The sequence below is a fragment of the Haliotis asinina genome, chromosome 4 (assembly GCF_037392515.1).
Source record: "Haliotis asinina isolate JCU_RB_2024 chromosome 4, JCU_Hal_asi_v2, whole genome shotgun sequence".
Taxonomy (NCBI): domain Eukaryota; kingdom Metazoa; phylum Mollusca; class Gastropoda; order Lepetellida; family Haliotidae; genus Haliotis; species Haliotis asinina.
In genome coordinates this window covers 56,895,888-57,040,066 of record NC_090283.1, presented here as the reverse complement: position 1 = coordinate 57,040,066, position 144,179 = coordinate 56,895,888, and the positions used below count along the sequence as shown (strand labels likewise).

At 40.9% G+C, this 144,179-nt stretch overlaps 6 protein-coding genes across 8 annotated transcripts; all 6 read right to left on the bottom strand.

Moving 5' to 3' along the window:
* Nucleotides 1-2,688: 2,688 nt before the first annotated feature.
* On the bottom strand, nucleotides 2,689-4,146 carry LOC137281035 (dynein heavy chain-like). Its single transcript, XM_067812189.1, has one exon. It carries the CDS (start codon nucleotides 4,144-4,146, stop codon nucleotides 2,689-2,691), a length of 1,458 nt encoding a protein of 485 aa, XP_067668290.1.
* A 1,284-nt stretch (nucleotides 4,147-5,430) lies between these two features.
* On the bottom strand, nucleotides 5,431-6,768 carry LOC137282617 (extracellular tyrosine-protein kinase PKDCC-like). The gene has a single exon (XM_067814397.1). It carries the CDS (start codon nucleotides 6,676-6,678, stop codon nucleotides 5,467-5,469), a length of 1,212 nt encoding a protein of 403 aa, XP_067670498.1. The 5' UTR covers nucleotides 6,679-6,768; the 3' UTR covers nucleotides 5,431-5,466.
* A 25,469-nt stretch (nucleotides 6,769-32,237) lies between these two features.
* LOC137282615 (flavin reductase (NADPH)-like) lies at nucleotides 32,238-47,759 on the bottom strand. The gene is made up of 4 exons (XM_067814395.1): nucleotides 47,441-47,759; nucleotides 45,435-45,642; nucleotides 34,657-34,821; nucleotides 32,238-34,080 (listed from the first exon to the last, which is right to left on the bottom strand). The coding sequence occupies exons 1-4, from the start codon at nucleotides 47,678-47,680 to the stop codon at nucleotides 33,941-33,943; spliced, it is 753 nt and encodes a 250-aa protein (XP_067670496.1). The 5' UTR covers nucleotides 47,681-47,759; the 3' UTR covers nucleotides 32,238-33,940.
* Nucleotides 47,760-49,762: 2,003 nt separating this feature from the next.
* LOC137282616 (flavin reductase (NADPH)-like) lies at nucleotides 49,763-55,728 on the bottom strand. Its single transcript, XM_067814396.1, has 4 exons — nucleotides 55,137-55,728; nucleotides 53,331-53,532; nucleotides 52,824-52,988; nucleotides 49,763-51,421 (listed from the first exon to the last, which is right to left on the bottom strand). Exons 1-4 carry the CDS (start codon nucleotides 55,269-55,271, stop codon nucleotides 51,279-51,281), a joined length of 645 nt encoding a protein of 214 aa, XP_067670497.1. The 5' UTR covers nucleotides 55,272-55,728; the 3' UTR covers nucleotides 49,763-51,278.
* A 6,652-nt stretch (nucleotides 55,729-62,380) lies between these two features.
* On the bottom strand, nucleotides 62,381-71,562 carry LOC137282614 (flavin reductase (NADPH)-like). 3 transcript variants are annotated; one of them, XM_067814392.1, is made up of 4 exons: nucleotides 71,344-71,562; nucleotides 68,332-68,533; nucleotides 66,441-66,602; nucleotides 62,381-62,911 (listed from the first exon to the last, which is right to left on the bottom strand). In XM_067814392.1, the coding sequence occupies exons 1-4, from the start codon at nucleotides 71,476-71,478 to the stop codon at nucleotides 62,769-62,771; spliced, it is 642 nt and encodes a 213-aa protein (XP_067670493.1). In that variant the 5' UTR covers nucleotides 71,479-71,562; the 3' UTR covers nucleotides 62,381-62,768. The 3 variants fall into 3 exon arrangements, with proteins under 3 accessions (XP_067670493.1, XP_067670494.1, XP_067670495.1); XM_067814393.1 differs by having other exon boundaries at nucleotides 62,381-62,887; nucleotides 71,344-71,546; XM_067814394.1 differs by having other exon boundaries at nucleotides 62,381-62,905; nucleotides 66,389-66,602; nucleotides 71,344-71,539.
* An 11,477-nt stretch (nucleotides 71,563-83,039) lies between these two features.
* On the bottom strand, nucleotides 83,040-135,623 carry LOC137281708 (cyclic AMP-inducible protein BP74-like). Its single transcript, XM_067813126.1, has 3 exons — nucleotides 135,468-135,623; nucleotides 105,206-105,288; nucleotides 83,040-85,641 (listed from the first exon to the last, which is right to left on the bottom strand). The coding sequence occupies exons 2-3, from the start codon at nucleotides 105,262-105,264 to the stop codon at nucleotides 83,847-83,849; spliced, it is 1,854 nt and encodes a 617-aa protein (XP_067669227.1). The 5' UTR covers nucleotides 105,265-105,288; nucleotides 135,468-135,623; the 3' UTR covers nucleotides 83,040-83,846.
* Nucleotides 135,624-144,179: the final 8,556 nt, after the last annotated feature.

The window sequence follows — 144,179 nt, the reverse complement described above, 5'->3', positions numbered from 1 at the left end:
CCATTAAATCTAACCATACACACACTAACCAAGCACACACACACCGCACACAGAGCCTCTGGGTCTGTCTCTCTCCACTTAACGTTTTCCCAATTTTTCTCCCCCACTCTCCCAATCGAAATGACATTTGTCACAGACCACCCCTAGTGGTGTTTGTGGCAGTCAATGCATGGAAGGCGACGACTCAACATCTCAGCTCCGCCATGAACACTGTCTGGAGACATGCATGGCGGTCAGGTTGTAGATCAACGTTGACTTTAATGGTCCTGAAATAAGCGGGATTTTCTTTGGGAAATATCATTTCCAAAGTAAACGGCGATAACTTGATTTCCACAACTTACACTTACTGGCCGACAAGCAAGCAATTTCATTATGTTCAATTTAACTTGATACCTCTTCTTCGTGTACTGGTTAATGATCTTAGCTGACCCTTTGACACCATCCATTCAACGATTGTTGAAAAAGAATATTGCTCATGGACTTGAAACTAAAAACGTCTTGAATCATATTTTAGTCAAGATAGCTGCTGCATATTGATCGTAGGTTTTAAAGCTTATTAATAACGCAGAAAGGTCAATGATATCAAAACACAAGATGTCGCGGGACTTGGACAGTTTCAGGAGTTAGGTTACAACTGACATTTCCGTATTAACCACGTTTACTATTTGCAGCCTGTTTCACAAGGTCCAGCCTTGACATTTTGTAGCTTGCTGTGACGTTAATGAACACCGATTGACTGTAACGGGTAGGTTTCTAGGCTGCATATGTATGGAGCTCACTTTTTGAAGCGTGGTTGGAACAATTTTTCAGTTTCTTACAATTTTCAGAAAAAAAGTCTGTTCCATGCAAATATCGACTTTTGGCTCCAATCCCGTTACACGATGTAAGTGTTTTACATCACTCTGTATTTCATTTAAACCCTCCCCGTTGGATTGATGTCTGAAGGAGTGACTGAGTGTTATTTAACGCCGCACTTGGGCAGTATTCCAGCTGCATGGCGGCGATCTGTAAATAATCTAGTTTGGGTAAGACAAACCATTGATTAACGGCTTGAGCATCGATCTGCGCAAATGGTATACGATGATATGCGTCAACCAAGTCAGCGAGAATGACCAACCGATCACGTTAGTCGCCTCTTCCAACAAACATGAGTTGCTGAAGACAAATTCTTACCCGGACGTAACAGAGGGATCATGTCAGGTACTGTTTACCACTTCGGGAAACAGAAAAGCTATTATATAGTGCTTACAAATCAACGACCATAATCAGGGAGAATTTAGACTTCAAATCAAGATCATCCGACCCTGTAACATGTAAGGGTAGACAAAACAACAGATTGCCTCGATATGAGCCATTAGCCCTTCCGTAGCATGCAAGAGTAAGTCAGTACTTTACTTACTCAGTATGGTCCAACTGCCCAGCAGCATGCAAGAGACGTATATTGTGAACAGTCCCTGTGTGACCATGAAGGTTTCTTGGCTCAGCTTGAATGTCAAGTGGTCAGACGTACCAATCAATCACCTATCTATACGTATGTATGTATCCCTCTTGTCCTGTGTCGTGTTTAGTAACTCATTTGATTGTCTGGTACTTGGTGTTAGTTCCAGGAAGAGACGCCCGAGTCCAGACACACCTAAAGGAAAACAATGACAATCTATTTATGCAATGCTATCTATTTCCTAGCCTGTGTATGGTTTCACGACGTGGTTTTACTTGGAAGAAAACCCGGGCCGACGAACAAATGCAATAAACTTGATCCAGTTTGCCGTCCCTTGAAATCTGTTGGAGCATACTGGAGTATTCATCAGTCATAATACCTCTTTCAAGACTGCTGAAGCCATCGGTATTTTGGTATGTGTTTCTCGTCTGAAACCTGAGACATCAAAGAGAATGAGTTGGGTTTTATCCCGCTTTTTGCAACATTCCAGCTCTATCAGGGCAGGGGAACAAGAAATGGGTTTAACTCATTCTACCCATATGCATGGGAAATCGAACATGGGTATTCGGGGTGACAAGCGAACGCTTTAGCCACTAGGCTACCCGAGCGCACCTGAACGATGATGAGCTTGCTTTCTAACTAATTTTGTAAAATACTTTGCTTCAGTTTTAAAACCGCTTTATGACGAAGATGCGGAGAAAATGAAATGGGCTTTCAAATAGATGTGCAATGTGTACAGTGTGGTTTTATCACATGGAGACATAATGTTCAATAACGGTGGGACAGATTTAGAAACCAAAATCTTTTACTATCTCGCGTCGAAATGAAAATCCAGGGCGAAAATCGAGGGCAGGCTGGTTATAGAAAACTGAGACAAAATACGGATACCTTAACGTTATTATAACTTCGCCATAGGCATCTGTGGCCCTGTGATATGATTAGACGGGCCATTTACATGACAATAAGTTCCATATGCACACCACATGTGATAAGCAGATCGCGCAGTTGTATTTACTGCACTTGTTGTGAAAGCGGTAATACATTTCAGCAGATAGGATTTGGGTTTTAATCATGGGGTGTGGTTGGTGTTGATGTTTGGTTGTTGGTGTTATGGTTATGGGATGTGGATGAAGCGTGCATGCAGGTGTAGATATGTGGATGAGGGTGTGGATGTGGATGTGGATGTGGATGTAGGTATACATGTGGAAGAGGGTGTGGTTGGTGTTGATGCTTGGTTGTTGGTGTTATGGTTATGGGATGTGGGTATGTGGATGAAGCGTGCATGCAGGTGTAGATATGTGGATGAGGGTGTGGATGGGGATTAGGGCGTGGATAAGGGCGTGGATACAGATGTGCGTATGCATGTGGATGGGGGCGTGGACGTAGACGTTCGTGGGCATGTGCGTATACATATGGATGAGGGCGTGGATGAGGGCGTCGATGTCGATGTAGGTATACATGTGGATGAGGACGTGGATGAGAATGTGGGTGTGGATGAGGACGTGGATGGAGGTGTTGGTGTAGACGCCGGTGTGGATGTAGGTATATATGTGGATAAGGGCGTGAATTGGGATGTGGGTGTGCATGAGGGCGTGGATTGGGATGTGGGTGTGGATGAGGGTGTGGATGTGGATGTGGGTGTGGATGAGGGTGTGGATGTGGTAGTGGATGAGGATGTGGATGTAGGTATACATGTGGAAGAGGGCGTGGATGTGGATGTGGATGTAAGTATTCATGTGGATGAGGGTGTGGATGTGGATGTAGGTATACATGTGGATAGGGGCGTGGATTGGGATGTGGGTGTGGATGAGGGTGTGGATGTGGATGTGGGTGTGGATGAGGGTGTGGATGTGGTAGTGGATGAGGATGTGGATGTAGGTATACATGTGGAAGAGGGCGTGGATGTGGATGTGGATGTAAGTATTCATGTGGATGAGGGTGTGGATGTGGATGTAGGTATACATGTGGATAGGGGCGTGGATTGGGATGTGGGTGTGGATGAGGGTGTGGATGTGGATGTAGGTATACATGTGGATGAGGGTGTGGATGTGGATGTAGGTATACATGTGGATGAGGGTGTGGATGTAGGTATACATGTGGATGAGGGTGTGAATGTGGATGTAGGTATACATGTGGATGTGGATGTGGATGTAGGTATACATGTGGATGTGGATGTGGATGTGGATGTAGGTATACATGTGGATGTGGATGTGGATGTAGGTATACATGTGGATGAGGGTGTGGATGTGGATGTAGGTATACATGTGGAAGAGGGTGTGGATGTAGGTATACATGTGGATGAGGGTGTGGATGTGGATGTAGGTATACATGTGGATGTGGATGTAGGTATACATGTGGATGTGGATGTGGATGTAGGTATACATGTGGATGAGGGTGTGGATGTGGATGTAGGTATACATGTGGATGAGGGTGTGGATGTGGATGTAGGTATACATGTGGATGAGGGTGTGGATGTGGATGTAGGTATACATGTGGATGAGGGTGTGGATGTGGATGTAGGTATACATGTGGATGAGGGTGTGGATGTGGATGTAGGTATACATGTGGAAGAGGGTGTGGATGTGGATGTGGATGTGGATGTAGCTATACATGTGGAAGAGGGTGTGGATGTGGATGTAGGTATACATGTGGAAGAGGGTGTGGATTGGGGTGTGGGTGTTGACGCTGAAGTGGATATAGGTATACATGTGGATAAGGGCGTGGATTGGGATGTGGGTGTGGATGAGGTGTGGATGTGGATGTAGGTATACATGTGGAAGAGGGTGTGGATGTTGGTGTGGCAGAGGGTGTGGATGTGGATGTAGGTATACATGTGGAAGAGGGCTTGGATTGGGATGTGGGTGTAGACGCTGAAGTGGATGTAGGGATACATGTGGATAAGGGCGTGGATTGGGATCTGGGTGTGGATGAGGGTGTGGATGTGGATGTAGGTATACATGTGGATTAGGGTGTGGATGTGGATGTAGGTATACATGTGGATGATGACGTGGATGTGGATGTAAGTATACATGTGGATGAGAGTGTGAATGTGGATGTAGGTATACATGTGGATGAAAGTGTGGATGTAAGTATACATGTGGATAAGGGCGTGGATTTGGATGTACGTATACATGTGGATCAGGGCGTGGATGTGGATGTAGGTGTGATGAGGTCTTGCATTGGGATGTGGTTGTCGATGACTGCTTGGATGTGGTTGTAGGTGTGGATGTGCGTATACATGTAGATGTCGGTGTGGATGACGGCGTGGATGGGGATGTAGAGTGGGCGTGGGTGTGGGTGTGGGCATGGGCGTTGGCGTGACTATGGACGTGGGTGGTGGATGACTGGATTGTTGAAGGACTCGGGTGAGGGCTGGGATGGGGATGGTGTATTCAATGTTACTATATCTGCAAAGCCCACTCGCATTCTATTTTAGAGCATCATTTTCATAATGTTTTAAAAGATGGATAAAGTTCATGTTCATATAAAGCCACGGCATAGTCAGTGTACTGCCGGTGGTGCAAAGGCTGAATAAATTGCTAAACTCATACACAGGCTTATTTTACTGTTTCAAATATAATACATACAGCATAACCCATGTGATGTAAAATTTCTTTGATATTCGTTTCGGTAATATCTATATTCAGATGAACCATATTGCAGGTATGTAACAGCCATTGAAAAATGACATTACAATGGGATCGGTTTAAATGAGAGACATGGTTTACAAGGAACATTAATAGTACAAGTCATACATTCGTACGTGCCAAAATACATAAATACGCACGCACGCACACACATACATTCAGTCTAGCACTCCTTGACGTTGTTGTTCAGGCAGTTCTGATGTTTGTACCGTTAATTTGACATGCGATACACTGACTCTACTATACTACTCTCTAACGCTCACTATGTAAATCAGGCTTGAACGTTGTTAAACGTGAAACCATGAACATTGCTCCCCTCTACATCATATTGTAAAGGGACTACACGCTATACAAATAACAAAGAAAGAAGAGTGGCTAATTTCACAAAGAACTCTTGACATCATGCAATTTTCTCAAAGCATCGAGGAGTTCACTCGCTGTAATTTCTAAAGAATCTAATTTGGCATTCAGTTGCCCAATTGGAGGAATAAGATTTTCAGGGAACGAAACTGGAAAAAGAAGTCTTTTTAAAATCAATTTGTTCATGTTCTTTAAGTTCGTCTTTGCATTGAAGCCTAAACACTGCGCTTCTCGACATTTAAGACTGTAATCACATTCAGAACGATCTGTCACGTGATCAGAATAACCACATGGTGGTTCAAGGTTATTCACATCGTCAAGGTCAATCATTTTAATGCTGGAGTTCACCAAAAGAAAATGCCCTTCCTTGAAATCAGGAACTACTAATGATCCGATAGGAGAGAATTCAAGATATTGAAGTAGCTTGGCCATGTCAGTTGCGTGTTTTAATCTTTCTTGCCAAGTCAGAAGTTGCAGACTGTCTACCACAAATCTATGTCCAAATTCATAAATTCCAACAACGCCATGTTCTGATATATCCGTGGAATCGCTCTCCTCGCTCCGAACGCAATAACCGAGTAATTTCACAATATTGTTGTGTTCAATCTGTTCCGACAACAAAATCTCCTTCATTAATTTCATAGTTGGGTGTACATAACACGATGCTTTACGGTGTGACGTGTCCTGGTGTTGACGTTTGAGTTCGTCGAGGCAGTTTCTGACGTCGTGGAGATGGCGTGTCACCATTTTCACCGCGACGTGAAGACCTTTGTACACGCCAAGGAACGTTTGTTTTGAAACACCGTGTCCAATTTTCTTTTTAATTTTCACCTCGTGTATATTGGAGCAGTTGAAAATATACCGTGGACGAATTATCTGATACTTCTTCCAGTCCATCGCGTCACGGTCACTGGAAGACATGATTCGCTGCATATGATGTCTATGGGATTTGTCCGCCTGGTAATCCAGAGCCAGGACGTCGGACGGAACTTCAAAATCTAACGCATTCCCATCCTGGACATTTTTCAAATCTTCAAATACATCATGGGAGGTCAACTTCCGCTTCCGGTCCCCAAAACCCGAGTAATCGTCCGTGAAGCTGTCGAGCGGACAGGTTTTCTCAACGGTTCGATACATCATGAATGTGCAAAACAATATCGGGAACAGGAAAATACACGTAAGGATCCGACTCTTCCCTCGCAGCGAGGCTAGTTTAGCCGCCCAAGTAATCATGCTTAAAGGAGGCTTGATGAATAATAGAAGTCTCTTTGATAATGTGGCGATGGAAACAGGCTACAGATCAACCGAAGCGATAGCAATGGCCTGACTGGCGGACTTTGCGCTTGACGTGATGGAGCAGCACAACAACAGCGGAAGAAACAGGAGGCTTTAAAGTTTGAGCAGTGTGTCCCAAATGTTAAATCAAGCTGAAAGTGGTTGCCGTGGGTAATTGGTTGCCTTTAGATATGAAGCCTGCCGTTGTATGATGTCAAAGGGCAGCAGGTACCTTGAACACCAATTTACATCGGATGAAGAAACACTTCGTGAGGCAGAGAAGACGAGACATATGACACAATCCTGATGGACGTTGATTGTAGGACAGGATTTGAACTATCAAATACATATATATCTCCAGTTTCCACACCGTGCTGAAGATGTGAACCGGCGATTACGTTTGTCCTGTGTGAATTCACCAATTCCAACAACACAAGACAAAACAGCAGTTATACACTCCAATAATATTCATCTTTGTATTCCTGGACCGAATGATGACGCCTTATGAGAAGAAGAAAACCTTTCGTGAAAGCCAACTCACAAATCAATATTTCTTAAGAAAGTGAAAAATTAGGATGTATCTGACTTGACGCAGTTGCAAACAAATTGGATGACAAGTCACTTTGTGTTACAAGCCATTCAGTTACTTTATCCACTGTTGTACGACACTCTTTCACGTGGATGTTATACGGCGAAACAGCCAGAGACAGTATTACCCAGTATCGTGGCAACGGAGTTTCAGCACTGACGATTTATGGACAAATGTCAAAAGAAACTGGTTAGCCTTTAAACACTAGCAACACATCGTTTTTATTTCCAATGTATTATTTACCCTTTATGTGAAGTATAGATTACAGTAATCACTAAAATGTGTCTTTAAAATTGGTTAGTTATATATTATCTTCCTAGGAAATGGAAGCATCTGCGATTGTTTAACAGATGACACAGATACCGTGTATTTGTGCAATATTCATTTACCAAATGGCAGTATTTCATTAAATATGCAAGAGCTCCGTGGGAGTTAACAAACGAGGTTCTGTCAACAAAATACTGAGAAGACATGTATTTTTGTTAAAGTTCATTTGGAAAATGGAAGTTCAACTGTCATACACAGTGTTTTCTGCACATGATTTCATTGTCCGATAAAAATTAAGGAACAATCACAAACTTCAAACGATTTGGAAATTAAAAATATTCGACCGTGCATTATTGCTTCACAAAGCGTTAGGAAAGTGACGTAAACAATAAAGCCAAATAATTGTAATGTGATTCAAATCGATTTTAGCTGTTCATGGGATTTTTTTTCTGACCATTACCCACGATTTTCTAACCTAGTCACGTGATGTTATGGGCACACTGTCACTTGGTGGCAAAATGACATCTGTCATGAGTGGTCGTTTTCCTAGATCGACGCTCGTTTATCCCTTGTTCGGTTGGGCCTGCACGGACTGTCGGCATTAGGGTTTGGTCCGGATAAATCAAATCCGAAAATAATTTGTCATTGATCTGTTCAGAGTTGTATAAGCCGGGCAATCTGTCTGTTCCTGGCAAGGTATCCGATATGCTGACGGGTTCACTGGTACTCCTGTGAAGATAAAACATTAAACTTTATACCAATGAAATGCGCATACACATAAAAAGGATTCTGAGGAACTTGAATCGAAGGTAAGAAAGTATTACAATTTGCCGAACGTTCGGTTTGTAAAAATTCTCTGTGTAACGTTGAAAGGTCGTGTGTCGATAATAAAGCAATACCGGGGTTTTCCGAAAGCAAGTCCTCTCGTTTAGATGCCCAAATAGAAGCCCACGATCCTATGTGGATTGGATGGATTCGTTTGAACTCCTTATTCACTCGTTTAATAAAATGGTATTACTCGGAAGGTCGATTAGTATGATCTAGTTTCACTACAAACCAATAACGTTATGGCAACAATACCGGGACATGTAAACAATATAGACCGACGTCATAGATTGACGTCATAGTTTGACGTCACAGTGACTCAAGTCAGTATGACCTGGGGCCCGTTTCACGAAACTCTCGCAAGCCTAAGATCTGGTAACTTTTCTCATAGCATTTACATCTCCCATGTTACAGTGTGCCAGGTACAAATGCTACGAGAAAAGTTACGAAATCTTGGGCTTGCGAGAGTTTTGTGAAACGGGCCCTAGGGTTGGAGTGAATATGGTTTTCTGTCGACGGTCACTTGACCGCCTCTAGACCAATCAGAAAATATGCTTACATAATAAACTTTTATGTACTTTTCAGTATACTTTTATATACTTTGGGCATGAAATGTCAGGTGAAAATATTGTAAAACAGCACTGATATGACGGCATGAAAAACCGTTTCCAGCTTTGTGTACGGGATGTAGATCAGATATCAAAATGTAAACCCAAAAGAAATTTAATTTAACTGTTGTTAGGAGATTGTTTTGTGTAAGATTCAAGTATATCCTTTATTAACTTTCTTGCTGAGTAACGTAAAGGAATATGTAAAGTTTGCAGTTTCGTGCATCATGTTTGTTTTTTTTGTGTGTTTTTTTAAACGTGTGTATCGTCATCTGTACGTATTGCATATCATGCATCGTGTTTTGTATCGCGTATCGTTTCCTTCATCGTGTTTTGCATCGCGTATCGTTTCCTTCATCGTGTTTTGTATCGCGTATCGTTTCCTTCATCGTGTTTTGCATCGCGTATCGTTTCCTTCATCGTGTTTTGCATCGCGTATCGTTTCCTTCATCGTGTTTTGCATCGCGTATCGTTTCCTTCATCGTGTTTTGCATCGCGTATCGTTTCCTTCATCGTGTTTTGCATCGCGTATCGTTTCCTTCATCGTGTTTTGCATCGCGTATCGTTTCCTTCATCGTGTTTTGCATCGCGTATCGTTTCCTTCATCGTGTTTTGCATCGCGTATCGTTTCCTTCATCGTGTTTTGTATCGCGTATCGTTTCCTTCATCGTGTTTTGTATCGCGTATCGTTTCCTTCATCGTGTTTTGTATCGCGTATCGTTTCCTTCATCGTGTTTTGTATCGCATTGTATTGGGTTTCGTAACGTGTACTGTGCCGAGCATCAGTATCGAGTAGAGGAAGACAGAATCGAAGTATTAGGCACCATGTCTTCAATGCAAGCCGGCGAATGTCAGATTCTGAAGTACACAGTATCAACTGAAAACTGTTTGTCACCTATGAAAAGAATGTACGGGTGTTTAAACTATAACTTTAATCTGGACCCTTCACGTCTACGCTGGCTTAAAAGAACTGGATAACACCTGTTTGAGTGGCATTTGTCCTAACAATTTGTCCTATTTAGCTGAATAACACGGCAAGTAGATAGTTTATCTCATGGACGAGATTTAATCCGTCGTTAATGCTATCAACCACTGGTTGGAGTAACATAGGATTAGTCACAGGTCGTCACAGTAGAGTGACAGAAATGAGAAGTCCATCCCTGCCTTTTACACTTTTCCTATATTGTCTTTCTTCACCCCGTGTCAAGCTCTGATTACATTGACACTTACATCTATGTCTATCGACGCTTTGCGAATTATTTCTCCCTCTGCTGAATCTAACTCGAAATCTGTTGATTCTACAACATTCCATTCCTTGTCTACTGCTTTTGCTGTCCTGTTTAACACATCTACTTCTGCAACCTCTTCACTTGTAGTAAAGGTTGCGTGTCTAAACAACTATGCCACCAAGTCCACTTCTAATGTTCTATCTGCTACTTCTACCTCAACACCTCCGGCTACAACAACTCCAATCCCACCTACCCCGACATCCACCTACAGCAGCTCCTACGCCGACTTCAGCCTCTAACGTGACAATCCCTCCACAAAAACTGCCCAATCATTCCAAAAACAGGCCAGCTACTTCTTGCCCACAATCAGACCCGTAAAGTGCTCCCCTGTCGACGAACAGTCACTTATTCAATGGTGTTCTCTTCCCCGAATCAATGATCCCCTGTTAAAAAGTAATGTATTTATTTCAGCATGTCACACTTATGCCTTTAATTCCCCAGCAGCAGCAGCCAATCAGCCTCAACGGATGCGAGACATCTCACACCTCAGTCTTTAAATCGCAATTACTCATACCTTCAATATTACTACACTGAGCATCAGGAAATCCATCAGTTTACTGGATCAAAGTATTATTGCAAATAACTTTCTCCTTAAGTTCCACATACGATGAAGCAATAAGTACGTGTCGATGGCTCGGTAAGGCATGTTCCTTCTCAGCGTTACAAGCCTGCCTCTTGCATATTAGATTTAGTTGTATTTCAGGACCCAGTGGCCACTTGGTAATCTGTCTTTGCCAGCGAGGGCTCCTAAATCAAATTTGTTTGAAAAACAAGGTAGTAATTTCAGCTGCAGTTTCTCAATCTACGAGAGGCGCTATTCAAATGAACCGAATGCTTATGCATGTAGTACACGATAATAATTGCATTGTTTCCTTTGAACTGAAAGACATCTGTCTCCGTGATGAGTAATTTCAAAAACCAGCATCTTTTGTTCTTTAGGTGCTTATCACTCTTATCTTCTTGTAAAACTTTTATTCAGCTGCCTTATATTGTGGCTAATTAGGGTCGAGCATTGGATATCGATTTATTCAGCATGTTGAGAGAGCTCATCAAAGCTCTGGTGTAGAGTAGCTATAACCTTGGGTATGTTTCAAGCCTACGCCTCCGGTTCATCTGTACGTCATATTACATTAACATGCTTCCTGTGGAATTGAAATGATTGTAAGACCTTGTGAATCGCCAAAACAGAAAGTAGACTTGAGAGATGGTGATTCATCATGTTTTTTTCTCTAAAGTGCCGCTTTCTTGGTCAAGTGGATCGAGCATTAGCCCAGTGCAGGAAGGTCATGACACACAAGATGATACTTGTGTGTGAGTGTGATTTTTTTGTTAATTGTGTCTGAGTGGACTAGCCCGTTAAGACCGACGGTGTTACAATCAGCTTATCATATATGTCCACACATTTCACATGAACGTTCGACATCTTACAGGGAGCGTCAAACACCATTTCACTTCAGTCATTTCATTTTGGTGTTGGTTGACGACAGGCATGTAAATGAATGAATGAATGAATGCACCGTCCGATTGTCAAATTGCCAAAATTAAAATTGTCACATGTATGTATGTATGTATGTATGTATGTATGTATGTATGTATGTATGTATGTATGTATGTATGTATGTATGTATGTATGTATGTATGTATGTATGTATGTATGTGTGAGTGTGTGTGGATGGATGCATGGATGCATGCGTGCATGCATGAGCCACGTCTAGAACTAATCACATCCACCGTTTTGACAGTTCTGTACATGTCTATATGCACACTCTTCAAAAAAAGGAAACGCAAAATTCAAAAATCTATGAACATTTAGTGCGCGCGCGCGCGTGTGTGTGTATGTTTGCATGCATGCATGCATGTATGTATGTGCGAGTATGTGTGTACGTGCGTGTGTGTGTGTGTGTTTGTATGTTCGGGTACACTTTGGAAGGAGGGATGGCTGGATGTAAGACAAATCGATTAGTTTATATTTATGGTCATAAGTTATTCTCACTATGCACATTGCGAGTGTATATTATGTGATGCGTTGAAATATATATTGTGGTATGTAATGTACCTGATGTAATATGCACTGCGGTATGTACATTATGTCTAGCGAAGTATGGTATTTAGTTTATATTGTACTATAGACGTATCACTGACAGCGTACTGTGAATATTGTGCTCTGAACGTTATGTTATGCATATTGTGTTTTGCATTGTGTTCTGTCTTATATCTTATATTGTGTTATGTACTAAACTACCCGGCAAAACAAAGTATACAGGGTTTCCAAGAGGTGATTATCATTGATTCAGAGTACCTAGACACACAAGCATAATACAGTGGTATTAACATCTTTACTCAGCTAAAAATCACACTCTAACTACAGAAACACGCGGCGTCAGACATGTGCAACTTCACTGGAGTCCTGAAAAAATGTTTTCAAACACAAAGAGGATAGGCAGGTACTGAGTTACATACTAAATGTTCACTCTCATCACTGTAGTGTCCTGTATGCCCACCCCTTGCATCATTAAAGGCACGCAGCCTTCTTCCAGTCGAAGACGTCGGACGTCGGACATGGTTAAGTGGTATGTGACGCCATCCGCCCTGGAGGATTTGTGCAAGTTGCTGTCTATTCTGTAGCGGGTCAGGGCGTTTTGTCTAGTGCGCCCCGCATGTGCTCGATCGGGAGAACGTGCTTCCCACTGTAGAACGTCCATCTTGTTCCTCTCGTCGCTGCTAGCGACGAAACACTCGGGGCAAACTCATAATGTGACGTCTGTGTTCAGAGGTGAGCACCTGTCCTTTGAAGGGTTTGTAGCCCCTGATATCTGCTGCCCATATACGCCAAGCCACCGTGCATAGACTGACATGGCGATCTACGGTATCCGTCGCTGGTGACTTTATCGTCAAGAAGCGGTTTCTCCCACTTCTGGGTCTGTTTGCGAAGTCTGTCTGTAACGTTGCAGCAGTCTAGAGACGGCTACTCGGATTCAGCCGAAGGTTCTGGCAACGTTGGCGTGTGTCGATCCCATCTGGAGCACACCTATGGCCCTCTCACCTTAAACAGCTGATAGTCGTGGCGTATTTGTGGTGATGCTTTTTAAACAAGTTTAACCTGTCCACACACTAATTTGTATACCCTTAGTGCATGTGAAACACTCACAGAGGCCAAAAGTCATGGCTTATACTATACAACTGACCACTGTGACGCTCTATTCATGACGTGCACGTGATGTCAATGCAGGTATCCAAAAATAAATCGCTGCGTCGGGAGACGTGTACAATTTATCTACAAAACATTCTTTAAAATTTGAGAAATGGTAATTTTTGGTATACTTTCTTTTGCCGGTCAGTTTAAACACCATGTACGTTGTTATTTTCATAGTGCTGTGGTCATTCTGTTCTGTATTAAATGTTATGCACATTGTTATTTTTATTTATGTTGTGGACATTGAGTTATGGACTATGTCTTATGTACATTGTGTTTAAAATTGTTTTACGTGCATTGTGTTCTTTGCTACATGTTATGCACATTGTGATTTACATTTGCAGAATCCATTGTGCTATGGACTTTATGTTACGTACGTGGTTGTGTCCACTGTTTCCCATTGCACTGTTTCAATGTTTCTCGAAATATAAACGTGTCGAATGTGATCGATTCGAACGAGCAGAAAATAGATCACGAGGTAAAATAAGGTTACTTTCTGGAGGTGATATGGCAATTAACGCCCTTGACTAGCAGGTCGAACCTTAAGATCGCCATCACCTTTAAGTTAGATTAACAACTTGTCTCTGAAATGAACACATTGTACTGACAAATGTTCATAGTGAAAGAAACCAAAATGAAATGAAATGGAGCCCTAAGGCTTTCCTCATTTTCAGACTGAAGCTGTGGAAAGCTACACTTGCCACATTTTCTAGCCTTTTTTGGGTTATGTTTGCTTCTGGATCTGTACGAGAAACTACCTTTAAGTGTGTCTCTAATGCTACATATAACGGCCTCACATGCCACAGACAATCTGGGATTTGATGGACGTTTCGAGAAACTACCTTTAAGTGTGTCTCTAATGCTACATATAACGGCCTCACATGTCACAGACAATCTGGGATTTGATGGACGTTTCGAGAAACTACCTTTAAGTGTGTCTCTAATACCACATATAACGGCCTCACATGTCACAGACAATCTAGGATTTGATGGACGTTTCGAGAAACTACCTTTAAGTGTGTCTCTAATACTACATATAACGGCCTCACATGTCACAGACAATCTGGGATTTGATGGAGGTTTCGGCTTGTCCTTGTATTGAATAGAAATCTCCAATGTTGGTCGGTAGGAAATAGTTGTGCTGACATTTCTATTGTAGCCGTGGCGACCTGCTTGTGATATCTTTTGTCTGCATTAACATGTCCACGCAGCCATGTGACGTCAATGTCTAGATATACCATTAATTCAGTGAGCAAACGTGCAAACATGTCCTTTGTGCTGTATGTTTACCGACAATAAACACTTGAATATATAACATAATATAAACATGTACATGTATTGCTAACACGTTAAGTATCTGCATTCTACAGAATGGGAAGAGATCAGGTTCGATGATTTGGTAGATGCTTGTCATCGCATCTCACGTGTGCATCGACGCTCACGGTGTCAATTACTGCATTATCTAGTCCAGACATAAATATTTACAAGACCATATTGGTTTGCGGCGCCCAACAAAATAAATACAAGATAATATGTGTAGTGTGACTTTGAGTAAATACATTTTGCCCAGACCACTAGGGCACATGGGCGTTTCGTTAGCCCACGAAGGACCGTTACAGTTAGGTGCCCCGGGGCACTGATACTGACACTATATGCTGATTTGGCACGTGGTGCCCCTTGTCTGTATTTACATGAGCAGTATATACATATGTTTATAATGAAAGAATCTGACCTTTCGATTTGGATAGGAAGTATGAAAACTTTCCAAACACAGACATGTTATGAACGCACCACCAATTCTCTTTTGCACCACCCCTAAACACAACGCCTGGGATGCACGTGCACAACGCAGTAGCCCCATTCACATGCATGGGCAGTCATTCTTGATTTTGACGGTTTTGAAGGTCAATAAATCACTGTAGAACATTAATCTAGGCAATCAGCTGGCATCACAGTGTTTTGTTTTTTAAATGAAAATTGTAAACAAATTTCGTTTAACACACGTAATGATCGTATTGTTTTACACATTTTCCAAACATTTGTCCACCACAATCGCAATTTGAGTGTCCAGAATTCAACGTTATCCATTGTAACCATGTAAACCCCAGAACCTCGGGCATACGTCACGAACACTTTAACCATTATTAGGATAATACTGGTGGTGTGACTGCTAGATCTAATAGGAATGGACCTGATTCCTGAAGGAGGAAAACTCGAAGAAACTCGACCAATATTATCATTTTGGAGCGTGAAACTGCTGGAGGGATTGATTGTTTGTGTCATACACACTCATCAGTAACAGCCTTTGTTGTACGAGTCATCGACGAAGGGTCGCAGGCAACCAACATGTGATTCTTCAAATGCGACTCGTTGCTGTAAATTGCCGATTTGGGGATGCGTGAGGAACTGGCAACCCAAATAATCAATTCCGCGATATATGGTAGAACAGTCGCTCTGATAGCTCGTGGTATACCCGCATGGGCACGTCATGGCTGACCGTCATGGGATTCTACCACAAGAGGCTCTGTGTGTGAGGCCGCTTAAAATCATTTAGAGACTGATAACAAATATAAGATTCAGGTAAAATATTAACTTAAGGGTAATATGAAAATTAAAAATTGCGTCATATTCAAGCTGTAAGAGAAGAGTGTATTACTTTGACAACATACTAGTGTACAATGGAACCTGTATATACCGAACTTTCGTCGAACTGAAATCGTAGACTACAAGTGTTCCCGTTAACGCAGAACCCTGCATTTTTCACCCTAAATAAATAAATAAATAAATAAATGAATAAATGAATGAATGAATGAATGAATGAATGAATGAATGAATGAATAAATAAATAAATAGATAAATAAATAAATAAATAAATAAATAAATAAATATTTTTCGTACGTGTTTTGGACGCATAGATTCGGATCTACTTCGTTTTCAAAAGTACCTTACAAAGCAACATTTCCGAACGAAAAAAAAAGAGGATTCAGGATTTTTAGGAAAATTTCACACGTAAAAAATACGTGTGAATAATTTTATTTCGGAAAACACCCGTACAAAACTTACCGCGAACACCGGTAGATTTCGATGGGATGGATTAGTGAGGGTATAGTTGTTGTCGTTTTAAGGTAGTGGGCGAAGATGGTTAGGGTTCTTTTGGGACTGGAGGTGAGGGTTGATGGTTGACACGATTAATTGTTTAAAGTCAATGACAATTAAAGTCTATATAAGCAATATTCAAATACGATCACGTCCAGGACGAAAGAAAAAGGTTTCCGAATCCCGAAATCGAACCCGTACCTTAGGCTACCAAAACTACACTCACGATTTCGGTTCTGCATGAGGAGTCTCAGTGTCATTAAGGTTTAGTCCAGAGTGAAAAGATCCTCTAGTCCACAGTTTTAATCCGGATTTCGAAGTTAAGGAAGTTTGAGTCACACTGAATCTTTGGGCCAGTGTGGAAAGAGATTAATAAGACTGCATTGCCAATATTTCACTCCCAGTGCCCTCGATCCCTCGCAGCCAGCAGGTTAACGACCATCAACTGCCGCCTGTACGTTTGTACCAAAATAAGATCATCTTCCAACCTGAATGTATAATTACTTGTAAATCGACTTTGCATATATTTGTAAATTTGTGTTTATACCAAACTGCTATGTAATGAACAACCTGTATGACTCGAATATGTATTTATTAAAGATTCAGAAATATAAAATCAAAAGGAAAAACGATTGTCTTGGGGCATTTCCACGCTGTCACCATTCGCAGTTGTGAAACACATGATTGAAAGAATGAACATTCGTGTGTTTAGATGTAGTAAGGTGATTTGGGAGGGAGGAAAGAGACACATCCCAAATCATTTCTAGGCCGTTCTTACTGCTACAACGTCAAAACTGCGTCAATTTCTGACAAATGAATCTACATACATAAAGCATAAGTAGGGTTTTAGATATCAAAAAAGCATATCTCAATAAATGTTTGATCTGTTTGTCCGTGACGTTAAAATGCAGCAAGTAATTGGATCCTATTGAATTTCAAAATCGATGTGATGGTTTTACAACGTTTGATGTACCTGTACCAAGGCCGTTATTGAAGACATGTTATTAATATCAGTCTGAGACATTATTGATAACCGTGAATGCAATATATGTCCGTTTCACTTTTAGAACTTTTGAACGTTTCTGACATTTAAGTCTTAGATATTGCTGATTGTGGATGTTACTTGCGTTAGAGGTTAAAACTTAGTGAATGTGGTTATAGCAATGTTTCAGCAATATCTGAGGACAGCAGAAATGGGTTTCACTCATTGTACCCATGTAGAGAATAGAATCCAGGGCCTAGATGTTCGAAGCTCTCTTAGCGTTAAGACAGTCGTAGGTTAATGTTAACTTATGGCACATACGACTATCCTAGAGACATATATAAGAGAGCTTCGAAAATCTAGGCCCAGGTCCTCGGCGTGACGTGCGAACGTTTAAAACACTAGGCTACCAGACTGTCCCGATTAAAATTTTAAAGGTGAATCTGAATACCATGTTGGCTAAAATTTAAGACATTTTCGTGAGACATGTCGCGAACATAAACGTCTTAGACAGCGATGTCTGTTGTAATGTCATGGTTCAGGTCTCAAAAGCTATTGACGTCATAAACGTTAAAATGTCTAAAACGGTATTGAAGGATTTTAATGTCATTGATATGAAACTCAAAGGCGTTATTGACATTTGCCCCAAGACGGATTAGCTCCTCTGATTGTTATTGACGTTAAAATAAAACATATTACCAGATGCTCTTGATCTTGATCAAATCAACTCTTGTGAAGGGTCTGTCACGCTTCTAGTGACTACACGTGACGTTAGCGTTATAGTCTACGTGGTGTGAGTGAGTGAGTTGGGTTTTACGCCGCATTTAAGGTGGTAATGAAGGACGGTTTGGAGCTTCACAGAAAAATATTCTGACTCATCACTGGTAATAAAAACCGCAGAGACTCCAAAACATAAAAGAAAAGGAGGTGTGGCGGGGTACCCGAGTGTGTAAACCTTTCGCTCGTCACGGGTACAATATTTGAAGCTCTTTTTTAGTGTTCACCGCCGTGACATTACTGGAGTATTGCTGAAAGCGGCTAAACCTCACTCACCCATTGCAAGTAAAGTATGCAGTGATACAGAGAATCGATTTTCTGTGACACTGCAAACTGTCATCTTAACCCGCCGTCCCCGTCAGTGTTCTGTTTACGGCAGGCCACGTTGACACGACTGTGTTTCTGACACCGGCTTTAGTAAACCTGAACGTAAGATGAATAGCTGAAAACTTCATTCAATCAATCCTTTCATCGCAACTTCACCTGATATATCTCTTGTGAGATCATACAGTCATTGTTAAATACGTTTATGCGTGATGTTCAACGTTTCCCTCAGCAATATTCAAGCCGCACTGCAAGTGAATGTAAAGAGTGGCGTGGACCAGACAATCAGGTGATCAACATCATGAGCATCAATCTATGCAACTGGGATACGATGACATGTGTCAACGAAGTCAGTGAGCCTGAGGTATGAGATACCAAGTTGTTCACAAAACTACTATCTAGTCAAATATCTTACCTTTAAATCCAAAGCGTTAACTCCAAAAACAAAACGATGGAAAGAAAGATAGATCTGAATCCGTAATCCGTGTCCGATTATGTGAATCCGTAGTTCGTAGACTGACTTTTAGAGAAACCCCTACCACCGGCACCGCTTCCCGTCCGGCGCTGGTTCATTTACACACGGGAAGGATGAAAGTAAGTTGGATTCTTCCTCCGCACTGTTAGGGCCTAATGAAATTCCCTATAACGATTTATTGATCAGCTTTGTCTTCTAAGTCAAGTATTAATCCCCTGACAAAGAAAAAGTCAAACGCGACATGCCCAGCTCATTGAAGACTCTCAAGAAACAATTTCCAAGGGTCACACGTCGCCTGATAGTTATAAAGCTTGGTACCGAGGCATCTTGTTCACCCTGAAGTTACAATACCACCTTGTGTCAAATTCTTATGTAAATATCCTAAAGGAAAACGTGTTCATACTTTCAATAAAGGCGCTTCCTGGGCGGGAGGAGGCTTGTGAAGTGCAATGTACAGCTGCCGTTGTCAATCAAGATGGACCTCGCTGTGAAACAGCGATCTATAGATGTCTAGTGGCACAGACTCAAGCTTTAAGTTATATATGACCGATTCCCACAACCGAGCAGTAGGACGCCTGGGGACATCCCGCGCATGTACACTCTCGCGAGAAGTGTGAGAGAGAGTCACGTGACCAGTAATGCCCCAGTAACGAGGTACTCGCGCTCGTCTCAAACACGAACAGAACACGTCCCTAGGGAACTGATTCCGATGGAAACTGGCACTTGATCTTCACAATAATAATCATATCATTCAAGAAGGTGTTGCTCTCTCCAAAAGAAATTGCTTTCGCCTTTTTCAGACGAAGTAGAAAGATGGTGCCAAGGCTTGCGGCGCGGGTCGCATCCCAGCGGCCGACTCAAGGGGCCTGGACTGGGATGGAGTCGGTTTTATTTAATCCGAGTTGAGCCCCGTATACGCCAGCCGTCGACTTTGCCGGAGAGTCTATTGTGTTATCCACACAGCGCTGATCGCTGTGAGCATCGGTTAAATATTAAGAGGCGATATCGTAGATGAAGACTGCCTTGACACTAACAAGACTAAAATAGAGGAAAGGAAAGGCTTTCAGGGCATGTAAATAAATAAGCCGACATTTGAATTTATTTGAGCGTATCCACGAATAAACGAATTAATAGCAAGTGAGTGAATGAACGAGCGAGTGAGTGTGTGGATGGATGGGCGGGTTTGTGAGTGAGTGAGTGTGTGGACAGATAGATGGAGAGATGAAAGAACACATGGTCCGTTATAGGGTTTGTTTTCAGTACACACGTGTCATATCCTCACGAGTGAGTGAGTCTAATTTTACGCCGCACTCAGCAATATTCCAACTATATGGCGACAGTCTGTAAATAATGGAATCTGGAGCAGACAAACCATTGATTAACGGCTTGAGCATAGATCTATTCAAGTGGTATGCGATGACATGTGTCAACCAAGTCAGCGAACCTGACCACCCGATCCTGTTAGTCCTCTTGCACATGAATGGACACTCAAATATCCTTGATGTATGTCATTATCGTTGTACATGATGTTGTGAGTCATTTGCTCGATAAAGCTGTTAGCATCTACACGTCGCATCTATCGAATAACGTTCATATCACATTATTCATATATAAAATCCTGATGTTCCTGTGACGGGAGACAGATCTGGCTTGTTTCATTGAAGGATTCAACCCACAAACATTTCCGTAGATTCATATCAAACATATGGATCAAATGTGAGCAGGTTATTTCCCCGCTGCCAATACACTGAGAACGCACCCCAAGCCAAAGGGAGATAACTCTGATAAAAACGCTGCATGATAGATGCACCATCCAGCGAAGGAAAGAATAATGTTCTCATCGGTTAGTATCGATTTTGTGAAAGCCATCATTAGCTATACGTACACCGCATATCAAGCAGTAGCCCAACAGCGAAAGACGGTAGACGTTAATATAATTGCAAATAAAGATATGTTGCAGACCCATCAACACAGACTTAGTGGATTTAAAAATGTCAGTCGGTAAGTTTTGCATAAGGGCTCAAGATTTGGTGTGTTATGCATTATTCCTTAAAGTAAGGCAAGGAAATAAATAAAAAAATAAGTAAATAGTTTGTCATCGCTGCAGTTGTTTGGGAAATTTAGCCTGCATGAAATATAAAAGTTATTAATAACTGCATTCATTTTTATCTTAGAGTAAATACTGATACAGCAACTTTCTCCTTTTCCTGACAACATGTTCTCTTGGATGTCAGATATAGCACGATGTCATGAAATTAGTAGAGACGATGATAACCTTAATCAAACTTTTTAGATTTTTTGCATGTAAAATTAAACACACAAAGAAAGATATATGCATGCATACAATATGGTTTCGACTTCAAAGGGACTAGTTCGTTACATTCAACAGTGAGAGGGTGCATAGGTTACCTTTAGTAATATTCCAGTAATATCACGATTGGGAACACTAGACGTGGGCTTCACACGTTGTCCCCCAACGGGGAATCGAACCCGTGTTGTCGGCGTGACGAGCGGACGATTTTCAGACGAAATGCCCACCCGCCATTCATCACAATGGTTAAGAAGAGCGACAACACTCACTCACTGCCTCCGCAAACTGTGTAAACAATTTCAAATACATTATTGAAATACTCAAAAAAGGAGCTAACCTCGAGTTCGTAGTTATCAGTCAGGCCATAAAAAAACCTACCTCATATAATTGAATTGTCACTCTGTTTAATTACCGAACCAGAAGTACAGCACAATGTTCTTGCGCTCGAGATACTAATTATAGCAATTCCTGGGAGACAAGACCAAAGGCCTCGCATTCAATTGGAGCTAGGACTTGCAAAGAGGAACAGTCTCACGGGCAGCTTTACAAAACCCGTTTAAAACTCATCAATTTATTATTGTGTTAGCCACAGACGGACACATTCGGCGCTCAAAACGCGAGGGATTTGGCCAAGCATAAGCTGAAGAAGGTTGAAACGCCACACGTGACGTGATGACGTTCACCAAGGACGACCTTACTGAATTCATGAATGGGTTGATGAACTCTTGTCTTTGCAGAGGGCCCAGCGACTGACCGTTACAGTAATTGGATGTACATATTCGAGCACGTAGCTATAGGCTTTCGTTATTGCATTGCCAGTGGGTATTTTCAGAATGGGTTGAGTATTGAAAATATTTGAGATAAAGGTTATGTTTGGGACCAGTTGAGGTGTTTATCAGCTTGGCTGCTTGACTGTGGTGAAGGGTGAAAGTTTAAAAATGGTCTAATCGAAAACGAGTTGTGAACACCATTAATTTTATAAAAGACATAACAGGGGGCTCGATCAGCCATGGATAGTGTCAAGACTTACTGTGAACATTTAAGAACCTTACGCGTGAACGTGGGTTCAGATTAGATTGACGGTTAGTTTAGGTTTGTCTTCCAACCTTCTTGCTATTTAGTTTCACCACAAATACTCCAACATCAAGCTGACATACATAATTCTATGTCCACGTCGAGCTATGCTGCATCCTTCTACCCCAACATCAAGCTGAAGTGCACACTTCTCTTCCAACGTCAAGATGACCTCCACACCTCTCCTCCAACATCAAACTGACCAGCACCACTCTCCCCTAACATCAACTCGTTCTGCGTCAGTCTCCTCCAATATCAAGATGACTTGAATCCTTCTTTTCCAACATCACATTGACCTGCATCCGTCTCCTCAAACATCAAGCTGTCCCCCATGTCTCTTCTCCAACACCAAACTGCTTGCATCCCTCTGCTCCAACCGCAAACTGATCTGTAACCGTCTCCTCCAACATCAAGCTGCTTCATTCTCCTCCAACGTCAAGATATACTGCACCCCTGTTCCGAACATCATGATGCCTGCATCCCTCTCCTCCAACATCAAGTTGACATGTATCCCTCTCCTTTAACATCAAGCTGACGTGCTTCCCTCTAATCCAAAATCAAGCGGTACTGCACCACTATCCTCCAGCATGAAGCTCGCTTGCATTCCTCTCCTCGAATATCAAGCTTCCATGCGTCCCTCTCCTCCAACATCAAGCTGACTGCGCTCTTCTTCTTCAACATCAAGGTGTATTGCATCCCTCTCCTCCAACATCATGCTGGCCTGCATCCCTATCCTGTAACATCAAGCTGTCCTCCACCTGTCTCCTCCAGCATGAAACTGACCTGGATCCCTCTCCTTCAACATCAAGCTGACTGCATCCCTCTCCCCTAACTTCAAGCTGACCTGCATCCCTCTTCCCTAACATCAAGTTGACTGCATTCCTCTCCCCTAACATCAAGCTGATTGTATTCCTCTCCTGGATCCCTATCCTTTAACATCAAGTTGTCCTCCACTTATCTCCCCCAACATGAAACTGACCTGGATCCCTCTCCTCCAACATAGAGCTAACTGCATCCCTCTCCCCTAACATCAAGCTGACCTGCACCACTATCTTCAAACATCACGCTGACTGCATCCCTCCCCCTTACTTCAAGCTGTCCTGCACCCCTCTCCTCCAACACCAAACTGCTTTATTTCTCTCGCCTAACATCAAGCTGACCTGCATCCCTCTCCTCCAACATCATGCTGACCTGCATCCCTATCCTTTAACATCAAGCTGTCCTCCACCTGTCTCCTCCAGCATGAAACTGACCTGCATCCCTCTCCTCCAACATCAAGCTGACTGCATCCCTCTCCCCTAACTTCAAGCTGACCTGCATCCCTCTCCCCTAACATCAAGCTGACCTGCATCCCTCTTCTTCAACATCACGCTGACCTGCACCCCTCTCCCCTAACATCAAGCTGACCTGCACCCCCGTCCTCCAACATCAATGTGACTGCGTCCCTCTTCCCGAACATCAAACTGACCTGTATCCCTCGTCTCCAACATCAGTGTGACTGCATCCCTCTTCCCGAACATCAAACTGACCTGTATCCCTCGTCTCCAACATCAATGTGACTGCATCCCTCTTCCCGAACATCAAACTGACCTGTATCCCTCGTCTCCAACATCAATGTGACTGCATCCCTCTTCCCGAACATCAAACTGATCTGTATCCCTCTTCTCCCGTATCAAATGTCATTTCGTTCTGTTACAGAAATACTTCGTAAGACTTGGGTTGAAGTGAAGTGAAATCAGATCCATCTTTGGTAAGATATAACGCCCATCTTTAGCTCCATTAGTAATTTTGACTTCATTAAATTCAACATTTTAGATAACTTAGTGGATATTCAGTAATACTACATACCCAAATGTCAAAGTGAACTGTCATGAATTCATAAGAACGCGACAGCATTAACTTGGTAATTCTGTAAAATCGAGATGAGAATTTCTCTTGTCAGATCGTCTGCTTGAAAATGTCGATGTTCATCAACCCATACGGTGACATACAGAAATGTGACCTTAATTATTTATTCTCTTAGTAAGGCAACGCTGCTTTTCATCATCCATTGTGGGTAAAAAGATTTGATCTTAAACGTATATGAAACAGATATTAATAGATGTACACAGAAAATACTGGATTAGAGTATGAGAGCATCCTATAGATTCCCTAGAGTGAGTGAGTGTAAGAAGTGTTTAAACCACATGTCACATGCACGGAATAGTGACTTGAGTCTTGCAATGTAGGGCGAACTATCGAAGCCAGCTTTCTTTCCGATCATGGACGCTGGTGGTTAGTGTTTGGTGCGTGTGTGATTGGACGTGTGATAAGCCGTGTGTTTTGTGTGGGTATACTAGCATGGATCGTTTTTGCGTTCAGTTTTCTTGAAGTGATAACACCGGCTCATCAGCATGTTGTTTTTGTCAAGTCCCCATATTCTGAAACCCATATTATGTTGGAAACATGCAAAACGTGTCAACTGTAGCATTAAATGATATAAACTGAGGACAAAATCGATACAGAACAATGGCTAAAACAAATAAGAAACATCTCCCTGTGCAACACATGCATTAGTGACACCTTTCACTAGTGTTTTCATACTTTAACTCCACTTCCGCCATGTCACATTTCCGAAACAAAGTTAAATTAAGAGCCAGAAAAACAAAGCCTGGTAAATCCCGTGGCGATGGCGTATCTGAACTCAATTAAAAATGTCTGCACAAGAAGTCACTGGATGTATGTTATTGATTAGCCAGTATAGGCAGAGGTGTGTTACTTATTTCCCTGTGAAGTTGTCGGCAGTGTTGACGTGTATGTGGTGGTGACTGACTGAGGTTAGTTTTACGCCGCACTCAGCGATATTCCAGCTGTATGGACTGTAAATAGTAGTGTCTGGATCAGACAATCCAGTGATCAACAGCATGAGCATCGATGCGCAGCTGGGAACCGATGACATGTATTAAGCAAGTCAGCGAGCCTGAACACCCGATCCCATTAGTTGCCACTGACGACAAGCATTTGTGGCAAGAATGGGTTGCTGAAAACCTGTTTTACCCTTCACCGTTCAGACTTTCACGGGTCTGCATTTAGTGGTGAACACAGAGGCACATGGCGTTCCACCCTTGATATTGTAGGATTGAGGGGGTAGGGGTGACGGGACTGTGGTTGGAAATTGGGGTTGTGGAGGGATGGCAACATTTCTTTAAAATAAACCATACATCTACATATACCTGCAAACAGCAGATTGTCCCAGAAAAAAACATCGTTCGATTGTTAAAATATTTCTTTTATTTAAATTTAATCCATGAGTCTTCGTACATGCGTAAAATACAAACTCCCAAGATACTCACTTCACATTGTTATACAAAGAAATTGCCCGCAAAATGTGCATTGCTGAAAGACGTTTTGTTTTAAAATGTACTATTCAGACTCATAATTTTAGTTAAAGAATATATATTTGCAGTTGTACTGAATATCATCCAAGATAACGCTCCGTATTTAGTCTGCCCTCTAAGCCCGAATCGACTCAATGCAATAAGTCAACAGTCTGTGTCCACTGAAAAATGCTGGATGTGGTGAACACGCAACGTGTTGAACTTCAGTACTTTTTTAGTTACTAGAATATACTGATACCAGGAATTGACACCTTGCTACAATACCAAATCACTGACATGTTATTACTTATCTTTCACACTGAGTGAGTGACTGACTGACTATGACTGACTCACTGACTGACTCACTGACTGACTATGACTGACTCACTGACTGACTACCCGACTATGACTGACTCACTGACTGACTACCCGACTGTCTCACTGACTGACTCACTGACTGACTACCCGACTATGACTGTCTAACTGACTGACTCACTGACTGACTCACTGACTGACTCACTGACTGACTCACTGACTGACTCACTGACTGACTATGACTCACTGACTGACTGACTCACTAACTGACTATGACTGACTCACTGACTGACTACCCGACTATGACTGACTCACTGACTATGACTCACTGACTGACTGACTCACTGACTGACTATGACTGACTCACTGACTGACTACCCGACTATGACTGACTCACTGACTGACTCACTGACTGACTCACTGACTGACTACCCGACTATGACTGACTCACTGACTGACTCACTGACTGATTCACTGACTGACTATGCCTCACTGACTGACTGACTGACTCACTGACTGACTGACTGACTATGACTGACTCACTGACTGACTCACTGACTGACTACCCGACTGACTATGACTTACCCACTGACTGACTACCCGACTGACTATGACTGACTCACTGATTGGCTATGGCTGACTCACTGACTGACTCACTGACTGACTCACTGACTGACTATGACTTACTGACTGACTACCCGTCTGACTATGTGTATCTGCATGTCTATCTGTCTGCCTCGACGTGCAACGTAAAGTAAAATTACGGCTGTGAAATTATAAAGCTACAGACTTACTCACTGACTGACTATGGCTGACTCACTGACTGACTCACTGACTGACTACCCGACTGACTATGACTCACACTGGTTTACTGGGACGACGTAAATATCAATCAGACAGCAGTGGTATTTTCCTTCTTTGACAATCCATGAGATACGAGAGAGCACCGATTATTTACCTAAGTTTTTAAGAACATGAGAACTTTTTCCAAAATGTCCTCCCTTTGCTGGTTCCGCATTCTCACAGTAGCCAATCCGTTAAGCCGCCGTTGCAACTAAGCTTGCCAGTGTCAACGCAGATAGCGGTCGCAGCTGTGGACGTTTGTTCGCAGTGCAACTCAGATTTAGGGCGAAATCATACAGATATATTGCCAGGTCCGAAACTGTGTAAAATATATGCAAGACCTTCCTCTACCTCTTTCAGAGTTCATCTACATGATTTCGTTGCCAAGTTTGAGCGGTTAGACAATTTATAAGGCGAAAGATTGGTTCGAGCTGTGATTGGTACGCTAAACTTCCCAGCATGGACACCTCATTGGATAAAAAGCCAGCCAAGGGAAGTAACAAAATTATCGGACCGAGCCGTAGATGCATCTAGAGAAAAGTGGAGATTATAATTATCGGAACGTACACACTGGAAATATAGAGGATGATAATTAAGTGACAATGTATATATATAAATATACTGAAAGTCGAAAGAAACGGCGCTGAAGATTGTGTTTTGATGTGGTTTCATTGTAACGTTCCCTTGAGTGATGTCAGAACCTAGCTCTCCCATTAGCCACTGAAAAAGCAGTACCGACTTTCATCAGAGAAGATAACACCTCTCCATTGTCTCACACGCCTGTTTTGAGGCTGTTGTGCCCACTGGAGACTTTCCTGACGGTGACATTGGGCAAATATGGGTCTCCGTTCAGGATCCGGGAAAACGGGAGGCGTTGGCGAATGGTTTGGTCTCTGACTGGTCGCTGGTCACTTCCTGTGGTCGTCCGAGCAATATTTGTAGCCCTTACGAGTGGGTCTTGAAGGTGTTGATGGACGATATGATGGTCCTGGCAACGTGTTGTTACGCGTGGTTGATTATTTCGTGGACGTCGAATATTTTAGAAAAACATAGGTTCCAAACCCCCATTGTTACATAAATGCCATTTCCGCTAATGCTAAGTTTCTTTTGCTATTCAGTATATATTGTACAATGAATGCAGGGAAGTAACATCTAACCTTACAGACTGCCTTTCGTATTTGTCAAAATCTTTATATGCTAAAGGTAAGGATAGTTTATTCGTAAGGAATCTGATGAAAACGAAGCCATACAGATGAAGAGAACTTTAGCGTCTGTGTGTCACATATATATGACCTGACCTTCATCAACCCATTAGGGGTGGTGGGGTAGCCTAGTGGTTAAAGGTTTCGCTCGTCACGCCGAAGACCCGGGTTCGATTCCCCACATGGGTACAATGTGTGAAGCCCATTTTCTGGTGTTCCCCGGCCGTGATATTGCTGGAATATTGCTAAAAAGCGGCGTAAAATTACACTCACTGACTCACTCATCAACCATGACGCCGTTATATGGCCGGACTACTGCTGAGTGAAGCGCAAAACAGAACTCATTGACTATACTTTAAGTGCAATGCTACACATGGAAAGCAGTATTTTGTGTGTCACCTCAAGATGGACCATTAGTCGGACTGGTGTAAAACTGAATGTCGATGCACCCCTCCGAGTGTGTTTATCGAGTAATGACTTGCAGATTCAGGAAGTTTATTCCGTAAGTTTAGTGAGTGAGTTTAGTTTTACCGAACGCGCAGCAATAAATAAATAAATAAATAAATAAATAAATAAATAAATAAATAAATAAATAAATAAATAAATAAATAAATAAATAAATAAATAAATAAACTGCAAACTGTATGGGAGAATAGAGTATACGTGTCTAATGGCCTGCTGTACTGTTTCATTGGAAGTACAATAGCCCATAAACATTAGGTGTAAAATGGCGCTCTTCTTATATGTTTAAGTACTCCATGAACCTGAACTAACTAAACAGATAAATGTCACAGAAACAGATTTATTGGTCATTGTCTTTTAGTGGCAAATATATAATTGGCAAATCAAATATCATCATTGAAAGGTTAGGTTTCAAGTGTCTGCCTTTTTCTAACTGATTAGTTTAATATTCTCTTTACGACACATAACTAGGTATTTATTTTGCTCTGATACACGAACCAAAAAATATCACTAACAGTTGTTGCAACAGTGATTCCCATGGGTTTGGGGGATTTCAATCACTGGAGTCTTTCTATTTAATTTATATGAAAGTTTATTGCACAAAACAAATCAAATACACACACACACACACAAAAAGAGTTTTTACAACTGAGATAAGAGAAAATGTGAATAAATGACCCATATAATGAACCAAAACAATGGTCTCTTACACTGGCGCAAGTTAGGTGGAACATAGCAACGCAAAGAATGGAACATTTATGACACTTTATAAAAACATATATGAGTAAGTTGGATTTGACCTTCAAACGAACATAAGAAAAACAGTTGCATACCTATAGCTGAGTCATTATGATCTCCGTATTGCTTACATGATACACACCCACAGGCGCATGACAATATAAAAAGATATATATTAAAAAAAGTCTCTTGACTTCCCCTACCAGGCAGTAGTAGAGAATCCAGTGATCAACTGCGTCGATCTACGCAATTGGGAACCGATGACATGTGTCAACCAAGTCAGCAAGCCTGGCCACCCGATCCCGCTAGTCGCCTCTTACGAAAAGCATGGCTTACTGAAGATCAATTCTAACCCGGATCTTCACGGGTCTAAAACTATTACACATAAGTAGTATTTGGAAAAATGGAGGAAGTTTAATTTCTTTATAAAACATGTAAAATACGCATGGTATTCGGAAAATAAGGAGGAAGGGAAACACTAAAAATATATGACATGAATAGCGTTGGGAAACGGAAGAAGGAAATCTTGACTCCAAAACATAATATATGAAAGGAATTTGGAGAATAAGGAAAAAAATACATAAAATTTAAGAATGATCGCACTGGGAATAAATGAGGGAAATTTTTTAAAAGAAATCATATGGTGTATGGCACTGGTTTAAAAGGATCAACTGAAATTCGAAATTTCGGCAGGGACCGAGAGACGAGTGCGACATAACTGAGAATTCGTCTCAATCGAGTTCGAGACATTGGGATCAGACTATATTTTGTTCCCTTGATTTATGATCTACTTGACATCTGAGATCAATAATCACGACTGATCTGGCAGCTATTCTCGAAACGCTCGCAGACTTACGAAATTCTTAAGCCCGTTCTTGGGACATTGGCTACGAACAAAGTTAAGAATTCTTGGCGATACGAATATTTCGAGAATAAGGGTTCAGTTTCGCTAGCCATAAGGTCAAGGATATAAACGTATAACGTATCTTACCACTGGAGCAAAGAGAAGGCCCTTGGTCCCGATCTAACAGACTGCTCGTAACATTAAGTTCAATCGTAACTATACAGCCTGTAACATGATTACGAATGACGTAGAACTACGAACGCTTCGTGGATCGGGTCCCTGATACAGGGGACTTAAGTCGTCAAGAACATGTGGATTTCTTTCGGAGACAGTTGACTCGAAGTTGAAGGGAAATCTTAGACTATGAACTCCTTTGAGCTATCCGAGGTATGACACAAGCAACTAATGATACCTTTTGGTCTTTGGAAAAATAACATAAACGTTACGTTTCTTCACATGATAAGTAATAACATGCTTTCTTCCGCAGAAATTGATGTTTTCAAGCTGTTTTTATATTTTTATTTGTTTATTTGTTATTTTAACAAAACAGCAATATTTAGATGGGTTTCAGCTTGACTGAGCCACTCCCGCATATAAATATAGATGAATACAAGACAGATGTATACAAGAAATCTCCAGTAGTTGGTTTCGGTAGAAGTATTGAGGAGCTTATCATACTCTGTCATAAGAGGCGACTAACAGGATTGGATGGTCAGGCTCGCTGATTGGCAGTTGCCATCGTTTCGCAGCTGCGGAGATCGACACCCATGCTGTTGTTCACTAGTGAGTGAGTATAGTTATACGGCGCTTCTAGCAATATTTCAGCAATATCCCGGGAGACACCAGAAATGGGCTTCACACATTGTACCCATACTGGGAATCGAACCCGGGTCTCCTACATGACGAGCGAACAATAATAGGGTAAACAGGTTTGGGAGGTACAAAGAACACAAACATACATCAAAATGGGCAGGGTTAAGCTTGAGCAAAATACATGGACTAATACATCACAAAGAACTTGAATTTGGCAAGATAAGGAGTGAGCAGTCAAGGTGACAAATGTGAGAGAAGAAATATGTACATGTTGGCAAGACTGACAGTCAAAAGCATATTGTCACGCGTTAAACATATTGCTGCTAATATCACATGCACATTGGCAAGAGATTGTAATACATTAAAAAAAACAATATCAAACACATTTGAAGGATATTACATGCAAATAGTATCCATTGTATGGCTAAATTGGCACTGGTTGCTATATTGTTACGTCATTGTTTACGTCATTGACACGTCATTGTTTACGTCATTAAGATACGTAACTTTCCTGAAATTTCTCGTAGCATCCCTACCTCATATGTTGTAACATTGACTTATGATCGGCGTAACTATACATCCATAACTCGTTAATCCCGACAACCGTTTTCGAAACGGTGCAGTCCGGCTACATAGGGTAACGCTGGATAGAGTGAGTTTAGTTATACGCCGCTTCTAGCAATATTCCAGCAATCTCACAGCGGGGGACGCCAGAAAATGGGCTTCACGCATTGTTTCCATTTGGAAAATCAAACCCAAGTTATCGCTTTAGCCACTAGGCTACTCCGGGTAATGCTGTTTTCCAGAAAAAGGGCAGGCTCGATTAGAGGGCATTTCGCTCACACTTTATCTTAAGTACCCTACATCTTAGGTTCAGTTACACCATTAAATCCCTTTCTCACAATATTTCCACTGCACATGAAATTAATATCTAACATTAAATGAAAACGTATTCTTTGAATTAATGGCGAATGTGACAAGCGTCGTTATCCTAAAACAAATAAATGGATTAATACACTGAAATACTTCCATAAATGTAGATAACATGGATGGAGGCGGACAGTATGTTATCACTTTCAAATTCTAGTGCCGCGATTAACATAGCAGGAAAGCAGAACACATAAACAAGACTTCAGTGATGAATATTTCACTACCGCTAAAATGTCATACAGTTCCCACTTAAAATCAGCCAACTTTTAACAAACCCTGACACTCGCACTTTACAAAGTCGATAGATCACGTAGGATAAGAACACCAGCATCCGTGTGGGTAAAAAATAGATTAGTAAAAATACCATTTCCACGTAAATAAATTCCAGTGACGTCCGAATCGTTTTTTGTAAGCCTATTTTTTTGGAAGTGACTTCGGTATACCTACAGTTATAGATCCCGGCATGTCTTGTTTTAAAAATAGTCGTCAAACGTTCCATGTGACTAAGCGAAAGTGTTGTTTTTCGTCCTGGAGATGTTGATCCATTATGCAATCTCCTACAAAATTACCGGAATCAACAGAGCTGAGTGAGTTTTGTTTTGCGCCGCAGAACAGCATTTTAGTTGTATCACAGTCTGCCAGTTTAACACGAAGGGCAAAAGCAAGCCTTTCCCATGAGTCTGGTGCTGTCAAATCTTGAAACCTGATCAGGGATTCGAACCTACAGGCTCACATTTCAGCGGCGCCTTGGACTACTCGACCACCTGAACCCCGTCGTTATACTAAGTTGGGTGATTCGTATGTATGCATTAGCGACCCAATGTGTTTGAAACATTTACAGTATGAGCTGCAGGTGGTACATATAACAGGCTAAGTAAACTTATCATCAGTACTTTTCGTTACACTCCACTACTGAGTCTAACAAAACCTTATGGGAGGTCGCGTCAGGTAACCTTTGAGATTGACCAATCAGAACACAGCTTACCAAATCGCGAAAGTGCAAATTCGCACATACCTTTTGAACTTTTTATCTCGAAAAGGTTCGTACCCGAACGATTCCGAATGCTATTTAGCGTACGCTCGCTTCCGGGTGATGCACACGGCGTACGTACAACCATGACAACGGTGAGTAAAGAGTCGCTAAAAATAGTGTTTTTGCAATATTCAACGGTGTTATCTTGCGGAAATATTAGCTAATGGTAACCATGTCTACAGAAACCCCAAAGCGTATATACTACAGGTCAAATAACTGTGTTTATGAGGATTCTTGTTTGTGGAGAGATCTGCGTCGGTGACCAGAATATTTTGAAAGTCCCCCCGATCCCTGAATAGTGGCCGTTGTCTGATTGGTTAAATCTATTTAACCGTCTCGTGTTTGATTGGACGGTCATTGTTCGCTCAAAGGTTACCTGACGCGACCTTCTACTAGGTTTTGTTAGACTCAGTGGTGGAGTGTAAAGAAATACACTGAGACCATGTTTACTTAGACTGCACATATAACAACATCAAATCAACAAAGATTAGACAAAATCGTAGAGGCTACGGTGGTCGTAGAATCGTGAAATTGTCGTATGACCACCGCCTGAAGCCGCACGGAAGAAGAGCTACGGACGCCGTTGACCCATCGCAGGCCAAGTGTGAACCAGAACCAAAGCCAGTTCAGCATAAGATAAAACAACACAGGTCAGTCGGTCACAATATAACGTCTACAATGAGTATCTCAATGTGGTAAAGGGAGTTTGGAAGAGGTCAGCAAATGTTGAAACGTCGCTTATCTGGACATTTAAACACTGTAGATACAAAACAGCCCTGACCTCGTAAAGACGCCGTTTGATTAGGTCATCGCCCTGACTGACAGGTGTTCAGATTAACGGAGCGTATTGTGCAGGGATATTGCGTGGTGGCAGTTAAATGCCAATAGCAACACACTTTCTGTCCCATTCCTGAGTATTTATGGCGGACAACATAAACTTGACGACGTCCCTCCTCGGCATACTTAGCGAGACGCCCTTGACATACTGTCCCTCCGTGACCTTGATCCGTTTACCTGAAAAGACGCATGACATCAGTCCTAAAGGGTTTTTTTCAGACCTAAAATATGTGAATGGATTTGGTTTATCTTAGTGTAATATCAAAACGAGTCGGCTGAGAGTAGGGAAAATGAAAGCAAATAAATAAAAACAAAAAAAACAAAAACAAAAAAACCAAAGAAACAACAAAAAAACAAACAAAAAAAAAAAAACACCACCCCCACCCCCCCTCCAAAAAAAACCCAAAAAAAACAAAAAACAAAAAAAAAACGAAAACAAAACAAACTTTTATTGAAGCTAAATCATCGAGTGATTGGTGTTGTGCAGTACATAATATAGTTGGTAGCCATGGATTGGTCAATAGTGTAGGAAGGGAGACAATCCTTGAAGCACTAGGCCTAAGTAAGTAACTAGACGAACTTTCTAGTTTCAGAAAATATATAATTTTGACGAAAACAAATAACGTTCTTCAAATTGAAAAGGGGCACCAGTCAGATGTGAGGAAATTTAACCTCAGGGAACATAGACCTGCTTCATTTGAGCTTTCGATATGAGCTTTCGAAATGTTCAAAATCTCACGTCACTACAGTTACCTGTGGACGGTCCACTAGATAGTCCCGGGGCTCTTACAAAGGTGTAGTTGATGTTGCTGCAGTGATGTCGCGCGTAGTCTTCCATGGCAGCCATGTCGGACAGGACGCTACCGAGGAAGAGCGGCCTTGAAAACCACTCTATCACCTTGGGACTGCCGGGAGTGTCTGGGAGATAAGAGTGCAGATTTCATAAAGTCCGGCCAAGACACACACATATTTCCTCAAAGAAGCCGAAATACATTCATTTTGTTAAAACGCTAAAGGTTTTCAGGTAATACGGTACGGTGTGCAAACAGTTACAGTGCGGGTGAGTATTCATTTACACCAGATTTCAGCAATAGTACCGGGAGAAACCAGAAATGGGTTTCACATTTGGTTGAAGTGAAAAGGACTCTTCCACGACACAGCCTATTTCCTACCCTACCGCCGTTTTGAATGCGTACAATATAAAGTAATATACTTTTCTAAACCATTTTATCAAACATGCATAATTTATGAAACAAACTGCTGACAGGTTTGATATTACCAAACGCAAATTGATCTGGCCAGTGTTCGCGGTTGGATAGAAAGCTTGTGTTCCTCAAACGCATAACCCCCTTGGTTTTTGTGTGTGTATGTACTGCACGTGTATCTCCGAGGCAGAAAGCGGCGAGGTCTCTAGAGAGGTGGTGGCTCCCCCGTAAAATTTTGAAATTTAAAGATAATTTTTTGGCATTTCAGAGTATGTCGTCATTATGGGGCACCTTTAGAATTCAGCACCACAATTTCTCGTGAGGACGTTCCCAGCCGTAGGTGACATGTCAGTGAGACAGGCAACCAGTTAGTGAGAACCCGTCGGACGCGAACCCGCGACCCTCGGATTGTTAGCCCGACAGATAACCTACGTCCACATTGTTGCACAATGTGCAAATTTAGCTAGTCATTCCTGTGACGTCACGGAAATGAACGGAAAGAGTCGAATTGGTTGCGGACAATTACGAAGGTTACGGGTAGACTTGGTGCCTCGTGCTTTCAATCTACTGATGGTTGCCGAATGGTCCCGATATCATTTGGCACGATCGTCCTATTCCGTAATCTACAAGATACCATGCTGTGTTGAATGAGCCGATATGGTTCGAACTGAAAACGGTTGTTGACGTCAGGCGTCAGACGTTGATTTCACGGTGCATGCATGAATGGCGTGCTTGTAGAAAATCATTGTGTGCTTTCGTGACAGAAAAAAGTTGTAGGGAACCCAGTAAGGATAATGTGGATCGCGCTAAGGAATGTGTGAGACATGGGCATGTTTGGTGACGGCACGAGAGTGAGTGAGACTTTGAATCATTATTGAAAATATGTAGATCTAGAGGTGAAGGTTGCTGGAGGCCGATTTCCATCAGCCCTAAATTTCGACATTAAACCATTTCATCGTTTATTTAACTTTTGACGTTTTTGGTCCCCCGTTTTTCTTTGTGAACAAAGTATTAAAATGGAAAAGGAAAACAATTGGTACTCATGCATTTATATACCTGCTATATTGGATTAGGTCCCTTACCCTAACCCTAACCCTAACCCTAACCCTTGGAATAATTCTAATAAACAGAATACGCTTACCGAACAGGCACGAAAATGGGTGACGTATTCAGTGTAATGAATTCTTACCGCTTCGAAAAATAAATATTTCCTTGTAATGGTGTAAATTACTGAATGACAAAGTTATGTATGTATATTAGTTTACAGTTATAATTCCTTTGATCCAAATAGTTACGTTTGAAACCGAAATATATAATATAGTTAGATTATTTTAATTGACCAAAACTGCGAATAATAAAACATGGCGCAGTGTGACCAATGTAAGTCATTCGTACTAAATTCAAAAATACAAAACATATACTAGTAAATACACAAAATATGACACCTCAGCACCTCTTAATACAAAGAAATATGAGCATATTAGTTAAAAAGAAATTTTTTTTAAACTGGTGCTTGCGAAAAATTGCGCACCCGCCGGGAACTACTACTGGAAGCTCGCAACATCGTTGGTTTTCTGTAATGACATGGCTGGTAGAGATGAAACATCAGTGAGCTGAGCTTATACGCACTCGCTGAGCTTGACGACCTTGTTGCTATGCCAGCGCCATAGGGCATTGTTTCGAGAACGTGCTTTTGAACAAAATCACTTGCAATTACGTAAAATAGTATTATGACGTGTCTTTAAAGTTTGTGGTGGTGTATTCTAAAGGTAGGCCGTCATTATTCGCAAGTCAAAATAGTTGAGAGAAATAGCTTAGCTTATTTTGTTGTTTTCTTGATGAAAATACGTTTTCGGTTACATGTTCCCAACACACAAAATACTTTACGTGCAGAATACGCATGCAGGTTGAAAATATCGTGTTTGAAATGTATTCTTAAATACTTAAATCCCAGAATACTGGGATTTCGGATATGAAAAGAAAACAATACGTTAAATACAATCTTTACAATGTTAAGACATTTTCAGACACCTTTTAACATAATGCAAGCGGAGATTTAGAAAGGGTTTTAACACAGTGGTAATAATTGCTGTATTTTAAATTTAATCTTTTCTTCCCATGAGAGAATAAGAATACATGTATTTTGCAAGTGGGAAATATTTCCTCAAAATGTTCTGAATAACTAGGTAAAATCTGGTTATATATGGCTTACAGCTGATAAATAATTGAATAGGCAACCTCTGAGGCAGACTATCAGGACGCATTGTGTTCCTTTACATGAAGTGTAGATTTACTTGCGTGAAACACGCGTTAACGCGTTAACGCCGACACTCTTTGGGTTACAGTCCTGTTTGGGTTACATTCATCTGGCACGTTCTGCATTGTCCATTAAAATCTGTTAAGCAACTCTTTAAATAGTAAGGAAATGTGATGTTTATACTCCGGGGGTGCAGTGTACTTGGTCACATGTCGACAGGACAGATGCTGTTACCGACACACCTAAATGTGTAATTACAGCTCTGCAAAAACCCTTTACAAAGAATGATATCAAAGAGATGTTAAACGCACGCACGCACGTACGCACGCACCCACAAAACCTAAACAAGAAACAAACAAACAAAAAAAAATAAAAAAATAAAAAAAAATAAAAAATAAAAAAGAAAAATACTAGCAAACAAAAACGTGTATGTCTCATTCTCCCTGTGGAGAATATTGCGCCCATCCTAGAATACAGAATATTGCAGGTTTGTTATTCCATCCGTATGCACAGAACCTAAGTACTAGTAATTTTAATTCAACTTCGTATGCAACACGATTGGTCAATGCTATAAACAATATATACAAACCTTTGAATGTATCCCTACACTACCGGGGTAACGCTGCTTTTGTCATTGTCATTTGCAAAAAGCCCTGGGTCAATTAACACCCAAAATGGATGGAATTTGCATAAAAAAGACAACACAGAATCACAAAATTAATTGTAAGTTCAAACAAATTACTCGTACCCGACTGCTGACCCAACACCGTTAGATTACGGAACAGATTTATGCGGGCGTCATTATGGAGCGTGACGTCACCCGCTGTGACGTCATTTGACAAAAGAAGTGTAATGGTCCGTCATTAGGAATCAGTGGGAAATTCTCATTTGAAGCGGCCCGCTCATTTCTGATTACAAGAGGGCGGTTTCACGATCTAATTCCATCCAGGTTAGCTACGATTTATTTTAAGTGTTGACATGGAGATTTATCATGCGTTCCGGGTAAATATCAAACGAGAACGAAGTTCGGTTTCATAAAAAATTCATCCAGTTTAGCTATGACACTATGATTTATTCATCCTTGTCAGAGTTAGTGTTGCAGTTTGGAAAGGGAACTACTTTTTCTGGCGATTGTGTAAGGTCAAGGAGTGATATAATTAACCTTTGACAGAGAGGAATTACAACCTAGTTTAAATAAGGAATTTCTTTCACGAAAAAGAATGTAAAGCGAGTTTATCCACGTATACGGTGGTTCTATAGCCGCAAATTTAACGTTAAATCGGCTCTGCTCAGACGTCAGCGATATGACTTAATTTGAGGCTACATAACGAGCGGTACACATTCCCTGTTCGTCAGCCACAGTGCAGCAATCAATAGTGCCACGCAACGCCAGATGCAGGATTGCCTTATAGCTCACTGACAATGCCCGTATATGGCGATAAGGTACTGGTCAGCTGGTGAATACCCCCCATACTACCTACGTCAGTGGTCAAATGGTCGCAGTCACTAACACATGCTAGCTGTTGTATTAGCCTACATATGGCATGTAATACGGTATGATGTAATCATACATATTGCTATGCAGTATATAAATGATAGTTATACAATGATGAATTATCTGTAATACCGTTACTTCCAGGGGAATTTCATTGGGGATAAAATATGCACATCACAAACAATCGTATCTTGGTATAGCCACAAAGGGTTCATTATAAATCGTTAATAAGTCAGACGAGGGTAAGAGTTACAGGTTATTAGTCAAGGGAGTGTCTTATCGTGAATATCAATATTATGAATACATGGAGTGAGCTTTGTTTCCCTCCCATAACGCGTCTGAAACATGTCTATAACATGTCTATAACATGGAAACACACTAGTACAAATATTTTTGTCTTTCTTAGAGGGAAAGTGTTTAAAAAAATATAAAAATAAATAAATAAATCACATTAACAGAAACAAAAAGTAATTTTTGAATTAGTTAATATCTATATTACAATACATATATACACATATGTTTCTAACAATGAAAGCATAACCTTCAATATAAGTGCTGAAACGTTAAGCCGCTATGATGCCTTTGACCAGGGGCCCGTCTCACAAAACTCTCATAAGCCTAAGATCTCGTAACTTTCGTCGTAGCATTCCTGCTTCCTATGTTTCAGTATAGGAGGTAACGATGCTACGAGAAAAGTTACGAGACCTTAGGCTCACGAGAGTTTTGTGAAACGGGCCGCTGGACAGGCCAGAATTACCGCCCTTTGACTAATCTTCTGTCTGGTCTCAAAACAGAATGTATCTTAATCACGCAAAAAAGAAAAGTCTGTAAAAATACGAAAATGTAAGCAGTAACACAGAAATGATCGTGTGTATTTTCATTCATGACCTAATCTCATTGAAAATACCAAATATGTATGCAAAAAGTGAATCACGCTGCTTTACAGAACATTGTGACGTCATCGATTTCATGACGTCACATATGACATCACAAATGTCCGATAAGACAATGGCGAGCAGCTATTCTCGAAATGCTCACAGCCCTACGAACGTCTTTATATGCACTACATCTGCAGATCCGTGCCCGTTATACTCGGACACTTGAAGTAATTTCCATAGACTTACATGTTGTTTTCAGTGTAGTATGAATAAATTTCATGAAATAAGTTTAGGACGGTTCTTTGTAAACTTGTGAAATATGAAATGTGAAAATTTCTCTGCTCTGTGCACACAATTTTCCGACCACTGTTTTACTAATGACATCACATTATCAACTTACGCACGATCCACAATGCACAACCCCATAGGCCGCTATATTCAGAGAGTTATCGGCACTGTACATATGTTGATTAAATTGTTGCCATTCGATCTAAGCAACGAACATTTTAACAGAAATTATATGATTGTAGGTAAGATGATTTCTCACAAATGTGCAAATTTTGACTTGACTTTTACGAAATTACATTCATGAAAAATATTCCTACTACGCCGATTTATACAGTTTGCACATTGGTTTTTAGTTTCATACTTCAATGCAACGAAAGAAATACACAGTCAATCCTTAAATAATTAAATTTTTATTGTGTTCATTAAAATTCTGGCAATCTGATTGGTTAACTGGGAACATTTCTTTTGATTTCATTTCCCAATGAAACTGAAAAAATACGCCACCCTTTTGAATACATGGAGCGAGCTTTGTGAGTACAATATTTTACGCGGTGACATGTAACTTTGATCGAAGAGGGGGTGGTTTCTTCCTTATTTTTGTAACCTTATTTTTGTAAGGTTTGACAAGTGAACGTTGTGCGAGATAACGTCATACTCACAAAATCAAAAATGACCTGCAATAAATGTCAAAAATCGATTTTCTTCTATGACGTCAAAAGTCGACAGAGAGGTCATGCACGTATAAAGAAAAGGGGGCATAACTCAGCTATGGTTTACATTAGGTCAGTGTAACTCCGATCACATGGAGAGAATTTGCTGTGGATATGGACAGTATATTTCCGTTATGTTTTGTTCACAGTGAACCAAACTATTCCAATACAAAGTTCCCCAATGTGAGAGGATACCTCTAGGTAGTTTCACAATTTGTAAGAAAAGATGCCAGTGTACTACATCAAAAAGCAGGTAATAGCGATTTGGATGGCCGTATCCGATACATATTTTAGTTCTTAGATTCCCATATTCTCCTGTTTGTGTAGATGTATTTTGATTAATTTTGCATCAATATTAACGGAGTAACAGCCACATTTTCAAATGTAATGAAATAACTGAAAATAATGCGACATTTTAGTTGACGTCACGGCATGTTTTGTGCATTTTGTGACGTCGGAAAAAGACGACACTAGTTTGCTGATTAGTATATATCTAACCTAATTTCCACTCAACGTGTAAAAGATCTCGGCTTCAGTGACAGAATTCAACACATTCCAGCCAAAATATAAATTGAATGGTTTTATCACTGAAATAGTGTCCTGAATATACCAGCAACTACACGGTTTTACTACATATCTTATTGTGAGCAACACGCGCACCTACCTAGCATCTATTTAGCGTGAATCACAATTTCACGACACCTGAATATTAATTGAGTATTCATTTAGGAAATAGACTTTTCTTCTTATGATTATGAAATCATTTACTTCATATTACAAGAGTAAGTTTATTTCAGTTTGTAGGCCATCGGTCTATGTACATTTAAGAAGTACATATTAGATTACAGTGTAACACAATATGTGGACACACATTGATATCATATTACAGTATCTGAGATCGGGTTTTCAAAGCAGCTTTGACATACCTAGCACAATTCAGCAATGTTACTACATCTTTTGAGGCAATTAATCTTCTAAATTTACAGTCATTTGTTAGGGTGTCCCAAGATGGTGAATACATTTTCCTAAGGGCAGCATAATTGTCACATTCAAATAAGAAATGTACCTCATTTTCAATACAATTTCTATTACACATCTTGCATATTACATCAGGATAAGTAGATTCTCTCCATCTCTTATTACATCGTAATGGCAGGGAATTGAACCTGAACAAACACAGATACCTTCTTAAGTCTCTAATATTGATGTTTAAGATGTATTTATCAAAAGGGTATGATGTTATGATATTTTAAAAAATAACAAGACTACGTGAGTCCATGATATTACTAGTAATAATTTGTTTCGAACAATCAATCAATCTCTGATTGTATCTCACTTCATAAGTATGCAAAGAAAGATACAAAGAGATCGCTTTTTCAGTACAGAAGTATTAGAATAAGGACGTAAGGCTTATCCAAATTAAGACAATTACATGGTTTATATATTCTTAACAATTTTCGTATAAATATTGTTTGAGTTAGATATTCTGCCATCAGATATATTTTAATCGAATTTTAATTGACTTTACTATCGAAAAAAAAAGATAATGAATCATGAAACGTTTTTGACAAACTCGCAAGTGGTCAATCAATATTCATAATTGTTTTGTCTATAAATACGACACAAACCAATACAATGAACAAGACAATTCCTTTAAATAGTAGTATGTGTGCCCCTACATTTCATAAAATGTACAAATCATTTTCATTAATATTATCAGTTTTACTTACAAGTTGAGAATTAAATCGCTGTTTATTAACCTGTTCATATGAAACTGCAACATTTGTCCCAACGTATTGAATATTGTACATCACGGGAACTAAAGCACATGTTGCAGTTATGGCTACGTGTGATCTTCCAACACTTGTGTAGAGGTTTAAAATGTGGTATAGTAACTTACTCAGTCAATTTCCCATGTAAATATTATTCAAACACTTAAAAGCTTACAAAGAATAAAAACGCATACCTTATATCCACACATGATATGGTGTTGAACATGGATATATGTACATACTGAAATCAGTTTCATGAAAAAATATCGGAACGATACGCAAAATATACATCACAATTCTAAAAGTGCAAGCGGAATGGTATGGGCATTGTGTTTACTCTTGTTCAACCGACCTTCACCTCAAGGAAATTGCCTAATATGTGCAACAATGTTGATGTGTGACATCACTACCGATGACCGATTTCTTTCAAAATGGCGGCTTCGCTGACAAGGGTACACGGGATTTTCCGAGGACGTTTTCCTTGATTCACTGATCTTTTGTACATAAATGTGAGATGTAAGTAATCAGAATTATTCTGACTATCTGTGTATTGTTATATGTTTTTATGGTTTACATTGTTAATGACGGAAGAAGCCAGAAATGCCGATAAGTACCGTTGTCGTTCTGCGTGATTTTGTGTCAGTCATGGCGTCACGCTGCACTAAAAGTTTGACAGTTTCTTTAGGAGATAAACATACTGTGTTGGGAAATCAGCGGTATATAACGAAATTATAATAGCTCTAAATTTGATTCAAAACCGAACGCGTAGCGTTTCAATTTGCTTTTTCTTGCTACAATACTCTTCCCCTGAATATGCTAAGCGTATTGAGCCACTGTAAGCAATGATTAGACGGCTGGATGTTGGAAAATTTCCGAAAATGCTACGCCGTGTAAAATTGGAATTTTTCTTTGTTTACATTTCAGTCAGGCGCCGTCTTTCGAGCACAGCGTTCGTTTTCAAACCAAGTATATTTTGTTTCGTTTTGTCTAGACAGTTGGTATTGGTGACAAAGACCACTTGTAATTTGATTCTAAGATGCTTGGGGAATTCAATGATGCATTTGTCGCAGCTAACTGAAGTATACATTATGTAATAGGCGTCTCAATACCGGCCTTCTCGAAACGTGATTTTGTAAACACTATCCAATATGGCGGAAAGCGCACTTCGGCGTTCGTGTAAGTGTATTTTCGAAAACATCCCAACCAAATCTGGGTACATCGGTGACGTTTCAGAATTATCATTACTGGTTACATGAAAACTTGATATCAGTGATCATTAATGTGCTATTTTCGAAATTCATTACTCCCAGTAATTATCCGATTTTCACATTTCAAAACATCCGCGTAATTCTTACTGGTTTTTAGTTTCATACCAAAGACAGTCAGTCCTTAACTAACTTAACATGTAAATCCATGGGCATTTCGTTAATATGACTTCACATTTACCTGTGAAATTTCACAAGGATCCATCCTAATATAAACGATCACTTCATGAAAATTATTTATGCTACACTGAAATAGCATGTACGTCTATGGGAATTACGTCAAGCGTACGAAAATAACTGACACGGGCCCTATATAAATGGATGACATACCCTGTATGCCCCTCTTCTACATCCACAATTTTGATGTCGAAACTATATGCAAATACATCTCATGATCACCGCAATTTGCAGTTTTGAATTGTTTGAAATTCGTTTTTCGATAATATCATCCGCCCATTGTAGGGGAAATTTTCTGAACGTTGCATGCATCGTAAATCTCGTTACTAGCTATCGGTCTATTATCATGTACCTCTTATCGCAAACAGCTGTCTGTAACGCTTGTGAGGACTGTCCATGAATGAAATACTACAGCAGGACAAATCAAGCTGTCTTCTCAAGCGCTACAGCCAGGAGCTGGCAATAACTGGTATGCGGTGATAACTGCAGGTTTGACACATTACTAAATCGCCATTAGTTTGTAGTGTAGATTCAGTGTCCTACATTGAGATGTATAGTTATTTTTTAAGGAGAATTCATTTTCCCCGGTATTTTGTTGGTGATCGAACCAGCAATGCTCGTTCTGAAACACTGTCGAAGAACCGCGAATCGCGGCGAATGTTTTTGACAAAAAGGCCATGTCAAAGTGACATATTTCGGCTATATTTCATACAGTAGTGTTTATAAAATCACGTCACGTGTATGTTGGTTATGTTTCGCCCATAACATCAATACAATAATTCAAAACCATTTTCCTGAATCCTCATACAATTTTCAAAATATACTGACAAATGGTCTTTGTCACCAATACCAAGAGTCTCAGGGAAATCTAACGAAATATATCAGATGCCGCATTGGGAGAGGATCACTTGTTTGAATTGTAAACAATCAACCTGAGTCGATCTGAGCTTATACACCGTGTATCCGTTCGCCTACTCGTTGCATACACTAGGTCATAAGTTCAAGAATATGCACGGGAAATATATCGTAGCAATAGTTAAGTATAGTTAAAAATGTAGGTATATTCCAATGATTTCTTAGAATCAAAACAATACACATTAAATATAGACACCAATACAGTTCTTGAAGGCGTGACGCCATTACAAACGCCAACGGACGCACAACGATGGCGGTACTTGTCCTCATTTCTGATTATTTCCCTATGTCGCAGTGAAGACAAAAAGAAAATAGCAAATTACCACAATGTTTCTGACTGCTTACATGTCATTTATGCAGATACATTGCTTGAAACAAAGAAGTTCCTTCCAAAAACCCCGCGTACTCGTGTCGGTGAACATGCCATTCTGAGTTGGAGGCTTCCCGATTGTGATGTCATACGTACGTGTACATGGTTACAACTGTACAATATCAAATCCAAACACGGGAAGTAAAGTTTGGGTGCATCACTACTATATAATATGATGTGAAAAGAGAGTTTTCCTTACATTTTGTGCTCCATGAATCTACACAGACGAACCGATGTACCCCGGCAGCCGTCATGGCGGCAGCGATAGTCTTCATAGACTGTGAGTATAAGGTGCATGGCTGGTGGGAGAGTAGACTTGCTCGGGCTCCCAGACACGATAAGACGGCCGTGGAGCCGCGCAGGCGATTTGCCAAGTCAGCAGTTTTGAAGATGTTTACTCTCTCAACCTGGAAAAATATTATAACACAAAATATGAATCGATGTAAAATAACCCATTGTCATAAATATGTCAATGCATTGTACGTGGTTTTTATTTGCCCTTCAAAACTAGAAGTCAGTTACGGATTTCATGAAATATGAACGCCCTGTAATGTATTTTTGTTGTTGCGAATTTCACCACGCCTTCAGCAATAATCCAGCAATATCAAGGCGGAGCAGACCAGAAATGGGGTTTTACACTTTGTACCCATGTGGCGAGTCGACCCTGGGCCGTCGGTGTGATGAGCGAACGCTTTAACCACAAAGCTACCCACGATCCTCATGTAACGCACTAAAGGTTGCATCGTGTACTAAAATGTGTAAAAAATACGTTAATAAGATGAAATGTGTATTTCTTGTCGCTACAATGGATATCACTGAGTGAGTTGAATGTCAAAAATGAAGGAAAGAAAAACATAACATACACGTACATTTATACGCTAAGAGTGAGTGAATGAGTTGGTCTTTACCCCGCTTATAGCAATATGCGGGGGGCACCATACTGTGCCCATGTGGGGAATCGACGACGTGCCTCTGGCGTGACGAGCGAACGCTTCAACGACTGTGCCACCACAATCCCGGATATTACTGAGGGTCCATTGGGACACAATGCATACTTTTTCTGTTTCCATTGACTTAAAGAGGCAAGCCTTTTCCAACGAAATGTCAGTAAACCCACAAGTTTCTTTGAAGCTGTAGACTGTGGCGAAGGTCAAGAAAATACAGCATTCTTGGACAGCAGGCGTTTTAGCGCTGTCAAACAGAATTCAAATCTGCGTGGGTAAAAAACACGCATGTAAAAACAGCCCAGATGTAAAAAGAATCGAAGTGAAAAATTTGAAAGGTCTTAAAAATGTTTTGAAGGATGACAGAAAATTAATTGACAGGCATCTGACCTCAGTTTTCCCCATCAGTTTTGGCCGATGGGGTAGCCTAATGGTGAGAGCGTTCGCTCTCCACTTGGGTACAATATGTGAAGCACATTTCAGGTGTCCCCCGCCGTGATCTTACTGGAATATTGCTAAAAGCGGAGTAAAACTAAACTCACTCACTCACCCTCTCACTCTTGACATTTATGCCTCGACGTGATAAGAAATGCTCATGTGTTCTCACGCTTAAAAAACAGACGGGTCCATTTGGTCGTTTTTCGTTTACATGCATAAAACAATGAGCTGCCGAAGCACTCCGATTCCATGTCCAGTTTTAAAGACCATCACCAAGTGTTTCCATTTAAAAATACAAAAAAATGTATTTTTCATCATTTTGAATTACTTTTTTCGCTCATCAGCTCTCTTACCTGTTGGGGGATAGAGACGACAAACACCACCTTGCACGTTTCGGGGCATTTTATGGACGGTTCTTTCAATATTAGCTCTGCAATTGAGTATTAAGGAAATCTAACACTTTCATATCATGAAAACTATGGGGAACGTTTTTATTGGTGTGCTGCCTTCAGATGAAGGAACACAACTCCTTCTGAACCTCAGCTATTCGTTAACCGCGTCACACATTTCAAATATTGTCCCTACCTTTTTCAACAGCAACATGTCCTTTACTACTGTATATTATCGGAATCTTATAATTTCTTCTGTTTCGAAGATAATATGTAAAATGAAGGCAAGACACATATTCTTCTTTAAAATGTTTACAATAGCCTTTCTCACAGAAAATCAAAATTACACCCAGAATCACAGATCTATCGGTTCTACATCTGTTTGTGTGACATTGACGAGACTCCCGAAGGTCAAGGTGACCTTGATCACCTACCGTGAGCTTGTGGTCAGTGAGGGTTATCTTGTCTGGGGACCTGACGAGCGCTTGGACCTCGTATCCCTGTAATAGAGCCTCTCGTACCAGTTCGAGTCCAGAGGGACCCGAAGCTCCCAAAATCGATAATCTTCCGCCGTTATTTGAGACGCAGCTCGACGATTCCCGAACCAGAGGTTTAGTTAGGCTACAACATTGTTTGAGAGTGTGGCCATGGCGCATGACAAGTCGTGAAGGCATTGCTGGTACTACTACGGAAGTGCTGTCGTACAGATCGAATTGCCGGCCGCATTCTCTGGGCGTACTTGGAATGCGAGAAGCCCATTGAGCATTGAGCTATCTCTGTTCAATGACAACTGCATGTGGTCAGTGTTATGGAGTAAGGGAGGTCACTCTTGTTAGTTTAGCTGTACCGCTTGCTTTAAAAGCCTACCACAACAGCGCGCGTTCAAGTATCTGAGTGTATGTCTGTGCCTGTGTGTGGGTCGACGTCTTTGTGGGCGAGGGTGAGAGTCCTGGCGAATATGACCTGTTCTTTAATACAACCTAACCTTGTATTTAGCCCCTTAATTAACTTTAATCAAATGTTTAGCCCACAAGTGTAAGCAACGCCGGCAACTGTTCTTAACTAAATTTTGAAAATATTCCATACTGTTTATAGGTACAGTTAAATAGTGTGAAACAAATTCGTAATATCGAAAAGATTATTGTCATGAGTTTAATTATAATAAATCATTTAAATCAGTAAACTTTAGTAAATTAATAAAACATTAAACCAAAGCGCAGCTGTTCACATGCACGATATGTGCACATGTTTTTCAGCAACATTATGCAGTGAGCGTTCCACGTGAGTCTAAACTTTTGGTGGGAAGTATATAAGGCATGAGGCACGGTACAAACAACAAGGACCACCTTTCAGGGGTCGAACCACAACAGACTAAAGCAAAACAAATAACTGTTGATGGTTTGGCATCACATAACACAAACTACATGTTGCACTCCGTCGTCTCTTCACGTTTCATTGATAATGACCACCACAACCACTGCAGCAAAAGGCGACATAGTCAGCATCACTGATTGTGGAGTTAAATACAACTCATTCAACATGTTGTTTTAATCATGATTACTCTGTACACCAAACCACTCACCAGCAATCCATTGTATATCAACCTTGACAGCTGTATATACACACTTGCATCTATGTATATATTCTCCATGTTACATCTCTATGCATCACTTGCTTGATAACCGTCTCAGTACGTACATCGAAACGTCGCACCCATTGCAATAAAGAAGTTGACTATCCATAGAACCCGGTTTTCCTTCACCTATACAACTTCTAAGATGCCTTTCAATGAAGGGGAAAATGCAGCACTATTATTAACACCCATACCCAGTTCTAATATTTTGTGGTAATAGTTAAAAACAATGTCACTAAAATGTTAATATTTAATATCGTCCAATCACAGCTGATTGCTTATTAGCTGCACGCGCCAAAGTCAGCTTAAGTGCTTCGTAACCTACAGAGATCCCGCACCGAATAGCTCTGCCCATGTGGGTTTACATAACTACACATGTGTAAGTATAATAACAGATGGTACATGCAGTCGCATCTGTATGCTGTACGTAATACTCATCATGTATTAATGGGGGAAATATAGATTCTTATATGCGCGTGAAATTTTCATTTCGATACTGAATCATTTCAAACTTTGTTGTTTTATAAATGTTGCTGCTTTAAGGTACTTTAAAAAATATGTAGATCAGAATCTATGCGTCCAAAACACGCAGTCAAAATACTGTTTTGCGTGGCTTTGTTATATATTTTTTACTTGAAAAACACAGATTTCTGCGTTAACAGCGTGTTTATACACCGGTATGTATAAAATACTGAATGAAATCTTTTTTTTCCACAATGTTTTTCCCATCTCTAAATTGTGGTTTCGGAGGCGGATTTCGTGTTGATGATGAATTGATTAATTGTTTAAAGCCGCTCTATTCTTGCTGTCTGTAAATAATCGAGTCTGGAGCAGGCAATCCGTGATGAGTAACCCGTGTGTTTTGAAGCCAGTCACGGTGACTTTACGTCACTTTTAACAATATTCGAGCAATGTCTAGGTAGGGGAAACCAGAAAATGGGCTTCGAATTAAACACATTAAATATTGTACCCATATGGTGAATCGAACCACGGGTTAACGGCGTGACGAGCGAACGTTCTGCCACTCGGTTCTGCTACACCTCCCACCGCCTCCAAGTATTATTTACTCCGATAAACTTGACTCGTAGAAAATACCTCAAGCGTCACGAATGCACAACACATATTGAAGAAAATATTTATTCTATAAACAGGTAAATACATTCGCCCAAGTTCTGATGACAACAGATACAAACATATATGGTTCTTCTATAAGAAGATTGGTGTTAGGTACAGTGTCATCTGAACAATAACAAACATTCTACATGGTGCATTATAAAGCCGTTTATGTGCAATATATTAAGTAATTACTGCAACATCATGATGAGTTTTGGTAGAACTGGAAACACCCCCCCCCCCCCATCGAAACTATATATGAGTTCTCCACCGACGTATAATTATCAAATAGAGACTTCACAATGTGTGATAACAATTAAACCTTTTCAATCCAGACCGTGGCTATACCAGATTACTGTTTATTAACGATTAACCTGTGACGTATAGCATAACAGAGACATTTATTTTACCAATGATTCGTCACACCGGGCAATCTGATTAAAGGGATTTAATTTCAACATATAACATGTATGGTAGCAGATCTCCGTGAGTGAGTGAGTGAGCTTTGCTGTACGCAGCATTTAGCTATATTCCAGTAATATCACACAGTATACAGTTTCACATTGTTCCTACAAAATAAGTTAGCGAAGCCTATATCGTAGACAGACGTTTGTTAAAGACTGGTGTTGACATTCCTGTGCGCACAACGCTGATATACCAGGAAGTGAAACTGTAAGTTATCGTAACATGAAGGATCATGGATGATTAGCGAACGGTTATAACTTAAAAAAAAACCACGGAAAAAAATTATTCCATTTCAACCTGAACCTGAGATAACAGACAATAATTGTCTCGAAAGGTAGAAATGACAAAGCTTCTTAATTACAATTCTCACCCAATCGGCAGCATTTCAACTATTGAAATGCTTTAAATGCATGTAATAACAAATGATCCAACCACTAAACTACCCCATCGCCCACAGAGCTAAAAGGACACCTATCAGACATTCTTGAAAGGTGCATTCTCTCGAAAGCCTCGTCTGCAATGGAAGTCGCCTTTTTGAAAACTGTATTAAAACGCTGTATTCTGATTGGATGCAGTTACCGTCCAGTCATTTCACTGGTCGAATACACTGACTTGTTATGAGATGACCACATATCATGTTTCCACGGTACCCAGAACAAACACTTGTTTTTAATGAGGTATGGCGTCCATATTTACTCATATTCTCCAAAAGGATAAAAATGCTAATTTTGTTCAGTATAGATAACACGTTAGTAAGAACTTTGTTCACTTGTTTGAACCCAAATATAGATGATAAAACAAGAAAAGTGTTAGCAATGGTTACTTTTATGGTGCATACCACCGTTTCCCTAAAGTATATTTTAGAAAATACGGTGTGTTTGATTCGCTACGTAACTCATGCGACAAAGAATGGTTATATTGTGGTTGTGATGCTACAAGCTACTCGATGAACTTCAGGATTATTTTGGTGACTCCGTTTTCCCATAATGCCATTTGATGTAAGTTCGTGTTACGTCAGATCCGGACAGTGTGGAGATGAAACACGCAGAGTCACTGTGGCCTCACTTGATGCCGACGGCCACGTGGGTGTTCTTCCATTCGCCGTTGATGGCACACCTCAGCATAAATTTTACAACATCACGGCGGGGAATCCTTGAAGATGTTTCCGGGACGTACTGACCTTGAAATGTCAACACCTCCTTACCTGCAATTAGAAGACACGAAATGTAAACTGTGCTTCGCAGGCTTTCTGTGAATACACCCGCTGTCTAGTGGGGTGCGCTCGAGTAGCCTAATGATTAAGCGTCTGCTAGTCACACAGAAGACCCGGGTTCGATTCCCCTCATGGGCACAATGTGTGAAGCCCATTTTCTGGTGTCCCCTGCCGTGCAATCGCTGGAATATTGCCCAAATCGATGTAAAACCGAACTCACTTATTCGTTGTTTTTCTGTGCAGTAAGTGAGTATTTTCACTCCATTTAACGCTTCACACACAATCTGACAGAATCTTACATTTTCGGGTTGACATGGCTATCTAAACGCCAACTCACATGTACTGTAAGCATTAAAAGTGACCGAAGAGATTCGTGTTTTCAGTTTTTTTGCTGTTATTTCCTTGAAATATCCACAAAAATGGCTCTAAGCTTAACACACTGGCACATCGCTTGAATGAATAGTTGAGTTCGCAAAATAGTGCACAGAGCATGTGACAGGTGAGCTGTACACAGTTACCTTATCATTTGTTGAATAAAATTCAGCAGACTGAAAACAACACGGGTGAGGGGAACGTATTGTAGGTAAGCCAGTGCAGTATTCAGTCTCCCTTTAAAGTAAACGTACAGTCATCACCAGATAACCTCAATGCAAACTCACATCGAGTTCCACCCTCCTCTGTGTACAAATGCAACCAGTGATACGGACGATAATGTCTCTCTATTATTGCATAATCCGTCATTGCCAGACCATATTTCCCCATCTCACAATCCCCGACCCTCATCATTACCCGAGCATATCTCCCCACCCTACAGTCCCCGACCCTCATCACTCTCCGAATATATTTCCCTACCGTGTACAATTCCCGACCCTCGCCAATCCCAGAATATCTTTCCCCATCTCACAATCCCCGACCCTCATCATTACCCGAGCATATCTCCCCACCCTACAGTCCCCGACCCTCATCACTCTCCGAATATATTTCCCTACCGTGTACAATTCCCGACCCTCGCCAATCCCAGAATATCTTTTCCCATCCACCAATCCCCGAACCTCATCATTCCACGACCATCTGTCCCCACCCCACAATCCCCGACTCTCATCATTAACCGAACATCTTTCCTCGCCCTACAATCCCCTCATCATTACCCAATAATGTTTCCCCACCCTACAATCCCCGACCCCCATCCTTCCCCGACCATCTTTCCCCGCCAGTATCCTGTAACCTTCCTTGGTTTGACTGAACCAATTTAGTGACCGTTCTGAGCTTAAACCAAGGGAAATGTCTCTGAACATGGTAAGGTTCCCCCTCTATGCATGATTCTTAGTACAGGTATGGTCGATCAACGACAAAACGCCCAAAGTTGTGACATTATTTTTGGATTTTGACATACCTGACGCCTCGTCGTTTGTGAGTCCTGGCGGCCTGACGACGGTGTAGTCGATGTCGGTGCAGTTGTTGGAGAGATAGTCCTCCATTTCCGCCATGTTGGGCAAGACGTTTCTCAAAAACAGGGGACGTAAAACCCACCTGATGATCCACGGGAGACCAGGATCATCTAGAAATATGTAAACTACATTTAAAATTGATCCAAAATGGCATGGAATATTGGCATCTAGGACCTATGACACTAAAGTTGGGCGGAAGGGAAAGGCAGGGGAATTGTATAGGTCATGTAAAATCCTGGCCCTTGCTAATGATCGTCTGTTAAAAAACAGCAATGTCATCTTCCAGGTTCAAGCATTCAACACCGTCTCAGTTCTACGTTCACTCCCAATCCGGGTCTCTGTGATTTCCCTCCACCAGCAGCCTGAATAAGCCGTCGTGATAACAAGAAATACTGTTCAAAGCGGCGCAAAGTCAGCTTACTCACTCACTCACTCACTCTCGCATTACTCACGTTTAGTGCCCCATGATGACATGCCTACAAATCTGCTAACTCCGCATTTTCTCATGGCGCCTATGATAGTCTTGATGCTGTCGGTGTACACAGAGCACGGCACCCAGATGCCCGCTTGGCCTCCCAGACATGATAGTACTGCGTCATTTCCGGTCACGTGGGGCACCAGCTCGTCTTCCTTGGCCAGGTCAACCTTAGTTACCTGATGAACGACGTGAACAGTTAATGACGAAAACAAAGACAACAACATCCAAGCCTAACAGAATTAGCTAAATTAGAAATCAGCATTCAAGTATTCTACTCTCGTCATGTCGACGTAAACATATGTGATTGTTTTAATGTATGACTCGGTGTATCGCAACAGTGGTGGCAACTCATGCTCTCAGTCATTGATCTATCTGGTCTAGGCTGTCAAGAAGGTGGACTAACACATCGAGCTATTCCGGATACTCACAACAGGCACTTCCGAACACTGACGTCGACCTGTTCTGAACCCGTAGACTGTTGTTTGGGAAGAAGTTCCCCTTTCAAGACGTGCGCATAAACAGAAAAAACTGTAAAACTGTTTTTGTTTGTTTGTTTGTTTGTTTTTGCTTGTTTTGTTTTGCTTTTCATGGATATGGGGGTAAATTAATATGCCTCAGGATGCAAAAATCGAGTCGTTGGCATGATATCAACACCTGTTACAAAAACAAGTCTGCCGTTATCCATGTTGTAAATGTGCACACATGTGAGCAAACGAGATTGATACTGCATGTTGACTGACATACTCCATTATAGTTTGATCAATTTAATTCTGAGGGGCGGTGCTGTAGCCTAGCTTTGGCTCCTCACGCCGATGACACGGGTTCGAGTCCCACATGGGTACAATGTGTGAAGCCCATTTCTGGTCACATGCTCATTCCAGTCTTCCAGTCTTTTACTGTGAGTGAGTGTGTGAGTGAGTGAGTGAGTTTAGTTTTACACCGCGCCCAGCAATATTCCAGCCATATAGTGGCGGTCTGTAAATAATCGAGTCTGGACCAGACAATCCAGTGATCATTTTTTACTGTGGTCTGACGACTATCATGCGTTGAATTCAGGAAATTACGCTTGGTACCTGCACATTCCTTATTTAGGCAATAGACCCCATTTTGCTTTTTGTAGAACCTCGAATAAATGGAGGGAGGGTGAAGTAGCCTAAAATCTGGAATCGCTTCCCTACATGGGTAAAATGTGTGAAGTCCTTTTTTGTGTTCCCAAACGTGGGATATTGCTGGAATATTGCTATTAGCGGAGTAAAACTACACCTTTCCCCCAACGATACTGCGCCTACAACATATATCTGACCCTATCATCACATGCCCCTTTCTATCAATCATGCATACACCCCGCCTCGTCATATCACTTCCATCGAGACCTCGCAATTTATCACGAGATCTCGCCACATCTAACGAGATCCAATCCTTTCTTGTAAACGTCCATCAAGGTGGCTTTGCTTCCAATCACTTGACTGACGTGTCACATTGCTGCTGTGATGTGACGTTTTTCCAAGATGGTGACCCTTCCGGTTCCGGTAGACCCAAGCAAACACCGAAACGGGAACAGCCGTTTTTGGAGTGCAGCGTTGACGTGATTATGCAAAACTAAGAACTCGCAATAATTTGCATAAAAAAAGTAAAAAAAATAAAATGTAAACGTACCTAATCGACTCTCCAGCTGAATCAACTCACAGCTGTCGCCACATATACCTACTCAAAAGCTGCGTGACTTGTTTAACGGGCCATGGGAGTTTGATTCCGCTCTACAGCACACTGGACTACTTACAGTAAGATGCTCGTGTGTCACCGTCATCTTCTCGGGGTTCCTCACTAAAGCAGTAACATGGTGGCCTTGCTGCAAACACTCGTCCACCAACTGCAGTCCACTCGGGCCAGTGGAACCAAATATCACAAACTTCATTCTTCGTCTTTTTCCGAGCGCTTAATATTACCACTCTGCACACGTCGGTAGGTCTACAAATCTGCCTTGAAATCACCAGGAAACCCCGACTTGTCCCAGTACAATTACTTCCTTCTTCAGCAGTTACCTCCCTTTGAAGTATATGATTCACGATCGGTGCTGCGGCGTGTAGTTTTCAGGCCTGTTACACAACATCCACGTGGTAGTTTAACACACCTGTGCCGCTTTCCAAAAGGGTAAATTATTTTTCGTTCCGTCAGAGAACGTGACCTATGTAGAGTTGTCAGCCACCTAGGCTTGTCGATGCGCCTTGGAAGCCCAGCTTAGTGACGCAGAACGTACTAGGGTGTAATTCACGATGTGTGTAGTTAAGAGAGTGCTATACTTAGAAATTTCCGCTGTGTACGTGCTGGAAAGGGCTCACATGCTGATTCGTCATAATTGCCGCCGTAACGTGCAGCCGAGCACAGGCTCAGAAAGGCTGATGAAATCGCCTCCCGCACTATCGTCATTGATGCGAGTTAGTGTTATATGTCGGTCAAGTTAATATCAGTATGTCTTTATTTACTTATAGTTAACAACAGAAACTGTGTTTGCTTTAAATGATAATGTGCGCTTATCGGACGCGAATCTCTTTAACTGAGGAGGTAATCTGATTTATGTTGTGGCACTGTGCGAGCAGTCTTATTTGACCGACTCAAAGCGGAAAGGCCCAATGCGCGTAGCCGGTGAGATGGATTCGCCTCGGACTTAAGAATGGTTTGTTCATAATTAGCTTTAGAAAACAGATTTGGGCATACTCTAAATGTACTGTCAACTTTATATTTCCGGTTTTGAATCGTCTGTTGTTTTTTCGCTGATAATAAATGACATATGCACGTCGGGGTAATAGGTAAACTACAACTGAAGTTACAACAACTGCAACTACAACAACAAGTACTTCTACAACTACGACAACAGCTACAACAGCTACTACTACCGTCGTCAAAACAACGACTACTACAACAACTACAACGCCTTCTATCACTGCTAACATTGCATACACAACAATACTGTATTTATAACTACAAATAACTAGGGTTGTATTTATTTCTACTGTCGTGGGTTCGAATCCACGTTCACCGTGATTATGTGTCCATACGTGTCGGCACTGTTACCACTCTCCTAAGTTGATAGACGTGAGAGACTTAGCTCACTTCCTGATTTCCTCCACATCTAGCTCGCGCCGTCATATACAATACAAATAAAAAGTACTGGAACACAATAAAATTTGATAGTCATTTATAAACTAAAACGTGGTGAGGTCATTTATACCATTTAAGTTAAATGTCAATTTTTTGCGTGCTCAATATGGGCACTTTAAACAACACATAAAAACAAGCAGTGAAGCAACTGTTTCAATATTTGTTCAGTTTGAGTGAAATGAAACACTGTCAGTATGTCAGTAACAACGAGAAACAGGGATGCTGAGACACACCAGCACCATGTTGATTCAAACGCCCATATAGTGCACTCATCAATATTCCAGCTATATGGCGGCGGTCAGTAAATAATCAAGTCTGGATCAGACAATCCAGTGATCAACAGCATGGACATCGATCCGCGGAACTGGAAACCGATGACATGTGTCAACCAAGTCAGCGAGCCTGACCACCTGATCTCCAGTGCACGTGGAAGACACGTTTCAGTTAATATATGGCTATCAAATTTTCGGGTGTTCCCATAGTTTTTGTTTGTATTGTACATTTATGTTGTTGTTCAAACCGACGTACAGTCCATGTTGTTCAAATTGACGTACAGCCCATGTTGTTGTTCAAAGCGACGTACAACCCATGCTGTTGTACAAAGCGACGTACAGCCCATGTTGTTCAAAGCGACGTACAACCCATGTTGTTGTTCAAAGCGACGTACAACCCATGTTGTTGTTCAAAGCGACGTACAGCCCATGTTGTTGTTCAAAGCGACGTACAACCCATGCTGTTGTACAAAGCGACGTACAGCCCATGTTGTTCAAAGCGACGTACAGCCCATGTTGTTCAAAGCGACGTACAACCCATGTTGTTGTTCAAAGCGACGTACAACCCATGCTGTTGTACAAAGCGACGTACAACCCATGTTGTTGTTCAAAGCGACGTACAGCCCATGTTGTTGTTCAAAGCGACGTACAGCCCATGTTGTTCAAAGCGACGTACAGCCCATGTTGTTGTTCAAAGCGACGTACAACCCATGTTGTTGTTCAAAGCGACGTACAACCCATGCTGTTGTACAAAGCGACGTACAGCCCATGTTGTTGTTCAAAGCGACGTACAACCCATGTTGTTGTTCAAAGCGACGTACAACCCATGTTGTTCAAAGCGACGTACAACCCATGTTGTTGTTCAAAGCGACGTACAGCCCATGTTGTTGTTCAAAGCGACGTACAGCCCATGTTGTTGTTCAAAGCGACGTACAGCCCATGTTGTTCAAAGCGACGTACAGCCCATGTTGTTGTTCAAAGCGACGTACAACCCATGCTGTTGTACAAAGCGACGTACAACCCATGTTGTTGTTCAAAGCGACGTACAACCCATGTTGTTGTTCAAAGCGACGTACAGCCCATGTTGTTCAAAGCGACGTACAGCCCATGTTGTTGTTCAAAGCGACGTACAACCCATGCTGTTGTTCAAAGCGACGTACAGCCCATGTTGTTGTTCAAAGCGACGTACAGCCCATGTTGTTGTTCAAAGCGACGTACAACCCATGCTGTTGTACAAAGCGACGTACAGCCCATGTTGTTCAAAGCGACGTACAGCCCATGTTGTTCAAAGCGACGTACAGCCCATGTTGTTGTTCAAAGCGACGTACAGCCCATGCTGTTGTACAAAGCGACGTACAGCCCATGTTGTTGTACAAAGCGACGTAGAGCCCATGTTGTTGTTCAAAGCGACGTACAGCCCATGTTGTTGTTCAAAGCGACGTACAACCCATGTTGTTGTTCAAAGCGACGTACAACCCATGCTGTTGTACAAAGCGACGTACAGCCCATGTTGTTGTTCAAAGTGACGTACAACCCATGTTGTTGTTCAAAGCGACGTACAGCCCATGTTGTTCAAAGCGACGTACAGCCCATGTTGTTGTTCAAAGCGACGTACAACCCATGCTGTTGTTCAAAGCGACGTACAGCCCATGTTGTTGTTCAAAGCGACGTACAGCCCATGTTATTGTTCAAAGCGACGTACAGCCCATGTTGTTCAAAGCGACGTACAGCCCATGTTGTTGTTCAAAGCGACGTACAACCCATGTTGTTGTTCAAAGCGACGTACAGCCCATGTTGTTCAAAGCGACGTACAGCCCATGTTGTTGTTCAAAGCGACGTACAACCCATGCTGTTGTACAAAGCGACGTACAACCCATGCTGTTGTACAAAGTGACGTACAGCCCATGTTGTTGTTCAAAGCGACGTACAACCCATGTTGTTGTTCAAAGCGACGTACAGCCCATGTTGTTCAAAGCGACGTACAGCCCATGTTGTTGTTCAAAGCGACGTACAACCCATGCTGTTGTTCAAAGCGACGTACAGCCCATGTTGTTGTTCAAAGCGACGTACAGCCCATGTTGTTGTTCAAAGCGACGTACAGCCCATGCTGTTGTACAAAGCGACGTACAGCCCATGTTGTTCAAAGCGACGTACAGCCCATGTTGTTCAAAGCGACGTACAACCCATGTTGTTGTTCAAAGCGACGTACAGCCCATGCTGTTGTACAAAGCGATGTACAGCCCATGTTGTTGTACAAAGCGACGTACAGCCCATGTTGTTGTTCAAAGCGACGTACAGCCCATGTTGTTGTTCAAAGCGACGTACAACCCATGTTGTTGTTCAAAGCGACGTACAACCCATGCTGTTGTACAAAGCGACGTACAGCCCATGTTGTTGTTCAAAGCGACGTACAACCCATGTTGTTGTTCAAAGCGACGTACAGCCCATGTTGTTCAAAGCGACGTACAGCCCATGTTGTTGTTCAAAGCGACGTACAACCCATGCTGTTGTTCAAAGCGATGTACAGCCCATGTTGTTGTTCAAAGCGACGTACAGCCCATGTTGTTGTTCAAAGCGACGTAGAGCCCATGTTGTTCAAAGCGACGTACAGCCCATGTTGTTGTTCAAAGCGACGTACAACCCATGTTGTTGTTCAAAGCGACGTACAACCCATGCTGTTGTACAAAGCGACGTACAACCCATGTTGTTGTTCAAAGCGACGTACAACCCATGTTGTTGTTCAAAGCGACGTACAACCCATGTTGTTGTTCAAAGCGACGTACAGCCCATGTTGTTCAAAGCGACGTACAGCCCATGTTGTTGTTCAAAGCGACGTACAACCCATGCTGTTGTACAAAGCGACGTACAACCCATGCTGTTGTACAAAGTGACGTACAGCCCATGTTGTTGTTCAAAGCGACGTACAACCCATGTTGTTGTTCAAAGCGACGTACAGCCCATGTTGTTCAAAGCGACGTACAGCCCATGTTGTTGTTCAAAGCGACGTACAACCCATGCTGTTGTTCAAAGCGACGTACAGCCCATGTTGTTGTTCAAAGCGACGTACAGCCCATGTTGTTGTTCAAAGCGACGTACAACCCATGCTGTTGTACAAAGCGACGTACAGCCCATGTTGTTCAAAGCGACGTACAGCCCATGTTGTTCAAAGCGACGTACAGCCCATGTTGTTGTTCAAAGCGACGTACAGCCCATGTTGTTGTACAAAGCGACGTACAGCCCATGTTGTTGTACAAAGCGACGGAGAGCCCATGTTGTTGTTCAAAGCGACGTACAGCCCATGTTGTTGTTCAAAGCGACGTACAACCCATGTTGTTGTTCAAAGCGACGTACAGCCCATGCTGTTGTACAAAGCGACGTACAGCCCATGTTGTTGTTCAAAGCGACGTACAACCCATGTTGTTGTTCAAAGCGACGTACAGCCCATGTTGTTCAAAGCGACGTACAGCCCATGTTGTTGTTCAAAGCGACGTACAACCCATGCTGTTGTTCAAAGCGACGTACAGCCCATGTTGTTGTTCAAAGCGACGTACAGCCCATGTTGTTGTTCAAAGCGACGTACAGCCCATGTTGTTCAAAGCGACGTACAGCCCATGTTGTTGTTCAAAGCGACGTACAACCCATGTTGTTGTTCAAAGCGACGTACAACCCATGCTGTTGTACAAAGCGACGTACAACCCATGTTGTTGTTCAAAGCGACGTACAGCCCATGTTGTTGTTCAAAGCGACGTACAACCCATGCTGTTGTTCAAAGCGACGTACAACCCATGCTGTTGTACAAAGCGACGTACAACCCATGCTGTTGTACAAAGCGACGTACAACCCATGCTGTTGTACAAAGCGACGTACAACCCATGTTGTTGTTCAAAGCGACGTACAGCCCATGTTGTTGTTCAAAGCGACGTACAGCCCATGTTGTTGTTCAAAGCGACGTACAGCCCATGTTGTTCAAAGCGACGTACAGCTCAGAGCATACCACTGCTCATTTGTTGATTAGACGTCGCCAATGTTCATTTTTGTTCACTTGATTTCTGCTGCCAGTGAGCGTTGTTTGAATATTGCGGAACGTAGCGTACATCTATGTTCACTTACTGCTGCTTCCTTCCACCAGATATACCACTCACCCTACTACCGCTACTACCCGTGGAGATCTGGGTAGAAGCGGTCACTCTACTACCGCTACATGTGCGACCCCAGCACTCGTGAAGATCTGGGTAGAAGGGGTCACTCTACTACCGCTACTACCCGTGGAGATCTGGGTAGAAGCGGTCACTCTACTACCGCTACATGTGCGACCCCAGCACCCGTGAAGATCTGGGTAGAAGGGGTCACCCTACTACCGCTACAACATGTACTACCCCTGTACCCGTGAGGATCTGGGTGGAATGTGTCACCCTACTACCGTTACAGCATTAATGCCCCAGCACCTGTGAAGATCTGGGTGGAATGGGTCACTCTACTACCGCTACATGTGCAACCCCTGTACCCGTGAAGATCTGGGTGGAATGTGTCACCCTACTACCGCTACTACCCGTGGAGATCTGGGTAGAAGCGGTCACTCTACTACCGCTACAATATGTACTACCACTGTACCCGTTACGATCTGGGGTAGAATAGATCATCCTACTGCCGCTACAACATGCAGTACTCCTGTACCCGTGAAGATCCGAGATGGAACAGGTCTTCAGTAACCAATGCTTGCCAAAAATGCGACTATGCTTGATGTAAGAGGCGACTAACAGAACCGGGTGGTCAGGCTGGCTGACTTGGTTGCCACATGTCATTGTGCTCATCGATGATCGATCGATGCTCATGCTGTTGATCACCGGATTGTCTGCTCCAGGCTCGATTAATTTTACAAAGCGTCGCCATATACGTGGAACATTGCTGAGTGAGTAATATTTCGACATCAGTTTAACTGCAGTTACATCCACCGCCATTTTCACCTCTCTCTCAGACGTTTAAGCTTTGAACTGGGTTGTGGATAAACAGTATTGGAAAATAGTCGTTTTGGGATGCGCCTCATCGCTTGTTGGTTAGCCGGATGGTTTTATAAACACAGACAAAAACTGTTTAATGTGCCTAGCCTCTGTTCAGGTCGGGTCAGGTGAGGAGGTGAAATTAAGTTTATCGTGCTCATGATTGAACGTTTATGACTGTCTTTCAGACTGTTTGTCTGTCCTCCCATCTGTCTGGACACCGAAGCCTGTCACAATGTAGTGAGTGGGAGCAGGGGAAAGGCAGGAGTACCACATAAATAATGAAGTCAAAAGGTGGAAAAGCACTGAAAGGAATATTTCGGAGGCGAGGGGTGGTTGTTGCTTGGCATCTCTCCCTCCCTCCCTCTCTCTCTCTCTCTCTCTCTCTCTCTCTGTGTGTGTGTGTGCGCGCGCGCCTCTCTCTGACGAAAACCATGTAAGAACGTGTATGTCTAGATCTGTTCTCCAATCGCCATATCTGTCTGGACACCCCCAGCCTGACACATAACACTGACACGCTTAGAATCTTTGTATCTACATTAGACGTAAGACAACATATTCCCGTATATCGTCACATACAGCACAAAACACATCCAGTTTGTAGAAGGTTTAATGCAAAACAGAAATTTGGAGTACAATTTGATTTCAAGAAAGTACTATAGACGTCACTGTTTGCCAACAGATTATGTAACGTAATTCGAACGTCACATCAACTGGAGAAACTAGTGGGTCCAAATCCACATCTGATGATGTTTGTGATGATGCGATGCGAGCATATTTCTTTGACTGAGTTTGTCTCGCTGGTTGTTTAGTTCGATATCCAGCGTCAGCCGATGAACTATGTGCTGGCCACATGATAGTCAGCTACATACTTATATCATCCAAGGATGCACAGAGATTAGTTGACGAGAATCCATAAGAATTTTTTCAAAGACTATGCAGATGCTGTTTTGCACTAGTCGTTTCATTTTGCAAGCTGTGATTTCACTTGATTCCGATGGACACGAACTTCCTTTTCCACTCGCCGTTGACGACACACGCCAGCATGAACTTGACGACATCTCGGCGGGGAATTGTATACGTTACACCAGGGACGAATTGACCTTCAACAGCTTGTACCTCTTTACCTGCAGAGATCACCATTGAAAAAACACAGGAATGCATTTGTGACTCTAATCTCGTACCTTCAAATATGTGGAAGTAAATACAAAGGATGTTCAGGACACCAGTTAAATGTTATTGACCAAGCTGTGATCCGTTTCTCATGGGCTCGCATTTCGGCAAAGCTTCTCTTACCCTTGGATCTATTGCCTTGATCCTTGCGATCAGAAATTGCTCACCTCATTGACCATACTACGGGGCGGAACGTACCAGTCAGAATGAGTTACAGCCCCCGTCAGTGTTGAATTAGCAATATGCAGGTTAGTCCCACTGATTATGATCCAGTTGGCGAGAAATTATCGGAAACTGGCATTGCGAGCTAAAGAAAAGTCCGAAAAGTCATTTTAATTGAAATAATGTCTTCAGGTCCAATATTATTAGCGCTGGTTATGGTTTCAAACCGGTTACCTCCCTTACCCTTTCCCTTATGTCGACGTTTGATTGGCCGGTGAACTGTTAATAAACATCAAGGGCAGGTAACTATGTTAGAATTACGTGAATGGATCCAGTTCTTCGTACGTGTTTAACGAAATGCTAGCCCTGGAGATACAGAAGTTGATTCAATGCCAGCTGCAACAGTAGGGTACTGAGATACCACCGAAGGGTACATACGGTCACGACATATTGCAGGTGGTTATATGGTTTTAGACATATTCATACGTTATACTCATCTAAAATGGTAATGCATGTTTTTCGTAAAGAGGTACTAACTAGGTTGAGTGTTCAGGCTTGTTTGATACATGTCAACGCATCTAAACAACGTAGATCGGGCGACGCTCGTGATGACAACCACGGGCTCACGTGTACAGACTCGATTTAACCACACAGTTGTCGCACACATGGACGAAAGCTGAAAACGGCGTTTAACCAAGAAACTCTGTTGGCGACAATGAGTGAAAGAAATCACACAGTACAGACACAGACACACATGTGTTAAACAAACAAACAAACAAAAACCCAACAAAAACAATATGAATAAAAAAAACAAAAAAACAAAAAACAACAACAAAAAACAACTACCCCCCCCCCCCAACCAAAAAGCATACAAGCTAAAAACAGGACCAAAAACTCAAGCAAATATGAAAACACAAAACCCATACAAAACAAAGAAACTCCAAAACCCCAAGTGAGGCGATGGACAATAGAACACCAAGGACGCTGCTCCTAAATATCACCTGTCTGTTTCAGATTCACCTAATCCACATTTGAAATATAAATAACACACATTCTGGCAGCAATAATCAGACATTTCATCCTATTCAAGGACATTTACTTAAGTAAATCTGCTTTGACTGATGGAAGACTTGACAAATATTATTCCCTTCAAAAGTCGAGTAGAACGTAGTACTTTGCCTGAGAAAGCTATTAAACTATGGTCTCGTTTAGTGAAACAAGCCCGTGCTGTCTTTTATTCATTCTTATTAAAATCAAATCTTTGTCGCGAAACATACAGTCCCGAGAACAAAAGGTCACCATACTGAGTGAGTGAGTTTAGTTTTACACTAAGCAATATTCTGTGATATCTGTAAATAATCGAATCTGGACCAGACAATCCAGTGATCAACAGCATGACATCGATCTACGCAACTGTGTCAGCCAAGTCAGCGGGCCAGACCACCCGATCCCGTTAGTCGCATCTTACGCCTTTTATGGCAAGCATGGGTCACTGAAGGCCTGTTCTACCCCGAGACCTTCACGGGTCTCATGGCAAGCATGGGTTGCTGAAGGCCTGTTTTACCCCGAGACCTCCACGGGTCTCATGGCAAGCATGGGTTGCTGAAGGCCTGTTCTACCCTGAGACCTTCCCGGGTCTCATGGCAAGCATGGGTTGCTGAAGGCCTGTTCTACCCCGGACCTCCACAGGTCGATAAGAACACGAATTCATAAGAGGTTCTTCCCAGACATTTCGAGCTAAACGAATTTCACCAGTTTCAAAGAGGTAAACTAGATTCCTAATTACGCCGTCATAATATACTGAGTGAGTACGCTTGTTTCATATTCCGCTTTCAGCAATATTCCATCAATACTGATATCACGGCGGGCGGACACCAGAAATGGGCTTCACACATTGTACCCATATGAGGAATCGAACCCGGGCCTTTCGCGTGACGAGTGAACGCTTCAACCACTAGGGCCCGATGGTGAAGTGAATAGTTTGTGACAGTTTTGGTGCAGACAGGTTAACCCGTGGATGAGTTAAAATTCAACGTCGTATCAGGTATGTTTCAGCTACATGGCGTTGGGCGACGAGATCAAGTTTAAACATACACATGAGCACTATCTCTCGTAATATATTGACAAATTCGAAATTGGAAACAGAGCGCAAGAAAATCCCGGAATGTTTGAAAGACTATATATCATCACTTCGCAAGGAGTATGTGTATGTTACCTGTTCCAAGTTCCAAGTGCTTATAATTATCCCACTGAAGTGAAAGATTCATTCAAATGTGTAGAAACCACATTCCAACTGACACATTTATTCTAATAAACACCACTCTGATTGACACAGGTGTTTTTAAGAGACACACGATGCTGATTTCATTGAGATTGTGTTTTTGTTAGACTTATGCTTTGCCTCTGAATATATGTAATTTTGATAGTAACATACTAACACATATAAATTAATAAGGAGCCCCAGGAAGATCAGACCTTTAGAACCTGAGGAAATCTAGACTTGCTGAATTTAAGGCTTTAGCACTGCGGAGGGGGCTTGGAAGACGGGAAAATAATGTGGTTCGGTGATCGTTGATCCTTTTATCAACGGCTATTCCCATCAGGAAGTTTACTTTATAAATATGCTCTCTTTCCATCGTTAAATTTCAAATATCGCTCAATGCTATTTTTCTAAGAAGTGAAACATTGCAGTTTTTAGGAACCTTTTGTGTTCATTTGAGAAAACCGTAGCATTTGAGGAGCCGTGGGGTAGTCTAGTGGTTAAAGCGTTCGCTCGTCACGCCGAAGACCCGGGTTCGATTCCCCACATGCATGGGTACAATGTATGAAGCCCATTTTCTGGTGTCCCCCGCAGTGATATTGCCGAAAAGTATTGCTGAAAGCGGCGTAAACCTAAACTCACTCACTCACCCTTAGCTTTTGAAATAGTTACTTTTCGCATTTCATGCGAGTTGTAACGAATCTAAGTTTGAGAATTAAAAGGGATAGCGTAATGGATAATACGATCATTTATCTACTGTATGTCAGATTGACAGTGAAAACAGCGCTCTGGACTAAAACGTAAATCACTGCGTATATGATTTATAATATCGATGGAAATAAAAGTCCTTTTAAACTGAAAGTAGCCCAAGTGAGAAGGGAGATTCTCGAATTTTGAGGAAAGGTGGACTTTTATAAATTTTAGATCTTTAGCATTGCCGAAAGGGTTAGAGAGAAGATAAAATAATACAGTTCAGGGACTGTGAGACAGAGAAGAAACACTCGTTCACGTGTCAGTGCTTGGGACTCACCACAGTTCGGCAATAAGCACAATTTGCCTACCTGATGACTTGTCCATGGTGAGTTGGGCAGGTCTGACCACGGTGTAGTCGATGTCCCCGGACTCCGCCAGATAGTCCTCCATCTGCCCCATGTTAAGGAGAACCCTCTTCAGAAATATGGGGCGGACGATATACTTGATCACAAACGGTTGATTCGCATCATCTGCAACAAAGGAGCATCGTTGTCGCCATGTTAGATTACACGGGTTGATACACGGTACGTAGATAACGTTGTACTTCATGAACGGAAATTCTAGCATCTAAACATGACAACTGTCCGTTACTTTCATGGTGTTATACTTGTACAGGACACGCTCTGCAGGAAATTTATTCAACTACATTTTCATGACTTGTGCATTCAATTTTCTTGACTTGTACATTTAACTCTAGAACCATGTTGATAGAACCCTATCGTCTCTATCGTGGTATGATGTACTTTCAACACATAACCTGCATTCCCCAAAACAGGTCACACGCTCTGGAGAACGCGGGTTATTTGAAACAACGGGGTCACGTGACTTGCCGAGTGTCCTTAATTCAAACCTGGCTGACAGGCGCCCTCTGTCCGTTCAGGGCAGTACGCTATACATAGCTTTATTCATTAGGCTTTGCTTTGGTTTTCCACGTCTTATAAAAGGTTTTCTTCAAGACTGCATTAAAACAATTTCATAGACCTTTCCCGACATCATGACGTCTTGAGGATGAAGACTCATATGGATAGACAATTTCTTTCTAGCAGTGGATGCGACGTTTCGGTGTAGATTCTAACACCGATATCAAGCATTTATCATACAACACCGTCATCAAGCGTTTATCATACAACACCGTCATCAAGCGTTTATCATACAACACCGTCATCAAGCGTTTATCATGCAAATGCCTGATATCGGTGTTAACCCCTTAGTCGCCTCTTACGACAAGCATAGCCGCCTTTTGTGACAAGCATGGTTTGCTGAAGACCCACCCTGATCTTCACGGGTCTCTAAACAAGGAATATGCCGAAGCAAGTTCTCACCTCGAAATAAATGTGAATTCAAAATAACTCTATTTGACTGTATTATATATAAAATATCACCTAAAGACTGTCATCGGGTCATAGTAAAAGACTGAAATGAACATGTTACCTGAATGTATCACATGGGAGTATATCTGGTCACATCACCAGATATATCTGAATTTGCAAGCACTAACTGAACCATAAACCAAGGCGGTTGGGTAACCTAGTGGTTAAAGCGTTCATCCGAAAACCAGGTTTGCATTACCACATGGCCATTGTGAATAGCCCCTGAAGGGTGTTCCCCACCGAATATTGCTTCAATATTGCTGAAAGAGGCGTAAAATCATACTCGCTCACTCGATTGCACACAACTACAAAAAGTACCAAACAAACTTGTTCGCGGGACATTCCGGTCATAGACGGTCGACTTGACGGTTGACCTCTGTAAAATACCTTGCGTATCACTAACCTGCTGATTTTATTTCCATTTAAAGCTTTCAGTAATTTTACCGTCCATTCTCGAACGAAGTCAGGACATATGCCCGGAAGAAAACAAATCTCAAACTACAGACCCGCATCAAATTGTAGAGCGAGTCTCTGATTGGATATTATAGAGGCACGGTAAAAGAGGAGAGAATAATAGAAAACGCAACCCAATCAGATACTCGCTCTGCTATTCGGTGCTGATCTGTAGCCTGAGATTTGTTTACTTCCAGGCATATGTCCTGACTTCGTTTGACAATTATTGAAAGCTTTAAATGGAAATAAAATCAGCAGGTTAGTGATACGCAAGGTCATACTGCCAAATATACCAGAGTCGAGCGCCTATGATTCTGGTATTCCAGACAACTTGCTGTGATTAATATATATAATTGTCTTGGCTCCCCATACATACATTTTGTCCCCCAGGAAGCCATCCCAACGAATCTGCTGACGCCAGCCGCCTTCATGGCCCCCTCGATGACCTTGATGGTGTCCGTGTAGAGCGTGACGGTGGACCACATCGATACCCTTGACCCCAAACATGACATGACGGCGTCACATCCCGTAAGCGGGGCTACCAGCTCATCCTGGTTCTGTATGTCCGACTTCACAACCTAAAATACACGCTCCGTCAGTTAGGGGATCTGATATAGCGTTCATATTAAATCAGCGGGGTATGTTGATGTTGTAAAGGGAAATATAGTGGTAGGTTTACGCATTGTTGTTCCGGGACAAGCCGAATAACATTCGTGCCCCTCTCGAGGGATTTCAGAATGACGTAAGAACTATAACAAACAGGTACGTCAACTGGAATCCTGTTTGATTCCAGTGATACTTAATATCACCGAAGCACCCATACGTTGTACTGCTTTGTTTTTGCTTACTTATTCTAACTTTAGAATTAAACATCCTTGATACCACGAAAAGGGGGAGAAAACATATTTGTTAAAGACATATTCTTAATTATTACCGGATGTTGACCTTATATTTCCAATTTCGTTTCTAAAAAAAATTTAATAGTCACCAATGGGATTTCTTTTATTGAATATGCAAATGGATATATACAAAACCCAGAAACACTATAAATCCAGAAACAGAAACTCAAAAGTGACCTTAAAATAGTTTTCAAAATGAGCATTTCTGTAACCTTGCTGTCATACCTCAAGTGGAATTTTTAATGTATTCGCTGAAAAATATATATGAATGACCAAAATCGCCAGACTGAAACATTCCCAAAGATGTAAAATATATATGCCCAATGTTAAAGATTAAAGATGACTAGTTACATACAGATAAAATATTATTGTTTTGAAATTCGTAGCGATTTGTAATAATAATATTACATTTCATGAAACAGGTGGATGCGCACGTACAAGCTCCACGAACCCGCAAGAGCGTCAGAAATACACCAAGATGGACCATTGTCAACAAACGCATGTTCGTGTATTTGAATATCTCATCGTCAATCGCATGATTCTTATCAAAAACTTCACATTTGACAGCACAAATATGTTAGCCACGTTCTTAGTACTTTCCATATGAGATATATATTTTTCATGCCTTTTTAACAATGATATAATGCCATAAGAGATATAGCTCGCGATTATATTTATCAAAGCACGACAGTCATTACGCGCTTTCTGATTGGTTTGTCCTATTCTCATTGAGGGGAAAGGGGCGAGTGGTGACGAATGACGTTTCAGCTGTGAAAGGAAGTAACTCTGAGTTTCTATGTGTGAGCAGAGGACCTTGAAGGTTATGTTTGGCTGGTTTATTGTTAAACGCCGCACTCAGCAACATACCGGCGGTGTGAACATATGTCAAATAAAAACGGTGCTAGGCGGCAAAAGTATACTCTTTAATGCCAAGTTTGTCATTTTTTTAACGCCGCAATAAGCAATAGTCAGGCTATATGGCGGAGGTCTGTAAATAATCAAATCTGAAGCAGACAATCCATTTGATTAACAGCATGGACACTGATTGCCAAAACTGGGATACGATGACGTGTCAACCAACTCAACGAGCCTGACCACCCCAATCCCATTCGTTGCCTCTTACGGTTAGCATGGGTTACTGAAGGCCTATTCTAGTCCTGAGGGGCGGTGGGGTGGCCTAGTGGATAAAGCGTTCGCTCGTCACACCGAAGACACGGGTTCGATTCCCTACATGTGTACAATGTGTGAGGCCCATTTTCTGATGTCCCCCGCCGTAATATCGCTGAGATATTGCTAAAAGCGGCAAAGAACCAAACTCACTCACTCTAGTCCTGATATTCATAGTTTGTCGCCAAGAACATGTGACAACGTGCTAGATGAAAAATAATGTGTCATGATTTGACTCTCGGTGAAGCATTGTATGTGTACATATTTGGCACATATCAGACCCACCACTTAGCGCATATTCTCGTGGTTAATACATTGTTGCATAGGCATACACTGAGGTTGTCATAATATTAACAGTTGCTCGTGTACTGTACCCGTTCATGCGAGCAGGTATCATTACCCTCAGAGTCAATGCGGTTTCACAACCATGCGGTATGTGACAGTTATGAGTGAGAGAATCAATATTCTGAAACGCTACAGTCAGCTCTATTTTCTAGTCAAGTCTGGCCAGAACACCCGTGACTAAAATCATGCAATCCACAATCTCCAACAGTGACACGTGATCTGCCATGTGACTAAAGGTTGTTCAGCTCGACCTGATCATGTGAACACTAAATATTGCGTGATCGTGTCACAACAGGTTGTATCTATTATTGTGAAGGGGTGCGCCTTTGTCAGTTGATTGTCAAATTGCCCGAACAGCCGAGACAAGGTCGCCGTTTGACATCGCAGTGTCGAGAAATTGTCAGCAATATCCTAACTTTCTTTAAAAATATCTACACATGGTTTAATTTTTACGACGTATGAACGAAAGCAACATTTATAACATTTGCTGCTCCCTTCTTTTATGAAGTTAACTGGACCTGCCATTTGTGCCATTTGACCTCCCGGTTCATGCATATGTAGAGTAGCTCAGGTCAAGTTGAACAAGCTGTATGCCTGATCGATACCTTGTTTTTTTCGTGGGGCCCGTATCCCCATGTGTTCAGAGTCATGTGGAGAAATAACCTTAACAATATCAACACGCACTGGCTCCAAACTACGTATAATGTGTACCTAGATACTGAGAACATACTGGTTGGTTTGTATGTTTTACGCAACTCTTTGTAAATATCAGCTACATCACACGACCTGGACATGACCGAGGCCGGGTCAAACAATCCACCGATCAATACTGCAACACCAATCTGCCAAGGCACGTAGTCCGCAAGGCCCACTCCTGCTCGTCGCAACTGACGACGAACCCAGGTCGCAGGACACTTTCTAATGCGGTATCTCCACTGCTGAGAAGATATGAGAAACACCAGTTCAAGTGTACGTACCGTGAGGTTGTCATGCTTGATAGTAAGTTTGTCTGGGTTCCTGACCACGGCCACGACAGAGTGCCCATTCTCGAGACACTCCTCCACCAGAAGAGTGCCGCTCGGACCCGTCGAACCAAAAACAGCAATTTTCATAACTTTAATCCACCGCGTTCATACCCTTTCAGCTTTCAGGTTGCTTTGATCTTCAGCTATTGATATTCACCACTCAGAAGTGTTGTCTCCCTTTGATTGATTTTGAATACGCAGGAAGTTACTGAAAGTCTTCAAGTTCTCGGCGATAACACTTTGTCCCACGTCAATATGAGAAGGCGGTAGCTTGTACTCCAGATAACGGTAAATGTCGTATTGGGAGATACTGTACAACACGATGTGTATGTGAATGACCGAGTGAATGAGTGAATGAGTTGCGACTGAACCTGATTTGAACCATCATTCAGACAGTTTCACAACGGGGCGTTGACGGGGCGTTGGAAGAGAGCCCGGAGGCCATGCTCCTGCACAGTGAGGGGTTCTCTAGATCCAGACTAAACATTCTTATCCAGGGTTTAACATCGTGAGCATCGACAAAGACACGGTTGATATTTTCTTCATTCAGATCAGGTGAAATGAAGTTTAAATATATTTAATCCTATTTTCATATCCTTGATTTAGCCTTGTCCATAAAGAGTTCGCGCGTCACGCCGAAGGTACAATGTCTGAAGCTCATTTCTGACATGATGTCCTCTGCCGTGATGTTGGTGGAATACTGCTACAAGCGGCGTAAAACTAAACTCACTCACTCACCTTTAACCATGGCGCCAGGCAGGACACCTACACATAAACCATTTTCCGTCTGTTAGGAATGGTCGAAAATCCACTTCAAGCTAGACGATTTATTTATAAGCCAATGCTGGCGTCTTTCCTTAATATAAAACAACATTCGTGTTGAACCCTCCGTACTCTTCTACGTACTCCTCTGTGTGGCGTTCTTTAACCTGGAAGCTTACTCATAATGATCACATATATGTGACTTCACAAAACTTAATCGTTAATAACGTAGAAAGAATTTGTTTGACGTCTGTCTATGACTTCAAAGATTATGCAGTCCTTATGTATGAACGGTACTCCCGTCTGAACAGTCTTTCTTTGCTTTCCATGGGAGCCAATCTCAATGCGTTATTTGAGTGTAACATATTTGTTATGATTGAAAATGCTCAGTGTGGCCCGGAAATACTGCTCTGTACTGTGACACTGAGACGGAGTGTCAATTTGTGTCGATATTAGGTGGAGTTATCTCCCTTACATCGTCACCCTGAATGTAGCTAGTTGCTTCGTTGACTCTGCGTGTCAGAAAGGTAAACAGTAGCAAGTGACACTTAAGTCGAAAAAAGAACACACGATAAGAAAGACTTCCTTTAACAACACTGTATGTTGACTCTGGGATATTTGGCCTTCTCATGCCGTGCATGGATAGTCGATACGTCGACCAAGGCACTGCCTCACAAACGGCTACGTCGACGACGAAGAACTGACATTCAGATTCCCACAAGTGATAGAGCTCTCTCCGAGTTCGATGATTACAATTACTTGTACAGTTTCGACCAAACATCACGGCTACTGACGTCCTCAGCTCCCACTCCTGTCTTCCGTTGTCCAACTGATCTGCCATTGGTGACACAACAGCCACTCTCTGACAGCAGTAAAGTCACGTGTAACACGTGTATGTACTGCCGCTATATACGTATTGTACTCATTAGCTAAAAGTGTGATTTACACATACTTTACCTGGATTTACCAGCAGAATAAAGTCTCTCCAATATAACTCCAGTTAATGCCTTGGGTGTATAGCATAATACGTGTGACACGTTTCTTGGCTCAGATCCAAATGGATTCAGCTATAAACAGTAAACATACTGTTTCGTTCGTGTTGCTTTCAATGCAGGTAAATGACATAGTTAAATGTCGTTGGCAAGTTCAAAGGCCGACTTTGTGCTTCAACAATACAAGCTTTATGATACCAAGCTAAACGCTTATGTAACAGTGTAATATTTCGATAATTACAGACTAAAAAGTATGGGTATTTCCTGAATTTAAGCCCTGGGCATAATAACAGAAAATGACCCCTCTCGTTAACAAATATAAACACAAAAATGAAGCCCAGGGCTTAAATTCGGAAAATGCTTGTATCTGAAGAAAACATTTCTAAGACACAATGAAATGGAGTGAACTTTAGTGAGTGAGTTTAGTTTTATGCCGCACTCAGCAATATTCCAGCGATATAGTGGCGGTCTGTAAACAATCGAGTCTGGACCAGACAATCCAGTGATCAACGGCATGAGCATCGATCTGCCCAATTGGGAACCTTTGACATGTGTGAACCAAGTCAGCGAGCCCGACCACCCGATCACTTATGGCGGGAAAGGCTCGTGACTGCTCCCCAGGAGGGCTTACTTTTCAATAATGACTACGGATCATGTTATATCCAAAGTATAAACCGACCGAAGATATATATGTCCTATGGATATAATTTCAATATTTGGTATTCACTGATGAAATCAACTGGGATGAGACTGGCAGTCGACTCCTCGCCTTGCAAGTGCATTGCACGTGCTTCGCACGCGCTAACCGTGCCCTGCCCGTGCGCTGCCCGCCCTACCTGTCCTGCGAGGAGCACATAGCAAGTAATAATTCAAAGTTCCGGAGCAGAGGGACGTTATGAAGATAATGCCCGGGTCAGAGGGACATTGTTTAGGTAACTGACCGAGGAAGCGAAGTTGTACCAGATTTGAGGGATATTACGAAAATATCCCCCGAAGTGTCCCCCTAGAACAGAAGAGTCATATCATTAGAGGTTTTATTATTTCAGTTGTTGGCAATCTATAGCCCATTTTTATACTATATTGTTCTATTTTCAAATCCAATTTTATAGTGGGATGCTAGTTTTATTTCTTGATACTGTGATATTATAGTTGGCTTTACTGTCTGTTGATGACAGGTTTTTTATAATTTACATGTATGTATGGCGAATTCTATTGCCGAGCCAAAGATCACTGAAAATACAATCATCATGTAAAAGACGTTTCAAACGAAAAAACAGGAAAAATAACCCAAAACAAAACAAAACAAGACAACAACAACAACAAACCGATCAGTTCATTCTAACACAAAATACATTGCCAGAAAAGTTTTGCGCACTGTTTATTTATTGGATGTTGAAAATGAAAACCATCGGTTCTTTCATGCGTCTCATTTAACACAAAAGAAATCGGGCGTAAATATGTGATGATGTTAATATTGCTGACGTTTCCACTGCATGGCCGCTGCTGGTGCTCGCCAAATATTAAAATGCATCACGGATTACGCGATGTCGAGTTGATAACCCATGGCCTCATACTGAGTGTTTAATGTGCACGTCAGAGCGAAGGTTTTGTTGAAATTGGAACTTCTTAAGGCACTTGCAAAAACAATGCCTGTCAAAAAGTGTCGCTATTCGGAATATTGCATGAACAGGCTTGCTTAAATCTCTCTCCCTTTTGATGTTTGTAATTATCATTTGAGTGCTGTGTGCCAATAGTCAGGCGTGAAGTTTCATTCCAAAATCTTTGGGTAATACTGAACCGAGATATCGTCTAGTGAAAATGCTTGTACACTCGGCAGTGATTTCTAGTAATAATTATTAGTGTCTTTATAATGCTCTGAAATACTCCAGGCATTAAGTGTCTGCGCCAAGCGCAGTGTATGAATACAACATACGTTACGTCTTTTTCCATTGTGTTCCAGGATTTGCGTACTCAATCACAAATAATTTTATTAATACCTTTTGGTAGTATTTTGTGGTATTTGCTGCATAAATGAAAACGGTTGTTAGAAAATATGCTCCAAAATTTTAAGGTCAGGTTTTACAACCAGTCAATCAAATTCCTGATAACTGAGTGAAAGTGATATGTTCAAGTTGCTCCAATATGGGAAATATGCATGGTATCGAAATATTGTACGTGTGCGGTGATAATTAAAGATATATTTAGACAAAGCTGATAAAGTTGTCAAGAGTCGAGCCTATCAACATCTTATCCTAAAACGATAAAACATAGCCTTATAACCCGCATTATAAAGCAATTACAGTTAACAGGTGTAAAAAACGACGTCATATCTGACACAAAACCAGTTCAGTTACAATGTCCGTTTTTCCTCGCAACTAGTTAGCATTTCTGTAGAGACCTCACGCGGTTGCCATCCAGCACCGCCAGCCCTCACAGATGACGGAGCCTACACGTAACAATCTCACAACCCCTCTCAGTCCCAGGCGGTCATTATCCCCCGGTTCTCCTAACCCCGTTACACGTCTGATTAGTCACAAAACACGGTCCGGAAAACAACTTACCGCTCATTAAATCACACCACTACCTAAACCGCACCCTACAACACTGGTTGGCGCTTTTGTTGTAATCGATCTGTCGACAGTGTCAACATGTGTCGATTTTTTTGTCTGGAAGTACATAGTTGTATTGAAACACAGTATTGGTCTTAGAGGGAGAGATGTATTTCTGCAATAGTATGATTTGTGTTTTTATTTTGTACTTTTATAAACTTTCATAAAAATATGGTGTTGATACAAACGTCTTAAGCCTAAAAGTTTAAAACATATTAATTGTTGTAACTTTTTTTTTTTTGAAAATAAATATTCAAACGGCTTTTGTTACATTTTTATGGCAATTTTATATGATTTGAATTTGTGATATTTTTATGTTGTTTTCTGTTGTTTGTAATATTTAATGTATTTGCGTCAAACTCTGTAGTTTTAATAAATAGTCACGAAGCTGTGTTTCTGGGATCAGCAGGCCATTAAATAAGAATAAAGTGATAATTGAAATCGTGGTTAAAGTTCACAGTTTTGTTATTAGCGGCTAAAAGTGACGAAAGAATGCGATCTAAGGAATCAATACCCCCTATCACCATCGGCAAGGATCGCTGATTGACAAACCAGCAAATACGCAATCGGACTCGCCGATCAGCGGCAAACCTGCCGTTACCGTAGACAGAGGAAACCTCTTTCTGACAAGACAAGCCTCTGCTGGGGCGGTAGGGTAGCCTAGTACTTAAATCATTCTCTCGTCACGCCGTCACGTTTGATTCCCCACATAGGATACGATGGGTGAAGCCCATTTCCGGTATCCCCCGCAGTGATATTGCTGGAATATTGTAAACTCACCCACTCACAAACCCTTACTGTCGATGAAAGAGCTTCCTTTTACGACACGTTGACACAAACAACTTTTTGAACTTGAACTTTTTCATGATCATTGATAGTGTAAGTCCGGAACGGACTTACGCACGATGATCCGTGTTAGAGCTGGTCTCCAGCAACCCGTGTTTATCGGAGGAGACGACAAAGAGGATAGGGTGGACAGGCTCGCCGACTCAAGTCATCGTGCCCAAGTTGCGAAGATCAATGTTCATGCTGTTGATCCTTGGATTGTCTGACCCGGATTTCATTATTTACAGACCATATGAGAGGAATATTGCTGCACGTGGGATTAGACACGAAACCAACCAATCAAATCATCCTGTTTCGAGCGCACCTTCTATTCCCCATAAGTGACATTAAGATAGAACAATGTTTCATCGCGAGATAGAGTTTCCTTTCTGGTGGTTCGTGGCAACGTATCCCGTAGCTGTCTTGTATAATTTGAAAATGTGAGGCCGTCAGGAGTATTTCCCATGTTTCCCATGCCAAACAAAAGATCGCTTGAAGCGTCCCATAGCTCACGTTTTGAAGACTTGTTCAACACAATTCTAGTCTAGTTAAACTCACTCACTAACTTTTAACAATCGAGAAAAACAGTATTCACATGGAAATTATATTTGGTGAAATAACGAAATAACGAAAACGTGTGGTCAAAACGCAACTGACTCTTCAAATACGGCACGATCTTGTTCTGTTCTTAGCAATCACCAGGCACTGGTGTATACATTCTTCTGCTCTGAAGTATACGTATTTCGTATTGTTATCAACCTGTGAAGGTCCCAGAGTAGAACAGGCCTTCAGCAACCCATGCATGTCATAAACAGCGACTGTGCTTCTCGTAAGAGGCGGCTAACGGGATCGGGTGGTCAGGCTCGCTGACTTGGTTGACACATGTCATCGGTTCCCAATTGCGCAGATCGATGCTCATGTTGTTGATCACTGGATTGGCTGGCCCAGACTCGATATTTTACAGATCGCCGCCATACAGGTGGAATATTGCTGAGTGCGGCGTAAAACTAAAGTCACTCATCCACTCGTATTGTTATCGTCGGTAACAACGTTGATTTTTCCAGGTACTACGTAGAGATCCCTGTGACGCCGAAGCCGTATCCCAGAAGCTATAAAGCTCGCAACAGCGTGAGACGTGATTAACTCTACTTGGAGATACATCTGTCACCGTGTGCCAACTCAGCTGGAGAGGAGGTCAGAGTATGGCTTTTACGTTTGATGGACGGTCTTCCTGTGGTGTTTTCAAAATGGCGTTAATGGTAGATGTAGCACTCATGTTCTTGATTTTGCACATTGACCCTAACCGTATTTAAAAGGACGTACTTTCTATTTTGTAGATGCGAGTTTGGGACAAAAGGGTCGATTTAGTACATTCAGTGTTCTCATCATGTCATGTGTACATAGGGTTGGTAGAATTTTAATGTGCACAAAAAGGGTTGGTAGAATGTCATATGTTCATAGGGTTGATAGAATGTGATAAGCGTATAGGATTTGTCATTGGTATATAGGGTTGGTAGAGTGTCATATGTACATTGGGTTGGTAGAACGTCATGTGCACATAGGGTTGGCAGAGTGACATCTGCACATAAGGTTGACACAATGTCAAATACGTGTAGGATTGGTCGAATGTCATAATGGCATATGCACATAGTTAGTAGAATGCCATATGTACTTTGTGTTGGTTAAATGTCATATGTACATTGGCTTGGTAAAATGTCATATGCACATAGGATTGTAAATGTCATATGTACATAGGGTTGGTAAAATTAGGAGGTAAACACAATGTGTTGGCCAATGTCAGGGTATTGTTGAGTATTTGAGGGATGGGAATTCATTTTGGACCGTCTGTGTTAAGCCAACACATGATGTTTATCGACATTGTAAACACAAAAGTAAACCACAGGGCTCACGTGGATTTTACTGTCCGCACTCATGTACATCGAGTACAGCAGTGAGTTGGCTTTTACATGACCTGGCCGTTTCAGCTGATGCACATGGTAATATTTGGAATGACTCATCATTTGTGACGTCATTCCGACTTTACGTAACAATATGAATTGAATGACGTCACCACTGCAGACTACACATCAATGCAAATATGTGCGACACTTAAACGTGTTAATACAGAGCGAATAGTCTTGCAATTTCAGAGAATCGAATACCAATCGATCATGATTTTCAGCCAATCACATTAAGGAAAATATTGAGTTTGATTTTACAGTGTTACATATACTTAGGGTACAGAATTGCTTGTCCATGGTTAGTAGAATGTCATATTCACATAGGGTTGGTAGACTGGGATTTCTCTTACCTCACACCTAAATGTCGTCATCTGATCGGCTAAGCAGTCTTCTGTTATTTTCAAAGTACCCCACTTACAAGCGAGGTACATTTCAATGTACCTTCGGGCTCAGGGAACATAAACAAACATCGGGGGTATATCAACACATGCCCCCCCCCCCCCCCCCCCCTCGTGACCAGTGAACGACTTACAATGTCCATGGGGATAGTGTACACATGGGAAAGGCATCAAGGCGTATGGACAATGTATAATTGATGTACGTTGGCAGAAGCGTAAAATCCAACTCACTCATTCACTACCTCACCCCCAAGCCCAAAACAAACTACTCAGTTACTCAGTGAAACCCAACCGAAAAGTCACCAGATCACTCACTCACCCATGGTCGTTCATGAACATGGAAGTCACATATTCCATCACATATTCCATCATATATTTCATCACATATTCCATCATATATTCCATCACATATTCCATCACATATTTCATCACATATTCAATCACATATTTTATACTCCTTAACGAGTGCAATTTGCATGTAGACACTACCTTACCCTGCTGTTGTTGATTTAACAGAACAGATCATGGTTCCAATCTCAGGTTTTCCAGATGGTGGTGCCTGTTGGTACCAGTGACTGACTGACAGTCACTGTTGCATGTTTCACTCAAGTGGTATATCTGATACCATGAGCAAGGTTCCAGTGTTCTTGAAATTCTACCACTTTAACAAATTAAATTGCACAAGTCTCTTTGAATTACGTTACGCGATTTCAGCCCAAACAGCATTATAACTTTTGCGAAACTTAAAGTAGACTCACCCAAAGAAATTCCCTTTTAGAAGATATTTTAGGATTCGATGAGTTTCTTTTGCTTGCTTCTACCATAAATAAAAGCCATGGGCCGAGACCACATACAGACTCTTAAAGTTTGAAAGTGCTTTAACTTGCTACTGAATAAAAGAACTATACATCAGAAAAATCGGTAGCACAACCTTGTTGTAAAACATCGATACTTGAATACCCTGACCTCGGATAAGGGGTTTGATCTACTAATTATGGCGTCATGGCATAACGTCACGAACCTGCGTGCAGTTTTATAAGGTCATATTTTTTGTTGAAGGAAAGTCATGAAAATTAGCATCCACAGGAACGTTTAAATCCTTATTTATAATATACTATGATGAAATCCATAAACAAATTTTCGCCTGTAATTTGAAATATGATACAATATGTTTCACGTATGAAGGATATCCGTTTTCTGATTAGTTAAGAAGTTGACCCGTGAAGGTCCCGGGCTAGAATATTCCTTCAGCAACTCACGCTTGCAATCAAAGGCGACTGACGGGATCGGGTGGCCAGGGTGGCTGACTTGTTTGATACATGTCAACGGTTCCCAATTGATTGATGCTCATGCTGTTGATCACTGGATTGTCTGGTCCAGATTCGACTATTTACAGATCGACGCCATATATTTGGAATATTGCTGAGTGCGGCGTAAAATTAAACTCACATTCGCACAGTAAAGACGTCACGTGACTCAAGTCCGAAATTTATCCAGTACTTTGTCCCTCATTAAAATCAACAGACACCGTCGCTCCCACCACTGGTCACATCGTCGGATCATGTGATTCTGAACATCCACATGTCCACTTCATATGGGCTAGAGTTACTGGAGCTTGTACTGCATGTTCAGCATGGGCTCTGGACCACATATGACGTTCCATTTAACCAGTCCTGAAATCCTCCATACGTCCAACCTGGACCTTGTGTGAGAACTGAACTATTTTTCAGTTAGGCATATCCATGAAAACCGATCCCGAGGATGTGTAGTTTCTAACTATCATAGCTGACAAGAACAGACTGATGGAAACCTATACTAACATCTAAGAATTTGTCACGTTTCGGCTATGTATTTTACTTCAAAGCGCTGAAGCTCCGGGTTAGAACTGGTCTTCAGCAATCCCAGCTTATCGTAAAAGGCGACTAGCAGAATTGGGTGGTCAGACTTGCTGAACCGACTTGATTAACACGTGGCATTGTGTGGCAGTTGTGCATTTGATGTTCATGCTGTTGATCACTGGATTTCGTGGTCCTGACTCGATTATTTACAGACCACCGCCATATAGCTGGAATATTGCCGAGTGCGGCGCTAAATTTAAGAAATGCCAGCAGCGTTGGTAATGTTTAAAGCAATGTAAGCGCAATGTGAAAGACAACGTCCACGTTAGTTTAATAACGGTTGTCCCTTTGCCTAATCTGTTCAAAATGATATAACGTAATTTCAAAAGCAATTTATGACTAGGGATATACATTTTTATTATTGAGAGACATGACTCATTACACCTGCACTAGGAATAGCTGACACATTGTAAATAAAATATGTCATCTTTCTTCTCCAAAGGCTTGTAGGACGATTTCAGTTGATTGGTGGTCCTAACACCACTTTCGAGCACAGATATCGGGCACATATTTTGTTTGCTGCCAACAACGCCCTCATGTTGCAAGACGGACTACTTTTCTTGAACTTGTGCACTCTCGCCTTTTAGAAGGATTTGCAAAGGAAGTTATAGGTAGTAAGCAGAGGACCACTTCCCTTCCTTATTTAGCCTGGTTGTATTCAGTTCTTATCTGAGAGCCGCTTATTGCAGCGTCGCATTTACTGTTCTTGCTATTTACCTCAGTAAGCCATCCGGTTCTATCCACATGTCTGTATACTGACACATTCTACGCCAGCACATATCCGTAAGTTCCGATATAGGTCGACTTCACCAGAATGTAACCTTAGATAAACACTTTAATTTGCAGCATGGGGGTGGCCATCTTGGAGGACCGGGCCAAATGATATCTCTGCATTCTAATTGGCGTATCCACATCCTGGCACCCATCCTTTGCCTGTTGCCCTTGTTATTACACGCTCATATCTAATTACTGAACAGGTTCTTTTGATAAAACGCTGTATTTTCCATCATAATGTTCAATATTGATAATCATAAGACAAAATTCACCCCTTCACTGAATCCTGATCTTGGTTTATTGCCTGGAGTGAATAAAAGAGTGAGACAGAAGAAATTGGGGTGAAATTTGTGGGTTATTTAGTTTTTTTCTATTATTTTGTGTGAGAGTGTGGGTTATTTTGGTATTTCAATAACCCGTTATGAATAGTTTTATGAACTTGTGGCACGGTTGGTTGGTTTGTCGTTTTACGCTGCATGCAGCAATATTCAAGCTATATTGTGGCGGTATGTAGATAATCGAGTCGGGACCAGACAGTCCAGTGATCAACATCATCGATATACGCTTCTGGAATACGATCACATGTGTCAACCCTGAATTACGTGTGTGTCAGCAGCAGGTATGAGTGATGAACGTGATGCGGTTCTTAGGCGGCTACAAGTTTGGTGAAATTGGTAGGATACCGGCAAACAAAGAAACACAATCTGTTCAAATTTTGGAATCAGATGCTTGGGTCCGTGTAATGATAATAACGTAGTTGACGTCAGAATCAAGAACGTCTGACGTCATGTTGCCACCTTTCCAGGCGTTCGTTTTTCAGCACGGAGGAACTGACTATGAATAACAGGCCATTACTTTAACTTTGCAAATTGCACTCGCCCATTTTTCTGCTGTCGAGGTTGCTTGTGAGGGTAGGTCTTCATTATATCATTCATGACGTAAGACCCACTAAGGACCTGACTTGACGTAAATATGCTGATTGAGTGCCATCGTGTCCGGCGGTAGTGACTGCTTTACGACGTGACATAAATCAAATATTCCTGACTGACGCCTGAAACACCTACTGAGCCGTACGCGTGCCACAATTGTGCATAAATTCCGAAACAATAGTAGACGCTACCGTAAAATCTTTGATGATGAAAATACCTTATATGTAGGTGAAAATATCATATATATTATGTAGACGCAAGCATGATCAAGTTAGATGAAAATATCACCTGAACATTTAGGCTATGGCACTAAGCCGCTTCCATTCGCACGTCCATAGAAACAGACACAGCCACGCAAGCACGCGCATACACACCAAACAGGCACACACTCATGATCGCACGCACACACATTCACATTTCATACTGCATGCATCCGTCAAGCTCAGTTCAACATGTCACCAATGAAACAATGTGTGTCAACAATACATATGCCAGTCAGATCACAGGTCACCCTTTTATTGCCATCATCCTCTGGATCATGTACAAGTTATCATTCTTTACAAAATCAACTGGTAAGATAAACATAAAAATAACCTTTATTTTCTAGTTTTAATACAATCCGATCCTACACGTTTAGCAGTGTTGCAAGATAGTGATAGCAGTGACATGAATTGGCCGTTACAAAGTGTATAGTTTCTGCGAAGGTACTAACTAGTTTTAATGATAGAATATATGTTATCGAAAAAATATATAGTCGAGTAACATCGAAAAGGAAATCCTCGCTAATTCAACAAAAACAACCCCTGATGAAACCTTGAACAATTTTTTAATCTTAAAACATGATCTTATTGCATCGATTAGAATCGTTACTGTTTACATTTCGATCAGTAGCACCCTACTATCTCAGTGGACAAAAACAAAACTTGATGAACACCACCTTATTCCATCTGTTCGGTATAGTTATCGTTAGATTATCGACATGGTTGTATCGGTGCACCGGGTGTAATCGATATGGTATGCCAGAAAAATAAACTCAGGCTGAGATTTTAATGATGTAGGGCAAACTGAGGTGCCAACAATTGCTAAATATGTAACATACTGACATTAGGTGACAATTCCAAGTCCAAGAAGCAGTTAAATGTGCATATTCGTATATTCAGTAAATTGTCCGCCATATCAGAACCTGGATATTTAGACCTATTCACAACCCTAGTGAAAATGTATCACATTCTTCGCTCAGTAATAGTCCATCCGATACAATGTCAACTTTTAACATGGGCTCATACTCATATGACGTTACGATGACGTCACTTCCTGATCAGGTTTGTTGCTATGCTGTCCACCATCCGCCTGTTGACCACATGGGAGGGGTAGGGAACAAGGAGGCGTCGGAACACTGGACTAGCTGTCCGTTTTCTCAGAAGGTCACTGGCAATTGAATCTATGAAACGTTTTTCAAAGGCTGCCCAGTCGAGAGCTGATGGTCCGCCGAAGTAATTTGGAGAGTAGTCCTCAAGAGATCGCCTCGATCTGTGGGTGGACATGGAAGCGTCACGTTTGTGGAGGGGTTGAGGCATGTCCGATGCATCTCGCTTCAGAAGATCGCCAGCAATAGAATCCAGACTGCGTTTCTTGAACAGATCTCCTGCAATGGAATCAAGACTACGTTTCTTGAACAGATCTCCGGCAATCGAATCAAGACTGCGTTTCTTGAACAGGTTTCCAGCAATGGAATCAAGATGGCGCTTGATAAACTCTCCCGCAATTGAATCGAGACTTCTTTTTTTCAAAAGGTCTCCTGCGATTGAATCGAGATGATTTTTCTTGATCAAATCACTTGCAATTGAATCCATGTGCCACTTCTTAATGAGATCTCCTGCGATAGAATCAAGATGGCGTTGATCACCAGAGTCACGTTTCAGTAAGTCCCCGGCGATGGATTCGAGATAGCGTTTACTGGGCAAATTATTTTCTTGAGATCTTTTGAGCAAATCCCCAGCGATAGATTCCAGGTATCTCTTACTTTGCGTCTCCTTCACGGCTGATCTTTTAAGAAGATCGCCAGCAATGGACTCAAGATATCGCTTGTGTTCCGGAAAAGTGTCACCCTGTGATCTTTTCAGAAGGTCCCCAGCGATTGATTCGAGGTATCGCTTTTGTTCTGCATGCTTGTCTTTTGATCGTTTCAGTAAATCACCAGCAATTGACTCAAGATACCGCTTGTGATACTCTCTTTCCATGTCAGCTCTTTTGAGTAAATCCCCAGCAATAGATTCCAGGTAGCGCTTGCGTTCACCTTGTGTTCCTTCCGACCTTTTCAGAAGGTCACCAGCGATTGATTCCAGATATCTCTTGACCTTGTGCTCTTCCGTTGACCTCTTGAGTAAATCCCCAGCAATCGATTCAAGGTAGCGTTTGGTTGGTTCGTCATCCATCTCCGATCTCTTCAACAAGTCGCCAGCAATTGATTCCAGATAACGTTTATGGGCCTGAAGCTCCAGCTGTGACCTCTTCAATAAATCCCCAGCAATAGACTCAAGGTACCTCTTTTCTTCGTTGCGACCAGAATCATCTCGTTTGAGAAGATCGCCGGCGATGGATTCCAGATAACGTTTCTCGTCAGCCTTTTCAGAATCAGCCCTCTTCAACAAATCTCCGGCGATCGACTCCAAGTAACGTTTTTCGGTGCTAACTGAGGCAGACCTCTTGAGGAGATCACCTGCTATGGATTCAAGGTACCTTTTCCCCAACTTCTGGCCATCTCTCTTCAGCAGATCCCCCGCAATGGATTCAAGATACCGTTTGTCAGGAGTTGCTTGGTCAGATTCAGGTTGGTTACCGTCGGATCGTTTAATAAGGTCACTTGCAATAGATTCAATGTAACGTTTGCTGGGAATCTCCACGGGCGTTGATTGGCGGGCATCCAAGAGGGTTTGTATGACCTTGGGGTCATCCAGAATCTGGAGCAACATCTTCCGGGTCAACTGGGTCATCAAGGCCTCCCATTTAGGGTTCAGCATGGCTTTCTGAATGTCGGGATGCTTGGAGGAGATGATGACTTCAGAAGCTGGTTTTCCTTCATCAGTACCCTCTTGTGCAGACCTGGAAAACGAAAACCACATATTTAACGTTTGTGTCATCATTTGCTTTCTTGGTATGGAGTGACAGAGTGAGTGAGTTCAACGTCTCCTAAAATAGAATTTTCGTTTTCCCACGTCTCGTCAGTGTAATTTTTGCAAAATATCACCCATACTTGCATCCCTCCGGATCAAATGCCCACAGGCACAGATACGACGCTACAATACAGAAACATAGTTGAACCGGAACATTTTGATTGCTTCACACTTGTGGGAAACGACTATGTTATGACAGCGGTGGCCATGGTGCCTTGAACGACTGGGTCAAAGCGGACATTAGAACTTGGTTGTGTGTGGTGTCATTTTAATCTTAACGTGGCACAAGGGAGTTCTTACACACTGCAGGTATAAAGGTAAATGCACTGTGCTGCTACCGGGGTATCCTAGTGGTGAAGCGTTCAGGATGAAGATGGAACAGTCGATGCAACACGTTTGGAGAATGCTCTGCATTTTGCCTTGTGTATCCTAGAGTCATCAAGTGTTATTCGTCAAATATGCATGGCTGGTTATTGAAAGAGATTCGCACACATGGCTGTTTACGGTGTTTACTCTGATATCATTTATTTATAACCTGCGTGTTGTGGGAGATTCTATGGGTATGTGTTGGATAGTGTAGATTAATATTGTTCCTGTGACTTAATTAATTCCCGTTATCGTGTATGCCTGGTCAAGTTATAGGGGCGGTACAGTAGACTAATGGTTAAAGCGTCCGTTTGTCACGCTCAAGATCGAGGTTCGATTCCCCATATGGTTATAATTCGTAAATCCCCTTTATGGTGTCCTCTGCCTTGACACTGCAGGAATGTTGCTAAAAGAGGTGTAAAACCATGCTCACTCACTAATCTTGTCGAGGTATAGATACACAGAAACTTGTTTAAATGGGCAGTATCTTGTTCACCAATTTTTTGACGGATTAAAGCATGCCCGGCTTAACAACACGTGTAGATTCGATATATAAAACAAACTCAACTCAAACGTCAAATCAAGGCAATAATCAATTTAAATTATCTGACAAAACAGATTCTGTCCGCGGTACATGTAAGAGCCAAAACAATGGCGGATTATGTGAAACTGTCTCACAAAATCAGTGATGACACCGGGTGCTCGTACATCAAGACGTTTAATGCATTGACCGTCCTGAAGAAAGGGTCTCCGCCATAAGCAAGTTCTGGAAATGTGAAAGCTCTAAGTACATGCGGGGCTATTTACATAACAGAATTGAGTTCATCTGCTGAAACTAGCAGTGCAAATTTACACCGGATACGTAATGCATTCGTAATGCATTCTCTAATCAGTTAATAGCCACGTGTATTGTCACATATTCTCTAATCAAATACCACCATATGCTTATCTTAGACATCTCTACTGAAGTCAGTGTCCACTGTACCACTCCTTTCATAATCACGTGTTTATGAATCGATATTAGAATGAAACGTGTCTCGTCGGTGAATTCAAACACGTATTAAACACAAAGCAGTTGAACAGTACGGTGGCCCTCACAATTCATCAACTCTCGGCGAAAAACCTCGCCTGCTCTTTGACCTGTATGCTGTGCACAGCACCACGATCGTCCCGTTTGGGTAAATGTCCTCACTTCGTATTATCACATACGACAATTTCAACCCTCAGTACTTGAAATTCAGCTATTCGCTGACACACGAGGACCCACAGAAGCGCTCCTTCCAACGTTGTATGCGTCTGTTTTTTTGTTTAACGCCGCACTTCGGACAGTAATAAACACGGGCCAGACAATCACGTGATCCACATATTGAGTGCCAACGTAGCGAGCTTGACCACTCCATCATGTTATTAGTCTCTTACGACAAGCAAGGGTTCCCGAAGACCAATTCTAAACTGTATCTTCACGGGCTTCGCCGTCATGAAAAAAATGCAATCCGAGTTCTTCTCGTGAGTGAAAGAATATCTGGCATATCGTGTTTTCAGGACGGTTGATAGCCGAAACGTTTTAGTGTTAAGTTATAAAGCCCAAATGCCAGTTCGATTCTTCACTTGGCTTCAACGTGTAAACATCAACTCTGGTTCTATAACAACGATTGTGTTGCAATATTGCCAATACGATGTAAAACTATAATCAATCCAATCAGATACGTGACTATTTGTAGAAGACTATTTGTAGAAGAGTTCTGAATTACGACTTTTTGTACAATATTCGTCTAAATTTACTCCACACCCTATGAAATGGCTGAAGGAGGAAATCAGTACGGGAAGCGTGTCTTACATACTTGCCACACTGGTGAACAAAATAAACTCGGATACCGCGCTGACAACGTAGGTCCTGGTGACCAACGGAAATAAAGTCGGTTCCCCGGTGTTCAAACACGGTGATGATATTACAAGATTGCATCTACGTTAGGATTCTGCTAATGGTCCTTAAAGTCAGTTCGTCTTTGGCTGCATACAGATGTGGTGTCACTGGACGAGTTTCGGCTAAAACTTTAATGAAGCACGAGTCTGAGAGGTAAATTACATACATGGAAACACTGTCGATAATACATAGGCTTGTACAGTTGCTTACTGAGTAGAAGTTTTCCTGTATGAATGCCATGTATTCGTTCCTCCTCAGAAAGTATATTGGTTCTTTCGGAGACCAGTTATTAAACAGCCGCTGGTAACTTATAACTATAAGTGAGGGAGTGTGTGAGTGTGGTTTTACGCCGCCTTTGGTTATATTCCACCAATATCATGGAGGGGACACCAGAAACGGGCTTCACACATTGTACCCAAGGGGTGATCAAATTTATGTCATGGCTTGGTGAACGATTTAACGCCGGGCTTAGCAAGCCAACTTCTTTTGGTGATTGAAGGCTTGCCCAAACGTTTGAGGAACAAGTATGTGTAAGAACGTGATTCTTTTCAATGGTAGCTGCGTTCTGACGTCCTACAAGCAATGACGGATGTGTTGTCGACAAACAAAAACACAACTTATTTGAAGCATTCCTGTTGGCATATTGAGAGATTCTGGTAAGAATTACAACCTGAAAGAACGTCTCAGGACACCAGGACACTCCTCGAAGGTGGAATGTCAAACAAGTTGACGTGTATCGGAAAAAAATACTAATCACCTAACAACAATGCAACACGCAAACCAGTGGCATGGGGCTCAGATGAAGGCATCACAAATTAATGCTGACAGTAGATCCGATTATTGACGCTAAGCTTTCACTCAGTCACGTTAATTATATTAGTCTTAAGGAAAACCCCTTTCATCTTTACATAACTATTTAATTTGCTTTGGTTCCGAAAACGTCAAAGCATTTGTCACCCCCCTGTTCCAATCACTGCTGTTAAATTTGATTGTGGTGTTTTCAGTCTGTAAGGGGATTACCTGAAAGAACAAGGTATTTAGACGGCAAGGATCTCCATACCTGTGTTCGCTTTGACGTGATGAACTAATATAAATTAGTCCCCGTAATGTTGAAAGAAATGGTGTCACAAGCCGAAGGGTTATCCTTTCGTGCAGAGACAAAAGTCATTGCGGCATTGCGTGTCATGTTTCTTGGTACGTAAGATCTGCATGCTTATTAGTATGATGTACAGATTGAAGTATGGCGTCTAGCAGAGGGGAGTTGAGTGGTTCTGGCAGAGTCAGACTTGCAAGGCTCAGCAACAGTCAGATATACATGCACCATTTACCAAGGAAGCGCTGTCTTGCGGAACCCACCGAGAACTTTCTAGAACATGACCACTCCTCAGTATTGCAGCCTTCTGCGTTACCTAGAGTCTCTGAAGAGCTGAGGTCCTGGTTGACATGTGGTTTGGCTGTGTTGCGCTACTCTCAGCTATATTCCAGGTAAATACTCGAGACTGGTCCAGCATGAGGAGAATCGTTCTACGCAACTGGGCCCCGTTTCACGAAACTCTCGTAAGCCTAAGATGTCTTAACTTCTCTCGTAGCATCCATAGCTCCTGTGTTACAGTATAGGAGGTACAATGGCTACGAGAAAACTTACGAGATCTTAGGCTACGAGCGTTTTGTGAAACGGGCCCCTGGGATGCGATGACAGCGAACCTGACCACCCGATTCTTTTAGTCGCCTCTTATGACAGACGTGGGTTACTGAAGTCCAATTCAAACCCGGATTTTCACGGGTACCTGGTTTAGAAACCTGAATCATATGATCAGGGGTTACTAAACCAAGGGCACAGAGAACAATTTTAATTAGTGTTATTCAGACTCACGTGTACACAAGCGCTGTAAAGAAGGTTCGGGTAATCCTGGCACAGAAACTCATTTGGCCCTTTAACTAACCTATTTGCGTTAGCCCTGTTATGGTAGGTACTCTTTCAATGAAAGGAGTATCTGTTTTATCTGACCTTCTTGTTTCAGTCCCATCGGTCACACAATAATGTGATTCGATTGTCTTCCATCTTCAACTTTACTAAACCAATTTAACATTCAACAATAACAGATGGGCAGTCCCTAGAGTTTGAAAACTCCCAAATGCACTTCCGATGCAGAGGGAAGCCAGTTGTTAAACAGGCTGTAACCATGCTCCTAAATTCTGCGTCAATTAAACACCGTTTGCCATAAAAGCTTTCGGAAGGAGAAGCCCCCTGTTTGACATAATATTGATTGAACTGTTGAAGAAAAGGTCTCAAAGGATAATGTGGCCTTCAGCGTCTTGCGTATATGTAGACACAGTGGGATTTCTTGTCAACACTGACTACCAGGGCGTGTACATTCATTTAGGAGGTTAAAGGCCCTTATTGGAACTTTTTCTCAATGACGGTGTTATAAAAACCTTGAAATATAAACTTGAAAATGTTTGATCGGAAATACAGCTTTCCGTCGATGCCATTCCAGCGTGTACTTTAAGACGCAGACTGCATTAGGTCGGTCAGCCAGTTTAGAAAAAAAACGTTTTTCAAGTCCGGATTGAGAGTGAGCATTAAGACACAGACTGCATTAGGTCGGTCAGCCAGTACAAAACGTTTTTCAAGTCCGGATTGGGAGTGACCATTGAGGCTTTTGTATTCCATCTAGTGCAAGGTACCTGGTGTCATTTATTGGTGATCTGTTCATGCAATGTTCATCGGAGTTTTGTGAATATGCAATGTCAGTCATCTAACCCACTCAGCCAGTGCGGCTCTCACAAAGGAACCCTCTTTGTGCGTCGTCGAAGTCTTTGTGATAGCCGGGGTGGCAGAGTGCGCTAGACTTTTTGTGCTGGCGAGTAGGTGCTGGACTGAAAGTGTGGGTGTGAAGCCTAGATGGGACTCGACTCCCCAATAGCACTAGAATCGGTACTTTCCTGAGAAAATGTAATCCAAGATATGGCGTTTGTTGCCGGAGGTTTAGCTTGACATCCAAATCAGTGACAAATGAGTGACTATAAGGATCGTCAAACAGCTTGTGTTAATAAAGTGTCTGAAAAGCGTTTGTTAATAAAGAATGCCTTTGTTAATACATTGTCTTAAAAAGCAGATGCCAAAAATGAACGTTAAATAACTTGTGTTAATAAAGTCTATCAAACAAACGTGTTAATAAATAACGTTGTAGACGTAGTGTTAATGAAGAGTCTTCATATAACTTATCCTAACAACCTTGAAAACATTGTGCCAGTACGAAGTATTACATATCGTACGTTACTAAAGAACACGCGTTAATAAAATTGCGTCTAATAGCTTACGCTGATAGACAGCAAGAAGCTACCTGTTTTAATATAGTCAAACGGATTTTAGTAAAATGAGCTTTTGTATATTTAGTGAATATGATTTAGGCCTAAAGTGGTTCAAAGCTATGGTACTTATTCCCTGGCACTATGTTGTAATTCGCATTTATAGACGTGTGAAAAGTTTGGAAATATTGCCAAAATGTTCCCGAATGCAGGTTCCATGTTATGCGCTCCTAAGGAATGATCAATAGGAAGGCCCGCTGATATGTATTGCAGGAAGACACGGTTTGATTCTCATTAATGGTGCTGGATTGGTGCTCCATGCTACTGCATGGATAAACTACTTGCTTGACGTAATTAACGTAAGAAACTGTAATTTCCACCTGAATGACAGTAGAGCTTTTAATTTCTAAGAGTAGAGCTTTTAATCTCTAAGATCGCCCGTTAACTGACGTTTTCGAAAAAAAAAATGTCCTTATTAATATGGATTCGATCCTTCAAAGGTCACAGTGACCAGTTCCGAACACCATTCATTAACATTATCTCTTCATCCAGCCTTATTAGATCAATGTGTCCACTCTGTAAATTTCAAGCCTTACTTTTGTTCAATACATTGCCGGAAATCTACCATCGACCAAAACGCCAATCACTACCAATGCAGGAAATGTACACGAAACGTCATTTGATTTCGAAAAACCCGTCGATACAATGCACAAAATATACCTGGTTCCGAACATATGGTGTAGCTGAAAGCACACTATGTTCTCCTTTCCAAAGCACTATTTGAAAGGATTGGAAGTGCTCTTGCTTTCAAGAGATCTACGAAATAGCACCTTTTACCAATATCTCCCTGTAACGTAGTTAGAGTAATGCTACGATGACGGTAGCTACATACGCTCCATTTTGGAATGTGGCAATGATCAATGATACATTCCATCAGCGTCTATACCGTTAAGCAAATCGAAAATAGAAAAATACAAAGTAGGCCACCGATCTGTTCTCCACATTCTCGAAAGGCCAGGCATCGCTCTGTTAATGAGAACGTTATACTTGCTTCATTACCGGGTTCGCCATTCTCCCAGACTCTTAAGGACATACTAGGGTGTTTCATTTCAACATGGGTACCGTTACTTGTCAATTGTTAATTGTCACATATTGATAGGGCCACTTCTTCATGAAGGCGTATTTTAGACGGGGGCTTCTTGAAAATCTACATTCATACACGAGAGTGTGGCTAAGTCGTTGGATGAACTTAATAAGGTACTACGTGAATCTATGTGATCCTACAAAGCACTTGCCTACAAAAAAATATTTCGCAAATGAGTGATCGTTTTGTTGAATATTTCTGCACAGTCAGGTGTGAAGTTGCACTTACTAACCAAGAGAGGATCGAAGTGTTCAGAAAGAGGTATCGATCATCAATTGGTCACTTGTATGTGAAAAAGTAGGTAATGTGTCCCTAATGACTTGCAGGAATCAATAGCATAAACTAAATGAAAATAACAAAAGAAAACATTGTATATATACTGCTTTTGTCTTCGATTCTTTTTATATAAGAAACAAATGAAAAACTGGTCAATGGAAACAACACATGTTTTAATGGATTGATAATTACATTACTGGATTAACGAAGCGTGGTGATGTCATGAGAGCATGCATGTGTGTTGCCCTTCCTGAGAGTAATCAACCGGAAAGCTGAATGTCTAGATTATCGAGGTCCGGACAAAGGAAGTACATGCAGTTTGAACACAGGTGAATATAGGTTTTCATATAAGAATTTATTTTCACCTTGTGTGAGTTCGGTGGTGTGTGAGCCACCATGCAGTGAGAACTGTATGTTTTCTTACATGGCAGTTTGTAACTCCCAAGCATGAAGTCTGGGATCTATAAACAATTGAGTTTAAATGCGTGACTTCGTGTTTATACAGACAGCCTCACAAGAACCAACTGCATCGCGGACGGAGACAGTTCCTCTGAAAAGGTGCAATGGCAGCATGCTAGCACCTGAACCGCATTATTTTTCCATCACCCCAGCTGTATCTACAATATGAAAACCATAAACTAAGTCTTTATTTCATCAATGATGTGCATCTCATTGGGTATCCTATTCACTTTAAACAGACTGATTTCTTTCTATCAAGATATCTAATAATAGACTAAGCGTTAGGATCGAACGTGCGTATGCCCTACATTTGTTTCACTGTGGAAGCTGTGATATATAGTATTATAAATATAAATATTACAAATATAATATTATCGTCAGATGAGAGTGCCTTTTAAGAAGTACCCCAGCGCGTCCTTATGTAACTAGAGGTCAGAATGGCCTCATGACATAACGTAACGGGTAAGATTTCCGAAGCTCTCAATGATTGGAAATACTCGCGACCCTTGCTTGTTAACGGTGTTAGTGTGCGTGAGTTTAGTTGTATACCACACTCAGCAGTAGTCCAACTATATGGCGGCGGTCTGTAAATAATAGAGTCTGGACCAGACAATCCAGTGATCAGCAACATGAGCATCTAACGGTGTTAGAACCGTCACCGAAACGTTGCTCTCACTGTAATAAAGAAGTTGTCCATCCATAATTTGTCATGCTTCCTTATAATAAATTAACTGGCCTGTTATTGAAAAGCTGTTGCAAAGATCAGTCGTATAGATTCTTATGTAAACTCATAGATTTCTCTTCGCTGTGAGTCGTGGTTCTGGTCGATATTTGTTTGGGTGAGCATCTCTTCCTTTTGTTCACAAGGATAGATGGGTGACCCATGCAAACAAACGTTTATAATGTATCCTAAAACACTAAGTTCTTAATGAAAATATTTCATGCTTATTCATGCTTGGGAATCCCAACGTTTCTCCCAGAAATGTGACAGTAGTCCATTGAAATATGCAACTTTGTGAAAAGCATGTGAACGTAACATTGTGTCATGAATACACTTCTGGATGACCATACAATTGTAACTGTATCGTTGAAACAAGTACTGTGCGCCTCCTGTATTCTTGCACCTTCGCAGCATGTCTGATACATTTGCCTGACACGTGCGTCACAAACACACATGAACTGTACACATTGAAATGCGTTGAAATTAATATGTACACTTTTGTGCGAGCTGCCGATGAGAATCACCTAGCTGACGATGACTGCCATACAATTTAGAGTGTTTTGACTCTCACTTGCACATCGTTTCATAATTATGTTAAGAAAATAAGACCTTTTTAATATAGTCTAATATATAATATACTGTATTTATAGCTGTATTTATTTCTTCAGCTTTGTATCGCACTGTCTGCTTAAAATTCTGCAAAAAAATGTAGGAGCACTTGTGCTTTCGTGTGCTCCCTTATTTGTTTCCCTAAGTATATATTTCTTAGCAATGGTCGGAGTGACATCACTTTCATGTAACGTCTGAATTATCTGTTTTCACGTTGCGAATCCATACTGAGAATGGCGGATACAAAACAGAGCAGCTGTCACTCGCGAATGTTTCATTGATGATTAGTCACAGAAATCCCTTCTTGAATGTAAGATATTTTGACAAGCTGACATTTAATAAACATTGAAGATTCGAGGCACTCAAGAAGGTATGAGTGACTAAGGCGTCTAAGGTACAGCAGTTCGCTCAGCAGGGTTGTTTCACTTTCACACACATGGGTTCAAATCCGGACGAGCGCCGATTACGTTTCATGGTGGGTCAGAGCATCCTTGCGTCCCGGTTTCAAAACCCCAATCCCACTCCATTAGAAATTACAGCTTGTTCAGCCTGACCAGATCAAGTGAATGCTAATATATTGCATTTTGGTTGGGTCTATTATTGTGAACGGGTGAACCTTTGTCAGTTGAATGTCAACATGTCCGAACTGCCGAGACAAGGGCGCCGTTTGACATATCAGTGATGAGAAATCTTTTCTTTTGAAAAGGAGCTACAGGTTTTTCAATGATTCCGATTCGGACTTTTGTGCTGTGAGCAGCCACGTCAACTGGGTGTAGCGTGAGTGAATAGGATTGTGAAAGTAACTGACGTTTGTACCTTGTAAACTTAGTAAACCAAACAAGATGACTGTATAAACAATTCAGTTGAAACATGAAAAGATTGCTCTTTTTGTCAAAGGTGTTTTTTGTTTCGGGGCCAAAGTCTGTAACGAAGCCATGCATCACTGCATCGCACGAACACGACATTAACAGGTTGCTCTGCATCCCTATTTAATGAAGTGAACTCGACCTGTCGCTTGTGCCATTTGACCTCCCGAATCATACATACGTGGAGTAGCTCAGGTCAGGTGAACAAACTGTAGGCTGACTCCGTGGTAAAGTATAATACAGTTAGAAGCTGCGATATACCAAACACACTCACTCATTCGAGAGACAAGAGACCATGCTTGCATCCCGTACAACATAGGGTGACTGGAGTATCCAAATGCTGTGTTAGATTTATGTTTGGGGAACATGGTACATGCAGGAAGAATATTGGTGAAATCACTGAGTATCACAAAACACCATAGATACAATTTCTGGACAGCAGTGAAAACACTGTCATGACGAACAAACGCATGCTTCCACATGGATAGTGTCACCATGAGAATGACGTATACACAACTTGCATGTTCCTTAACCATCAACAACTAAATTCCAGCTCAGTGGACGCTCATTTAACTTCAAACACTGTTCCATCTCAAACCAGCCAAAGGATATGAAATTGCCACAGAAAATCACTACAAACGGGCTTACACAAGTTACACACGCAAGCCTTGGTATGCTTACATTTCTTAAAAAGAAATTATCTTTTTACTGAAAACGAATTAATCATTCTTGCCTTAAGGAGCACCTGTACGCAAAGACCTTAAATGTGTCATCGTTGATGACAAGGTGAATGAAGTAATACAGCGACAGCTGGACGACAGGAAAATAGGGACATAAACCTGAAGGCAGTAAGAGAACGTGGTCTTTACTTTTAATCAGCTGGTTTCTTCACAGAAAGGATCAGGACATTCCTTTGTTAACTTCCGATATAGTATCATGGAACTATTGAATGCGAAAGTGTATCTGATCATTAGGTAATTCCTGCACTTCTGGACTGAGCAAATCTATTGTAGTAACAGCCACTGGCGTCCTAATATGGTCATTAAATAACGTCAGCAGCATTTGTGTACACAATTACGTCAGCAGCATTTGTGTACACATATGTTCATAATTTACAATAGCAGATTGGCAGTATAAGGATTGTCAGACTACTTGGAAGTTAAAGAAAAGTGGATTCGACATTACTCTAGGACTACTAGGCATTTTTAGCAGTTAATAATTGTACAGGTGAAGGAAATAAAATCGTCTTAATAAATGACGGAAAACCATAGACACATACTATGCATCTGTAAGTGTCAACGACAGAAATTAAGAATTGACGATGCAGATTTCAATGGAAACGGAAGCGAATCACTGCATGAACGGATCAATAAAACTCACCCACAACACCAGGTGTTCAAGAAAGCAAGTCCTTCCCTCCCGGTAGCATTATCCTTTAGCACCATGAAAAAATGACCCGCGAAGATCTGGATTTGAATTGAGCTTCAGCAACCGATGGGTGTTTGAAGAGGCAACTAACAGGTTCGTGTGGTTCTGGTTTGCTGACTTGGTTGACACATGTCATCTCAATTGCGTACCAAGTGCTCATGCTATTAATCACTGGATTGCCTGGTCCCGAGTCGATTAATTACAGACTGACACCATGTAGCTTGAATATTGCGGAGTGTGGAGTTAAACAAATTTGACCAAAACGACATGAAAGAGTATATCTTTGTTGCTTGGCACCGGTTTTGTGACACATGTACGATATGCCGGGGAATCATCGGATTAACATTACTTGACATGTCGACTGGGCAACATTTTTGTAGCAGTGGGAAAGGTGGCTTAATTAAGTCAATAAAAATTCAACACCAGGGTAACATTTCGTTGCTACGTTTGGTGAATCGGCGGGTCAGGGAGTGTGAGCGCAATGTTTATACGTACTTGATATTTGTGGGGTGACACATCCTTCTCAAATCAGTGAGTAGGGGAATGTGGATGTTCTGTTGGAGATTTAAACATGAAGTAGTTTGGTGAGTCAGTGAGTGAGGGAATGTGGGTGCTCAGTTACTGGAGTACCACATACATTGGACGAGAAGGAAAATTACATTTTTGAGATTGGTCGTAGGGTTATGGCGGAGATTTGGTGGGTGGTCTTATGGTTAAAATGTTCGTCCGTCTCGCTAAAAACACGGTTCGATTCCCCACGTTGTTCCCCACATCTTTTGTTGCGCCGTGATATTGCGGGTACATTGCTAAATTAACTAACTCACTGTTATAGAACTACTGTGCATGGTTTGGAAGAACGTATAGATAAGTGTGTTGTGTGAATGAGTCAATGAAAAAGGGACGTTTTGGTGCTTTTACTGCAGCACTCAGACTTGACAGATGAGGGAAACACTTTAACAGCAAAGAAGGTACTTAAGAAAACATTTTATTCGCAACTGCTAATTTGGTAACTTTTTTTCTGACAAGGAATGATCGATGGTGTTTTTATGTAGCTTTCTCGGAACTACTTAATCTTTATCACGTTTTGGGCAATCAGACATACTGTCAAATTGTTTTTGTACAAAGGTCAAGACTGCAATACTCTTTATAATACAGTGTAAAACGTGTGCTTAAATAATAAAACAGTATCACGATACAGTCTCTGTTATGATATTCCAACAATGGAAATAAAAGTCGTTACTTGAAACGAATTTCCACCGGCATGTACATATGTTCAAGTGCATGAGCTGATGGTAGATTGGCAATTCCTGCTCAAAGTGGGAGAAAACTCCGAAGTTTACAATTTTGTTTAAACCAGCCGGGACGATCGAATATACACAGCAACGGGTGCAGCAGGATCTGCTGCCACGATCATTGATCAAGAGAACCGGAACTATTCAGATAATGACGTAATCTTAAACAGATGGACCACACGTACATCTTAACTTCTTTCGGATGCTCCATCATACTAGATTTTATTACAAAAAAACATCTAGTGCCTTTTTGGAAATAGTTTTAAGGAGGATCTGCTTATGAGTCTGATTGTCTGTGAGTGTAATACTAGACGACAGAAATGTTAAAAGAATGCCCCTAATTAAGGCCATCATGAAATCCTTCGTTACTGAACAATGTCCAATGAATCATTAATTAGGAGCATGCTGCCTATTCCTAAGCACATTTTATTAAAATAAATGTTGCATTTTCGAAACCAGATTTGCAATTCCCAATAGAAACTTCGTTAAATCGCCTTGTATTTCACAATTATGATAGTGAACTAAATTTAGACGAGTCAGTAAATTTCTGTTTTTCAGCTGAATTAATGATCACCGCATCATAATCCCCACCCTCAAACGAAATTGACATTTTACAAAGCATTTCAAAGTTAATTTCAAAACTAGCAGTTATATTAATTCGACGATAATCATGTTAGGTATTTTCGGTTCCACGTGTTCAATTTAATCTCCTCCACTTAATGTCTGTCAGCTGTCAACGTCAGTTTGAAATGAACAAGGTAGAAATCGACACGTTAATCAGGACATTATCACCATTGACGAGAGTATCATCATGAGTGTTTACATGCTATTAAGAACACCATCTCATCCATCCTTTTGATTATCAAGTAAGTGATTAAATGACTACAATAACTGCATATTGCTAATATGTGGACAATCTCATTATACAAAAATGGGCGATTACGGTTCCGTCAGAGACGCAGAACAACGCTGGTTATCACACTGTTGTTGCGGTGACGTCATTGGGCATGGGAGTCCAATATGATAAATGAGATTATCTACCCAATCAACCCCCAAAGGTAAAGTATAAACGTTATATTAAACGATATGTCCCAACAAGCGTGATTGATAGTTCTTGAAAACCATAAACCAAATTAGTTTCCGGAGAGATTTAATAGCCATGCAATGTTCATTAGTAAAGAAAAGGTAATCGGCTGAATTAATCTTATACTACGAGAGGGTTCCCATTTGTCATGTCGATAATATATCATACCTGGAATGTTAACACCTCAAAATATGAATATTTTCGACATCTTGCTCTTCTTCACTGAATGATTACGGACTTAAATTGATATGTTTTGTTTAATTTTCTTTTGGTCAATGTCACGAAGCAATATTCCTTTATGAAGTCGATATGTCAAAAAGACGATCCACCCCTTATTATTGTGCGTGGGTCAGTTTAGTTTAACGCCGTACTTAGTAATATTCCAACTATGCTGGGATATCTCTAAATAATCAATCCAGTGATCAAGAGCATGAGCGTCGATCCACGCAACTGAGATATGATGACATGTGTCAACCAAGTCAGAAAGCCTGACCGCCCTGTTCCGTCAGTTGCCTCTTCAGACAAGCATGGGTTACTGAAGACCAGCTCTAACCCGGACCTTTACGGGTCGCTTAATATTATGAGCATCGATCATTTGGATACGAAACTGATATTGACTTGTGCAACCATATTGTGCAACGTAAAGCTAATTCTAAAGCACAAATAAAAATGTATGCAATTACATGCCCAGTAATGCAACGAGGCATTTCTTTGAACGACAACACACTTCTCGTCATTTCATTGACTAAAATGGTTTTAACATTTAATAGATGAAATCCCAAGTGGCAATACTGACAATCAACAGTCGCATCTATTTATGCAAAGTACATCTCTAATTAAACTGAGTACATCAACACTTCTAATTTGTTTGTGGTCTGTTTCAAATGACGGGCAGAACGCTGTACAACCTCGTTGACGTAATTGAATTACTCTCTCAAGGGAGCATCTTTTTCCTTTCTAACGGAGCCAGAACAAAAGGTCTACTTTTCTAATGTGTCATGTTTGGCTTTTTGAAAATGTTCTTTGTTGTTAGTTAGAGTGTGGAGTAAATGGGCCGATAGCGAAATAAACCTTTGATGATATGTCAAACTTTTCACAACAGCTGTCGAGGAGGTTAATACAATAAGGCACTCTTGAAGCTCTATGATATTCCTTTTAACAGGGCACAAAACATTTAATTTCGGACTTTCCAAGCCATCAAACGTTTAATAGCAGTATTTCGAAAGGAAAATACTTCATTTCGAAATTTTATATCAAATATTAGTGCAAACAGTATTGTAATGTTCCCAAATACACCCCAATAATGCATAATAGACATAAGGTCAGACAATATTATTCAAAATTTTAAATATTGTTTTGCTAGAATGTCATTATATTTGACATTCGAGGTATAGGTCGGTCCGTACACACACTACCTGTAAAAGTGTTTTGTCCCTGTTCTAGCTGACTCAAGGTCCCTGAAGTATATTTTCTTTTTCTCAGAACTTTCTGTATGAATACTCACTAATCAAGGAAACACTGAACTTGTGTACTATGAAGCTACCTGCGCTGCACTGTACTATACTCCACTACTGAGGTAAAATCTGTGAGCATAATTCTGGGAATAAATTAAAACATGAACCAAAGCATAAATCTTTCGCAGTACTTTCTCTATGCATACTCACCAATCACGGAAAGGTGTATTTGTGTACTTGTAAGCTACCTACACAATTCTGTACTGTACTGTACTACACGGAAAGGTGTATTTGTGTACTTGTAAGCTACCTACACAACACTGTACTGTACTGTACTGTACTACTGAGGTAACGTCTGTGAACATAATTCTGGGAATAAAAACATGAACCAAAATATTAATCATTCTCTTATTCAGAACTTTGTGTATGCATACACACTAATTACGAAAACACTGTGCTTGTGTACTATGAAGCTACCTGTACTGTACTGAACTGTACTGTACTGTACTACTGAGATAAAGTCTGTAAACATAATTCGTGGAATAAAAACACAAACCAAAACATAAATCATTGTCATATCCCACATATTCCACATCCTAATCTCACATCTATTGATTCCTTCTTTCACATTTAAATAGACCTATTTGCAAATGCTTCTGTCAACCATGCTGTCATAAACTAAGCATTAGTGTATCAGCAGTCTGACAAAGGCAACAGTTTGTTATATTTCTTTAGTTCGTCTGCTCATCCATTTGGACTGTCCTCTGTTGATCGTATTATACACAGAGATGGTTCGAGTGTCTGATGAGAAGAGCACACCAGGTACCCGCTTTAACAAAACCCCATACCTCTACTACTTGTCCTAAGGGGAGAGTGAATTCTGGTGGTTAGAGGCTGACTCACGGAGTATGAAAATGAATATCAGTTCTCCCATGTCCTTCTCCCTGTCCTTATGTTGATGCAATGTTGCCACCTGCCCTATAAACCTCACCCTGTGGTCTATTCCGAGTAATCTTCTCCCTGTCCTTATGTTGATGCAATGTTGCCACCTGTCCTATAAACCTCACCCTGTGGTCTATTCCGAGTAATCTTCTCCCTGTCCTTATGTTGATGCAATGTTGCCACCTGTCCTATAAACCTCACCCTGTGGTCTATTCCGAGTAATCTTCTCCCTGTCCTTATGTTGATGCAATGTTGCCACCTGTACTATAAACCTCACCCTGTGGTCTATTCCGAGTAATCTTCTCCCTGTCCTTATGTTGATGCAATGTTGCCACCTGTACTATAAACCTCACCCTGTGGTCTATTCCGAGTAATGTTTAGCATCTTTACCAGTCTTTCAATAGGCGTATTTAGCACCTCGTGAGGCGACAATCAAATACATAACCCGCCATATGTGCATAATATGATCATCATTGATATGATTCCGATATAATAAATAAATAATCACAAGAAACGTTTCTTTGAGGACATAAATCTAATTTCGACTTTTGACAATAGATCCTTATAAAACCTGTTTCATTTGCGTGTTACGTGGAACTATGCCAAGTCTCTGACTTCATTAGATGGAGGAACGGAATCCGATTGAACACTGATTTGTTTAGACAAAGGATGAGAGGTGGACAAGAAAAGCAAACCTCTGTCAGCACGTTCTTTAACACGAAGGACACACCGGACACGAGTACCGTTCGAGCTGATTTGACACACAGTGGTATTTCGCTTTTGTGCCAAGGCAAATACGTGCAAATTACATTATTTTTCTCGTTGCAGGTTAAATGTAGAGTACAAGGCACATCTTGATCGAACCAGATTATGTAATAACCATGTGAAGACTCCCTAGCGTCTCCCAATGCATGTCAGACATTAAACTTCATTCACCAGACACTAGGTAAAACATTAATACTCAGTGGGGTTTCTTAAGAATAGTTTATCCAAAATCATGAAGATGCCTAGAAATGAACTCTGAAGATACTGCTTTAAGATTAAGCATTTGTCAGTCTTAAACCTAGTAACGTTATGTACGCTTTCAAAATTAGCGACCTACATGTCTTTCGATATTAGCTGAAACTTTTGTCACGCATCGAAATGCATTACTTTAACAAAAATCAGAATGTATTTCAAAGCATATAAAATGAATTTTGGTCATATTTTGTTTTTGTCTTGTAGGCATAAAACTGCAGAGAATAATAAGAATTCATTCACCGACGGCACAGATTTCATAAGATGTAAATGGTAAAATAGCGGGGATAAGTATACAGAATTCCTGAAAATCAGTGATGGCAACAGATGTTCGCGAAAAGGTAGAGCACGACCCTCCCTACTAGTGGCACTATCCACTTTTTGTACAAAAAGGTGTTTGGTTGTTGCCTCATTCCGAGCACCGTGGCAAAACATACGTTAAAGCAAAAATATACAATGGAAAAAACTACTTTGTGCAATATTAAATGTCAAGTGGTCCATCATAAACAGTCCTTTAATGTCATTATCAATAATGACGCCATGGAAGTACAGTAACAACTCGCCTTTGTCACTGAAAGACCTTTCAACACCCCAGAACACACGCATGCCGCGTGGCTAAGCATTATAGTTCATGCTTATCCTTCTGATTCTTTATTCCACCATATGTCTTGGAGAAAAGGGGAAATGGGGGAATGTGTGCAGTGCAGTGAAAGATGTACTACAATTTATAGAATACTTTGAAAATCTTGGCAAATTCCTGAACCATTTCCTTGTAGCCTAAATGGAAATCAGATGAATGAATAGCGAGGCGAAGGATTCTAAGTGGCACCAGGTCGACATTATGTGGGCTCTTCATCCTTAAAAAGTGGGAGCTTCATCCATTACGGGGCTTTAATGTGTTCTTGCCTGATTTAAATGCAGGCGGAGAATAATTAAGTCTCCACGCCTCTGACTGAGGCACCCGAATGTATGGAGGAATTAACGGGTTAACGTAATTACAAAATTGTAATGCCTCGGACAATGATCATATGACCTTCTGGAATCTTGCGTCTAATTTCCACACATTTCGTTGACACTGTACTAATCCATTTAATCCTATCTTTATAATCTGGTTTTAAGTTGTGGTTTTAGATTTAGAGAGGATTTATACATAAGCTTCGAATTGTGTTTTCTTGATATACTCTCATGTGTATAATGTTATCATTCTTCCCCTGATACTTGGTGGCAGGTGATCTGTCAGCAACCATGTTCCAGTGATTTCATTGGTGAATGCGTCGCCTGACAATGCTTCAGAGTCTATTAACTTCGTTTAAACGGAAACCCTACATCCCCTTAACAACAAATTGCAAAAGAAAAATGAAAAAATATTTTTTGACAATCTGACGAAATCAATAATGTCATCTTTTTCGAACCCATTTAGTTTCAACGGTTGCTAAGTAACACATTCATGCGTACATCTCATTGCATTTGCTTCCACAGCATATAATACTGCCTGAAGATTGTTTTGTTTAATTATGGTGCCTGGCAGATTATCTTGACGTAACAACTTAATCGACCACACGAATGGCAACGTCAGGCCTGGACGCTGACCTTACATAAAATATGTTGGAATAATAACATCTCTAACGAGCACTACGGATCGTCTCAATATGACACTTGTTTGAACCCAGATTCATGTCCAAGGTTAAGAGAAATTTAGACATAAAAAAATCTCGCGGAAGGATATTGTGGAATATTGCTGCAACAACTTCAAAAGTATTAAACAAATATTATTTGATGTTTGCTGAATAACAGTATTGATCCCAAATAAATAAAGATCAGGGATACTGTAACTTTCACGTGAAAAATTCAGTCTCAACAATCAAACAAATCAAAGGACGAAGGGTTCTTTGCCACAAGTAAATATACCTTTTAACTTACACGCAGAACTATAAAAAAACAGATTGGTCTTCGTTCTCACAGGGTGAACCTATCCTCGCAATGAAAAGCGTCTTTTCAATTTTGTATAAACACTGTTAATATCACTCCTGGTGCATTTTTCTATACATCAAAGCTTTCAGCAACAAATACAATATTAGGTTTGCGGTTTAACGCCACATTCAGTACCATTCCTGTGATGTGACAGCGTTTTGTATGTGATCGGTTCCTAAATACACGATCGAGTGGTTGATATTATGAAGGTCGTTCTATGCCGAAAGTATTCACATAAAACGATGTGCATGCGTAATATTCATGTCAATCACAACTCCAGAGATTGGGAATCAACAGTTGGGAAAACAAAAATTGTTTGATGTAAATAATATAACATGCAACACATTCTCTTAACGGACACAGATCTGGGCAGAAAAATATGTTTGTAAATATATAGAGAATTATTATGTCTTTTTGTCTTCTAAACGCTATGTACAGTATGGTCGTTATATCATCGCATCATATATTATGTGCAAGGAAACCAAGACGAATGCAAGAAGTGAACACTCAATATTTCCAAAGACGTTCGCCACCATAATGGTGCAATCAATGTGAACTATTACTCATTAAACCAACGAAAATACGGTGTATTGTAAATATGAATGTAAATACCAAAGGAATTACTTACCCATATCGACAAACCAGAAGAACCAGAAAATGGAGAGCACAAAGGCAGTTCATCTTCATCTGCCGAAAGTTGGACCGCCACTCCTGAAAAGGTTGAAAACTGAATGAAAGATCCTAGGTATTTGTAGGGTCGAGCACACCTGAAAGCTTGTGTGATAGAGCCAGCCATTCTAGAGATCCAATTAGGCCAATCGCATTGCAGCTACGGTATCGATCAGCTGATCGAATGTGTGAAGGAGCGCTGATGATTGACAGAGAGACAGGCAGTGTTAGAGTTACTTTGCAGGTCTTGTTAAACATGTTGAGTGCAGCCCTTTCCGACTTATAAACACAACAAGGGTTGATGGGACCTCTATTCTTGTCATTTTCTTCATGCAAAGTCCTAAAGAGGCTTGGATTCTTTTGTGAAATAGTTTTCGTAATAAAACCATGGTAAGATTGTTATTTTCTTTCAGACTAAATACATTAGTATAAAAAGTTGTATTTTTTATAGTAAACCTTAAAGACGACAATAGAAGCTTGTTGGCATTGGAATTGGCTTTTAATGACGTGTGCTAATGGGCACATTGTTGCTTGAGTCGGAATAGACTGGGGTATTCTCAGACAATGGGGAAATGCTGTTATGTCAGCAAGAACAAACATGCGCGTGTTGGTAGGAAGGTGGGGAAAAATAACGGCGAAAATACGAGTATGTGGGTGCTGATGTCACAACATGAAACTGTGTAGGTAACCCTTGCCAACGGACTCAGATATATGCATTATCGTGGCATGCAGTGAAAGGGTAGATGGATGCCGTGAGTGATAGGTGAAAGAAAAAATATAGACATGAATAAATGGACTGAACACTGACAGATGACGGACAGATGTTGGATGGATATTTAAATGTGAGGATGAAGAAATGGATGTATTTTGGGGAGGATGGACGTTTGCGTGGGCAGCATATTCTGTGCATTTTAATCGTTTCAAAGGTTTAGACTCACTTAAAAGTGAGTGCACATATCTATCTATCTATCTGTCTATCTATATATCTATCTATCTATCTATCTATCTATCTATCTATCTGGGCGTGTATACACACACACACACACGCGCGCGCGCACACCTATATAACTACATCGAAGACTGATTTCTCCACGAATTTTGGGGACCCATCTGCAAACCTTCTGCAGATGAACTGCGCGAGGGTCATTCCTGATCACTTGCCGAAAAGCATGTCCACATACCGTGCATGTGAACAAATGCGTTCTGGTATAAAGGTTTTTTTTAAGAATTCGCCAATTTTCACTGATTATTATCATATATTTCACGACAATACGTTTTCGGTTTTACAATACGTCAGTACTACTTCTGCTGCTGCTGCTGCTGCTGCTGCTACTACTACTACTACTACTACTACTACTATTTCGCATACTCCTTTCACTACTCCTACTACTACTTCAGCAGCTGTAAACCTACGATTACTATCACCACCACCAACACAACCACCACATTCAACACACCTACTACCTCTACTACTACTGCTGCTGCTATCACTACTACTTTTACAACAACAACTACTACTACTACAACTGCGACTGCTGCTGCTACTATAACTACTACTTCTACTACTACAACTACTACTGCTACCACAACTACTGCTGCTGTAACTACCACTACTACTACTACCACTTCTACTACTATTATTACTAACTACGACTACTATTTTCACGACTGTTGGTACAAAGTATGTCTAAGTACTACTGCAAACGCACAGTACGTTTTTTGAAGCTGTAAGCTTTGAATTCATACCATAAGGTTATGAAAGAGAAACCAATAATTAATAACGTCCTTAAAAACCATGTTTGACGTTCTGTGTCAATTCTCTAATAAAAACACTATTGGTCGGTTTGCATTGTATGGTCGCATGAGTAATTCACGAACACACGCTACTTCACACGACCAAGATAATATTTACAGAGTGATGTGAAGAAGCTGTTCAGATGCCTTCCAGCATGGCCTGTTCCATATGCATAATGCACAAATGCCCTTCGCGTGTGCGTGGATGGCAACAGGTATACGTTCGTAAGCTCGAAATAGGTAGGGCTCAGTCATTAATTAAACTGGGATCGACGAATCTTGATTAAACATGGAAGCTCGGGCGTAATACGTAACTTCCCCTTTGCCATATCAGGTGCAAAAAGGGGATATCGAATTCAAATGTCTTATTGCTATCATCTTGTTTCCAGGGAGAATAGGGTTTGGGCGCTAAAGCACTCATTTGTCCAGAATCTACACTCACTCACTCACTCACTCACTCACTCACTCACTCACTCACTCACTCACTCACTCACTCACAGTACTCTAATGTAGACGTCAATGCTGGAAAACACCGAAAACACGAACTCTCCAATGAGTATAAATCAGTGGTTTACGCGAAAACACACATAAACGTGATGTAGCATGTCAAACGAAATACCTATTACATAACATATGTTTGTGATCCTGGTCTTGGGTTGTAACCGGTGTACCGATGCATCGCAATACTCGATACATTATCCGTACAATCTCACACAACGTATGGAAAGAAAGTATACATCAACTTAGATAGTATATATAATGAAAAGAGAAAAATGATTGGTTTGATATGTATTTTGAAGTTTATCTTCACAGCTCTCTGAATACATTTAGAAAAAACAGCCTTGAACACACGTGGATTAAAAAAACTGTAATTTTTTCACAAAAGAGGAAAGTCAATTGCTTCTTTATCTCACATGACCTTTTCGGGTCTATCGGAGACACGATGTTTCATCGATGACGTCATCGATGGCCTCCTGATGACGTCATTGCTTCCAAACGTTAAGGCTGTTGTGTATAGTTCGACAGGTTTGGACATTGTCTTGTCAACCTATCATCATGATCACAAGGTCTTCCGCAGGTGAAAGGTCAGGCAAGGGCAAACCGAGTGCGTCATTGTTGTTAATTATTCGAGGCAAGTGTGACCTTGGTACGTCTTTTGTTGGAACAATGTCTCTCGCGGTAAGGCAACTGGCTACAGAATGACATTCCCGTAACATTGGAGCTTCACGTTTCCAAGGATGATGATAAGACATGTTTTCCGCTCTCATCAAATCTGCCCTATACATTGGCGCCGCCACGTAGAAAGGGCGAAGCTCTCGGATGCTGCACAGGGACAATGGCTTGACTCACCGTCGTCATAATCGTTTTCGACCTTAAGGAGTTGAGCGCGGCCTCAGAGTGGTTGAGTGAGTAAGATTTTAAAAATTCACGCACTACCATGGGGGTGGTAACCAGACCAAGACATGTTTCCATGTCGGGAAACGAACTCGGAGATTTGGCGTGATGATCGAGCGCTTCAACCAAGCCGCCGCCCTTCACGTCTCAGAACAATTTCCATATGACCAATCACGTTGCCGCCAGTGTTGAATAGTCTGGTGATAATGACGTCTAATGACGTGCCAAGGACATTCCAGCATGTGGGGGCGCTAACGACTGCTGAATGGGGTAGTCAGGTTTCCTCCCAATGCCGATGCATATATTAGTCCTACTGTGAGGTGGTCACACGGGATCCGCCTGCTACGTGTCCGGTCTACTGGATGTCCAGTACGGTGGTCCTGCTGAAATTGTCTCAAAATGGTCGGTCAGCTGCTGCAAGAAACTTTATAGTCGCAATCGGTGCCATTGTAAGACTCATCTCTCTACCGAGAAACGTGTCTGGGTTCTTCTATGAGCCACTTGCTTTTGTGTCATCAGTACACTTTCTTCCTGAGCTGTCATTAAGAATCCGCTTAAAATGTAATTTATTTTAATTTTTTTAAATATACGTTTTAGTTTCATCCAAATCCAGTACGCAAGCAGTCGTTTTCAACCTGAAGTAGTTTCTTTCAACAAAGGTGTTGAAATCAATTGAATGCACACAGTTTATGAGTAAGCACATTGGACATGAGGATTCTTTGGATAGTATCTGTTAAATGTTGTGTTTATAGCTGTGTAATGTTGTCAGGAGTAACCTTAAGTGCTGTGGATAGTAACGGTTAAATGTTGTGGATAGTCCGTAGTAACCTTAAGTGCTGTGGATAGTAACGGTAAAATGTTGTTAGTAGTAGCCGTTAAATGTTGTTGGTAGTAGCCGTTAAATGTTGTTGGTAGTAACGGTAAAATGTTGTTGGTAGTAGCCGTTAAATGTTGTTGGTAGTAGCCGTTGAATACTGTCTATAAGATGACCACCATGTAACGTCAGTTTGTTACTAGGTAATACTTCAAACATAAGGAAGCTGGTATAGAAAGATAGATATCACGTACGCTCCAAATATAGCATTGGTCCATTCGGAGATATAAATGATAAAATGCAATTTTGAAGACTTCCACAGAAAGATATATGTCACGCACACTTCCAAATATAGTACTGAATCTTTCAAAGATATGATTGCAAAAATGCAATTTCTAAAACGTATATAGAAAGACGTTTCATCGCGGTCAACACTTCCAGTCTTCAGATGAGACAGGATGCTAAGTTAATCACGAATACATTTTGTTTAATTGACATATGAAAGGGCTAGGTGATACAACGATCTAATCAACGTCTAGGTAACATCACGCAGCCTCTTTGAGAGATCTCGCAGCCCATGGCTTAACTTTTCCAATTTATAATAACTCAATTTGGTAATTGGAACTGACGAGGAAGCAGTATTGGTGAACAATTACCTCTGTAATATCGCGGAAGGTATAATGTCAATCTAAAATTGCCCTTAATCAGCAGGATGGAGGGAATGAATTTTAATGATAGCGTCACCGTGATGATTAGAACTCCATAATGGCGAGATCATTTCAAGGCTGTTGCCGATGTGGTTCATCTGGTTTGTTTATACTTCAGGGTAGAACATAGTACAATGACTCACGCAATGAAGTACTGAAGAGTTACTATTTGAAACGTTTGTATGACCAACGGGATATATCCTGAGAGAAACGAAAAGGGGAACACGACTTCATGGCAGTGTTCCTTTATTTATTCTTAGAATTCCTGGCACAGCCCTGTTCAAAGCTAGTGATGAAAACTGGAAAATATTAACGGAACGCTTGAATTTCACCATGCACCTTTATTTGTTTCTCTCAGTATATCTATATTTATGGAGAAAAGCTTTTACAGATTTGATGGGGGATAGTATGGTCAGATTTTCTGCGGTTAACGTTAAATAAATTTGTGTGAGACGTGGATGCTGTATCAGGCAGAAATATGACCGTTATTTCTCATTATTTCCGTGTTTGGAGTCGTCAAGGTCTGTGAATCTGAAGTGAGAACCACGGGTCGTTGTGTCTTTGCGAGGAAAAATGATTTTTTTTAGAATACCCCCGACTCGAAATGCTTCACAGTGCAATAAATCATCACTTATGATTACTGTAAAGACACTAGGGACTGTGGTCAGAATAGAGTTTTATCTCTGATGATTAAAACCTTTAAAAAGTAGTGTTACGTTCCGTGCGTGCTGTTGAACATACTTGACGACTAACATTTAACAATACCCGTCTGAACAATCAACATATTTTCCACGCATGCCAACAATATATTATTAAGGAATTTGCATGATAACAAAAAGCAAATCTGTCCTGGCGGGTGAAAAGACAAATTGGCATCCCGCCATCATACACGGGCTTCGTGTTCTTATGTCACTGATAACTTAATTGGGCGTAGTTACCTATCCATGTGCTTGTCGTTCGTCAACTGTAAGAGTACGGATTAGTCGAGTAATATGCTACAGTCATTTCCGTAGGTGTTCTTCCTGTTGGAATTGTGGGGTTTTAGGTGAGGGGATGTCACGCTGACCATATTAAATATCACAGTTGTCCGGCCAGGGGATTATATTCTCCTTATTGGCATCAGTCAGTGTCCGTCGTTCAGACAGCAGATGGGCAGACCAGCACCGACTGACTGTCCAGGAAGCAGAAAACTGAGTGAGTGAGTGAATGAGTGAGTGAGTGGCGGGGGACACAGAAATGACTTCATACTTTTACCCATGTGGGGCATCGAACGTTTTCAACACAGCGTGCGGACACTTTAACCTCACGTCTGTCCCTTAAATATGAAGAATATGTTCCAGGAAATACTGACCAATATATACAAGATGTATCTACGGTGCCATCACCGAGTTCCTGTCATGTACATAGACTCATCATTTTTATTGATCATAAGACGCAAAGCAGTGATCGCATTCATATTTATCCTTGTGTATTGCCTTAGCATCACATTGTTCATAATCTGATCCCTCTTTCATTTTAGATCAGTGAGTGCACTGTTGCTTGAATCCTATGAAGATAGAACCCATTGACTTTATAAGTAGCTTGGAAGCATATTTAGGTTAATTAAGTTTCAGAGACGTTTTAATCTCTCACTTAAAATTCTCCGGGGCAGTATCAATGCTATTTTTTCCCTCTTCCCACCGGAGAGATACAACAGCAAAGATGGCGATTGGTATAACTCTATATCATTTATTAAATCACCCTCCTGTCCATCAAGTCTGGCTCGACAAGCGGTTCGCTATGAAGACAGTTAAACGAGGAATCATTCCATAGTGTCCGTCATATCGTGGATGTTATCAATTTACAATTATGCATAAATGCATATGACCATATTTACTTTGGATTCAGCTGTTACAGCGACACAGTGTGTAGAACCATGTACATGTTGGTATCTAATGTTGTACAATTCTAATTTGTATACATCTTCATAAATAGTACAGCGAATCTTTTCCAAGGCTACTAACCTTTTCTATGCAACAATACTGTTTGCGACTTTGTCTGATTTGTATTGAATCATGGCGAACTAACATTGTAAAGATGAATGTAATATCGCTTATACAGTTACAATTAAACAGTAGGTAAAAAAAAAAGGTTTCACTTAAACATTTGTGATCAAAACAAAACAAAAACGTTACTGACCTGAGAAAAGTCACCGAAACGCAGCAAACCTGCGATTTAAAGAATAAATATACTGAGCAGCAAAAGAAACTCAACTCTGGCTTTTTGTCCAGCCTCTAAATAGTAGACATAAATAGGAACACTTACTTTTATGAGATTTCATGTTTTCTAAACCTGCGTTTCTTTTGCCGTTCAGTATACTATAACCTGGCCGTACTTTCTTTTGTCTTGTATCCTTCAGATTTCAGTTAAAAATCAATATTCGATTCTTCGATCACATGTTTTGTACAGTAACGTTCGTATATTAAATGGCAGTGCAAAGATGTGCCTGTCTTGTCCATTCTCAGAAACAAATTCCGTTTGGTGGAAAGGGAAATAGTTTTGAAACACATGGATGGATCTCTGAAAATCAGTGATGACACTAGGTGTTTGCGAAAATGGCTGCGCTTCCGGTAGCTTCTGCCATTGACTCAATCTGCCCGGAATGGAAGTATATATTCCCTGACGTTTAGTGCTGTAACTTTTGAATTAAGTACAGTTAACCTTTGATATTTTTCAGATTATCACTGCACGACAAATATTCCGTGAGGAACAATTTAATGCGATTGTCTGGCAGAACTTGCCAGGTAATTAAGCGTAGAGCCGGAACCAGCTGGATAAGAAGCAACAGACCAAGCTCATTGATTTCAGTCATCAGTCATACTGATTTTAATATCGTTGAATGTCTGTGGCATAAGAACTTGTAGAGTTGGTGGACGTATTTAGCGGTGTAGTGTTAGAAATGACTCCCAGGCGATGATTAGCAGTAGTGCTGGTTCAGCGTGTGCCGAATGAAGATAGATTGAGATATAGGACACAATTAGCTTTGGTTTCTAAGGTTTGGACTCAACGACTAAAATAAGCACGAAAGCACGATGCCAATGGCAGGCTCCCGAGAGAGAGAGAGAGAGAGAGAGAGAGAGAGAGAGAGAGAGAGAGAGAGAGAGAGAGAGAGAGAGAGAGAGAGAGAGAGAGAGAGAGAGAGAGAGAGAGAGAGAGAGAGAGAGAGAGAGAGAGAGAGAGAGAGAGAGAGAGAGAGAGAGAGAGAGAGAGAGAGAGAGAGATCTCCCCTATTCCCCGAAATATTCCCTTACGTGCAATTCTACATAGTGACACTCCCCCCCTCTCCGTTCCCCCCTAATCCTGGATCCGCAATTGCTCCCGGTCATCATTTTGTGACAGGCTGGGTGTCCAGACAGATGGCAGGACAGACAAACACACAGTCTGATCTACAGACGTATACACTTCATTTCACCTCCTCGCCTGACACGACCTGAATAAAGGCTACGCAGATGTCTGTGTCATTAAGAAAATCCGGCTGACCAACAGCTGATGAGGCGCATCCCCAAAACACTGATTTTCCAATACTGTTTATCTACAATCCGGTTCAGGTTCAGGGCTAGGCGTCAACACCCATCCATTAGACTAATTTCTTCTATATTTCTGAACTGAACATGAAAAGGAATGATAATTCGATTATCCTTGCTATCAACAGGATCATTGCGGCCCTCGTTATTATCTAATTTACCTACACAAAGAAGGGTCAATATATTTATCTAAATCTAAAACTGATAGACACAGCCCTCGAGAGGCCGGCTGTAAACCAGCATAAGCCACACCGCTTCGTCTCATTTCCAAAGCACACTTCTTGTTAATTGCTTTCAAATCAGCACGATCTCATCAGCAAGAGGAAGATGATGAGGGCAGTGATGATTGACACTGGTCATTCGTCGGACAGGTCAGCTAAATGGACACTATTTAGGAAAAAGGTTAATGACAGTGTTTCCAGGTAGTGGCATTTTAATTCGGCAACAGGAACTGAAATATACATGGTATTCATCAACTCTACTTGATTGACCTTGGTTCTTGCACGTGTTGATTAACACAAACTGCACTTCAAGTAAAATCGATTGGAGTCTGTGAGTTATATTAAAGCGCAGTGAAGGTAAAGGGTATTAATCCTTTCAACATCGGGTATCTGAGGATTGGTTGATTAAGTGAGATTTCGGAAAATACCAAATTGAAAAGGCTATGAGTATAATATTGTAAACATAATCTTGACAAGAGCCAGGTCAACATCGACCTTGAGCAACCCATGCTTGACGATAGAGGCAACTAAAAGGATCGGGTGGTCAGACTCGATGACTTTGTTCATGCAATGAATCGTATCCCAATTCTGTAAATCGATTCTAACGATGCCAATCACTTGATTTTCTGTTGTGAAATTCAATTCTATTGAGACCACTGTCATACAGCTTGAAACGTGCTGAATGCATCGTTAAACAACAAATACACAAAGTGTGCACGACTTCAGGTGTGCACGACTTCAGGTGTGCACGACTTCAGGTGTGCACATGTGTCTGCACGTGTGTGTAAGGATAAGTATGAATAATTCAGCAAGAATGCAAGCAGTACATTATTTTCCGTCCAAAAATATATAAATAAGTATTTTCAAATGATGTTCCAATGATCTTTCTTGGAAGTTTGCATTCCACGGGATCCTCATTCAAAAACGGTAAACTGACCGAATGAACGATTTAACATAGTTGAATAATATGCAAAACTTGTCCCTTATATCCTTTAGTGTCCTTACATTACAGTCCAATGACAATTTGGGACATGGCAACCCGGGTGAGAACAAATAGCTATCCACGAGCATATATGCCTTCATGGTATGATGACAGACTGTTTATTGTTCAAGGCCTTAGTTCATCGCACTCATGTCCACGCAAATCGACAATGTTTCAATTCAATTCTAGACAGAATACTGCTTGACGCGAAGTATGAACGCGAGTGTGAACCTTCATAAGGCCTGTCACGATTATAAGTCAATTTATTGTCTCGTTGTCTGTACAATTGGCTCAGCACCCGCCAAACCGATGATAAATAGATTACAAATTCCATAAGAATGCTCTGTCAGTCGTACATGGAAGTCTAACGTATTTACGTTGAGTTAAAGTAAAGTTCCAGGGGTGTTACCGAAGGACGTGTAGTTATTAACTATTTATGTATATCATTGTTAGCAGCTGGGCCATCATTTGAAGGTGATCATACCGGGATGTCGAATATATGCTTAACTAATCTGCCAGACTACAGATAATGAAGGTAGCACCGTGACATTGTCAGTATCGGCGTCGTCGGTCATTTGTCGCGACTATACTTCTCAGTGAATAATTATAGCTTAGGTGATAGTTATTATAGGTCACATTTGGCATCATATATGTTCAATGGCAATGAAATTTTAGCGGCACGCCTTTTCTGATATCGGTCCAGAGTTGCCTCTCCTGACATGGTTGTTTATCATGTTGACTTCCGGCTATCGAAGAAGTTCTAAGTGAACTGACAGCTACGCGTTGCTCGAATATTTCCCGACATTGTGTCAGTACATATAAAGGCTGGTATTTGTGTTGACGGACACACACACGAACTTACACTCGGAATTATACGGGAGTTGTGTGAATCTGCCTATCATCGTCTGTTTGTCAACAGCATCTTACTTTCATTCATGATGGACATTTAGTATATCAGTTCTCACTGTAAATACCAAGACTCTGGTGAGTTAATATTTGATATTTGTGGCTCATAACCTCAGATTTGTGACTCAATTGCATTGCACTAGACATCTGTATTGTGATTCATTGTAACTTGCTCGTTGTTTGTCCAATATATCATTGAATATTTGAGGCCTGTTTGTGTTATATTTTGCTGGTTCAAAGGGGATTTCGTACACCTTTTGGCAAGGCATTTTTAAACCGTAACACAAGGTTACATGTGAACACTGAATAAGGTAATATGGGGATATTAACGCTGGATTGATCAATAAATATTTCATTATCTAAGACTTTGGTCGAAAGGTTTTTTACAAGCTGTCTCAAACACATCCCTTGACGATACATGTTTGTAAATTGCTCCTGTTTTGCTTCCACTTGGTGATGGATGGAATGGAATGGATGGAATGGAATGGAGTGGATGGAATATGTCTCAAAGTATCTCAAAGTGAATGATGACACAGTGAACATGGTAGCGTGTTTGGCGACTTTCAAGTATAGGACACGGAAGAGTGCCAACACGTGCATGTAGACACGTAGGTCCATGACAAGCAAGGCTACAGCCTTTAAGAGCCAGTGCAACTTTCGAAGGGTTAAACCTAAACAATGCCTAGGAAGTGCATATATACTAACCTTAAGTTGATGAAGGTTAGATCATTCGGGGGCCCAGCAGAATTTTCAAACCGTTTAATGGTAGACACATGGGGCCATTTCACAATTTGACCCATCAGTGAAGCAGTTTATTATTTGAATTCTGCTTTATGTTGTTGTTCGTGTATTCATGTAAACGCTTACACTGAACATGTGTGTCGCGGGTCCCTGTCATGAGATGGGATACACTTACCTTTTCACAAACACCTGATGTTATCAGCGTTTGATTGTGATTCGAGGAAATATTCTCACAGTGTGGGCGAAATGGCACAATCGACAGCGTTTCTAATAGCAGTGCCTTATAAGTACTAGTATTGAAAGGGCTTTTAGCTTTTTTCATAACTCTTTATGAGTTATCAATGATTTTATGACTTTTCAAAAAGTGTAATTTCACCATACAACTTTAAAGAATTGTTTAAAATCGTAATGACAGTGCATACACGATATATTTTACCTTTGATAAAACGGTGTCACAAACAGGATTCTTGTTGTGTATGTAGCCTTGGCACATGCACTCGTAAATTGCCTATTTACACTTATGATCCATATGAGTCATTCATTATAAGGACCAATTCTGTTATCACTGACTATCATAATTTGTTTTTTGTTTTGTGTGTGTCATTGAAGTTACTTTTGTTAGTCACTACTGCTGTTTTGACCCTCTCTCCTCTTTCAAAATAATGAATACATGACGTTAAACATAAACAAAGAACAAGAAAAATACAAGTGTAACGACTGGACGTCACTGTTGATAGAATACTGGTGCATTCAGCCATAGCTACAGTGGCTGATTGCCACGTTGTGTTAACATACCACAATCTAACACTTCAAGTACAGCTCATGTCCCATGAGAAACTATGCCATCGCTGACAGTGATGACACGAACCTCACCCTCAGAACGCAACGGAAGTCAACATCCCATCAAAACCTCCTACATACTAAACTGATTAGTCGACTGTTTGTTGACGGTTAAAAATGGAAAATCATTTTGTAAAACCCAAATACATCCTGCGATTATGAATAATGCATTTTACAATAAGAAGGAGATTGAAGACAAATCCAAGATTAGGAGCCACGGGGCCTACGCTGATTAAATGGAAGTTTTCTCTTGTTCGTAATGTGAGAAATAGACTTATCCACTTCACAAACATGCAATCAACTAACGAAATAAACTGTAAAAAGCATGTTGCTGTTTACTGTTAGTCTCCTTAGAAATTGATTTCATTCGTCCGAGTTGTTGCTGAACTCGTTGAAACGTCTAAAATTATTGACGTCAAACTCAACCAATATACGTAAGAGTACACTCGAGCCACGGAACAACATCGATTGGACTTCTCACAGTGGACTGCGACAAGGCGATAGTTTACCTTTCACTCCTTCCTTGTAATTAGTTTGATGATTGCAAGACAGAGAATCTCTTTACGTGCACCATGTCCAGTGAAGCACGAGTGGATAGGCTACTTTGCAGTGTTGTGCAGCCCGCTTAAAGGACATGGATCGTTGGAGGGTCTGGACGTTTGCGATGTTTGGTAGCTATTGAAAACGATTCCGTATCTAAAACCCTGGTTGAATGCTTTTTTTAACGAGCTGTCTCAAACACATCCCTTGACGATCATTGTGAAGCATCTTACATCTTTGTAAATTGCTTCTGTTTCCCTCCACCTGATGGATGTGGGTGGAATCTGTCTTGCCGTAAATGACCAAATGGTGACCGTGTTAGCGTTTTCGTCGGCTGCCAACTATAAGACATGGAATAGTGCGAACATGTCCACTGATTGCGGATGAGCTTACAATTAATGTTGCGTTAGCATACAAGTTCCTGTTATCAGTTCCCTCGCTGAACAAACCAAAGTTTCCTGGTTCGATTTATAAAGCTTAATGTGTTTTGAACAAGAATCCACGCTTGGAATCTTCGTTGATTTCACTCACAAAGACGGCCAAGGGTAGAAGAGGCCTTCAGCAACCCATGCGTGCTGTAAAAAGCGACTATGCTTGTCGTAAGAGGTGACTAACGGGATCAGTTGATAAGGTTCGATGACTTGGTTGATACATGTCATCGTTTCCCAGATCGATGCTCATGCTGTTGATCATTGGATTGTCTGGTTCAGATTCGATTATTTACAGACCGCCGCCCTATCTCTTGAATATTGCTGAGTGTGGTGACGTAACTCACTCACTCACTCACACACGAGAGGTAAACCTGTAACTTATAGAGTGCCTCACGCCACACATACACTAGCACAACACGCACGAACGTAAACACAATCAGAAACCACTTACTCCATAGTGCAACCGTCACAAACACATGCAGAAGCTAGTCATATGCACACCAGAAAGAAAACATTTCTTATAAGTCAAACTAAGGAAACGTGACGTACGTAACAAACGATCAAATTTTAATACAGGACACGAATGTTGTAGTTTATGCGTACGGCGCCTTGTTACAACGTGCGTAACGCCTGTTGAGACACTACCAATCCTGCCACGATGCTCACTATCAGTGTCGCAAAAACCTGTACACTCTGAACGTCCACCTCATCGACTGACCTTGGAATGCATTGTGCCCAGTACACGGTATTTCACGTCGACTAAATCTTGGTTTATTGCAGGTGTTGACACATACGACAATGGATGTGTCTAATACTATCGATTTCAACTCAGGTGGGACAAGGTCTATAATGTTCTAATTAGCCTGCTTCTAGAGCACAACAATGCTGGGATAGAAACCAAACAGATCTTGAATGTTCCCGTCGGTGTATTATATACTATCGTAACTTGTCAGCTTGGTTCCTGGATTTCTTGTCCTTCGATCGCGACTAACACTGGATTACACGTTGTACATATGGTGACTGCTTAGGAAAATGACTTGGACCAAAGGGTGCCACTATTTACCTGGCAGAGAATAGGTAACCACGAGATGGTGACGTTAATGTTAACTTTCATCGCAACTTGTGTTGTATACTCCACTCGGAGCTGGGAATAATAACTGATCCATTGAGCTCGTAATAACGAGGCACGTTTGGTTAGCTTTAGGCTGTGGATTTAGCGCATAACATTATTATCTAGTAGGCCGGACCCGTTCCATGTTCATAACACTTTTATATCTGAACACGTAAAAAGTAACTTTACCCAATCGCTACTGCAACCATGTGTCCTTAAAAATTTTCTGTTTCCGATTTAGTTGATAATGGTTTGAATAAGCTTTTCAATCCTGTGTTTCTCTTTCGAAGAGGGTCAACAGTGAATCATTCAGTAGATGAAAGTGTGGCAAATAAGCGATCGCTGAGACAGCCTTAGCCCTAGACCTAGACAGAGAAGGACCTCCAGACTGTCGAGCTCCAAGTAAAATGGCTGCCAATTCATATGACGTATCATCATATAACTAGGACGGTAATCGAACCACTCACATCCAGCTATACGGGCATCAGCTCTCCACAAGACACTGACGCTTTCATATAGCTGCTATGATCTTCGACAATGCCATATTGGTCCATGTTAACCTCTAGGAAAGTACGCAAAGCACGCTAATGCAAAACATCACGACAGTGGTAGTTAAAACATGCTTTCTCATAACATACCCTGTTTTGCTGTTTGAATTGTGTTTGAAATGTGCATGGGTCATTAAGTGCGTATGAATAAGTGACTAAGAGTCTGCTCTGTTATATGTTGCTTTTCATTGATCAGGTATAATTTTAAAATTTTCACTATGGTTTGTTTCCTTTACACCAAACGGAATTTGTTTCTCAGTTTGGTCAGTCATGGCGTTCTATATATTGTTGTGCACAGTACACGCAGTGTCTGAGATAGATATTTGATTCGAAATTTTTGATACAGAAAATACAGCTCATAGAGATCACAAAGTTCTATGCGGGGTTAAGTTGATAACATTGGTGCAAGAACGTAAGTGTCCAGTTTATCCAGGAAATGTATAAATATGTACACAAACACAAAGACTGCTTAATAAATATGCTAGTTCTGTGAATCCGATAAAAACAAGCTTTATGGATGAACAGCTTATTTTTTCAGATGATGCGACGTTTCCATGCAGATTCTTGTATCGTTGTATCGTCTCCAGCTTCAAAAAGTATCATTCAAAGAATTTAATGTGAATCATTTTGTAGAAATGTTTCATGTTATGCCTTATGTAAACGTCATGGTATCTGTGCACTCATTTGTGTGTACAAAACTGTTCCGGACACGATTCACTGACAAACCTACGGAGCACACGTCCTTTAAGGTATTCAAAACTATATTCATTGTTCAGAACACGACCCTATAACCTTCGTAGGAAGAATAAACGTCCTGTCGGGTATACAAAACTGCATCTCATATTTAAGACACAACCTTGTAGCCTACGTAAGAAATACACACATCGTGTCGGGTATTCAAAACTGTGTTCACTTTCCAGGACAAGACCCCGTAACCTACGTACGAAGAATACACCCTCTTTCTTGTATTCAAAACTGTGTTGATTGTACAGCACTTGACCCCATGATAAGCCAAGCATACTGTCGTTCTTTCTGGTACTCGCAACTATATTCATTGTTCAAGCCACGACCCTGTAACTTACTTACTAGGCACACACTTCCTCTCAGGTGTATCAATAATGTGACGTACTCGGAAAAAGGTTTGATTGATTACTTTTATTCCACGTCACGGTGATTAGCCCTCTCAGCCTGACCAGGCTTCCAGAATAAAGGAGTCACTACTGATGCCATCTAAGTATATTAACTTCTCATTTGGTTTCCATCAGTGAAAACAGACAAATGCACCAGATATGCATCAATGACGTTCAGGATTACACAGGACCATGAAGGTTTAACCCAAAGCGACGTCACCGAGAACACATTTCAGGTGGCCTTACTCTCCCTACAAGAAGCTAATGCTCTTAGACGGCGGTACGCCCGTCATAGATTAACCATTGCCACTTTGATGTTTTAGTGTGTGTGTTCTCATTTGTGTGATTGGTGCCGTGTCAAAATGGCTGAGCAGATTTTAGGGGTATATCAAGAACTGTCATGACGATGTCAGGACATCTTTGTAGGAACGTGAACAGTCTGGCCTTTATGAACTGGATGGGGGGGCAGAGTTGAATCAATATAACGCCATCACACGTGTCAAGTGCTAAGCTTCAACACATCGTCCAGCCGTACTATCACGGTACCAATATTCCAATAAACCTTGAATTTGGTTTAAACATATTTATTCGTGAAAAACGAGTGAATTGGCAAACAAGCTAGAAGCTTGTGTTAATGCCTCTCCAATGCATTTTACAAAAGTAAATAAACCAAAGTTCTAATACAGGATAGTCACATGACACAACCACAAGGTAAATGCACATGAAACTAATTGATGGTTAATGTTTCAAAAACAACCAATATATTTCTTTAAGCTGGTAATTCTCAACCACATTTAGTATCAAATCTACGAGAAGCAGTGACGAAGAGGTAGACAGATCTTAAGATGGCTAGATTATCAAGATCAGATAAATCACTCTTTCCATATAGGATTGTCTTTAAGCTGTATCCATGTTTGTAAAATCTGCATCATTTCTTAGTATTAGTACAGTGTAATTAGGACGACAAGTAGATAGTGTTGGGTATCTAGCGCCACAAGAACAGGAAGGATCGTTTGAAAGATGTCGTTCAAATTTATGATAGTTCAAATCACTACTGCCTAGACGAGGCCTGCAGTGAGTAATTTGACAAAATCGACTTCCATACTTCACATCAAATCCAGATGTATGTCCAAGTTGTGGGGATATTTTTTCAATAAATGACTTTTGGGATTGTATCATTTTAACGTCATTTGGAAAAGCATTCCAAAGATCTACTGTGCTTGGTACAAAAGGATCTTGAATAAAGAATTGTTTTTACGCGAATGTTTTGTAAGTTTGATGTTTGATGAAATTGTATACATCTTCTCTCAATAAGAGGGGTGAGCTTAGTTTCTGCATACAGTTTGTTATGGCTTGTTCCTCTTGCTGCCCCACAAATTGTCCTTAATGCATCTAACTGTATGTTTTCTAAAGTGGTATTCTGAACAGAGGTGCAGTTGTCCCAAACGTGACTGCAATAATCAAATAACGGCAGGATGAAAGACTGGTACATAATCTGAAGTGACCTACGTGATAAACGATATTTCAAACCTCTCAAGCAGTTTATCATAGGAGTAACTCTATCTACAATATTATGAATTTGATAGGGATGAGATACCGCAGATCAGTCTAAAACCCATCAGTATGATATGTGTCGGTGTATATCACGAGACACAGAATTCAAACTGAATCAAAGTCTACATGGGCCCTTATGAGGTAACCTACCTTCAGTCGCTGGTGATTTATAGCTCATTTTTATACTCTATCGTCTTGCAGTAGAGTATAATTTTTTTCGTTCCATGCCAGTTTTAAAGCTTCTACTATTGTTGCTGCTTAATCATAATCAATCATTCTCGTCATGATAGAGCTGAAATATTGCCGATGTGACGATAAATACTAACTCACTCCCCCAAACTGAATCATTTTGTTTGGGCTTAAATATAATCATTTTAATCATCAACATGCGGTAAATATGCTATATGCAAAAAGGATACCTATATGTGGTGAATAATCTAAATATTGCTTGGGAAGTTTTCATCATCACTTGACTGATATATCACCGTTTTGAAAAATTAGTTACTTAACCTGAAAAGAATACGTACTAAAGCCTATAATAAATGCGCTTTTATCCAAAAAGTCTCCAAACAGAAATGCAAACGTTTTGTAAACAGATAACATCTTGTCTACCACGAATAAAATGTTTTTATTTACCTTTCTAAAATGAATTCAGCAAATATTGAATATATTGTGATCAATCTTCGAAAAGACAGTGCACGTTTATATTTTGCCTGAAGGATACTTTGCACATACTGGCCGAAATGACATAAATATATAAAGCTTTAATTCAAAGTTATAAAAGCGAAATAATATTTAGCATGCATGCTAAATCCAGAAAAAAATATGTTGATATTCAACTGTGAAGTATTAATGTTTGTTATGCTGATGTAATCCAATCATCAAAATCAGAAGAAACATGGATTGGACGGTCAATATGTGAACAGCCATTAGCAAAACTGTATTTGTTACTGAACCGAAAACTCAATGTACAATATTCCATTCTGAGTAATTTTCGTTCCAGATAACGAAAAGTGTCACTCAGCCCCAAGGATGTTTCTGTCTCCGCATCGAAAAAAAAGTCCCAGACAATTATCTATCGTAACAAACAATTTCGTTCCATTGACTGTTGAGGCGGTCCCGCGGGACAAACTCTCACGTTCACTTTAGCAAATCCAGTTCAATTTCCATGTGCAACGAATCAGACATGAATATGGAAGCTTTTGTGTGGAGATCCCTTCTACTTGCTCCCCGAATGAAGATGTCCCCTACAGGGAACTCTACGGGCTTGGTGTGTTCACACCTTGGTGGGTTTGTGTTCGCTTCAGTGCTACAGTGTCCAGGAGATCTGATGGGAGGTTTGGGATGACAACAGATGCACACCCGTTACTTGAGTTCAAGAACAGCCCAAGGAAATGCGTGTTAGCTTTAACTGGAAACTTTAATATTTTTTATTAAAAGAGGCACAACGTGAGTGAAAGTTCTGGGGGATTTTATTGAGTTTTTACGTTTTGAAGTATTGATCATACGGTTTTTATCGGTGAGTGAGTTGGGATTCACGGGCCATTGAATAAAGTTTCAGTTATGTCGAGAATGGTTGTTTAATGTGGGAGAAAAAAGTACAGAGCGAAACAGGACGCTTACCACTTTTCCAAAATCGAAGAGAACGTTTAGAGTGATGACAAAACTAGAAACGCGATTTCAGCGAATTTTTAATCCCACACCAAGACGGGTTTGGTACACGGATGAGTGACGAGAACTTCCAAGACTTGTCTACCCCATGTCGCTGAAAAATGCAAGACCTCAGTGTAGTGATAAGAGCAATTATTTCCGATGCATATGGGAACAACAGCATACTGTCAGTTGAGTGGTTTAATGCCGCTTTCAATAGTATTCTAGTAGTGGTACGAGGTGCAAGGCGGTTGTTTGTTCGGGCTAGAGAAAGAACGAAGTGGTGCAAGCCAAACATTACCCATTTGGGCTCGACAATGGTCATGGCAAACTAAGAATCACTGTTGCGATTCGAACCAACGATCCCCGCTTTCTGGTTTGCTCAAATGAATATAACCCTGATGCAATACCTGAAATGGTATTTGGTGTTTTGTTCGTTTAAGTGGATATTGGTTAATCCGGATGTTTTCGATGCAATCAATCATTTTGCAGTCAAGACAACTTGCGATGATGAAGGTCACTCATTATCTGTGATCCATTCATTGAATCTACAAGACTATCTTCCTCTTTACCCAGTCTCATGACATTAACTGGAAGGTAGGGTACTGGGCGGTAGGGTACTGGAAGGTAGGGTACTGGAAGGTAGGGTACTGGGCGGTAGGGTATCATGTTGGTACTGTCACCTTTATATTACCCGTTGGCAAATAATATTAGGTGTTGTTTACATTATAGTACCTATTGTCACATTTTACTACATATTGTCAAATCTACCACAGTATCAATGCCACTGAACGTAATTTATCAGAAGGCCCATCTTGCTTGATTCTAATCATTACATAGTTGTATTTGCTGAAACCCCCAGCAGTGAACTCTGGAAATGACAATTGGCAAACGATGTGAAAAAGTGACCTAAAGAATAATTGCAGTGACCAAACATGATTACCGAAACGCTACTGAGATTTCCATGGCTTCGTCGTTGTTGCTGGGGGCGAAACATGATGAAAACCACTTTTGTATCTGTCAGTGTCATTCTCATTTACCGTTACCGATTCCCTGATGTCTGAGATCATTTCTGGGATCCTTCTGGTTGGAAGCTAAATCATTGTTGGCGAAAAGGCAAGAAATGTTCATCTTGAGGTAAAAGGTTAAGGTGAAAAGGCAAGAAATGTTCCAGTTGTTTTAACCTCATCTTGAGGTAAAAGGTTAAGGTGTAAAGTCGAGAAATGTTCCAGTTGTGTTAACGTCATCTTTGAGTATAAGGTTAAGGTGTAAAGGCAAGAAATGTTCCAGTTGTTTTAACGTCATCTTTGAGTACAAGGTTAAGGTGAAAAGGCAAGAAATGTTCCAGTTGTTGTAACGTCATATTTGAGTATGAGGTTAAGGTGTTAAGTCAAGAAATGGTCCAATTGTTTTAACGTCATCTTTGAGTATGAGGTTAAGGTGTAAAGGACAGAAATGTTCCAGTTGTTTTAACGTCATCTTTGAGTATAAGGTTAAGGTGAAAAGGCAAGAAATGGTCCAGTTGTTGTAACGTCATATTTGAGTATGAGGTTAAGGTGTTAAGTCAAGAAATGGTCCAATTGTTTTAACGTCATCTTTGAGTATGAGGTTAAGGTGTAAAGGACAGAAATGTTCCAGTTGTTTTAACGTCATCTTTGAGTATAAGGTTAAGGTGAAAAGGCAAGAAATGTTCCAGTTGTTGTAACGTCATATTTGAGTATGAGGTTAAGGTGTTAAGTCAAGAAATGGTCCAATTGTTTTAATGTCATCTTTGAGTATAAGGTTAAGGTGAAAAGGCAAGAAATGGTCCAGTTGTTTTAATGTCATCTTGAGGTATGAGATCAAGGTGAAAAGGCAAGAAACGGTCCAGTTGTTGTAACGTCATATTTGAGTATGAGGTTAAGGTGTAAAGGCAAGAAATGTTCCAGTTGTTTTAACGCCATCTTTGGGTATAAGGTTAAGGTGTAAAAGGATTCTCTTTTGCGTAAAAATATGACTCGCTAATTTACAAGTTTTTACATACATGAAACTAAAATACGGGTCAAATGGACATTCATAGTAAATTCATTTAGAAAAACATGAGAAAATGACACACTAGCTATAGTTAATTTCACATTCCAAGGAAAACCTTGGGAATGTTCATATACAAAATAGATACAGAATCTTTTTTGTGCTTTTGGTGTTTTTTTTTACAACGTATGTAGCAGAGAATACTTTAGACATCCCAGTAAACGAAGAAATACGGTTAATTCTGTTGACGGTTCTTGAATGTTGGCCAGAGTAAACAGCCAAGTGGTTTTGATGAGTTAGAAATCTGCTTAACAAAGTACTTATAGTCACATTCAACGGCATGCTACTTTACATTTGCCCCACGAAAGGGTTAGAATAGGCCTTCAGCAACACATGCTTGCCATAAATGGCGACTATGCTTGTAAGAGGTGACTAACGGGATCGGGTGGTCAGGCTTGCTGACTTGCTTGACTCATGTCATCGGTTCCCAATCGCACAGATCGATGCTCATGTTGCTGATCACTGGATTGTCTGGTCGAGACTCGACTATTTACAGACCGACGCCATATAGCTGGAACATTGCTGAGTGCGGCGTAAAATTAAACTCACTCACTACTTTCCATTTCAGGACCTTTTCGATACTACAAAAACATCTTTGATATGACCCGTATTTCAAGAAAGGCACCCACTAAATATCATACATTCATAGACAGTACTGAAAATTCCTGTGAAGCCACATTATCAATTTCAACTTTAGATATGTGCATAAAGTTTCAGAGTGACACAATACTCTGTACAAGAGTGTATGACAAGGTGAATACCTTCATCTATGCCTTTATATTGAAGCTTTTGTGTGTTTACATTTCACAACTTTTGTGTTCATGGAGCCAGCTCTTTTCACCAAATCTTGAAGCTCAGAATTTGCTTCATTAAGGTTACAATATTCAAGAGAAGAGTACAACTTTCAAAAAGGGTTAATGACAAGCGTTTAAGTAACATTTCCAACATTTACACATCTGTGACCATATCATCTTGCGATGCCATCCCTAATGTTCAGTAGTATCACATGTTAACATGTCTGTTCAGTTCAACAGGGGCAGTGGGGTAGCTTAGTGGCTAAAGCGTTCGCTCCTCATGACGAACGGGTTCCATTCCCCACATGGGTACAAGTCGAATTCTGGTGTCCCCCGTCATGATGTTACTGGAATGTTCCTAAAACCAGCGTAATACTAAACTCACTCACTCACACTGCTCAAAAACTGATTTGCCTTTGCATGTGTCCGTGACAGGATTACACTTCTTGAAGAACCTCTGATAGGCAGGATAGTACCCCCTCATACATTCAAATGAATTGTATTCGATGGGGATTCACAGCCATGTTTATGCCTCAGTCTGAATCGTACAAAGGATGTCTTATAATTATGGAAAGCGCATTTATGACTCAGTATACATTTATGTTATAAAAAAGTGCTGAAAGACAAAAGAACGTAGATTTGGGGCTTTGGGCAAACACTCTCACCTAGGGGTTCATAGTCAAATGCACAAAATGAAAGTAGAAATGTTTGTGTACCCTTCAATTTACAGGCAATAGCCTGTAAAACATATATAGTGATTATAACTGTGGAACTTTGCTGTCTCCTGACGTACTTTGACAATTTTCTCTAGTACCCTATGGTTAAACCTGCTTGATGAATGTGTGACAACGGAAATAAGAGGTTAATGTTAATAAATCTCCCATTGCCTTTCTTTAGATCTGTAATAAGCCGCCTTAAAAGAAAATATTTCACATTAAAAGAGTTTTTTTCAGAAGAAGTACCAGATATTAATCAGCACGTGTCAAAGCGCATATCTGGATGAGTTGTTCAAATACACAAAGCTGAACAACCCCATGATACGTCAAAGGTAATCTTGGTGTTTGATGTCATGCCAATTGCTTGCTGATTACATATCATGTTGACGTTAGAACCGATCCTTGTGTTTGAAATAAGTTACACGCAGGGTTAAGCAGCGTAAATGAAATACCGTGAAATGTCGAAATGAGAAGCACTGTTGCTAGATCTAATTCCCTGTGTAAGTATATCATTAGAACTTTCTCTTTCAAAGGAATAAAACCACCAAGTATTAACACGGGACCGAAGCAATTAATGCCATCGTTAACGCCTTATATCAATCCGGATCGAAATACAAAGGCATAAGGCTTATTTGCAAGAGCATGCATTGTAGAATTCTTTGCCTAAGTATATTGATTATGTATCGAGTGTAATGAAACCGTTTTATTGCATACACGTGCTATACATGTCACCTGGCATACGCGTATGACTGTAATGTATTACTGGGGCTTGAAATATACTACGGTTGGTGGTTGGGTGAGGGAGGGGGTAAAGTGGTTCTTAGCGTGTGGTGGAACATTGAACTATTTCCGAAAGTGATTAAAGCTGTGTTCATTGCAGCTTAAGAGCAAATGTGCCAATTTAAAATGATGGCAATCACTGTTTTCGCGTAGAGTGGTTTCTCTTATCGATTTGAGGTGAGCATTCGGTACACAGTGCCAACCACAGCAATATTTTGCAATATTCACGATTGAGTGAAAATGGTAGTTGTAATGCGGAACGGTGTCAGGTGGAATTTGTATCCGCAAGTCTTCTGGTATGACAATGGCACATAGATATCCTAGCTTACATCCGCAGTGTTCATCTCTGAATCGTAATAATACTCAGTAGTTACTAATGCTTGTATTCCTGTCATACTAAAGTGACAAATGCAAGTGAATTCTGGAATCAGAGTAGAAATATCTTGACACCAGGGGGTCTCTTACTGATGACACCAAAGTGTATGGCCGTCGATATGGTGAACTCCTAAAAGTGACCAAGAAATGACCATCTAACCTTTTGATTGTATGTGTATGTGTATGTGTATGTGTATGTGTGTGTATGTGTGTGTATCAGTATACGCGTGTGTGTATGCATGCATACATGCATGTTTACACACACAAGCACGATATATGAATGTGTGTAGAAATGTGTCTAACCACGTGCCACTCATGTGTCAAACTTGAGCTACCTATTTTGTAATGACAGCGTTGCTGTATTTTATGTTTTCCTTCTTGAACAACTGAAAAATCTGTTTATTTGTATAATGAATGCCCGCGAAACATCAAACAGGGAAAAGAGGAAGTCGGGGAAATGACCTCAGAAAATCAGAGGAGTTTTTCTGTCAAGGTCACGGTCAGATCTTTGAGGAAAGGGTACAACAGACAATTGTACAATGGATTTAAAATGCTACTCCCCTTGATTTGAATTTCCAGATATTTTTTTCTGTTAAGTGGGGACACCCTATCATCTGCCTCGTTACCAATGTATTCTTGCACAAAGACTGTTACTACTCAACAAGAACGTCATTTTAGACTGCTAACGAAGGCTTTGGATTTCATCTATTCAATTTATACTCTCGGTGAGGAGGCTTTAGCAAAGAAAAATCGATTACAACTAGAAAATACACGTTACTGTAAAAATTCAGCGATGGCGGAAATACTTCAGTTGAGAAAATATGGGTCATATCAAATCCTAATACGTGATAGAAAGTTGTAGTTTTCTAGAAACGCGTCTTGCTCATTGAAGTTAAATGAGCCACACCGAATTTTAATGGACAAATGGTAAAGTTGTTCGATCAAAATCAATTCCATCAAGACCGAACTGACAGTATGAACAAATTAAAATAAAATGATAATATTGTATCGCATATTCCTGATACTTGATTGTCCTCCTCTACCTGACGGACCAGTCTATATTCAAGAGGGCTTAAACGGTGACAGACATATTCTTAGCGTCACGACTGCCATACCATCAGTCCACTTGGGAACCCAGAATTAATTCATTTCATGACCCCGTGGACACTTGTTTGTTGTTGTAAATCCTCAGCCAAACTTACTTTCGTTACCTATTTTCTTGAACAACTTGTGTTATTCAGTGAAATTACCTGGAGACGTCTGGAATATCCAATGTCTAACACCACAGTTTTAACCTTCAGAACGAATAGTTAAAGATCTTTGTGGAAGTGCAGTTGATAACGGTTTTTTCACCGTTTCACCGTTTTCTAAGAAAATAGTAATTTTAGTAATAGAAGTCCTGGTTCACAGAAATTGAAGAGTTTATAAATTACGCGTGGCTTTCACAGATTGCCAGGAAATTGCACAGAAGAAATGTTATTCATCTCTTATATGAGTACACTGTGCCATTAAGAAAGTGGTCAAATATAACATATGTTATATTTGGGATTACACTTTGTCAGTAAAGTACATATTCGAGCACATTTGTTGAGCGAATCATGGATTGAAATCAACCCAGCAAAAATACTAGAATATGTACTTTACTCAGAAAATGTAATACAAAATATAACATCTATATTACATCTATAATATTGTGTATGACGCTCACGAATTTCGCTATTTCTGTGAGAACGCGAGTAAGGATCTTAGTTTGCCAGGCGATCAGGGCAAGGGATGTGATTGAGATAATGGTTAAGACTTATATACTAAAAAAACTAGACTAAAAAGACTAAAACGGTTGCGTCAGTAACATTCTTGAAGACCCGTGAAGGTCCCGGGGTAGAATAGGCCTTCAGCAACCCATGCTTGCCATAAAAGGCGACTCAGCTTGTCGTAAGAGGCGACTAACGGGATCGGGTGGTCAGACTCGCTGACTTGGTTGACACATGTCATCGGTTCCCAATAGCGCAGATCGATGCTCATGTTGTTGATCACTGGATTGTCTGGTCCAGACTCGATTATTTACAGACCGCCGCCATATAGCTGTAATATTGCTGAGTGCGGCGTAAAACTAAACTCACTCACTCACTCACATTCTTGAAACTTTCAGTTATGTCCACTTCGTTGCCAGTTTTGTAGAGACCTCGACACTCACTGAAAACTGTGGATACGAACCCACGATCACTTGACTTAGGCACGCCTAGAGGACTCAAGTCTGCAGTGCCTTTGATGACCAGAGAAAGCACAAATCAGCGGATTAAAACTGATCACTGGACTGCTACATGTATAACGGACCCAAGTCTGCAGAGCAAATGTCGACGTCACTGAAAGCTGGGCCAACTAAATCTCAAGCAGAAATACCTACGAGTTCAGACCCCATTACAGGTCCCCGGGAAGTTAAAAAGGACGCACTTATGCAAAGCTGGTGTCCTCGCCTTAAACACGCACCCAAACTGTCAAGAGCTGGGATAGAACTGATCGTCAGTAACCCATGCTTACTGGCGGGATCGGCGACTAACGGGATCGGATGGTCAGGCTCGCTGACTTGGCTGACACCTGTCATCGTATCCCAGTTACGTGTGTCATGTTGTGTCATGCTCATGTTGTTGATCTCTGGATTGTCTGATCAAGACTCGATTGTTTACAGACCACCGCCATATAGCTGGAATATTGCTGAGTGCGGCGTAAAACTAAACTCACTCAGACACTAAATATTCAACCACTGGTGCCGAATCAAATTCCAGACGACGACTTACTGATTGAAAATACATTTGTCTCTTGTGAAATAAATGAAGTAACCTGGTCTTATGTATATCACGCAGATCTAAAGTATCTTTGATATACTGTCATCTTCTGCCATGCAAAAGCATTGGACTGGACATGCCTTGATGCTGATCAAATTGAAAAAAAGCCTCAAGGGAAGATTTAGATTCTGAACACAGGGAGCAAAGCCCTTTGTGAAGGATCTTGAGTCATTGACTTTCAAATGTCATAAAAAATTACAGGATAACTTCCAGCCCCACATACCGAGACATCTAACATCCTGACTAATATGCAGTTCAATGAGGTCAGTATCGAGGACATCACTGCCCTTCCTAACGTAGCAAATGTCCTTATAAGCATGTCACCTGATGATGCATGTTGATGGGGGAACAACATTCCTCCAGTCTAATTTCAATATCCAGTTCGGGAAAATAATTAAGAGGATAACTGTGTACATATATTAACAAACTATACACATACTTACACAGTTTAAGACAATAGAAATATCCTGGGTTATCAAATGTTCGAGAATATACTTTTATGCCGCATTAAGTAAACATTAGAGCAATGTCTTGTTGGTGTACACGCCACATTATGATTAAGTGCTGTTCGAGAGTTCACCAGAGCCTTAGATTAAAACGATTTGTTTATAATACATCATATCTTTTCTATAAAAATCCCGATTTTTGTAATGAGAATGGCTCTTGTTGAAGCAAATAAATGCATGCACCTGTTATAAATAATCAACGACCTTGCTGGATCTAATAATTAATATGCCACCGATCACTGATACAAACTAGTTCAACAGCACACAGAGACACACACACAGACACACACAGACGCACACACACACCCACTCCCCTCTCGTACTTCCCACCTGCACCCAGTTTTTTTCACCATGCCGAGTTGAAGATATCTCGAATAAATGTCCATAACAGTCAATAGCGGGGATTCTTGTGCTGTAAACAGAGGCTTCCCTATCGTCATTAAAGTTGGCTGACACACTGTGTTCGATAACCTGTGACATACCACAAGGTAGGTGTGTCGCTGCTTCATGTGATTCACAGAGAGACAATGTGATAGTATTTAAGTCTTTACATTGAGTAACACCAGTTCTTATTGAATGGCTTTAGCCCCCGTTTTTAAGCGTAATTACCCATGAACCAACAATGCATATGGACAACGACGTCGAATCAAACAGTAATTAGACGTTCGCGCTAACATGACATGACTATTAAGGATCCTAATCTTGTAAACCAGTACAAGGCTGCCAACGCCCTGTCGAAAGTCCATGCTTTTTTCGAAACAGTTGAAAAACGCCCATCCACGCATCATGCTTATACTCACAACTCTGATTGATGACAACAGGGGCAAATTGTCCCTTAGGAATATCGACCTTGTAATGTTCTGTGTACAGGGTTCGATTTGAGGTGAAAAACACAAGTTTTCTATATCACGTATAATTAGGCGTAATGGCTGTTATCCCGGAGCAAGGGTTCGCTTCTTGGCTTTTGTTGAGGTTGAGTGTATTGGTACTGTAAAGTCCTTTTGTTTCTAACGTCATATCCCGTGCCATTACGGTTCATTCACAACGTCGTAGCCAAAGAATAATCAGCCTCGACTGACCGTTGGTAAAGTTAAAATTGTGATGGATTTTATATGAACTGATTACAGAACACAAACCGGTGTAGACACAAGGTGCCCGCGAATTTGTTTTATCATCCGCCATACTCACGTTGTGAAAAAATATTGGTGTTAATTTTCTCCTTTAGGCCAGACATATTCATACTCCTTCCTTAGCTAGAAACCTGTAAACTATCGAATCTCTGCATGAGAAAATCACTATGAACATTGATCCTCGTCTACATATTTACAAGAACATTGTCTGAGAATGAATACTTTCTAAATATTGCCATAGGTTTTGATCAAATTTAATGGGGTACAGTGGTGTCGAACACCGCTATGTACCGTTTGACGGTGGTCAGTAAATAATCAACTCTGGACAATATAATAGAGTGATTAACATCATGACTATTGTACATGCAACTGGAAACGATGACAGCTGCGAACCACGTCAGCGACCACGGCATCCGACTCTGTTACGACTAGCAAAGATTGCTGTAGATTCTAACCCGGATTTCCATGGATCGATGCAGCATTGAAACTATACGAAGACGCGTATTCGCGGAACACCATCAACAAAAGACAACTGTAAGCTTTCTGGGGACTAATTCTAAAGAGGAAACACCGAGGGACAGCTGTTCACTTTACTTTGGCAGTTATATAATTGAAATGTTCACATAATAAGGTCTAGATTTTGGTGTTCTCAAAGTGGATAGGCATGTCCTGACGACTGGCCTCTGTAACGATATCCATGCAAACACTCCCGTTTGTTCACTGCACAGTCAGTGTGCTCTTACCAGGAGATGTCGGTTGGTAGACAAATCAGACAAACAAGTGATGGACGAGGAGATCCATTGACATGACTGCACATTTACTGATTTACAAAAAAAGGATAAAAAAAGATACGATGCTAACTATGATTAACAAACAAGGAATAATTCTGACAAATTCCCTAATGTCATAACTATTGTGAAAGTGTATCAACCCTACAGTATTTATATCATCATGTAGGTATAGTGTGAGTATAACCTACGTATCTAAATGTACATGTTGACGATAAAAAGATTAGATTGTGGTAGATATGTATTTGAAAAATGTTTTGATATCATTTCACTAGTTGTATGATATTACTGCCGTGTGGTTATGTACAATTTCACAATATTGATAGGCATGCATTTTCCTCACAAATATCAGTTTTACTCATTGTAGGGGTATGATACCTACGCATATTGAATATAACAAATCGTCAATACGATATCAATGAATAATGTCAAGACCCGTATCAATAACTCATGAAAAGTACCGTCGTTGAATGGGCTATTTTAGTTTTCTTAACCTAATCCCGCAAAAATAGATCAATTTGTTCTCTACCCTACCAAACCTCGAATGTCCGGTATTAGTGTTTACGTAGTTTTATAATATGTCAAGGCTTGTTGATATCAAAGTGCATGCCCCATAAATTATATAGCATGCATGCATTATAAATGATCAACCAGATGAAGTCAGGAAATAATTACATCTGCGGTCACATCAATAGCAATTTCCAAGAGTTCATGCGGACAATTTCCACGTGTAAATTAATCCCAGTCGCTTGTCAAAGAGCCTATATCCCCATGAATGAAATTGCATTAACGACGGTCAAGAATTGCCCCTCCCCACTGTGTATGTAATCTATTAAAACTCTAACACGTGCCATCTTTGGGATAACACTTTATCTGTAAAGTACAGATTCTAGTCCCGGATGTACCCAATAAACGTGCTAGAATCTGTACTGAGAGAATGTAATCCCAAATTCTAAATGGCATCGTGTGTTCATATAATTACTTTGTAATAGAAATAATGAATTGATTTTATAGAGGTGTATCTAAATGAATGAAGATGACAAATGACAGATTCCTATCAATGTAAAAATTCGTTGAGTATTATCAGATGTCCATAGCTGAACGCCAAGAACATGTATGTCATAGCATCCAGGCACTGTCATCCTTCCAGTTGTATTTTCATGCTTTACATTCTTTCAAGAAAAAGATGGAAAACGTCATAGAAAATAGAAACAAATCCTGATTATTATCACAGTATTACAATTTGTTAACTGAATGAAATATATTATCATGTATTTCAATCAATCACTCACCTATATCACCACTGGCGGCGAAGGCTATAAGCTGCGAGGATATCAACTCTCGGATCTGCCTTAATCGATTTCAGTAACAGTTATCAGGAAGCAAGATGTCTTGTATTCGTCTCCGTTCTCTCAGTCATTAATGCCGTAAGAGACGTCCATCAACTCGACGTCATTCATGAGCTCTCGCATGTCTTGTCACGTGTATTGTCTCCAGCCAATCAGGCGAGACGGTGATTCCGGAGGGAATGTTTGCTTTCATCCGATTGGCTGCGTTCCGACGTTAGATAAGAAGACCGTTAACGTCAGTTTTTAAGGGAAGCAATAACCTAAATGTGTTTTGTTGAGAATGTTTTGGTGCTCCGATCTGCTTCACGTACCTGTGATACAGATACTGTTATTTTTTCCAGAGCCGATACCATCATACCATCATGGAACTCAACAAATGGCTATTAGAAGTGTGAAAGAAAAATCCCTAAGGAAAAAAGAAATATTGTTTTCCTTCGAAAATGAAATCCTTCAACATTATCGTGTAATAAAATGATGTTTCCTCACTGGCTGTATTGATACATAAAGTTAATTGCTTTTTCATTTCAGTGAGATAATGTAAAAATGACGATGAATTCACAATAAAATGAAAATCAAGGAGCTATCTGCAAAATGAAATTCCATTTTATATGTTGACATTGCATTCAACGCCTAGATATGCTGCACATGTAAGAGAAGGCCCTGCTGACATTCGAAAACAATCTATGTGACAAGTGTTCCCCAGGAGGAAAAGACGACTGATGAAACAATGGTGAAAGGCGGTATTTTGTTGTGTTTGTGGTTTTCTCTGAACAAATAGCAAACATGTGTTTCTAAAAAATATATTTTGTCATTCTGATCCTGTTTAAATTTCAGCGAACAAATACGAGACAAATTGTGAGGATTGAAACGCAAACATAATTTGTCATTGTCGTTTCCTGGCATCTACAGTTGTTTGTAGGCATACGTTAAACATATAGAAATGTGTTAGACGCCTCCTGAAAGAGAGAAAACGATCTTATGCACATGGTCTCTGTCCGAAACGGGGCGATGATGTAGCCTAGCGGTTAAACGTTCGCTCGTCCCTCTGAAGCCGGGTTTGATTGTCCACTTGTGTACAATACGTGAAACCCACTTCTGGCATCCCCCGCAGTGAAAAGACTTGCATATTACTAACATCGGGGTAAAATTAAACTAAAAATAAATTCACTCACTCGCTTAAAACGCTCCATCTTGAGCATGTTGGTATTTGTTGTTAAACGCAGAACTCATCACATTCAAGCTTCATTCAAATAGTCCTGTCCAGTACATATAATGCGTGTGTAATACTATGAACAACGAAACCGCGACACTGGGTCACGTTGACATGCTATCAACCCAGCCATCTCCTGGTGGATAAGCGGAAGCTACTGAGGATAACATATAACATGCTTAAAAAAGCCCCACCCCCCACCCCCCACCCCTCCCCCCGCGCAAATACAAAGCAAGCAATCCAACTCTTTGAATGTTGGTAGTTTTAATGTTAGTCATCCAGTACTATGCTGAACACATTCATATACTATTATTTGTGAGCATACCATCATCAAGTAGGAACCAAATGACATCTCGTTTTTCATTTTGTGCAATTTTTAAAGAAGGGGTCGCGGGCGGACAAACTTGAGTTTAAAATCATTTCTCCTAATAACATAGGAAGGGCAACCTAACATGCAATGAAATTCATTTTCGATAGCCATTTTGTCACACTTATCACATATTTGCGCAGATCGGTCAACGCTTACTTTGCTTTTGTTATAAGGTTGGTTCTGAATCTTCCAATTCAATTTATTTATGATGCAGACTGACTTCCTTTGCTTCCTTTTTTTGTTTTACATAGTTTATATTTGAGCAGATCCGGCTCTTGATCACTGGAGTGGCTGGTCCAGATTCGATTATTTACACACCCTCGCCACACAGCTGGAATATTGCCGTGTTCGGCATAAAACCTAACTCCATATAGCTGGAATATTGCTGAGTTCGGCGTAAAACTACTTTTTGTATTGAGCTCACTTTTTTAAGAATGTATGTAGACGAAGAAAGATCAAGGTGACTTTGTCTATTTATGTGTCCACAGTGAGGAGTATATTATTTATCACACCCGGGTATTAATTTCCACAGCGCCGGGGAAATTGGGATAGAAAAAACTTTAATTACTTCACATCGGTTTGAAAATTTAGGCTGGCGGGTGATGGGAATCTAATGGTAAAAGTACCATCAGACTATATATTGAACACTCTTGAAAGCAGAAAAAACGTCCAACTTACACGCTCACTCATAAGTTCCAGGGTCCCTGATTGTGGCTGTGTGAAGCACATTTGTGGTGCCCCCAGTCGTGATCTTGCAGGAATTTTGTTAAAAGCGGCGTAAAATCGCACTCATTCACAGAGTATGATTCCTAACGGGAGTACAAGCCTGACTGGGCCAAGAAACAGTCACCCAAGCACTTTTCAACCAGTGCGCACAATGCCGGAATAATATCAGTCACATAGTACTGAAATATCTGTCAATATACATCACAGATCAAGCCATTTGATTAAGCATTTGGGAAGCATGTAAAAGGATCAAGGCGATCTTCCCGAAATACGGAATTCATTTTTAGACCCTTTCATGCGTGCAATCTGTATCGAGTTTCTGTCGTTGAAATGGCAAGACCTGAAAGGCCAAAGGTGTTATTGCATCATGCCAACATATTGGAGACGAAATATATATATAATACAACCGCTGACAAATGTCCAGATTCGCTCGCCACCATATGTAAATGCTATTACACAAGGGCTCCTTCAATCTATTTTGTGAATCGTTGGGCTAAATATAAAAGAAAAGAAATGTTTTTTCGGGAATCGGCGCGTCAGTTTTATTTGTGCGCGTAACAAATTTATATTGCCATTTTCAAAAATATAATTTTGACTTCGCGTCCCGATCATCCATTTGTCCACTATAAGAACGAGAGTCTGTAAGAGTGAGTTTGACTGAATCTACAACTCATCAACACGTGCTAAACGTCGCATGTTGTATTTTTGAGAGAAAAAGTATAATTGTGTTCCTTCCTCGTCACATTTTTCTATCAAAAATTAAGTCCTACCCCCTACGTCTCTTTTGACAAAAATGAGCCCGAGAAACAGTTCATTTTTTTACGAAGCCTAATAACTCAGAACCTCTGCCTGATTTCGGAATGTGTCCCTTAACTTCTCGTGTCACAACTGTTGAACTTCTGAACATGGAATGAACATGAAGATCCCCATTGGTGCATTGTTAAAATGAACAGTTAAAATAAATAGGTAATCACAAAACTCAATGATCGAGGGAGTTTAGTTTTATGACACTGTTAGCATTATTCAAGCAAAAATAAGGCAGGGATACCAGAAATGGGCTTCACACATTGAACTCACGTGGGGAATAGAACCCACGTCATCGGTGTGATGAAACTGCCCCACCGCCCCTCGAGGGTTTGTATAGCAGTTCACTCACTAAGTGTCTAGGTTAATCAGCACTTTGTCTTTGCCAAAACCTACATCACCTTTCATCCCAGATCACGTTAACATGTTGAGATATAGCAGCAATACGGCTCTAAACAGCGTTAAAACCTATGTTACTAAGTATAGTATTCCCAGAAATTATTGAGAATCATGTTGCGTCATGTAACTCATTACGTTTATTAACTTCTGGCGTTTTACTTACATAAACATGTTAAAACATCATCCTTTTACAGTCTCAGTCTTGTTTTAGTACTTTGTTAGACCTCCTTGCTCAGCAATGCATGCCTGAATACGCCTAGGCACACTACCCATCAAAGTTTGTAGGTAATCGTGTGACAGGGTATCCCAATATTGGACCACCTCGGCCTTCATATCTTCAATATTTCTCAGTCCCTTTTGGTTTATTCTGTCCTTCATGACTCCCCACACATTCTCAATTGGGTTTAGGTCTGGGCTGTAACTGGGCCAGTCTAAAACTTGAACATTTTCGCCCGACAACCACTGTTTTGTGCAGCGCGCAGTGTGTTTTGGGTCATTATCATGCTGGAAAATCCAATCATCTTCATACAATGTTTGTGCTGTCGGAAGAAGGTGACCATTTAGAATGTCAACGTGTCTTTCTTTTGTCAAGTTTCCCGTGAAAACACACAATGGCATCACTCCGCGAGCCGATATGCCACCTCACATGTGAAACTTCGGGCTATGTTTTGGTCGCTGGTAGATAGGTTTGACAGTATCTTTGGTCCAAATTTTCACACATTTAGGGAAAAGCCAAACAGAACTTTCATCCGAAAAGAAAACATTATCCCAATCTTGATTTTCATGAGCCCGACACCAATTTAAACGTTTTTCCTTTTGTGCATCTTTCATCAACGGCGAGGGAATTCCACGTTTTTTCACCCAATGAAGTCTCTGTAATTCCTGCCTAACTGTTTCATTGCATACCTGAGGACTTCCTCTGCTAATCATTTCATTTCTGATGTTCTCAACACTTTTCAATTTGCCCCTACTCACAATCTGCCCAAGTCTTCGGCAATCCACAACACTGAATTTCCTAGGCCGACCTGCCCCTGCTTTGTGCTCTATCCCGGTTCCTGTTTGAATATTCTTCAAAGTTCTGTATACTGTAGACAGAGGAATACCATGTCAACAAGCCTCACCCCTTTCAAAATCATCTAGAATGAGCTTTCTTTTCTCTCTTGCTGTACATTCTGCCATGTCAACACAGGAAGCCGTCTGCTCAGACAAGGGAGATAACTCTTGACGTAATGAGCTGCCTTCTAAGCCTTCAAGAGTTGTCTCCCTTATTTAGCATGCTTAGTGCATAGTGAAAGCCCTTTTTCCAATCTTAGCATCATTAGAAAAAAAAACAAAGATTTTCTCAATAATTTCTGGGAACACTGTAACAGGGGAAAAGAGGGATTGACAAGGCGGTGGGGTAGCCTAGCGGTTTAAGCGTTTGCCTGTCACGCCAAAGACCCTGTTTCGATTCCTCACATGGCAATGTCCGAAGCGAAATACGGGTGTCTGTCGCCGTTACATTGCAGCTATAATGCCAAAGCAAAACTCACTGGCTCAAATTCAGATAACAAAGAAAAAGGTAAAACATACCTCCTGAGTATTTTATGTGTAAAATACTTTGGTATTTTCCTATGTGGCAGCCAGGTATTATTCCTCGTATAAGTCTTTAAAACGAGTTGATTCTGTGGTCAGTTTGTGCTCTTATCATTATCACCCTAATATCATCCTAAAGAGTTTTATATCCTAAAACAAACTCCTAGTTATCAGAAATAACTTCGAACTAAGAGTCTTCTCATGCAGTCCAACCTTTGTGACATGCATGTGTCCCAAGCAAAATGTGACGCTACATGAAGTTTGCGTTGTCAGTGGTACTGCATCAAGAATTGTCGCTGAGGCTTCTAATCTTGCCAACAGCACAACAAGCCTTCCACCATCGCCTCTCACGAGATGTAGACCTTTGTCTTCTCCTTCTTTGTGAACTAGCCCATCACGCTATCTCAACCAAGGCCGTCATCAAGTATATCAGGTCTAAGTAAACATGTGTAATTTTCTTGAGTAACACGTACATTGATCTACCGAAGAGATAACAGCATCATGTTTTGTTGATAAAATTTATGCCTGGTTTCTGAAACTATTACCAACTATTATCGCATAGCGAGTAGATAAAGCGACATAAAAATGTACTTGTATCGACCGACTGACTTACGAAGACAATACACCGTTTTGTCCTCAGCTGCATTTACGTTTCATCAAGTTCTAATTAAGTTGGAAGTGTTTTCAAAACGTTTCACGGGATATTTCCCTTGACCTCAAATCTTGTTCATTAGGTAATGAGAGTCATTGTAAACATAGTATGAAGTGTTTGGCGTTAACTTAACTCACATAAATCTACTGAAGAAACCGGCACTCGTGTGTAACTAAATAAATGAAGCAGGCATCAAACAGAAATTATTATACTTAGTTCAAAATATTTATGGAGAAACAATAAGACCAACTAACGTGAGTAACATCGGGATGGTAAAAGCATTCCACTGGCAACGAGACTCTTCCACATTTGTATTTACGGTCTATGAATTTTCTAAAGGTTTACTATCAAGTGATTCAGGAGACACTTACACTAACTTCAAAGTTGCTTTGATCTTCTGAGATACCAACACGTGCACATTAAGTAATGGTTGTCGTTCCTTGCAGACACTTCAGTGTAAAGAACACATGTAATTATCTTAACACACACATAGATTGAAACGATTCCATCAGCTGGAATAACTATAACAGTGTCATCGAAACAGACAACTTAGTTGATCTCGTCTGACGATAATGTGGTACGTAGTATCATTATCACAGATTTGTATGACCACATGAAACTAAACTTGAAAGAAACAGTCAAGTGTTCAGACGCATGGTAACAGAAAAGACATGTGACAAAGAAACTATTGCACTGCCCAAGGCATATCTTCTAAATGATTGATACTTCAATATCAACGCCTCTCTGATTTAAACACAGGTTCAGTACATACAGGCATATGCTTAATTAGTCAAACCTGCTAGGAAGGCGGCTTTGTTTTTCTTCCGTTAATTCAAGTCCTATATTTACCATGTCTGTACCGATTCATTATCAACCATTGTTCCCTGTCACTACGAGATATTGTATAGCCTCAAACGGAATCATTTATGAAGCTGATTTATTAGAGCATCGCCAAGTATTCGTAATACTGATGATATTTTTCCGTGACGTATTAATATTTTTGTGAATTCATCACGATTGTTAAGTGGAATGGATGATCTGATTAATGTCAGCCTGGCTTTGTGGAATGATGCTTGCTGGCGAGGTGAAGTACGTAACGTGATCAAAAGTCTCATGGAATGCACCTGTTAAAATGAAAAATGATCGCCGATCGCTAAAAATGGCCTCATCATTGATGATTTGGTTTGGATTATCGCACGTGTGAAATTCTTCAATATGCTTTGAATTGATTTTAAACTACGCTATTCTATTTTGGACGAAGCAGTGGTATGGGTCATGCCGTGCAACGAATCGTCGGAGGAGCTCTATGCATATGCCGTATATGGTTATGGGGTCAGTTCGTGCATGTATATTGAAAGTAAAATAACACAACGACAGATAGTGTCAGAAACATATACGTTGCAGCATTTGCGAATCGTTTGCTTGCTTATTTACCTGTTGTTATCATTTAAGTTTATTGTTACTGGGGGGAGGTCGGGTGGGTGGTTGGTTGGCGGGAGAGGATTCTATCGGTATTTGTTTGCATTCTCTTACTGCAGTGAAGCTGAACTTGCGATAAACGGTTTGTGTCTGGCATTGTATCAAGTGTGCAATAATTCCCGAGCGCATGGTATCCTCAGTGTTTAATCGTGAAATTCAATCGTAAAGAAGTTTATGGTGGCCTGATCCGTACTTTGGACTCTCGTTTTATTAGAGATGCTTCCTACTTATGGGAATTATTTTGCCGCTTTCTTTCAAAAGACACGCAACTCGCAATATATAAATTCTGTGCGATCGTTACAAGACGTTCCAATAAAGGTATTAATTTTACCATTTAGATGAGATTTGCAAAGGTTATGAAAATGACATACTGATCTAAAGTGGCGAGATAGTCTGCCTCCGTCCCCTAAAGCGCCACAAATCGCAGCTTCCATTGAATCAAGGAATGGTGAATTTAAATTAAATTTTAATTTTAAATTTTAAATTTAAATTTAAATTTAAATTTAAATTTAAATCCTGCATGGGCTCTGATCATGACAATCACTGCTCAAGTATGAGCTCTACCTATCCCAACTGTCTCTGACTGCGTTGTCATACCACAGTATTCATACATAACGTTTATCAGCAGAATCCCTTACACAGCACGCGCTATACAAATGTTACAAATTAAGACAATAAAACATTTCAGTTACATGTATGTGTTTTTACTAAATGATTTTACTCATCGGAGAAGAAAACACCTCCACAAGTTGACCTTATGCTTTCACAAATTGATTTATAAAGTCAGACAGCAGATAGCAAAGAGTGAAAGACTGCAGTTGTAACAGTTATCAAAGTATCCTATACAGATGGCACCCTTTTCAGCAGCGAGGCTGAAACACTAAGATCTAGAAAACGCGTCATCTGTTTTATATTCGATGTTGTACAGCAATAGGTCGACAGCTACAAACAGCAGCAAATTGCATAACTTTCAAGGTACGTCGAGGATGCTCTGTCCAGGAAAATGTGTAAAGACCGTCACAGACACATGCTGAAAGGATGTGTTGCAGCATTACCGTTGAACGCTTTGCTGAGCAATAATCCAGTAGTATGACTGTGTTCTGTAAATCGGGCCAGACAATCCAGTGATTGATATCATGGGCTCCGAACTATGCAACTTAGTCGCCTCTTACGACATGTAAGACACATCTTCACGGGTTAAGGCACTTGTAATGTTATGACATTCCCAAAACTGACGCAAGGGTGATCAAAATGATATCTTCTAGCATTCCCTATTTTCACTTGTGGCGTAGTAAACACATATTCTGTGCTTTAACAGCCAAAAAGTGCCGTGCCTTATCGTACATTTGAGACATGTTGACAGTATACTCACACCTTCTGGTAGACCCCTCTTGTTATTTAAAAGCCCATCATGCAATTCGTTGAATGTAGTGTTCTGTA

Coding starts and splice junctions, on each gene's coding strand:
- LOC137281035 (XM_067812189.1), bottom strand. CDS start 4,146: ATGTATACCTATATCCACTTCAGCGTCAACACCCACACCCCAATCCAC.
- LOC137282617 (XM_067814397.1), bottom strand. CDS start 6,678: ATGATTACTTGGGCGGCTAAACTAGCCTCGCTGCGAGGGAAGAGTCGG.
- LOC137282615 (XM_067814395.1), bottom strand. CDS start 47,680: ATGCCTTCACGACTTGTCATGCGCCATGGCCACACTCTCAAACAATGT. Junction 34,822..45,434: donor AGATTCATGGAGCACAAAAT/GTAAGGAAAACT, acceptor CTTATCTCCCAG/ACACTCCCGGCAGTCCCAAG. Junction 34,081..34,656: donor ATCTAGTGGACCGTCCACAG/GTAACTGTAGTG, acceptor GCGTCTTTTCAG/GTAAACGGATCAAGGTCACG.
- LOC137282616 (XM_067814396.1), bottom strand. CDS start 55,271: ATGAAGTTTGTGATATTTGGTTCCACTGGCCCGAGTGGACTGCAGTTG. Junction 53,533..55,136: donor TGACACACGAGCATCTTACT/GTAAGTAGTCCA, acceptor GTCGTTCATCAG/GTAACTAAGGTTGACCTGGC. Junction 51,422..52,823: donor CACAAACGACGAGGCGTCAG/GTATGTCAAAAT, acceptor TTCTAATTGCAG/GTAAGGAGGTGTTGACATTT.
- LOC137282614 (XM_067814392.1), bottom strand. CDS start 71,478: ATGAAAATTGCTGTTTTTGGTTCGACGGGTCCGAGCGGCACTCTTCTG. Junction 66,603..68,331: donor GGCTTCCTGGGGGACAAAAT/GTATGTATGGGG, acceptor CCTTTGTTGCAG/ATGATGCGAATCAACCGTTT. Junction 62,912..66,440: donor CACCATGGACAAGTCATCAG/GTAGGCAAATTG, acceptor TGATCTCTGCAG/GTAAAGAGGTACAAGCTGTT.
- LOC137281708 (XM_067813126.1), bottom strand. CDS start 105,264: ATGAAGATGAACTGCCTTTGTGCTCTCCATTTTCTGGTTCTTCTGGTT. Junction 85,642..105,205: donor CTTCTGGTTTGTCGATATGG/GTAAGTAATTCC, acceptor TTCGTTTTCCAG/GTCTGCACAAGAGGGTACTG.